Source organism: Lipophrys pholis (assembly GCF_963383615.2).
Source record: "Lipophrys pholis genome assembly, chromosome: 4".
Taxonomy (NCBI): Eukaryota; Metazoa; Chordata; class Actinopteri; order Blenniiformes; family Blenniidae; genus Lipophrys; species Lipophrys pholis.
Window position 1 is genome coordinate 7,431,598 of NC_137637.1, and position 144,179 is coordinate 7,575,776.

At 42.6% G+C, this 144,179-nt stretch overlaps 1 protein-coding gene across 4 annotated transcripts; it reads right to left on the minus strand.

Annotated features, from left to right (window-relative positions):
- Window positions 1–16,204: 16,204 nt before the first annotated feature.
- klhdc8a (kelch domain containing 8A) lies at window positions 16,205–117,805 on the minus strand. Of its 4 annotated transcripts, XM_080460954.1 has the most exons (12): window positions 117,495–117,571; window positions 114,670–114,753; window positions 113,976–114,028; window positions 66,502–66,916; window positions 65,369–65,579; window positions 49,083–49,247; window positions 47,470–47,688; window positions 42,068–42,200; window positions 40,668–40,801; window positions 25,337–25,438; window positions 25,080–25,228; window positions 16,207–17,243 (listed from the first exon to the last, which is right to left on the minus strand). In XM_080460954.1, exons 4-12 carry the CDS (start codon window positions 66,664–66,666, stop codon window positions 17,190–17,192), a joined length of 1,332 nt encoding a protein of 443 aa, XP_080317080.1. In that variant the 5' UTR covers window positions 66,667–66,916; window positions 113,976–114,028; window positions 114,670–114,753; window positions 117,495–117,571; the 3' UTR covers window positions 16,207–17,189. The 4 variants fall into 4 exon arrangements, with proteins under 4 accessions (XP_080317082.1, XP_080317083.1, XP_080317080.1 ...); XM_080460955.1 differs by lacking the exons at window positions 113,976–114,028; window positions 114,670–114,753 and having other exon boundaries at window positions 117,495–117,566; XM_080460956.1 differs by lacking the exons at window positions 40,668–40,801; window positions 42,068–42,200; window positions 114,670–114,753 and having other exon boundaries at window positions 16,205–17,243; window positions 117,495–117,805.
- Between the last annotated feature and the right edge of the window lie 26,374 nt (window positions 117,806–144,179).

The following is a 144,179-nucleotide window of genomic DNA, read 5'->3' on the forward strand; positions in this document are numbered from 1 at the left end:
AAGCAGATAAGAATACAATATAATAGAAAAATATGCACACGGTGCCTATAAGTGTGGACATGTACAGAATATGGGGGTGGATGTATTGCACAAAAAAGCAGGTAAAAATACGATATAATAGAAGAATATGCACACGGTGCCTTTAAGTGTGGACATGTACAGAGTATGGGGGTGGATGTATTGCACAAAAAGCAGAAAAAAATACAATATAATAAAAAAAATAAGCACACGGTTCCTATAAGTGTGGACATGTACAGAATATGGGGGTGGATTTATTTTACATAGTAAATACGTTCTTATAGATTATTATAGTTATAGCACCACTTATTGCCCAGTTGGAGTGGAGTGATATTGTCCGGTTGTGGACAATATCACTCCACTTTAACTGGGCAATCATACATATGTGATACATGATACAGTTTAGCACGTTTTTACATTATGGCTGTAAATCCTGATAAAAGCCAGACCTACCCACCTACTCCACCCTCCGCCTCCAACTCTCGAGTGACTGAGGATGCAACACAAGGTCCACTAAGCCTTTTTACAAGTCCCTGTTCAAATATTTAATTTATACAATTAATAAACATTAATGGACTTTATTGGTCTGCTTTGGTCTCCACCAAAATGTCTCCTTCCCTCTCCGACACTGACATACGCTGGTCATCACAACCATGAGAGCTGTTTTTATGCCCAGCAGTGAGCTCTGGAGCTGCCTCCATGATGTCACTCTCCTCTGGCCTCCACCATCAGATCAGATTCTTCTTCTCCACCTCTGCAGTCACTGATCTCTCTGTGGCTCTCACACTATTTACGGCGGTGATGACGTGCTGCCAATCGCTTGTTGTTTCTTTAATTTGTGATGCCACACCTGTGACTACCAAATAAGTTAATTTCCTGACCTCCACCTCCTCCATGATAATTTCTCTCTCCGTAAAATTCCTTTTCTTCGGCTTTTCCGTCAGGATTTCGTGTCAAATGCCGGCGATCAACAGGCTGATTGAGATGCAAAAATATTGAGGAGGCACTTTGCATTGACCATTTATGGTAGAAAGTGGGCGTGTTGCGGGCGGGTGATGAACTGTGCAACCTTCCAGGTGGACTGGGATATATAAAAGGAAAGTGCGTGCAGGTGTGCGTACACACGGTTTTATCGATCCAAATTTTTGGGGGCGCACACCATTTTCAGCTTTTGGGCGTACGTACATTTTTAGTAGGAATCCTACTCAAGGTTTTATAAATGAGGTCCCAGGTCTTATCTCTGGTTAAATGACTCTTTCCGGGCCCTCAGACATCGCTGCAGACAGGCAGAGCGCCGCTGGAAGAAGTACAGACAGGGTGCACACTACGGGGGTGGGTGGGCAGACCCAACCCCCCTCCCCCCCCAAATGAGACAAGAGCCCCCCCCTTAAAACATGATTTGTGAAATTTTGGGGGTCTCAAACATATTGTTAAAATGCAGTTTTGTCCTATGCATTTCCGTTGTTTTCTTGTTTATTTTCAGTTTTGTTATGATCATGTGTAAAATTTGTCTTTTTAAAAAGATTTTTATTTGTACATGAGGGTGAATCTTCACTCTTTTACTTTAATAACATTGCCGGCCTATATGTAATTCTTGTCCTCACCATTGAAGTGTGGGGGCGCTAGTCTTAAACGTCACTTTAAATCAATTTCAAACGGAAACCTCGTAAATTTTGGATTTCCTAATAAAAATAAGCAGGGGTCTCTGAGGAGGAGCAACAGGAAGCTGGTTTCTGTCTGAAGGTAATGTCCATAAACTGTATTATTAATATTCAGCACTGTGTTGTTATATGATGGTACTGAGGACTGGACCTCTTGTAGTCTGGACCATTTTTTTTTCTTATAATTCTGATGGTCATGCGTGTTCGGTGTCAATTATAGGTTTGTTTATGCGTGTTAACGTATTTCAGATGATATTTTGTGCATGTTAATGTGGATTTGATTTGATATTGTGGCTTTTTGTGCTATTGTGAGACCCCTACTTAAAAAAACACATCTTGATGCCAGAGTTTTATCCAATCTTAGACCTGTTTCTAACTTTATTTATCTAAATTTATTTATAGAGCACCATTTAAACACAGGGCAATTCACAGTGCTTTACAAAGAAATAATAGAAAATTAAAGAAATACAGAGAAACTTTACAAAGACATAAGAAATGTATTAATAAAAGAAATACATTAAAGCTTTAAAAGAAATTAAAGAAATACATTAAAACACAATAATGATGCTTTACCATTATCATAAACTAGCCTGAGGACTATCAGGAGGTGAACCTCCTGTACTATGACCTTTACCCTTTCTGGGACTCCAGTCAAAGTAGAAGACAGACGTCTCTGCTCCCATTCCTTCGTAGGGGTAGAAGGAAAATAAAACCCCGTAATTAATACTTGGAATATAGTTTATTTCGTTAAGTACAAAGAATAAAACAGATTCTTTTGTTCGGTACAAAGTACGCTTAAGTACAAAGAACTTAAAAAGTTTAAGAGACAATGTCACACTACAGCCTTTGCATGATTGTCTAACTATGAAGTAGGACAGGGCCTTCTTACAGGCTGACTTGTTTTGAGAAAGATCCAAGTGCTTCCTGCACTGTAGACTTTGAAGGGGTTCTGAAAGGACTGATTGGGATTTCAATGACAACTTGTTATCGCCAAGATTTGTCATCGATCGATAAAGTATCTCTGATACGATGCACTGTATATGGGGTGTATGTGCACACGCTTGGGGGGATGTGGGTGTATTGGCGCACGGGGAGGGGGGTGGGCAGAGACGTCATTGTTTGTGTCTCATGTTGGCCACGCCCCTTTAGCTGTCAAAACAATTTCACAGTTAGTTTGACGAAAGGGATCGTCATTATATCTCTGCCGTCTCCCGGCAGCTTCACGCCGACACTCTGAAAGCCGGATCGAGCTGCCGTGTCAATGGCGTCGCCTCCTTTCACAGTCCAGACGCACTCATTAGAACGCCCCGCACTTGGCCGGCAGAGAGAAAGCTGCCGGCTTTTTGAACTTGACGTGCTGTGAATGGAGACGAGAGTGGAGAGCACATGTTGCAGAGCACGTGGTGGTTCATGAACTCAGCGCGGCTTCTGCAGCGAGACGAGCGCCGTTTGATCACCTCTGATTCAAGACGTCAGCGGACCAACAGAGAGAGCGCCATTCCTCACATATCACCCTTTAATCCTATTGTCATTATTATAATAGGTTCATGCACTACATTAAGTGTTATATATCATTATAGTTGCTTATATATACACTTATCAGGATTCAAGGCTTTGATATTTTTCAAACTTTCTTCAATTTTAAAGACTAATAACAATGAAGAAAGAGTAAAACAATTCAAGAGTTGTAATAGATACTGTGTGTGTTTTACTGCTAATGCCAATGAGAACTTATAGAACACACACACACACACACACACACACACACACACACACACACACACACACACACACACACACACACACACACACACACACACACTCGGGATGAACTCAAAATAATAAGCTATTTGAATTAATACAGATATGAACATTGATTGTGAGACGGTTGAAATTATTTTTACCTTTGGTTTTTAAATTTATTGACTGGGTTATTGCAAATATTTGTAGCAAAGTTTAATCACATTTGTATTTACTCAATTAAATTAAGTTGCTTTAACTGGAATTGAGCTGAATAAAAGGAGTTGATTCATATTAATAGTGTTTCCCCACAGCGTTTTCTTTCTCTTGACGTGTGTATATATAAGCGTGTGTGTGTGTGTGTGTGTGTGTAATGAACACGCTCACAGCTTGAATTAATAGAAACATATACGCTACAGAACGGCAGAGCCCTTTGCTCTGCCGTTCTGTAGCGTATATGTTTCTACAAAGCCTCGTCACTCTGAACGGAGATGTTTCAAACACATTGACGATGTAGTTTGAGTTTCCCAACACATATTAGATGGACTTAAAATTATTTGAATTAATGAAAATATGACCATCAATTCTGAGACAGCAGAAATGTTTTTTTTATTCTTTTTCATCTTTAATTTCATTGACTATATTATTGCAAATTTTAAGAACGAGTTTGTTCTCATTTGTAGTTTATATAAATTTTCAGATATTTGTTTAAAATAAGTTCCTTTAACTTAAATTGAGTGGATTCAACTTAAAAGTGTATTTTCTTTCAGAACGCTTTCTTTCGGTCTTGATGGATGCGTGTGTGTGTGTGTATTATTCAAACACTTTGTTGCATAAACATTTTTGTACTGAGACGTTTCAAACATCAACAAAGTAGTTTCATAACTAAAACTGAGTGTCTGCTTCTACTTTTAGTTTTGTACAATTTATGAAATATAACAGCACAATTATTCAGTACACACACACACACACACACACACACACATACACACACACACACACACGCACAGTCTCTACAGGTTACAATGAAATCACAAATTAACAGCAGTGTTTACAATAAAATGAATGCATGAACTTTTTTCAAGTCATTATTTGAAGTTCAGTCAGTTCATTTTTTTGAACAGAAAGTGAAATTAAACACACCCAGATTTCACCCAGAAATTATGGTTTGATGAATAAATTATGAATGCAAATTTTATTCTGATTAAAATAGTTTTTTTAAGTCAGTAATTTTACTAATTTAAACACATTTCGGTATGAGTTATTTCATTATTTCTTTCCACATTAGAGTGAAAAAAATAAGCCTTTGTTAATAATAATTGGATCCAGTGCCAACAGTAACCTACTATATATCTTCTACACAGAGCCTGAAATAAGACAATATGCCCTAAAACTCCTTGATTTATCATTTCCAGGGGCTTGCTTGATCATGACAATCAAAGAAGAAGTGCCACACGAAACGAGCATGTATTAAAGCACATTTAACTGATATCTTTCCTCAGGAAGAGGGAGGAGTAGAGCTCTAGAAAGATGACATAACAAGTCTGGAGGTTCTAAAAGTAGAATGGAGGCGGAGCTTTCAGCTCGCAGCCTCGTCTTATCAGGAACCAGATCCCAGTTTCAGTCAGGGAGGCTGAAACAATCTCTACTTTTAAGGCCAGACTCAAGCCTTTTCTATTTATTAAAGCTTACAGTTCGGGCTGCTTCTAGACACTTTCAAACACCCAAACTGAGGTCTGTATCCCTCCCGCATCTATCGCTCTGTCTATTCTACCCTTTCCTCTCCTCTATCCTCGCACCCCGACCGTTCAGCAGAAAGCCGCCACCTCTGAGTCTGGTTTCTGTAAAGGTTTCTTCCTGTTAGAGGGAGTTTTTCCTTTTCACATTTGCAAATAAATCTGCTTGCTCATGTGGATTTGTTTGGTTTTTCTCTTTTCTCTGTTAAAAGCTCCTAGAAATGACTGTGTTGTATTTGGTGCTATATAAATAAAGTTGAGTTGAACTGAATTGAATTGTGTTGTTCTGCACATTAGAATTCGATTTTTCCCTGAAATGCTCTGTGAAGCTGCTTCATTTGGGAATAATAGGACATGAACAATGAGAGCGACGTGCAGCCGGGGAAAGTTATTAACATTCAGGAGAGCAGGAGGTTTGTTCACAGAGAGAACTGTGAAACAGACAAACTTCTGACAGGCAGCAAAACAGGCGAAGCGCAGCTCATCACGCAGACGTGCAAATGTCGGAGGAAAGATGTTTAGGGTCTGTTTACTGGACGACTTCAAGAGAAAACTATGAAGTTTGTTTCATCGACGGCGCTACAAGGCAATGAAATGGGACTTTATAAATAAGATCAATTCTGCAGAGGAACAGTCCAGACTTGTTCTGTACATGGTCCACTAGATCAACAATAACTGATCCCACAGTAATGTTGTCGAATTTGACAGCACTCCTCCAGCAAAATGTACATTTACTACTATTAACTACACCAGTGTTCAGCATGCGGCTCCGCGGCCATGAAGGGCTCAGAAAATCTTTTTTAAATGTACATTCTTTCCATTTTACCTACGTATCACACCGATTTTCAAAAATGGTCCAATATCCAGGATGGAAACAGGTAAAACAGAAATAAGGTAAAACAGCTGAAAGAGCCACTAACGATGGAACTCGTAAGAAAAAAACTAAAACAAAAAAAGACTCAAAAATTGGGAAAAGGATAAAAAGAAAAAAGGAGAGATAAATGTAGTTTCTAGTCTATTCTGTTATAATTACTACTGAATAGTTTTAGTATGTCTGAAAGTGTTTCTGAAAAGAGAAATAAGCTGTGCAGTTGCTGAATCTGTCCAGGATTTAGTTCCACGACAGCAAGTTTAGACCGTTAACCAAACTTTCCAGATGTGTCCACTGCGACTCCCCGCTGCTCACCAGCATAGATTTATTTTAAAGTGAGTTGAGGGAAGCTCTGGGGTGAGTCATCGCACTGCACCGCATCCAGCATCCAACATTCAGCATGCACCTTGGTGCTTTTCACATGGACAATAAATAGGAAGAGAACTGCGAAAATCGACAAATACTGTGGACTCATTCTGCAGATGGTTAATTAATAATGATGACAGTGTCAAAGACAGTAGGTTGGCAAAGTTACTAAAATTATTAGAACATATTGGAAGTTAAATTTATGTTTGACTGTGTGTGTGTGTGTGTGTGTGCGTGTGCGGGTGAGGTTGACTTCACTCACTCTTTGAGCTGACTATAAACTATAATTCATTATTTAAAGTTGATAATCATAAATTAATACCTCACATATTATTCCAACTAAATCAATTAGTTCACTATAGTTTTAAAACTTCAGTTTGTCAAGTCAACATTTTCTAGTTATAAGGAAATTGTTGGTAGATATTTGCTTTAACTCAGTGAACACAAGTTCTTTTTGAGTAGCCAGTAAGTTTATTCGTGAGTCTGTAATTCAGTCAACCGTCTCAGAGTTGATTTTATAACCAGCTTGTTGAAATCCATGATGATACTTTTACTAGGGAACATACGGAGTGACAACTGACTACAGACTTCAAGTCAAAACGAATACTTCAACAACACTTTTCCTTCACTGTGAAAATAAACATGTAGTATTTCCCCATCTTGTTTCCAGCTTTCCAGCAGGCATGTTGAATACATTTTGAGTTCAGGAGCCACATTCAGTCCATTTTCATGCTGAGCGAATCGTTAACATAGTGTCATGATAACGTTAAATTAAAATGTTTTCTTTGTTGTGCTGCAGAGCATACGTGATGAAAAGGTCTATACCAACAATTACCAAACAATTGTGATTTGACGTCGGAGGTGCTCCTAAAATTAACAATTAAAACGTTTGAATTTCAATGAAACAAATTCAATATCAAATAATTTATAGACTCCTAATAATCATCATTCAAAGATAAAGTACATGTGGTAAATAATAGAAATGATAAATGAACATTTCACAACTGCAATGCTTCAAGTGTCAAACACATTTAGCAGCCACAAGAAGCCGGCGTTCATCCTGACTGGGTGGGAATGGTAGAATAAAGCCACAATAACCGTTCAATTTAAACTTTAAAGATTTTCTTTGCTGTGGCACAGAGTCTAAGTGATTAAATGTCTATATTTTTCATAAAACTGAACAATTACTCCTAAAAATGTCAATCTCAACATGAAGATAACTTTAATGAAACGTTCTGGTGCAAAATACAGTGAAATGTCCAGAAAATGTCTGTCGCTGTTGCATTCTGGGTGTTTTTACAAACTCCACCTGACAACTTGAGGCGAGTTGGACAACAACCAGATAGTAAACTTTCATGGCGGCACCACAGATATCTCAGCTCCGGTCTCATGTTGTGTCGTGTTCACTACTCAAAATGTATTATTTTTTTAAATCAATGTTTTCTTTCAAATATCCACCATTATCTTGGTGGTTTGGCCAGATTGGAGCCTCTTGTGGGCCTGTTTTGTCTCATGGCCTCATGTTTGACACCCTGGACTCGATGGATTCACAAGATGAGAAGGCTTGCTGCTTAGTTTGCAACAAGAAAATTCTATGACCTATTGTTGTTGGTTGGTTTTTTGCTTTAATTCACCTATTGTTTAAGTTTTGAATATTAAGTTCTGATAACTGTGTAATTGTTATGTGATATGAACAATCCTGAAAGCTATGATCAAATTTCAAAATCACTCCTCTAAAATCGTCACATTTTGAGTTGTAAGAACTGAAATACATGTGGTGCGTTGATGTGCCTTTACTGAGTTGACTGGACAATTAGCCCGTTTGTTGAACAATTAGTTTGTTGAACAACTAGACAGTTTGTTGACAAAATGTAATTATTCTTATTTGATTAAATGAAAAAAAATTGTTGTCTTGTTGAATATTTCTGAGTTGTGTGTTGTGGTTGTCGTCCTGTACATTGTGATGTTTGATTTGACAGGATCAGACTCCTGACGTTTATTATTATTATTATTATTATTATTATTATTATTATTATTATTATTATTATTATTATTATTATTATTATTATTAAGAATAATAATAATGATAATGATAATAATAAATTTCATGTAAACGCGCCTTTCCCGGCACTCAAGGACACCTCCAAGATCTGTAGGAACCACCACTCTTCATCTGCGTTGCTTTCTTTCCTTTTGCTCTCTTCCATCAGCAGGTTTGCAGTGACAGATGATGAGTTTGCAGACTGAGGATGTCGAGGTGACCGAGGCAGGCAGGCAGGTAGATCAACGCCAGCTTCTCAGTGGAACTCAAACTGCTCCAAACCACTTATCACATTCCTGTACTGCCCTCTGCTGGCCAATCAGGGAAGTGATGAAGACTCGAAGACCTCAGAGCGTTGTGCAATCAGACAGAAGTGAAAAACAGTCTTCTTTGATATATATAAATATATGCTCTACCATATATATAAATATATGATAGAGCATGAGACTCACAATCCCTCGGTAGTGGGTTCATGTCCCACGCCAGGCACCACCTTCTGCAGGAAAGGTTCTTAATTGATGCAATGTGATGTGGGTGACAGTGCTCAGACCACGACCCAGAAACGGATAAGGGAGAGAAAATGGATGGATATATATACATATTACTTTCAAATATCTTGTCTTACAATAGTAAATTAAGTTTCCTCACAGAAACAAATGACAGCTCTCACAAGTCACACATTCAACTTCAGGAGCTCATTCAAAGTTGAATATTATTTAGACAATTCAATTGAATTTGATTGTATTTCTATCATAACAAATATATTTTTACAAAGAAAAACTAACATTTCCACATGAACAAGCGGAGGAGACTGGAAAGAAAAAACTTCCTTTTAACAGGACTGTTCGGACGCTACAGACACATTCCCTGAGGTGAGACTCCCGTCCACAGTAATCACGCACCATACAAACACAAGGTCACCAGAAGGGGGAAGAAGAAAGGTGGTATAAGAGCCAGACTAAAATGGGAGACATGGAAATAATGCCCGTCCCCCGATTAGCATGGCCAACATGTGTTCGCTGGACGAGCCACAGGCTAACGTTAACGTTCTGCATGAAAACAAAACTGCTTCCATTCTTGGCTTCACTGAAACGTGGTTAAATGAGAATGTTAGTGATATGTGTTCTATCGTCTTGTTCTGCAGGTTCTTCTCGTGCTTCTGATCTGCTCACTTTGTCGATAGCTGTCATGGTTTAGCCACCGTCGCCACTCGTTCTGACACAGAGTTTGATTATCAAGTTTGGCAGTGGGTTCATAGTGTTAGGATTGTCTTCTAAGGAGGATGGGAGAGCACAGAGTGGACACACATGTGAAACAAGCGGCTCCCCAGGTTAGCCCAACATGGTGATGCTTGCTCCTCAAACTAAAACCGACCGAGCAAGCAAATATGGAAGGAATCCTAACGGAAATAAAATCTGTGGCCTCCCAGGTGGACGACATGGATAAATCAGTCCTCGGTCGTCTGGACACAATTGACGGCACTTTGGATGAAATCAAGGCGCATGGAGGTGATGGAGGAACGAATCTCCGCTACAGAGGACAGTCAAGGTGCCCACGATACCCGCATAGGTACCATGGAAAAAACAGTACAGCTCCTACAGTCATGTAGGATGATTTGGAAAACCGTGGCCAACATGAAAACTTGCGGAGAAGGCGGCGGCTCTCCCGAACCCCTCGCTGATTTCCTCTGGATAACGATACCGACTTTAGTTGGCCTCCCCGCCGCCTTCCCCCCGCTGGAGATTCAACACATTCACTGAGCCGCGGCTCTCACCGGCACCAGGCAAGCCGCCAAGAAGTGTCTTGGTACTGTTCCTATGGTTTCCTCAAAGAGTCGGTGCTCAGAGCGGCCTTGAAGAAACACGATATCCTCCATGATGGCTTCAAACTCCGGTTCTACCCTGACCTGTCGGCGGAGATCCTACGAAGATGACACGAGTTTGACACCGTGAGGACGGAGGCGGCTTGTCTTAACAAGTTTCTGGGATTTGAAAACGCAGCCCACCTGTGGTGTCTTCACGATGGACAGATCAGTCTTTTTGACACCCATGATTCCTTTGCTGCATTTCTGGAAACCCTTAAATCAGGTATTTTCTGCATCTGATGTTCCTGGTTGTACTGGAGAAAGACACACTTTGTTTGCACACCAAGTCCCACCCTTTGTGATTACCACACAGACTTTCAGGATAAAGATTTCATTTGTCCTTATATTATACATGTGTGTTATTTGTTTTTAAGGTTCATTTTGTACATACTATGTTGTGGTTCAAGTTCATTTTGGGGTATATCTTTGTGGTTTATGTTATCTCCTCTGGATGATGGGCACTGTTTCTTGTGTTGTTACTGTGATCTATCTGCTAAACTAACATTTGATCTATGCTTAGACCGCCCAGTGACTGTTTTTTTTATTTATTTTTTTATTTTTTTATCTATCCTGTTCTTTGGGGACAAGATGGGGGAGGGTAAACACTGCTGTTCATACTTTCTATGCTTTATTTTCGATTTATCAGTAGACAGGAGATCCGGTTTCCTTTTGCATATTACTGTTTGCATCCTGATCAATTTTTCTCCACTAATGATCTGTCATTCAGTCATATTCCAGCTATGCAGCTCTCATGTCTGGTTCACTTAAACTCACTACCTGGGATGTCCAGGGGTTAGCCATGTAATTAAAAGAATGAACATTTTAACATATTCCAAAAAAAAAACTAAAATCTGATGTAGCCTTGCTTCAAGAATCAAGACTACCTGATACAGAACATCTGAAGCTCAGGAGGGACTGGGTAGGTCCAGTTTATTCCACCTATGTGAAGCTGGCCCCCCACCCCTCGCACAAATCAGTGAAAATAGTCCCCATCGTTTGTGCTGTGTTCGTGGTGGTTTGTGCCGAAAAAATTATCGTTTGTGCTGCTTTGGTTTTTAAGATATTAAACAATATTTAAAGGTCAATCTAAGTTCACGCAGCCCCCCACAATGTCCACATTGAACAGAAATGTCTGAATCGTTAGTGCTGGTTTGTGCTGAAACAAATATCGTTTGTGCTGCTTTAGTTTTTAAGATAATACAGTTTCTCTCCCCATGTATCTGGGCCAGACTGTTTCTGTTGTAATGGTTTTTCCATTTCAGGACCGTGTGCTTCCATAATGACACTATAAGGTTTGATTTCTGATTCGCACACACGGTTTAAAAACTGAAACAAGCCAAGAAGAGAGATGACAGATGTTCTTCACTCCTGCGCGTCATTCCAGGTATGGGGATGATTATAACTGCTGGAAAAAGTGACAAAGTGAATTCTGTATGATATGACCCCTTTAAAGTGAAAGAGTGATAATTCTCCCTTATGAGCAAATCATACATTGAAACGAGTCTCATTTTACTCATGATCCTGACAAAAGCTAAAAACAAAACAAAAAGGAAATGCATAAGAAGAGCATTTTTACAATATTTTAGATACTCACACCAATCATGTTTTCAGGGAGGTTCATGTCTCGTGTCCCCCCGCGTAGTTCACACCCTGCATGTAAACATGAAACTTCTCTGAAAGGAAAATGCAAAAACAAAACATTTTCACTTACACATCGTGTAAACGGGCCTGAATCTCATGAATCTGCTTCTTCAGAAACCATCAGACTGTTGGTCTACAAATAACACAGTGATTAAAACTAACTTATTCTTGTTCCTTAGGCAGGAAAGTACAACTTAAATGATGTTTGAAATGGAAGGTTACTCATTGTGTTTTTTAGCTGTTAACTGATTTGAGATTGAGCGATTTTTGTGTCATTTCTGTCAATTCCAGTGGTTCGTGCTCTCGTCTCACAGCAACAATACCGGCTGGGGCCTTCCTGTGTGGAGTTTGCATGTTCTCCTCCAATTTTGCATGGATTTCCTCCATGTACTCCAATTGCCCCAAGGTCCTGGGCGAAGAGGAAATACATGCACGTTGGGGACGACCTGGAACCGCAGCCTCTACAGATCACCGATGATATCGCGATCTAAGGAGTCTGTGAGTTCATCTACCTGAGAAGACTGTTCACGACAACAGGAAACGACAGCACTGAGATACGACGGCGTTGTGGCATGACAACCACAAGGCCACAAGGGCACTCTACAACAGCAACCTGACCGAGCTGATGAAAGAGATTGTGTCGAAGCTTACATCCGGTGCAGCGAGCTGGACAATGGGCAAAGCGGATGAGAAAAGAGTGCAGGCGGTGCACACAAAGTACCTGCACTCGGTCCAAAAGATCAAGTTGGAGGACAAGATACCAAATACACAAGTATACAATACAGCGGGATGTGAACAAGATGACCTAATATCGCCATATTAGGTCAGGGAGCGGAAAGCGAAGTGGGTTGGACATGTTTCGCGGATGGACCCTGACAGGATGCCCAGACAGGCTCTAGAGGAGATGATGACCCAGACTGAAAATGATGGAGTAACATCAGAGACGGTTACGGGCTGGAATACCAACAGATGAAAAATCTGGCGGAGGACAGAACTGGTCTCAAGCGAATGCTACGGGACAAAACAACATGCCGGCAACAACAGCAGCAGCTGACAGAGATATAACTTGCGCAGAGAGAGAGAGGCCACGGGCCTGGCGCCTATGCCAAACTGTCACTGTAACAAGGTGTGAATGTAGTCTGGCCATGGTCAGCTGGGATCGGCCCCACGCTGAACAGGATAAGGTGGAATAGAAGATGAATGGATGGACGGAAAAACTGAATTCTGTATTATTATTGTATCACAAGGCTCTTCGTTCATTTTGATAAATATGCTGCCATCTACTGGTGAATTGATGGAACTACAAGTATAAATCAGTTACAAAAGAAGAAAATGGGTTCTGTGGTGTTTAAAAGCAAACTAATGAGATGTTCTTTTAAAGGCACAGACAGGTGCTTTAGATAGTTTAATAGTCAAAAATAATATAAATGTTAAGAAATCGAGGAGCCAACACAGTTATGACCAAATAAATGTGGAAATGTCCCTCTGAGGTTTAGCAGGTTTCAGGAAGATCAAGGAACTGTGGGCACAGTCCAAAGGAGACCCATGTCTTCATCTGAGGAAGTTACTTCATCTTCAAAATCAAATGTTATTAGTAATTCACCTGAAGTGTCATCCCCCACTGAAGACAACAACTCAGACGAAAATGTTTCTCAGCACGACCAGGTAAAGTGACTTTTGACTGACTTGACTCGAACCATGGAGTGCCAGTCCAAGCCAGCTTCTTTCATTTCACCCTCCGAGCAGTAACTGGAAAAGCGTGTGGAACGGAGGCAAAAATAGAAACTGTGGAAAAAAGCCACTGAGGATGAGAAGAGAGGGCTGAAGGTACTGCTGTTTGATCTGGCACGGTTCAAGCTGATGATGGATTTAGCAGTCTCAAGCAACTTGTTTCTTTTACTAGATTAACTAATTTCTTCACTTTCATCAGTTTAATTCCAAAACATGCTCCAGATGAGATACTGAAGGCGATTTTAGAATTACGATTATATTTCATTAGAAACAGCTTGTATTTTCACTATTCAGGCCTAATTTTGATAGATTTAGCAGTTTCAAGCAGTTTCAACTTGTTTCTTTTACTGGATTAACAGATTTTTGTTTTTAATTACATCAGTTTTGGCCCAAAATGTGCTCCAGACCAATACTGTAACCCTAACCCAGCATACATAGCAGAACTGCCCTCAAAACTCTGATCATAAGAATTTACCACAAGCCTCCATGCACCATTTGTTCCTCAGCAGTCATTTCTACAGGGATTCTGCTGTCTAATTTCTATATCTTTTTGATAAAGCAGAGGATGTCTTGTTGTCAGTGGAAGTTAAATTCTGCTGTGTCCCCAAAACCTTTCAGACTCTCAAATAGTCATGGAACTGTTACATTTTTTTCTAGTGATGCATCGGTTTCCGATTGGTTTCAAAAGCTACAGTGACCATACAAGAGTATCAGTCATTCTCATACTTTCTCATGGTTCTACTAACAACAAGCGCAATCAGAGATTCCTGACATCGGCCAAAATGTTTCCGGGCCAAAATTTAATGGAATCTTCCATGATCTAAAATCCAACTGTGGTGTAAATTTCGACAAAATATTTGAAGTAGTTTTAACGTAATCTTGCTGACAGACATACAGACAAACAAATATAAGCCGATGATTTTATTACGTACTTGGCGGACGTAATAAGAAGCAACAACACAACATTATAGCTTGGCCTTGTTCCCGGTATCACATCATAGATGGATGGATGGATGGATTGATGGATGGATGCAGAAGAATGTTTTTCTTTTGAACTTTTAAAAGAATCCATGACTTTAAAGGATTTTTGTAGTTATGTGAAGGGTCCAACAGCAACAAGGAATATGTTGTCTGGGTTTTTGAGCTTCCCAGACTCTCCTGATTCATAGTTTATCCATTGCAACTGTGAGTCCCTGTGTGTTTGTCCTGTGATGGACAGTAGACCTGTAATGATCCATAGTAATGTGGGATCAGCTCCAGCGACCCTCCAGTCGGACACTGCTCAGAGGTGGACACTATCTGCTATTATGGCTGGGGTGAGGACATAGCGGAGATAAAAGTGTGTGTGTGTGTGTGTGTGTGTGTGTGTGTGTGTGTGTGTGTGTGTGTGTGTGTGTGTGTGTGTGTGTGTGTGTGTGTGTGTGTGTGTGTGTGTGTGTGTTGTTAATTACACAAGAACGCACACTAGCTTCTTTCTCTTCCATATCCACATGGCAGCCATGGTCAACTGAACAGTGCAGTGACAGAATAGTAATGGCATGTCGCTGCCAGTAGGTGGCACACTAACCAACACCACCTCAATAGAATCCACACGTCAACATAATACGTATAGTAAATGATAACCATCAATAATGAAACAAACATTCCCATCTTCACTCCCCACACCCTCTGTCCAAGACTTTCTAACCATGCTTGTGTTATTGGTGTGTACTTAAGGGCCGTGTCTCCCTCTCTCTCTGTCTCGCAGTTTCTAGATGTAAACATTTATTAATATGCATTGTCATATGTCAGTCTTTGTGAAAAAGCATAATACAAAGTATACCAGCATTAATGTTCATATTTGTCTGTGTGAAAATTCGGGGAGTGATGATTATTACAGGTGGACTATGCCATCCTCAGTAGAAATAAATTCATCAATTTGTGAAAATGTAAAACATTGGTTTAGTGTGAGTATCTGTTTGAATACGATTTAGTTCGCACACTGCTTAAAATCAATGTGCATAATTTGATGGAACACCCCGTATGACACAAAGCTGCATGAATGCATGAGCTCCTTCATTCATTCATTTGAATTCATTAGAAGGGACTAAAGTGTGATCATTGTATTTGAATGCAAATTAATAGTCCTTCAATGACAACAAAAGCTCAATGGCATATGAGGAAAATGAGTGAAACCTTAATTGTACCGTTTCAGAAGAGACATGAAAACATGCAGTGGGACAGTAGTTACCAACCTCTGTAGCTGCAAACAAGAGCCACACCAACGCGATCCTTCTAGTCTTTTTAGATTTGAGGTTGGATGTGCTGGTTAATGAGGAAAACAAACAAAAACATAACTCCATCTTCCTCCAAAAAGTAAAGCCACACCCACCTGCTGAGATCCAACTTGGCTGCCTCCCGACTGGTCAAATATTGGAGAAATGTTGGACAGGGGACATCACGATCGGTTGAAATGTTGGAGCGATTAGTGTGAAGACGGAGCCAACGTTTTGGACTTGTGCGTCTAACCACTGTGTTGTGGAAAAAAGTGAAATGCAGGCCAGAAGTTGAATTTATTTTGCAGAAAATGACCACTCGTCAATGAGCAGCACTAGAACGGATCACAATCATGTTCTGAACTTAAAAGACAAAAATCTGCATCATATAATAGACAAAAAGATATAATTTAAAGAATGTCAATCTTGTTTAATGCTAAGATATCAGTTCAAAAACACAAGTTTCAGACTTCACTCCAGTCAGCAGGATATCTATGGAGTTACAAAACCTATTTGTAACATCACAACCTGAGTGAAATATCACTGCACAGCACGTGTTGCACGAAAGGAAACAGGAAGTGTATTGCTGCATTAAGAAAATGAGTCTGAGTCAAACTACTGACAATCCCAGCTACAATACATTTGCTTTCTCAACTACATCCTGTCATATCTACAACTAGACTCACACACATGCTCTGTTACAGCACAGGAGAGTGACACGAAGCATTGTACAACAGAAAACACTAGGATTGTCTTTAGTGCAAATTCAGACAGGAACCAATCACCAAACACATCAAAATCACACTTTCTTCAGTGGTTGGATGATTTGAAATAACTTAAAGACCATGCTCTTAGGTTATTGGGCTCAGTTTAAATCTCATATGGACTTTTTTTTTTTTTTACAAACAATGACTCAGTCATTAATGAGCACAAACACAAAACCAAACATGGACTGCATATATGCGAGAAAACAGGTCTGTTAGTTTTTTTCTGTCTGTGTTACGACACATGGGAGCTACAGGATTGTTCCTCCTCCAGGTATAAACTACAATGCAGAAGTGTTACACACAATGCATCAAAGAGCGACCGAAAGGAAAGAGCCAGCTCCTCCATTGTGCATATGTGTGCTAACTGGCCATTGTCAGGTGTGCCCAGCAGGGGGCGCTGTTACCCGGGCATCCCTCCATCTGTCTCTTGCTGTGTCCTAAAAGTCTCACTACAGTCTGATGAGGAGGAACCAGTGAGGTGCTGTCAGTCACTCCGGGCTACAGACATTCCTCTTCTTTGACGTAGAGGATCTCGTGAGCTGAGCTGGGAACCTGAAAGAGGCAAAAACACAAACGCTTGACATATTTTCAGACCGATGTGGGATTCAATATTAACACGTGAAGAAAGGGAGAAATGACGTCTCTTCAGAAGCGCTGGAGGAGGACAATGGCCAGTGGCTGCACAATAACAGTTAAATAACACAAAAACTACTGTTTGCATTCATGTCCTCACAGCAGGTTCCAAACACGTTTTAGTTTAGGAGCCACATTCAGATAAATATCACCTTGAGTAAAATTGTACCATAACAACCTTTAAATTTAAACTGTAAAGTTTTTCTTGTTGTGCTGCAGAGTATACCTGATGGAAAAGTTAACATTTTCACAAAACCAAACAATTACTACTGAAAATGATACATTTAATTGAAACCTTCTGGCGACAAACACTGAAATGTTCATAAAGGTTCTTTCCTGGCTGTTGCATTCTGGGTGTTTTTACAAACTCCCCCTGACAGCGTGGCTTTGAGGCTAGTTTGATATCTCAGCTCCGGTCTCTGTGTTGTGTCGTGTCTCAACTCTCAAGAAATGTATTTTTCAAATTCAATGTTTTCTTTGAAATGTTTACAATTACCTTGGTGGTGATTGGAGCCTCTTATGAGCTGGTTTTGGTCTACAGGCCTGATATTTGACACCACCGTCTTACAGTATGCCCAACTTTTATCATGTAATCCAGTTTACTTAGTGAGAGGATACTTTTAATCATTGGGTTTGATTGTGAGAAACAGTTTCTCTTCTTTGCAAACAACAAAGCACAAACCAGACCACTGACAGAGGAACTATGATCACTGCAGCCTTCAAAACATGTTTTATTATCACATTGAGGACAGTTATTTGAGGAATTGAGACTGAGTCATAAAATAATATATGTCTAGTAAGCATACAAATGATATTCAGGCTTTGTTTACACAACAACGTTTCAGGTGAAATCGCATGGTTTTTATGTCTCTGTTTGAGAAAAGTTTTCTGTTTATACAGCAACATTTTGAAAACGATGTTTGTTTCCACAGAAATGTAGTTTTCATGTTGGACCATTAGTTGGTGCCATTGAGTTGTTTTTGTAATGAAGTCACACACATGTGCAGCAAAGAACAATGGGCTCTAAACATTAACAATGGGAGCGCACAGACATTCCAGTGGACAGACGACCAAGTTGGATTGTTATTACAGTGACTGTCACAATAAAACTACCCAAAAAGTCCAGGAGAATCTGGACTGGGAGTCATGACACGACCTAGGAAAGATTGCTCATATTGTCCAGCTACTGAGCATGTGCACAACTACCAGTTACTACGGCCGTGGTGAGCAGGACCAGGAGCAGCGTTTCCCCGTAGACACAGAGACGGAGTCGGAGCGTTTTCTAAAAGTTGTGTTTTCAGTGGCTACGAGCACCATTGTCATTGTAAACAGCTAAAATGCAAGGTTGTCTTGTATTTTGACTTGATAACAGGGTTTCAGTGAATCACAACACTGACTTGTGCACAGTGGTGGAAAATGTGAGTGGAGTGATGACAGTTTATGCACCGACACGATTAGTAGAAGTACCAGGCCGACGGCCACTCTCGCTACTTGTAAATGCACCTATTCTGGTGCCCGTTGTATACTTGGGGGTGCTTTAGGGTTTTGTGAATTCCTTTCTATTTTTATGTGTTTTCTCCCATAATTCAGTCTCTTGTTCCCTGGAGCAGAGAAACAGTCCCCGTGCCTCTGGCTGCACCATCGGCCTAAAGCTGCTGTAATCCAGCGACGTGCTTTGGGACTGGAGGGGCTTCCCCCGTTAGCACTAAGCTCATTACCACATCTTCTATTTTAACTTTGTGAGGTTGTCACCAATTGTTTCCAAAATGCCTCAGGCTTTTTATTAATTTGAAAGCTTTTTAGGCAGACTTTTGAAGAAAAGGTGCTATTTTTTTTCGTCTGCAAAGGAGAGACGCGTAGTGCTCCCTCTAGGCTATGGCGTCAATTTAGTGCCAAAAACACAAGCGCATAAAAACTGTAATCGTGCACAGTTAGACCACTTTCTGTGCGTTCGCTGTCTCTGTCTGTGCACTCGCTGTTACTTCTGTGATCTCTCTGCGAGCGGTGATGTTGAGTTTTGGCACTTTGGGGGCGAGAATTGCATAGACGCCTCGTCATCCCCTCTCCTTTCTGATTGGTCACGTTAAACGTAACTGTTTTCTGCTCATATAATTAATGACAGACTATCAATAGAATTAATGAATCGGGTTTTAACATGACTGATTTACGTTTCTGTGAACAACCCAGATGAAGGAAAATTAGGCGTTGACCAGACGTCAGTTTACCTGACTCAGTAAAAAAAAACAAAAAAAACCTTGCTCCATACATTGGTCCCAGTATAAAATCAAATGAAATCTGAGAGATAACTATGGAAAACTAAGGGCTGATTCATACTCCATAAGAACAGGAAGAAAGTTCGGCGCTCCGAGGACCTGCCGAAAAAAATTACATTATTTTACTCAGCCAGCTCCCTCTGGTCTAAGAAATTTGGTTCGGCTGTGCCGACCGTCTGGCCAAACTTGGTGCAGCACTGCCGAAACTTCTGCACTGCCGTGTGCTATGCATGCGTGTTCCAGCTCGCTAATGACTATCAGTCAGATTTTAATTAGTTTAGCATGCAACATCGCTACTGTATGAGTACCGCAGCTTGTTAATATGTCGGTGGGCAGATTTCGTGATGCACCTGAACGCATCACTCAAAGCTGACAGCTCCTGCGGTTAAAACCAGAACAAGATCGCGGCTCAGACAAACTCTCTTTTATTACTGAAACAGTTCAGAGAAATGTGTTTCTGAAAACATTGGAAGCGAGAAATAAGCTGTGCAGTTGAAAAGTTAAAACGCCGCTTCACAGATGTCTGCCTGCTGTGAGGGGGCGTGGCCTGCGAGTTCGACAGCTTCTTCACTGAGTATGGACTCTCCTGGCCCCAAATTGTTTTTCGGCAGCTGGCTGACGTCACAGCCGGACTTTTCGGTTCTTATGGGAGTCTGCAGAGGCCTTTACTTGCTCAGCCTTGATAACCCCGACTATACCTCTGACCCGGAAACTGACGTTTAAAGTGACCAATCACAAAGAAGAGAGGATTACGAGGCCATCTATGCAATGTCCGCCCCCAAAGTGCTAAAACTCAACATCACCGCACGCAGAGAGATCACAGGTGTCACGGAGAGCGCAAAGACAGACAGCGAGCGTGCAGAAAGTGTACGTGATTACAGTTCTTATGTGCTTGTGTTTTTGGAACTAAATTGACGCCATACTCGGCCCATTAAACCTAGATGATGTTACATGCCATTTCTGAATGATCACTAGTCCTTTATTCAGACATGAACTCAAGAAATAACATCAGTGAACAAGCTGTCTTCAGCTGAGCATTGAAGCAGAATATAAGCAGTCACAAGGCCTCATCGAGTGAAAATGGGTGCAAACGTTGTGATATGGCGTTGAAACGGCATCTTTGTATGTTTACATAAAATAACTTCATGAAAAGGTCAGATGATCCAGGTGGGAAAAACCTTTTTGTTTGCCTGCCGGGCTTCAACAAGCAACTCTGCATCGCATCGCCTCGCCTCGCCTCGCCTCGCATCGCATCAAATCAAATCAAATCAAATCAAATCAAATCTTATTTATCTAGCATATTTTACACACTGTGATGACGTACAAAGTACTTTACATGTTAGAAATGTCATTAACAGCAAACCTGGAACAGCACAATGAACTAAAGCACCGGGCAAACCGTACAAGGCTTTTTTCTCCCCCTCAATTTGCATTTCAAAATAAGATTTTCGCCCAAAAATAGGCGATCAAAAAAGGTCCCCAAATGCTAGCTCCTCTGAGAGCTTCAAAACACGATTAAATGACAGAGATGAGGCTTCTGCTCAAAACTTTAATACAACTTTCTGACTAGTCCAGCGGTTTCCTTTTTATTAGCCGTCAAATTTCTGAATGCCGAATCCAGCCGCCTCCCTTCTCAAATGTCTCCTCAAAAACAGCCCTGATAGAACACCTCGGACAAGTGGCGACTGTGACTACACCGTGACTCTGATCGACAAAAGGAGCAGATCAGAAGCGCGACAAGAGCCTGCCGAACAAGACGATGTGACTCATGTGGGGAAGATTCCATAAAACACAACCTTTTTGATGAGAGAGATCAATGCTGTCATTTTCTTTCATCCCGCGATTTCAAGCCATATTTATCATTGAGTCAGATGGAGTAAGATCGCACGTCTGCGTCAACCTGCGCCTCCTAGTGTCTAAAGTTTACGTCTGACTGCTTCAAAACCCACACAGAATGAAAGACAACACATTTTCCTCTCAAGAAATAATAATTTTATGAAAATATTTGCCCTAAAACTGTGGATTCCAAGGAGTTGTTTCCAAAATATGTAGATAAAATCCGTCCTCTCCCACACTGATGACATCACTAACTGCATCTGAGTCCATCAGGGTTGCATCATTCACACAATAAGAATTACGCAATACCATGTCAATCAAACTGTGACCACTTAACTTGCATGTCCTGACTTTACAAATAAAAGCCCCAAACCCCATCAAAATACAAGTCCTTGTCTATTAGAAATTACACCAAAAGCCTTAAAAATGTATATTTAGGGATTAACTAGATTAAAGCTAAATTGGCTTTTAAAATACCCACCGTCACATATTTTTCAAAACAAAAGTTCTTTTTTATTAAAAGCCAAAATTATATTTTAACAATATTTAAATGGGGCAGACCATTGGCCAGGCATTGGACTGACCACTACAGGTCAGAGACCAGAGTGTGAGGTTCTGATCAAGGCTGCTTGCAGCTTTAATTATTATTATTATTATTATTATTATTATTATTATTATTATTATTATTATTATTATTATTATTATTATTATTATTATTATTATTATTATTATTATATACTGTGACCAACTCTTATTGTTTTGCTGTTTACTTTGGGCTGAATATGGCACTTTTATGACAGAAGTGATGGAACTTTTTTTTGTTTTTGGATAAACCAATGAGGAAAAAATACATTGGCAAAATTTTACTAAGTGACTTAAAGGAGACATATCATGCTTTTAAATCCTTCCTTTTTACATATAAATCATACAGTTGTGGTCTATATAAAGGGGAACTGCAATGCTTGGGTCTGAATTCCTCATTATTAGAGCTCCACAGGCCCCTTTTCAACCCCTTTTCTGATGTGCTTCTGAGAGCAACTCGTTTTGGTGCGGTCTCTTCAAATGCAAATGAGACACTTCATACCCCGCCTCCTCTCCAGGTTGCAGAGGTGACACTCGGTTCAACTCCAGCCTGTTCGGCCATCTTTGTCCTAATTTGGCAGTTCCGCTGCGAATACTGTGACGTCATTGTTCAAAAAACGTAATAGAGAATAGAAAAATCGAAACCGATCGCAAAATATGACCAAAACAGAATATAAAGATATCAACGGAGCTGAAGAGACTACTTTGAACTTTTCTGTACTTCTAAACACTCTAAAAATACAACAAAATGCATTTAAGGGCTAAAAAAGTGGATTTAGCATGATATGTCCCCTTTAATGAAAAGATAAATGCACTTTGAGGTACATCCTAAAATTATCTGTTTGTAGAACCTGCCTGGTATTTCATTCTTTAGGTTGAAGGTTTGGAAAATTATTGAAAAAAAACATTTTCACCTTAAGGATGACTGTCCTGTTATAGTTTTAATAATTCCTTATTCAAACTCGGATTGCTACTCGATATCAGCAAGTCGCTAAAGGTTACTAGTCAAACTTGTACTCATCCTTTAAATAAGTAATATTGGTGCGTACCTACTTCACATTAGTAAAATATTGGGCATGTGTCCTTTATCACGGAGAATACTGAGGTGTTTGTGTTCACTGTTGAATGTATAATGTGAATAATGACACCTTAAAAGTTTGCAAGGTTTTCGTCTCTTTTTAATGAAAAAGAGTCAATTAGATCAGCAGTGATGCTGCTGTCATTGTGATGATAGCCTTTCCTTTAGCAGGCTCTGAAAACCATTTATTTGTGGATAGCGCTGCCCTGCACCACGACTACCACATGGGGGCACTGTTGCCTCATTTTTGGTTTTCTGCCCCTCCCTCCTCTGATGTCTCGAAGCTGTTGTGCAGAGCTGTTCAACGAAGGAGGAGAGGGTCGCTGGCTAGGATTAATGATTTAATGGATGCACCTGTGGCGGCGAGTGGAGGTCGTTTGCTGCTGATGACCCCACTATTCAACCTGATGAGCCCCACTATTCAACCTGATGACCCCCCTATTTAATCTGATGACCCCACTATTTAACCTGATGACCCCCCTATTTAACCTGATGACCCAAAGTATTTAACCATGCGTCCGACTCCATTCGACGCTGGACCGTAGCACTCAGAGAGTCAGACTTGTGTACTCTACTACTCTACTCAACTAATTTAGTTCTCTTTAGTTCTCAGCATGATGATCCTTCCTGCTCTGCTCACCCCAACTCTCAGATCTGCTCAGTGACCGGATTCGAACCAGCCCAGCCAGCGATCCCGAGCTTCTTCTGCAACTCAACTTCGATTCTGGAGACTGACTTGAATCTGCAGCCTGTATGTATGTATGTATGTATGTATGTATGTATGTATGTATGTATGTATGTATGTATGTATGTATGTATGTTCCCAACCTTTCACAAAAACTACGTAACAAAATTGCATTAAACTTTCAGGGGTGATTTGGCTTGATCCAACGATGGTTCAAATAAATTTTGCGAGCGGTTGGGTCAAAGGTCTAGGTCTAGGTCATGAAATGGTCAAAACAGTATGTTCGTCATAACACGATCAGTTTTCATCCAATTGATGTCAAACGAACAGCAAAATATTCAGTTGTCCATTCCATAATATGCCACATGATTCAGTGATGTCATAAACCTGGTTAGCGGTTGGAGGTCAAAGGTCATACAGAATTGTAATATGTGTGTACATGGTGTGTCAACATGAAGCAATTCAAACGACCGTGGCAAATATTGGAAGGAGAGGTGTGGTGGATAAAATAACCTTGTAATCCATTGGTTTCCATGGTGACAAATGTGGCGTTGGTAAGGTATGCGTGCTACCAAGCACCCATTCGAGTTTGTTTTTGTAATGAAACCACACACACATGCATCAGAGGACAAGCGACTCTCCACACTAACATTGGGAGAACACAGGCATTCCAGTGGACAGACAACCAAGTTGGATTATTACGGTGACTGTCAAAATAAAAATACCAAGTCCATGAGAACATGGACTGGGAGTCATGACACCACGGGGGAAACATTGTTCTGATTATCTCTACTGAGCATGTGCACAACCACTAGTTACTACAGCAGGAGCAGCATTTTCATGCCTGCACAGTGCAAATGGTAAATGGATTTTACTTACAGTATATTGTGCCTTTCAACTGCATGAGCAGCCCCAAAGCGCTTCACATCGCTCATCATATTCACCCATTCACACACTAATGGAGGCTGCGGCCATGTAAGGCACTATCACTCCATGGGAGCAGTTTGGGATTCAGTAGACACCTTGGCATTTGGAGATGGGAATTGAACCTGCAACCTTCTGATTGGGAGACGACTGCTCTGCAAACCGAGCCATGACACAAAGGAGTCAGACTGTTATTAAAAGGTTGTGTTTTCCACCTTTTCCAGTGGGAGCACTTTTGAAAAGTTGCGTTTTCAGCGGCTCCGAGCACCGTTGTTTTGCGTTTTTACCTTGAAAACATGGTAGAAACTGGGCTTTAGCCATGGAGATTTGTGTTTGTGTTTGTGAAACCTGTTCAGCTAAAGTCGGGTGAAATCTACCTGGTTGACCCCGCCCACCACCAGGAGGCGGTCTCTGATGACAATGGAGGAGGTGGAGCATCTGGGGAAGGTCATGGGAGCCAACTTCTCCCACTTCTTCCTCTGAGGGTGCAGAGCCTCCACCGTGTCCAGAGCCGAAGGCTTATGACCTACGCACACACACACGCACGCACGCACGCACGCACACACACACACACACAGACCATAATGAAGACTTTGATCATACCCTACTATACTTGAGCAGCAGTTTCTCTTACCGAGTCCCCCTGCGACCACCATGCGGCCATGCAGGAAGGCGGCAGCGAAGTCAGCTCTCTTTGTTTTCATGGCCACCGTCTCTTCCGACTTCAGCCAAGCGCCTGGAGAAGAAAGAGGAGGAAGAACAGGATGGCTGACGACAGCTGCAGTGAACAGACCTGTGTGCTTGTGTTTGCACAAGCAGCCGAGGCGAAGTGAGGTAGTGCCGCCGTCCACCTTCAGGCCGACGGGACGAGACAAGACGCTGCTGAGCTTTGAGAGTGTGACCTGAACAAACAAGCTGCCCACAAGGCAGCTGTAGCCATGTACAATACAGACGCACACACACACACACACACACACACACACACACACACACACACACACACACACACACACACACACACACACACACACACACACACACACACACACACACACACACACACACACACACACACACACACACACACACACACACACAGGTTATAAGAAATACAGACTAAAGCCAGACCAGTGGGGGAAGGATACTGAGGTCAAATTATTATTATCAAGAAATATTGTGAGGATCCAGATGTTTAGAGCCTGTTGGTACATGAATTGTGAAATCTTTCGAAATCTTTGAATTATGAATGACAAATGACAGGATCATCTGCAGAATCTTAGAAAGGTTACACTGTTTTCTAAATAGGCTTGTTTGTGTACGACATTGAAGCTTTGCTCTCCTGTAGGGTAACAGTCTGACCAGTTGAGTTGTCAGCTAGAAAAGTGTGTTCTTCGACCGTCACTCAGCACCGACCAGCAAGCTTTGTTTCTCAAGCAAGTTCTGTGTTGATTGTTGTTATCTCTGTGTTTGTCTGCAGCATGAAACAAGAGCAAGCTAGGAAGGAGATCCAATCCTTCCTTTGTAGCACATATTTATTGTCACTCTGCTTTCAATGCCCAGCCTGTTGCACAAAGTTCACACAATGTATCAAGTGAAAACGCATCATTTTTAGTTTTTCACTTCAGAAGGCTTTTTGTTGATAGTGCAACATTTTGTGGCAAAAATATTAACAATGGGAGAACACGATAGTCGTATGGACAGACTAACAAGTTGGGTTGTTATTACAGTGACTGTCAACGATAAAATGACCAAGTCCAGGAGAATCAGGACGGGGAGTCATGACTCTATGGAGGAAGCATTGTTCTGATTGTCTCTACTGAGCATGAGCACAACTACTAGTTACTTTGGCTATCATGTGAATGACCAGGATCAATGTTTAAGACATGTACATGGAGACGGATCATTTTCAAAAAGTTGCATTTCCAGTGGCTGCAAGCTTTATAAACAGACCTATTGTGTTTTCACTCAGGCCTATATTTTGAGAGAAAGTGTTGTTTTGGTTTATATATTAAATAACCCCGCCTCACCCAGAAGTGATGTGATGACTCAAACCTGTCTGGTGCAATTGTTTGTAGCCACGGGTGTTTGGATCTGTCCTGTTGTCCGTTTCCTGTGAAAGGCAGTCTCTGTGAGTACAATGGGCTTCTTTTGTGGACTTCTTGATTTCAGTTTGTTGGTTTTCAGACAGTAAAACAGTGTTTGTTTTGTATTGTTTTTTTAGAGTCACTAAATTAAGTTCCCAAATAGATTTCATGCACCTGAGGAGTCTGAGTCATGGAGTTTCTTGACACAATGTTGAGCTGCTTGGAAAAATAGCCCAAGACAGGACCCAAAATGCAACCAAGTTTTGCATTTCCATCGAAAAAATGTAACAGGGGCCTCTTGGCTCTCGACTTATGAGATCAACCAGTCGTGTATTCGAGGTCCCTGCTCCTGGTGTCAAATTCTAAACTGCTCTGGGTTCTGGGTTTGCTGTGTCCAAAGGAAGTTTGTGATCCAGGTATTCAGATCCAGTGAGCCGAGTAGAAGATGCTCTTCAGCATATTTTCAGACTTCCCTTAAAAAAAAACCCTGGTTTGCTTTCACAGGTGTGTTTAACTGAAGGATGTTGAGCGTGTGAGTTATTGGTCTACAGTCTTGAAGTCTTAGAGGATCCTTTGACAGTTTCTCACCTCTGAAACAGCAGCTGTCACAACTTGAAGCTCCGCGACTGAGGACTTAACAAAGGTGCAACTATGAGTAAGAGATCAATCTTATCAGCCATCAACGCAGCGATTGGCAGCTTTAATCCCTAAACATTGGAAACAACTTTCAAAGGAATCAGTGAAGCCACATATGTGGAGAACTTTACGATTTTCCTTTAATCTTCTTACTTACTCAACACTTCAGACTGACAGCGTTTTCTACAAACCTGTCAAATGAGGTCAAAGTTAAGGTGACAGCTGAAGTTCTCCGGGTGATAAAAAGAGTCGACTTGATAGTGACAGAAATGAAAACACAGCCATCAAATCAATGTTTCTCTTCCCCCTGAAGATTCTGCCAAAGTTTTCTTTTTCCTTTCAGACTTTGTTGCTGCCAAGCGCTGTTTATCTGAAAGAAACCCAGACGGGAGAATCGTGACGGAGGAAGAAAGATAACTTCATTAGGGAGCGAGGGAGAGTGCGACAGAATTAGAAAAGAGGAAAAGAAAATCCTACTCTGAATCTTTTCCTATCTGGTCTTTTATTAAGATCTCTGTCTGCTTTTATCTTTCTCATACTTACTTGCTATATCCTCTGACTTCTCACCGCCTCGTTCTTACTGTCTTCTCATGTCTTTCTCACTCTCTCCTCTTTCTAATTTATTCTCAATCTTTTCTTAAACAAAAAGTGGGAACAAGAAGGTCAAGTGAAACAAAGAGAAGAAGTGGACAGAATGAAAAATAGATAGGAAGGCAGATGGCGAGTGTTCCTGCCTGCTGCAGCAGTGTGGAATGCGTTGAAGGAGACCTGAGTGGTCATCACAGCTGGCCGTGCACTCGCCTTCCCCGTCACACCAACGTTCCTCTGGTCTATTCTAATATAGCCTGGTTCAATTTAGCCTAAAAGTCATTGTGCAGGCCAGCAAGATGCTACAAGACTCACTGTACATCTAAAGCTGAGCACAGAAGGTTCATGTTCTGAATCTTGAATTACGCTCCGTTTACACAACGTTTCACGTGAAAATGCATCGTTTTGAGTTTTTCCGCAGAAAAGTTTACATTTACATTTACAAGGCAACCTTCTCATAACAATGTCAGTTTCCACAGTAGGTGCTGGTGGTTGTTCTTGTAATGAAACCACACACACATGCAGCGCAGAACAATACACTACAGAAACAATACAGAAATATACAGAAACATTTTGAAAACGATGTTTGTTTCCACAGAAATGTAGTTTTCATGTTGGACCATTAGTTGGTACCATTGAGTTGTTTTTGTAATGAAGTCACACACACGTGCAGCAAAGAACAATGGGCTCTAAACATTAACAATGGGAGAACACGGATATTCTGGTGGACAGATGACCAAGTTGGATTGTTATTATGGTGACTGTTAAAACAAAACTACCAAGTCCAGGAGAATACTGACTGGGAGTCAAGACACCTTGGAGGAAACCTTGTTGATTGTCCATCTACTGAGCATGTGCAGAACTAGTTGCTATGGCCATTGTGCACTTGCGCACATTTTTTACCATTTCCATGGAGTCGGAGTGTTCTCTAAAAGTTCTACCTTAAAGGGGACATATCATGCTAAATCCACTTTTTTAGCCCTTAAATGCATGTTGTTGTATATTTAGAGTGTTTAGAAGTACAGAAAAGTTCAAAGTAGTCTCTTCAGGTGCTCCGTTGATATCTTTATATTCTGTTTTGGTCATATTTTGCGATCGGTTTCGATTTTTCTATTCTCTATTACGTTTTTTGAACAATGACGTCACAGTATTCTCAGCGGAACTGCCAAATTAGGACATCGACATTTCGAGCAATCCGCCATTTTTGTTTCTCGCTGCGATTTTGTAGTCCAACCGAAGTTACGAGAGGATAAGTCGAAATGTTCGGTTGTTGGATGTAGTCACCCACAAGTTTCGTTACACCGTCTCCCAGCATCAGAACCTTTTCGAAGTGCCTGGTTGAGTTTTATTTTTCACAGAAATGTACCCACATCTGTGGGTAAGGTCATTTTTGTGTGCGCGAATCACTTTAAGGACGACTGCTTCAACAACCTCCGCCAGTATAAAGAAGGATTTGCCGAAAGACTTGGTCTGATTGAGCGGTCAGTTCCTTCTATCTATGGAGACGACGAACAGAGCACTTCGGTAAGCTGTATATAACGCTACAAAGTGTGATGATAAGACGTCCCTGTCATTGTTTTGTTAGCATTAGCAGTTGCACCGTCTTCATATGTTAGCGCTGTGTGCTCGTTTTAGATTATAATGTAACTTCTGTGTTAAATAGTCGTTGTAATACAGGCAGTATTGTAGTAGTGGGCATGGATGGAGAAGTTAGTGTAAATATAGTAACACACCATTGCGTTACATCCATATGAAGACGTTGTTCTGTAGGTGCATCATGGTCATTTTCATCTCGCTCCGCCGGGTCCGACTCTGGCTCCAACATGTATGGCTGGATGGACAAATCTTCCGTTGTTGACATTTTGTAAATAATGTGTGAATATAAAGTTTCTGCGCCGCTAGATAATTGTATCTGTTCTATCAAACTACAAAGATGGCCGAACAGGGTGACGTTGAACCGAGTGTCACCTCTGCAACCTGGAGAGGAGGCGGGGTATGAAGTGTCTCATTTGCATTTGAAGAGACCGCCCCAAAACGAGTTGCTCTCAGAAGCGCATCAGAAAAGGGGTTGAAAAGGGGCCTGTGGAGCTATAATAATGAGGAATTCAGACCCAAGCATTGCAGTTTCGCGTTGTATAGACCACAACTGTATGATTTATATGTAAAAAGGAAGGATTTAAAAGCATGATATGTCTCCTTTAAGAGCCATTTTCAAAAAGTTGTGTTTTCAGTGGCTCCGACCACCAGTGTCGTGAAAACAACAGTGGTGGTCGGAGATACAAATGTTTCACCTTAAATTCTTCAGAATGTCCTCGAAAGATTGTTTCTACCGGCATGCGCAGTGATTGTGGTTGTTACCACATTCAAAGTTACTGTCCAAATCAAACGTAACATTGACATGTGCCGGAGCTGAGTTTCCCAACAGAACACTGTCCTAAGGATCATTCAGTCTCTCTTACAACACTGATCCACAGAGACAATATTGTAACCGACATGGAGACATGGTGCACAGCCAGAATCAAGATGATGCATTTTGAGTGGCTCTGAACAGGGCCGGAGTGGGACTCGTTTTCTGCCCTGGAGTTTCATACCTCAGATCGGCACACTTTAGATCACCACCTATAAAATCATGTCATTCTAATCTTATATGTGAAGTCTATAGCGTGTTCTGTAAAGCCTTGTAATTCAGTGTTTTTTTTAAAATATTTCCAATTCATTGCAAGTAAGGGTTGCTTCATGATGTAAATTTATTTCAACACAAGGGCACCAACATTATACATCTTTTTTATATATATACACGATATGAAACAAAAACATAAAATATTGGATTCAAAATATTGTATAATTAAAAGATGAACTTTCTTATAACACTATCATCTATTTTTATAAGAAACATGGCCAACCCTAAAATATTTATAGGCGCCTGAGCAGTGCACTTGTCTCTACCACTTTGTTTATGACAATATCATTGTCCAAAGACATGAGGATTCCTTCCTCAGTGCGCATGAGCATGAATGTCTCAAGTTTATTCTGTGTCAGAGTGATTCAGAGTCTGTTTTCAATGAAATGTCTCTATTCCCTCTGGATTCTGCATGTTCCCTTACTGTGGCTGGATGAGGAAACAACAGATCTGAGATTGTTACGAATTAACACAATTATTTATTAAACAAAGATTTTCTCACCACATGGTAGCTGCACAGGACGGCTGTGCTCTTCCCAACACTTACGGTAAAGGAAACAGAGAGAATCAACACAAACATTTATAAACTCTGGGAGCTTCCATTCTTCCTGAGAACCACCTCCAGTGACCTAATTCCTGTGCTCCACTCTGGGCCAATCACAGTGGACGCCTGTCCTCAACTCATCCTTTCAAAGGCAGGCTCCAGCTTCCCAGAATGCAGTGGGTACTTGTTTACATATTAACACCTATTGTTCCCGAGTATCAGTGAAGCCACATTGTAGAAAATGGAGGAAAAGCTCATGAATGAAAGCAAAGCTATTGTCTCTGTAACACTGACGCTAAGATGGCAGACTACACGGAATTTTGAACGGAATTATATATAATAATTATATATATATATATATATATATATATATATATATATATATATATATATATATATATATATATATATATAGGGTGGTCCTTCCAGAGGGGTACATTTTCAAAATAATATTTTTTCAGCTCCAACCCCCTAAATTTGTTGGAATAGCTGGAAAAACTCTCCTGGTGAATTTTTTTTCCAATTCCAACAACATTTACCCTTCCCTCAATGAGACTGAAGTTTAGCCTTATCTCATCAAGTTCCTAGCTCCAGGACCCAAGCACCATGCAAGGTGGATGTCCAAAGCCATTTATGCACTGAAGGTATGGATGTTCCGGAGCCAATTCAAGCTCACAGCAAGAGAGGAGAACGGCCTGCGGCAAATCGCTGTCTTCGTATGTCTCCTGTATGCTAAAGCATGGACACTGGCACCAGATGCCGCCGCCGCCCCAAGACATGACCTTCAGTTGCTGAAGAATTTGATGGCCTACCCCTACACTCAATCCAGCCGGGACTTAGCTAAAGCAGCCCTGAACAAACTCAAAGGGCATCTGTGGTATCTCTCAGAGGAGCTTGTCGCTCTGGCACTTTTTGACCCCCTCGTCACAGTGGAGGAAAAGAGGCAAATCCTCACCACACTTCATGCCACAGTGGGAGATGAATCTCCAGAGAAGCGCCCAACACTCCCAAATCAAGCTATTTCTGAACTCCAGTTGAAAGACTTGGCAACAACCAACACAGGACAATTCTTCCAGAAGCTGAGTTTGGAAGACGGCTTCCTTGACACTGATCCTGCTACTTGGCAGCAGCGTGAAGACTTCCAGACAGCAGCAGCTTTTGTGCAACAGATAGCGGTCATCAACGACCATGCTGAGCGCAGTGTCGCCTTAATCCAAGAATACAATGGAAAGATAATTCAGAATGAGGAGCAACTGCAGTTTCTCCTCCAATCTGTTTCTCGTCATCGCACAGAATTTCCAGACTCCAAAAAGAAGACGGTAGCTGCTGGTATGGTGCTTCAGCAGAAGACCCAGGAAAACTAAGCTGGGAGCCAATAGACGGGCTCAGCAGCCTTAAAGGGAACATAAACAGATATTTGGGACAGAGACTGAAAGTTGGATAAAGGATATGGATTATGAATATTGCTTTTAATTTAAGGATTTTGTTTTCACATTTAGAATAAACAGAAATACAAGCATATTTACTACTTAGTCATATAATGATTTTTTGAACTTTTGAATGTTTATAATTTTCATCACCATTGATATTTGTTCTTTTTCATACATGTAACATTGTAGATTAAATTGCTTGATATCAGTTCTGATGTTAATAAATTTTCATTCTAATTTTAATTGTTATATGTTTTATTTATTCCCAGATTATGAGGGCCCCAAGGAGCTTTGGGGGGATTTAAAGGTCACTGAGGGAGGGGTAAAGGTTGTCCAATTGAGAAAAAAATTGACGAGGAGCGTTTTCTCAGCTAATCCAACAAATTTCATGGGTTGGACCTTAGAATTTCCAACTTCCATATTTAAGGACCACCCTAATATATATATATATATATATATATATATATATATATATATATATATATATATATATATATATATATATATATATATATATGTATATATATATATAGGTGCAGTTACGTGTTGCACCTGAATCACGTAACTCATCACTCAAAGCTGTCCGCTATGAAGCGGCGTTATCACGTTCCAACATCGAGGCAATACAATGTCTTTACACAGTTATATAGATACTTTGAACTCCAATCCTTCAAATCAATAAGTTAGAAAAAGCATGTAACCTTGCTACTGTATGAGCCCCGCAGCTCGTTAACATGTGGGAAGGCGGTTTCCCACATGTTAACGAGCACCTGAACGCATCACTGAAATCCAATCCTTCAAATCAATAATGCTGAAAAAAATTGTCGTGGACAAGTTGTAGCCGGAATTGCATAGATGAGTTATCTGTTCACTCTTGTCAGGGTGCGTCTGCAAAAAAAAAAAAGATGTCAAGTCAGCAGACCCCCAAAACACTATGAAGGTTTTGAATTTTTCACTTAAATTATTGTGTCAATGGGGCCTGAATTAGCTGTACCCAATAAAAAAGACCAGATAACCTCTGTTGTCTCTTTTACTGTCAGTGGTTCAAATGTTTTAGTTGACAAGTAAAGTAGGCTTCAATTCGACTGGAAAAAAAATACATTAAGAATATCTTGTTGATTCTATGCTGTCTGTCCTGCTTCTACCTGTAATGAAGAATAAACCAGGGAAAACTCCTAAACCACTTTCTGTATGCAGATGATCGCGGCCGATCGCTGCCGATCACAGCCGATATTTTCTTCCCAATTCGTGATCCGCGTTTTGGACAGTGGCGCGCTGTGTCTTCCCCGGAAAATATGCATTCTGATTGGAAAGCGTCACAAAATTCCTCTTGATTTCCTCGAATTACATAGTCGGGGAAAGCCCTACATTTTGAATTTTTCACTTCCTTCAATATTCAGATCGTCACCGAAACGTATTAAAAACTCACTAGACTTCAACACATTAAAACAACTTCAACGGACTAAGTGACACTTTTGAAAGGTAAAACGATGTATTTGTAATAATTATTTTGACTTTGTAATCCCGAAGTTTCATAACTTTTTATGGTTCAGAAACAAATTGACTGAGCGGGAAGAGGAAGAGGAGGAGGAGGAACAGGGACAGGATTTGATTTGTTATTCACCAATATAATAAAAATACATAACACAAATTTACCATGTAATTAAAAAAAACATGTATATATGGATGAAAAGTGACTAATACAATAAATATGTTGTGGTAGTAGGTAGTATATAGTATGTAGTAGTATGGTAGTAGAGTGTGGCAGTTCCAATCTTAATAGTATCAAATTAATTTCAGAACAAGGACAAACTTAAAATATATATTATAATTCCTTCAGATTGAAGAGTATAAAGAGATACACCTTCCCTGAAAGTTTCATTGAGATATCTTGATTATTAAATAAACTATAAGTGTTTTTTATGTAAAAAGTTCTGTTTTTGGTCAAAGATTTGTGCACTAATTATCTTTAAGACAATGGCACTAATTAGTAAACTTCTTTTGCCTATAAATTCCTTCTTTGTTAAGATGTCTGAATGGTTTTGGTGTCATTTGCTTTGTTTTTTCCTACTCTTTCCAGTTACATTCGATTTGGTTGATTTTTTTTGGTTGGGATTTTTCTTCACATACCTACATAATGTCACCATAGCTGGGCTACAACAACTGCTTGGAGTCTGGTGAGTAATATGACATTAAGTTTAAAACCAAAAAGAGTGTGGTTCTAACTGTGAGGACAAAGGAGGACAGTAACACTGTGTTTCCCCCTTTCAACCGATCAGGACGTGAGCTTCATGGTGTGGAAAAAGTCAAATACCTCTCGGTCATGTGATCAGGAAGGATCTTTGTGAAGATGATGACATACAAAGACAGTATTGTAAATTATATGTACAAGCTAACATGCTGGCCCGTAAATTTAGCACCTGTACTAAACAAACTGAATGCTTCTACACTGCCCTCTTGTGGTCCAGTTACAGAAGAGTCACATGTAACCAGCTGCAGGTTGCATAAAATGACGCACTGTGTTTGGTATTGAAGGCCCCAAGGTGGACTAGAGCAATTCAGCTGTTTGGGATAAATAACGTGTCCACTCTCGATGCTGCTTTTAGAAAATGTGTATTTAAATGATACTATACGGTTTTAATCAGATCACAAGAAAGCATGTCAGCTACATATCTGCACTTTGGGGACACTGGGGACACTGGAGACAGCATATTTATGGGTTTTAATATTCTATGTTATTGTTGTTTGTAGTGTTTTTTTCTGTTTTTATATGGACCTAAAAGTCTGAAATAAAGATTGATTGATTCTAATGCATTTCAAAAAACAATTATTGTAATACATACACACAGAAAAGAACACACAATGAATTGAAGTTAAAATATTAGTACGGCGAAGTAAATTTAAATAATTAATATTAAATGTTAATATATATACTGTACAAGGCTAAGCAGACAAACACTATTTACAAGAACGAGTTATGGAGTCTTATTGCCACTGGAGAGAAGCATATGCTGTCACTCTGTTGTGCAACTTTGGAGGTAAGTCTGTTACTGGAGGCGCACCTGCTGCTGACCAGGACCTCATGGAGGTCTGAGACACTGTTCAGGATGGACCAGGACCTCATGGAGGTCTGAGACACTGTTCAGGATGGACCAGGACCTCATGGAGGACTGAGACACTGTTCAGGATGGACCAGCACCTCATGGAGGACTGAGACACTGTTCAGGATGGACCTCAGGGTGGACCAGATCCTCCTCTCTGATCTCCACCTCCACCATGTCACTGGCCTTTTTGATGAGTTTGTTGAGCCTGTTTGTGTCTCCACCCTCAGCCTGACGTCCCAGCATGCTACAGCCATGAAGACGGCACTTGCCACCACAGACTCATAGAAAACCTCCTGTATAGTGTGAATAGTGATAGTTATTATTGTAAGTGACAGACCTTCTATGAATTATTTAGTTGCACTGCAACTGTCAGCTAGTTACCATGCAGAGGTCACGTAGCTCGACTTTAGATTTATATATTGTGCTGCCTGACCACAGCATATTGAAAGGGATGTTTATGCATGCAAGTAAATAAAATCGGTTTCAATATGACAGCTAGTTCCATGACAAATCTGAAAGTTAAGCTGTCTGCAGACTGTCTTGAAAGTTGTTCATGTGCTTTCAATAAAACTTTGTCAGAAACTGCAGTTTCCTCTACATTCATTTAGGAGTGACGGGCCGCCCAGGGTGTTGTGTGTGTGTGTGTGTGTGTGTGTGTGTGTGTGTGTGTGTGTGTGTGTGTGTGTGTGTGTGTGTGTGTGTGTGTGTGTGTGTGCGTGCTCTCGGTGGAACAGATCAAACAGGCTACTGAAGCCAGTTTAAGTTGCAGCAGCTCCATTTTAGTCCACTGTTGCAAGCAGAAACCTCAGACCGTCATTTCGATGGTCAATTTTCCAAAAAGACGGCTGACAAAATAACGCTGTGAACTCCTCATTGTCTGTCGTGATGTGCGCTCCTCACTCGCCGCCCGTGCCTTGCAGCGAAGTGCCGTAAACCACGCGCTGCCGTAAAGCTGTATCGGGTGTCGTGGTATCGGTGGCAGTTTTATGATTACAAGTACAAGTACTCATGCCTGGTATCGAACATATACCCGATACTGGCATCTCTAATATTAAGTATATTTGACACAAAAACATAAGCAGTGGCTGATTTTGCTGTGAGCGAAGTGGGCAGCTGCGCAGAGCGCAAACTCAACAGGGGCGCACCATACACCGGCTCAGATACGGTCTTCAGAAATATGGTTTTCAGAAATGTATTTCTGAAAACAAATAGGCTGTGCAGTTGAAAAGTTAAAACGCCACGTTGTAGCTGACAGCTTTAAGTGATGCTTTCAGGTGCATCACGTAATTCCCCCCTCCGTTAACGAGCTGCGGGGCTCATAGAGTAGCGACGTTGCATGATAAACATGATTAGAATATGACTGATAAAGTCATTAGCGAGCTGGAACATGTAGCACATGGCAGTGCCGAAGTTTCGGGTGGGGGGTGCCTCATGAGAAACAAAGCCATTTATACTATATAAAATATATATGGACATATACTATATATAGGACACATATCTAAAATATCAATTAGAAATTATATGTAAAAGTACATTGTACAGGATTTATTTTCTCCCAAAAATTCTGAAATCTCATCCGGAACCTCAACCGTGGTCTGGGGTTGCAGTTTTGTGGACGAGTTGTCCGTGGAGAAGTTGTCCTACAATCGTGTCCTCCAGAGTGACATGACTCCTGTTGTTAATGTTTATGATATCGTGTTCAGCTTTTCTACATTTCTGAGTGAAAAGACAGTGTTTTCAAAACATTACTGTATAAACACAAAACTTTTCTGAAACTAAAACTCAAAAACACTGCATTTTACTTGAGACGCTGTCATATAAATGGTCCCTAAGAGACATCTAAGGAGATGGCAGACAGTAATAGCTGTTTAAAAACTCCATCTCCCAAAAACCAGTGCTTGCACTGTTCCAGGGTGGTTCTTCCTCTTTGAATTACAGTTGTGTCAACAGACCACACTGCAGACTTGTGGTCCAATCCTCTGAGACTGCTGCTGCTACTGAAGGCTGAGTTCTGTTTGCTTTGGAGGGATTACACAAGTCTTCACGCCAACATGTTCTTTGTAGGACGCAGGGAAAACACCAGCACTACTTCACTCTGGTGGGAGACGACCGACAAGAATAAGGAGGTGGAGGGGGGGGGCGCAGAGAGGGAAGAACAGAGACAGAGAGAGAGGGAAAGGGGGGGCAGAGAGAGAGACAGAGAGAGACTGAGAGTGAGCGAGGACAGAACAATGGACTGAAGGAGATGAGGCGATTCTCTGAGGAGCCTTTGTAGTCTGTGTGGTGGTGATTTCGTCTCTGGCTCTCCTCTGTAATTGTCCCGTGTGATTAAAATGAGAAAAGGATGGTGATTGGCTTTTGGTCTTTGATGGATGAGTCTGTCACTCGTGAAATCGTAGATTCAGTTGACCGCAGAGATGATCCCTCTGGACAGAATGTCTCTCGCTATGATCTTGTGATATGTTTAATCATTGCATGCTGGCCTGGGGAAGGCAGAGGACTTCTGCCCTGTTCTGGTTTCTGCTGTGCTTCATTGGCTTTTGTTGTTTCAGCCTCGTTTTCACCATCTCCAGCAGAACATAAATCAAATGTACAACATGGGAATTTGTGTGTTACAAGTTGGCCTCAGGGGAACAGTGTCGTTTGCGGTTATTGTTGGAGTTGCCTGAGCTGTGTGTGCTTCAGCGGGACTGATGAAAGCGTTGCTTTGTTAGAGGCAGCAAAAGCAGCAGAATTCATTACACTGGCTGGAGTTTGTTAGGGAAAAGACTGGTTTAGAAATGGTAAATAGGCATCAACTTCTGCTCATCAGAGCATCACAGCTTTTCACTCATACAATTTACACCCATGCGTTTGTGGTTTTTGAAGTTCTCCTACTTTGGTAGATGATACCAACTCAATTATAAAAGAAATCCAATTACACACAGAGAAGTAGCGACACAAATAATTTTTAACAACGTCCATTGGGGACCACTGCAACATTTCGTAAGTTTTAGCTCTGAACTCAGTGCTTGTGTTGTTATTGCATGTGGATGTGTACAGAGTAAATTTGATAAAAAACAATGAAATCTCCAGTGAGAAGGGTTGACCAATATCTGTTGGCAGAAATGTGATATAGGATGTAAGTTCATGGTTTTTTATGTCTAAAGGTCTCCTAAAACTGAGAAATGTTCTTTTTGTTCCATCTCCTGCACCTAAAGAGGGAGCAGCTGGTCTTTCACACTGGACCAACCAGACACTGGTTCAAGATCTGCAGCCCAACACATACATGGAGCGAGTGTGACTGCAGTGGTGTTAATTAGTTTTACTATCTACTATTACTATGAACAACCCAGTGTCTTTTTATATAGCGATAAGTTAAATCAAAACATAATCAACTCCTTTCTCTTATACCGAGCTCAGGGTTAGCTTCACTCATGAAGCATTAGTACCAGTGATGCCAGCTACAGTTGTTAGGAATGCACCGATACCACGATTAGAAGTACGAGTAACGTTTAGTTACTTCCCAGTACTAAGTACTGAGTAGTTATTAAATGCCTTTAGGTCTAATTTATAATTTATATAAAATACACAAAAGCAAACCTCATTTATACAGCCTCTGTGTCGATGCTACGTCACCTCCAAAAGCCATGAAGGCTTCAGAATATGACTGTGTGTACCGTACGCATAGCGCAGGGCATAGCGTCTATCTCCACACTGCGCTATGTTACTCTAGACTGGAGTCACCAACCTTTTGAAACTGAGAGCGACTTCATAGGTACTGAGTCATATGAAAGGCTACCAGTTTGACATGCTCCTCTGAAATAACAAATTTGCTCAGTTTGCCCTGAGTTATATATTATTATTATTGATACTCCTCTATGTGAAGATCACATTAATGATTTCTCACAATAATTATGAACAATGACTTAATAAGGTGGCAAACAGATACTATAAATAGTCAACACTTTATTTCTATTAATCTCAGCAAAAACAAAACAATGAAAACAACATTCCATAGCAAAAACGTCCCATTTTCACTCGCCCAGGGGTCGGTGAGCTTCAACATTCAGGGCCATTTGGACCCGATTCCCACCTCAGAAACCCTCTGGACATAAAAATTAAGATAACACTACAGATATTGCTTTTAACCTCAATGCAACAGAATAATACTGAGGAATGGCCGATTGAAAATAGAAAAGAATAGCCAAAGCAAATGTATTTATAGCACACCATTCAAACCAAGGCTAATTCACAGTGCTTTACAAAGAAATTAAAGAAATACAGAAAAGCTTTACAAAGAAATTAAAGAAATATATTAATAAAAGAAATACATTAACACTTAAAAAAAAATGGAAGAAATACATTAAAGCAAGTAATGAAGAATCTTAATCTCCAGATCTTTAATTATTTTAATGAGTGTTTCCCACAACCACTGATCGTATGGTCCAACAAAACTAAAACCACATCTTTAAAATGAGCTAAACATATCTAAATGAATTACTACACCGATGAGAACTTGAACCTTCGTGTCCCCGCACGGCAGGTACAGACCATAACCACTATTGGCGGAGGCTCCTTTCCGACCCAGAACCTTCTGATCCCCTCCAGAGCAACAATATTATTTAATCTGCACATATACGTATGTGGGAGTTCAGGGTTTTTAGAACCAAGAGTGTGAGCGGTGTGGCTTCACTTGTTTATTTCCTAACGCTAAGTGAATAATTCCCGCTGTCTGTGGCAGTGAAGTGAGGAAGTGAAGTGACCTTCGTCAGCGTCGTTCCTCCACACAGCGCACCAGGGATCTAAACTTCATGTATAATAAACGTATCTTTAATTATTATATTTTTGAGTTAGTCATTTTTAAATCTATATCAATGCAAGTGTGATTAAAAAACAATAGCAACAGAATAAAATTACATTTTAGAAGCAGCTCACGTGTGAGTTGTGCCATTTTTAGAACAGGCTTGCGGGCAACTCCTGTGGTCCTTGGGGGTGACCTGGTGCCATCGGGCACTACGTTGGTGACTCCTGCTGAAGACTCCTGCTGAAGACTGTGGACCCAGGGACCGAGCTGTTAGTGAGTGTATCAGTAAGACTTTAATCATGTTTAACATGTAAGCTGGTGTGTTACCCCTAAGTCTCTGTAGCATGTAGCATGTAGCGTGTAGCATGTAGCACGGCTCAGAGAAAAATCCTCCTGATCCACTGAGCAGTTAAACTACTGAGACTAACTCTGCTGGTCCAAATGTCTCTGGTGATTAAGTTGCTGGTGTTGTACGAAACAATGCAAACACAAAAACATTGTGTTTTTTCTGGAAGCGCTGTTGTGTAAACAAGGTCTAAGATAAGTGGAGATAATCATGACAGGCAGACTCCTCACTAGATGATTAGAAACAATCGTACGGTAACTGATCAGGACTTCGCCAGGTCAAAGCTGGGTTGAGGGCAGCAGACACAATATTGTCAATAAACGTATTGATTTGAATTCAGTCACTATATGAAAACAGATGGACAAAGCAAGGACTTTCACTTTATTTTAGGAGGATGTTCTGTAGCTCCTAAATCAAATCTATTGTGACCATAAATGTAAATTTTTCCAGATTTGAAGATACTGATCCAGGCTTTGTGCCTGTGCTACAATACAACAGTGAATCTGCTCTGAGCATCTTCAGATTGTAAATAAGAAATCTAAACTATGGGAGAAGAAACCAGAAAAAATGGATCTCATATTGTGTGTGGACTGACCTTGGAAATGATTCTCAAAACGTGTTATTTTGTGGTAATTGTCCTTCTCAGGCTGCTCTTTGTGATTTCGGCTGTACGTGTTGCTTGCCGAGTGAGCAACCTCGGCTAGCAGCCGAATGCTGGTGATATGGGCTGGAACAGTGATAGAATATCAGTGTGTGACTGCAGATTGCATGACTGTGTGTACGTGTGGAGAGATATTGCTGCAGATGGATAATAAAGCAATCTGTTTCTGGATCTTGTAATTTGAAGCGCTCCTCATCATCAGCCCTCCCTCAGCAGCTCATCTTCCGTCTCATCTCCACCATCTCCTGTGTGTGTTTGTGTGCGTGCGTGCGTGTGTGTGTCTGTGTGTCTGTGTCTGTGTGTCAGTGTGGAAGCGTTTTCTTCCCCTATCTCTCACACAGAAGCCAAACTTTGTCTCCATTACCATACATTAACATTATCACTTCCATGTTCTGCTTTATTTAGCCTTTATTTGACTGAAGCCAACATGTGATGCAGCTGTCGAAAATGACTTATTGATTTTTCCTCTCCTTTTTCTCCTTCCGGTCCCTATTCAATTTGCTCACCTGTTACTCTGGGGTGCCTTTGTGGGATGGAAGGATAAGTCATCTGGCGGCGTTGTGGGACGCAGGGTGTGCACAGAATTCAGAGAGGAGCGAGCCGCCTGTCCCCGCGGCGAGGCGGACGTTAATGACTGCTCTGTATGACAGCACAGGCAAAATGAAGATTGATGCCATCAGTGAAAGAGGAAAATACCACAAAGTGAAATAATGATTTTCGGTCTGGGATTGCAGACGGGTCTTTTATAGAATTTATGATGCGAGATCTCAAGGAAGCATGTGTGTTGTTATCAGAATATTCAGGGAATATTATCTTTAAAACCAACATCAACCAAACACATCACATTTCTTTTGTCAGTGTCATTTGATAATCTATTATTTCATATTTAACCACTTTATCATCCAAACTAACATCAGTAAATTGAAGAAAATACAAGAAAACAGTGATTTCTGCAGTATTTTTAGTGTTTCTCATGACAGCATAAACACAATGGAGCTAATTTACTAAGGCCTTAATACAGAAGATTTTTGTTTTCATTAGAAAAGGTTTGTGTAAATGTTTTGTGGTCCATTTACACAACAATGGTGGTCGGAGCCACTGAAAACATAATTTTTTGAAAAAAACTCTGATTCCATCTTTGTGGGAACGGAGGAGAACACAGCTTTTTTGAAATGCTGCTGGTGCGCCTTCGCACCAGACCGTGGTGACCACATTCTAACAATATATTGTTCAGCATTTCCACCATTGCCGAGGATACACATCGTTTTCAAAAGGATACTGTGTAAAGTTGAAACTTTTCTGAAACGAAAAAGCAAAAACGATGCGTTTTTACTTGAAACGTTATCATGTAAATGAGGCCTAAGATACTGTATAAAGCAGGGTGACTCATTTTCCTAAAACGCCACATGAAAAATTTGAATAAAATTTTTTTAAAACCCGAGACTTAAGCTCACTTCAGTTTTGCTCAATAAGAATTATCTCTTCATAAAAAGAGGTTTTCCACAGGTTTTTTTATGATAATTTTATGAGTCTTTGTCCAAAAATCATGATTACATTTGACTAAATTTGGATTTCGCTATACAAGTTAAAAAAAAACTATAAACAAGTTTGCCAGGTAACAATAGTTAGCTCTGCTAGCCAACTTGCTAGACACAACCAATACTGTAATGTGGAAACGTGACCATTTTAGATGTAATAAAACCAATAATATCAGTCATTTTCATCTGACAGGGGATTTCCACAGAGGCACAGTCATGCAGAACTAACGGGTCACATCTGGCCCCCGAGCCTTATGAAGCCCATGTCTGATATAAAACGTACTAAATTGCCCACTCACCAAAATAGCTGCCAATCTGCACCATCCAATGGTGCAGATTGGCAGCCTCGCTTCTGTCAGTCGGCCCCAGGGCAGCTGTTGCTACATACGTAGTTTACCACCATCAAGTATGGAGTGAATGAATAATGCAATGTAAAGCGTCTTTGAGTGTCCTAAAAAGTGCTATATAAAACCAATGCATTATTATTATTAAAATTATTATTATTAGTAGTAGTAGTAATAGCTTGTGCTTTTTGGTTGGTGGATGTTTGCTGGATGTATGAGTGAAACCCGAGTGACACCGCTCACAAACAGGAGTATTGAAATGAAGGTTTGGCGCAATCGTTTACACCTGTTTACACTTGAGCAACATGCTGGAACTTACAGATGCAACGATACCAATGCCGGTATCGGGTATCGGTGCAATACTGCAAGGAGTAATCGTACTTTTGAAAGATCCCCGATACAACCTGGCAAGTATTATGGGATGTCATGTGTCAGCAACGTCAGCAGCAGGTGGACAAGCGTGGATGAGTTATCTCCCCGATTTGGAGATTCTTTAATATTAATGAGAAAAGCAAAAGAGACTGTAAATGATGTTCTGCCATCTACTCCTTTCTGCCTTTCCACTCCTCAAGGCAAGAGGAGTAGAAAGATAGTTTGTACATTACCAGCAACTTAATCACCAGCAACTTAATCGCCAGAGAGTTAGCCCGATGTCCCTCAGTAGCTCAGTGGATCAGGAGGACTTTACTTCGAGCCCTGCTACATGCTTCTTGCTACATGCTACATGCTAAAGAGTTTTAGGCTCACACACCTGTGATGCTACATGCTAAACATGATTAAAGTCTGATAGATACACACTGGAGTGTGTGTGTAAGCAGCACACAGTGAGCTGAGGTTCTCCGTCTACAGTCTACAGTACGCATATCGCAGTGTGTAGATAGACGCTACACACTGCGATACGTGTACTGTAGGCGCTCTCGTAAACTGGAGCCTTCAATGCTGTTGGAAGTGATGTACCATCAATACAGGGGCCGTATGAAGGTTGTTCCTGGCGACACATAATCTTCTTGTATCGTTTGCATATTGAATATCAATTAGGTTTTATGACATTTAATAACTCTGTACTTTTTTGGCAAGTAGCTGAAGGTCAGTACTTGTTAGTACTTGTACTTTAAAAAAGTGGTATCAGTGCATTCCTACTATCAAGTAATGGGATTGTTGGTGTGAGGGCTGAGCCCACAGTCTTATGGAGTAGGATGTGGAGTTGGAGGAAGTTTTCAAAATATGGGAGAACATCAGCAAATAAAGCTGAATTTGGTTGAAAGAAAAACAACAACATATGAGCTGATCTGTCACAATGCCAGAGCTGCAGAAAAATGAATAGCAACAGAGCAGCAGTGGAATTTGCAAAAAGACAGCAAGACGGGCAGGAACCCAGAAGAATATAATAAACCACAAATAAAAGACACAGGGAGCTGAAGAAAAACCTCTCTCCACAGTCACAGCAGCACCTCTACTGAAGGTCAAGTTGATTTGCATCTCTTTTTCAAATGCAATGAAAACAGACGCAAATGTTTTAAGCCATGTTTAATGACAGTGTTCCAATGTGCCACTGTCAAGTTATTGCCATTATCACACAGGTTGAGCAGTTTATTTTGAGAACAAACAAACAATGAAATGAAAGGTTCCCAACAACAAGTGGTAAATCTCTGTCCTGGTCGTTTGTTTGCTGGTCTGTTTCCTGGACGTCTGTTATTACGGTGACTGTCAACGATAAAACTACCAAGGCCCGGGAGAATATGGACTGGGAGTCCTGACACCACGGAGCAGCTGATGGTAACTCTCTTAGGTGGGACTGTTCATTATTCTTCAATTTCAGTCCATGTTAACTTAATTTAAATACAGTACGTTTATAAACCACATTACGACAATCTTGTATTTTTTAGATTGACAGAGGCCTCAGTGATAAAACAATATTGTACTTATAAACAGCTCGTGAAGAGAGAGCCCATATTAACATGACTCTTTTATTAACACCTTATAAACAAATAAAAGCAGAAGCTTCATTAGTCCCTTCTAGAACATTTGTGTGTTTTGGGGCTGGTTTACTTGAAATGACAGCTAGTCTGAGTTTGGTGAAAACTAAAGTCAACCTTCACCAACACGTCAATCCATCTTTCAAAGCATTTTAGGGATTGTGCCTCAAAAAGACTTGCAAAATAAACTGGGTTTTGTTAAGCTCTTAAATATTCAGTCATTAATAAATATGACCATATCTAAACATTTTCAAACTCAACACATTTCTGTTTGTGTGCATTTAAAATTACCATAATGGAGAAAGTTGAATATGACCTGAAGCTTTTCAGCGAAATTTCTCCTTTCAAACGGTAAATTAGAAGAGATGTAACAGAGTTAATATTCAGAGACTCACCGCTTGTCATCTTCATCTCGACATCTCGGAGACCCACACGAGGATAAACCAGAACTGACTTTATCCAATCACTGAGCAGGTTTGGAAATGGGCGATTTAAAAGGCACCAAAGCCTTAAACATCAAAAGATACTGATTGGTTTAATTTTATGTCAGTCACTGACATTGTTGATCAGTAATTGGTGAAACCTTGTTTTCCCAACAACGGAGCCGGAGCATTTTCAAAAGCTTAGTGACGTGGGTGAAAAACCTAATTAGAAATTAACTTGCCTTGCCTCAGCGAATGGTGTGTGAGCACTTTGTATATCGACGGCACCTTTGGCGTAATTGTATGAGCTAAACTGAAGCATGTTGAGACTGCTGAAGTTTGTAAACTGCTCTCCATGAATGCAGTCACTGAAACTGTGTAAGACAAACCTTAGTGTCAGAAAAATGTTGACACATTTACAAGTTGAACAAGTGAGTTAAGCTGTGTGAAACTCTTGACTTCAGTTACTTTGGGTGTTTCCCTTCATACTAACCCGGCTGCTGCGTCCTAAGCTGCTCCACCATACACATTGGATCGTGCAGTCCTTAGCGTGCAATCGGCCATCAAATTAAAGCGCCGGCTCTGAAATCCCTTATAGGTTTATCAATCCTGATTGATTGGAGAGGCGTTCAATTTGGTTCCCAATCACAGGCATGTGTTGGTTCTGCTGCTGAGCTGTATTAAATGACTTTGAGGACAGCTGATTTCAGTTTGGTTAGTTTTCTTGTTATTGCTGCAGAGGTGGTTGTTTAACCACCTGCAGACACACAGACACACACACTGTTAGCTGAACACCTTTAACACAACTCTTACCACTTGTTAATCTTGGTTGAAGAGTTTAAGATCCTGCTTTTTGTCTTTCCCTGGTTTGATTTAGCATCATCTGAGGACTTTTGTCTTCCCCGCAGTTTCCTTAACCATTGATGATAAGAGAAATTGGGCAAATATAAAGTTTATTACAGATCTGTTTTATATATAGTTGAGATGTCTGAGTTGAGTGTCTCAGCTTGAGCTTCACAGACAAAATTAAATAATGACCTTTTGTTTTTATTGGGGTTTTTGGATTTTCTGTGACTTCATTACTTTGAGATAGGGGAGGGATGATAGGAAAAGATAAAGCCCAAGAGAGGTAAGACAAAAGGTCTCCTTCAAAATTGGAATTAAGATTTGCTTTTTATTGAAGGTGGTGAAGTCAGACTCTCAGAAGGGAATTCTGATAAAATCCCAAATGTTGACTTCTTCCTTTAAATCTCCTCTGTGGAAGCCATTCTTTTTCAATCAATTCAAATTATGTGTGTGAGCCTCAAAAGTATCTTGATGATTTATCAGTCCATCTCCTGGATGAGGTTACACCCTGCTTCAGCTTAAATTATGCTAACAAACAAGAAGTGGCATTTTATGAACCGCCGCTACCAACTGCACTGTTCTGCATTCAGTTAATGCCGATATGTCTGGCACTTTTGAAACTTAGACTTTAAAATGAAGGTCAGAGAGTTTTAACAACCTTCTGACACACACAGCGTGTCGGGCTGTGCATGTGGAGAGCTGTATTTATTGTGGCTCAACACTGAGGGATGAATGTCAGTGCTGGTTCTGACAAAGAAAGACTGTGTAGGATGACTCTTTACCTTGGGTGGTGTCAAAAATGTTGACGTTCTTGGTGAACTTGGAGCTGTGGTGTCCGCCGCCCTGCCGCAGTCCTCCCAGCAGGCACAGTCTCCCACTTGGATCCCAAATCACACCGCCATACGAACGTTTACAAGGCATCAAGGGTAGCGTGGTCCAGGACCGAGTCTCTGTGTCGTACACCTCGAAGGCTTTCACCGGTCGCTTGCAATGACGCCCACCTTCAAGTCAAATCAACCCGTTGTTATTGTACTAAACCATTGTCAAGGAAAAGAAATAAGGGAATATCATCATATTCAGCTTTAAACACAGAACCGTTTTCTATTCAATATAAGATAACATCTCTGACCTTAAACGTGAAACTTCAAACTTATAACTCCAATGTGAATTTGTAGCTGCAACATGTTTCAAAAAGAGTGAGAAATCAAAACACAAAGGAATTTGTAAAATGGTAAAATAGAGATTGAACTAACACAACACAGCTAAAGTCTTTCAAAAGACAAGTGGAGGTGGGGTTTACGAAAGGTACGACAAGAAACAGTAATATTGTTAGGTAACATAAAAACTTACAAGTTCTTGTTTATAATAGCATAGCAACTATTGTTGCTATTCTCTAAACAATTTAGAGAAACAAGGCCTGCATTAGCATTCATTGTGAAAAAGACATTCAGGCACCTGACAATATTGCATTATGAGACATTGAAAAACACAAATTCTGTTTAGACATTCCACCACTGCATCTACAATTCTAAGTTCAAAACAAGCTTTAAAAAGTTTGCAAACACTTGTTGAAAGTCATGTGAAGAGTCTAACATGCTGTCAACCTGCATTTTAACTGTTACTAAATGAGTCACACAACATGGTAGTGATGCACTGATACCACTTTTTTGAAGACGAGTACAAGCACGAGTACTAACCTTTAGCTACTTCCTTATACCAAGTACCGATATGAGTACCTATTAAATATTGTCAAGCCTAATTTATACTCCATACACAAACAATAACTGAAGGCTGTGTGTTGCCAAAAACAAACGTCTGCAAAGCCTCTGCTTCGACGCTATGTCACCTCCACCAGCCTTGAAGGCTCCAGTTTACGACTGCATCTATAGTATGCATAGTGCAGTGCATAACTTCTATCTACGCCCTGCACAATGCGTACTGGAGACTGGAGACTGAGGGACTGTGCTCGCTGTTAATGAGTATCAGTCAGCTTTAATCATGAAATCAGCTTTAATCATGTTTAGCATGTAGCATCACTGGTGTGTGAGCCTGAAACTCTTTAGCATGTAGCATGGCTCAGAGTAAAAACTTCCTGATCTACTGAGCGACATTGGGCGAACTCGGCTGGTGTTATTCTCCTCTTAATATTTTGGCAGAACATAATTATCAGTGTGTTACTTTTGTCATTCTCATTAATATTAAACAATCTCCAAAACCGCAGTGTTGTCAAATGGTAACCACCAGGTTGTAGCGGAGATCTTTTACCAGTACAAGTACTCGGTGCAGTATTAGACCTGAGACCTGATACTGGTATCGGTGCATCTTTAATTTTTCAGGAAAAAGGTGCAATTTGAAAAAAAGATTTAAAAGTAAATCAAGCCTGTCCTGTGAATACCTGCCACATAGAGCTTGTTGCCCAGCAAATGAGAGTTGGCATCGTAGCGTGGGGTTGGCATGGGAGGAAGTAGCGCCCACACGTCCTTTCGGAGGTCGTACTGCTGCAGGATGCTGCGAGGGAGCAGGTCGGCCCCCATTCCCCCCACTGCCAGAGCTCGGCCGTCTAAACACATGACAGATGGAGGCGAGAGAATTCAGGCATGCAATATGTGATCAGCAGACAGGTTCTGTGGCTATGGCTAATAGAAACCCCTCAGCACCAGGTGGTAGGAGCACGTAGTGACACCTCATCAGCTCAACAGTTCAAGGTCTGCCCCTTCACTAGTTTGCACCAGAAATATTGCTTGGTTAGTGTTTCATTCATGTACATTCACTGCTTAAACATTATTCACCAAACTACAGCACCGTAGAAAAGAAAACATGTTTCACGATGCCAGGTAGAAAATGAAAACAAAGCAGAAAACAACTGACATGTAATCCCTCCATTGGAGCAATTCACAGGCAATCAACCCAAATAGCTGTATCTTGCACAAAACAATAGCTGTGGGAGGTGGAAATGCTCAGTAGCCAGGCTCAGGACATTGTGGCATCATAAAGGCGCACATGTGTGGAAAAACAGCACCCACTAGTTCAGGGGTGGGCAATTATTTTTTCCATGGGGCCACATGAGAAACAGAAAATATTGTGGAGGGCCGGGTCAAAAGGCTTAACTCAATTCTGCATAATATTAATTGTATTTCTTTATAAAAAGCAGTAAATAGCATTGTTTTGACAAACTGGTAAGTGTATATGTTATGATTGAGCAATGAAAAAGTGAGGTTGCCTTACAAAAAATATAATTTATTCAATCAGATTTTCCCACAACAATGGTAAACAAAATGTGAAAGTTTTTACCATTTGTGACTCATTATATTAGTGATCATTTTCAGTCAAATTCACCCCAAAACACATTTTGAGTTTCATATACAGTACTGTTGGAAAGAGGTTTTTAGCTTTCTAAAGACATCACAACATTGTCTTTGTACTCTAAATATTAAGCAAGAAACATCATATTATAATGATTGTCACTGAACTGTGATTTTGAGAAAAGGGCCTCCAAAGAAAGTGTCCCATTCACTGCTAGTTGGTGCCTTTACATGCCTACATTTGTAGTCTAATCACCTCATTTGGAGTTCTTTTTTTCTTGTTCAGTGTGAGAAATCTAGTCTCTGTTGGGCTTTAACGAGTGCATCAAAGTCAGGTTGAATGTCTGAGGTGGAGATGCGAAGCAAAGCTGACACATGATCATCTGTGAGAGAGGATTTATACCTGGATTTGGTAAACTTCATCACTGAGAATGTTTGTTCACATATGTAGGTAGAGCCAAAGAGAACCAGCATCTTCTGAGCATGTCTCCTCATGTTTGGAAAGTTCTCCTTCTTGAGAGAAGAGTAAAAATCCAGCAGTGATCCTGACTTAAACTGCTCTTCCAGTGCTGCATCAGACTGCAGGTCAATAAGTTCCAGCTGAACATCACTGGGTGCATTATCCACACTGCAGGCAAAGGGAGAGGAAATCATGTGCATTTCATCCTCGATTGTTCTGAGATCTTCAAAGCGCCTTGAAAACTCACCATGCAGTGCTCCTAAAAGAGAAAGAAAGAAACTGCATCTTTTTCATGAAAGCCTTCACCAGGCTGTGCATTTCATGAACAAAAAGGCCCTTGCCTTGCAGTTTGGTGTTCAGTTCATTCATCAGTGCAGTCACATCAACAGCAAATGCAAAATCGGCCATCCAGTCCTCATCTGAGAGCTCTAGGATGTCTTTGCCTTTCTTCTCACACAACTCTTGAATCTCAGCTTTAAGGTCCCAAACTCTTTTTAGCACTTTTCCCAGGCTGAGCCATCTGACAGCTGTGTGGTAGCCGATGTCACTATGCTCTCAGTCTCATGGTCCTCCAAAAGTGCAACAAACTGTCTGTGATTCAATGCACGTGCCCTGATGAAGTTTACTATTTTATTTACAACATCAAAAACATGGTTAATTTTTAGCACTGACTTGCACAACACATGCTGGTGTATAATACAATGCAAAAATACCAATTTCTGATCTGCGTCGATTTCAGTCACTTTATCTTGCATACGTTTCAAAAGTCCGACATTTTTTCGTGTAAGATTCGGACAACCGTCCGTTGTGACACCTGCCAGTCTGTCCCATTTCAGTCCCAGTGTGTCCATGCACATATTTACCTCCGTGAACAGATCACTCCCTGTCGTTGTCCCTTTCATTGACCGCATTGTAGCCAGCTCCTCCGTCATCTTAAAGTCCGTTATCCCATGGACAAATACGAGTAACTGGGCTGTGTCACGGACATCACAGCTCTCGTCCAAAGCCAAGGAGAAAAAGTCAAAACTTGCCACTTCACGTTGCAGCTGAAGCTCCAGATTTCCCGCAATGTCCTCAACCCTCCGCGTCACGGTTCGCCTGGACAGCGGGACTTGCTCAAATGCTTCTTTTTTTTCAGGACAAATCAGTGCTGCAGAGTCCACCAAGCACTCTTTGACAAACTCCCCCTCCGAGAATGGCTTACTGTTTTTAGCGATTTTGTGGGATATCACAAAGCTGGTCTTGATTGCTGCATCCCTGGATGCGTGACGTTGGTAAAACAGCCTTGCTGCTTTTGTAGCTTAGCTAGCAACGCTTCCGATGTCCGCGCCCTCTCAGCATCACTCAAGTTTTTGTATTTCTCAATGTGTTTCGTCTCATAATGCCGACTCAAATTATAATCCTTAAACACGGCGATCTGCTCCAAGCAAACTAAACACATGGCTTTACCTCTGACTTCAGTAACTAAATACTTAGCAGTCCATTTTTTGTTGAAAACCTTGCATTCGGCATCTACCTTTCTTTTTTTAGCATGAGTGGACATTTTTGAGGGCTAAAGTTGTCTTGTCAATCATGCGCACGTCTTGATTTACGTATTGCGTCACTGTACGTGAATAAAATGCAACTTCAAAATATAGCAATGCAGCTTTAGTCCATGCATGAGGTAAAATTAGAAAATATGTTTATTTTGTAATTCCCAATTAACCTTACACGGGCCGGTGAGAGTCAAGCAAAGCCCCCCCCACCCCAGGTCCTTGGGGCGCTCATAATCTGGGAATAAATACAACATATAACAATTAAAATTAGAATGAAAATTAAAGTTTTAACATCAGAACTGATATCAAGCAATTTAATCTACAATGTTACATGTATGAAAAAGAACAAATATCAATGGTGATGAAAATTAAAAAACTTTCAAAAGTTCAAAACATCATTATACGACTAAGTAGTAAATATGCTTGTATTTCTGTTTATTCTAAATGTGAAAACAGAATCCTTAAATAAAAAGCAATATTCATAATCCATATCCATTATCCAACTTTCAGTCTCTGTCCCAAATATCTGTTTATGTTCCCTTTAAGGCTGCTGAGCCCGTCTATTGGCTCCCAGCTTAGTTTTCCTGGGTCTTCTGCTGAAGCACCATACCAGCAGCTACCGTCTTCTTTTTGGAGTCTGGAAATTCTGTGCGAAGACGAGAAACAGATTGGAGGAGAAACTGCAGTTGCTCCTCATTCTGAATTATCTTTCCATTGTATTCTTGGATTAAGGCGACACTGCGCTCAGCATGGTCGTTGATGACCGCTATCTGTTGCACAAAAGCTGCTGCTGTCTGGAAGTCTTCACGCTGCTGCCAAGTAGCAGGATCAGTGTCAAGGAAGCCGTCTTCCAAACTCAGCTTCTGGAAGAATTGTCCTGTGTTGGTTGTTGCCAAGTCTTTCAACTGGAGTTCAGAAATAGCTTGATTTGGGAGTGTTGGGCGCTTCTCTGGAGATTCATCTCCCACTGTGGCATGAAGTGTGGTGAGGATTTGCCTCTTTTCCTCCACTGTGACGAGGGGGTCAAAAAGTGCCAGAGCGACAAGCTCCTCTGAGAGATACCACAGATGCCCTTTGAGTTTGTTCAGGGCTGCTTTAGCTAAGTCCCGGCTGGATTGAGTGTAGGGGTAGGCCATCAAATTCTTCAGCAACTGAAGGTCATGTCTTGGGGCGGCGGCGGCATCTGGTGCCAGTGTCCATGCTTTAGCATACAGGAGACATACGAAGACAGCGATTTGCCGCAGGCCGTTCTCCTCTCTTGCTGTGAGCTTGAATTGGCTCCGGAACATCCATACCTTCAGTGCATAGATGGCTTTGGACATCCACCTTGCATGGTGCTTGGGTCCTGGAGCTAGGAACTTGATGAGATAAGGCTAAACTTCAGTCTCATTGAGAGAGGGGTAAATGTTGTTGGAATTGGAAGAAAAATTCACCAGGAGAGTTTTTCCAGCTATTCCAACAAATTTAGGGGGTTGGAGCTGAAAGAATATTATTTTGAAAATGTACCCCTCTGGAAGGACCACCCTAACGGACACCTTTTCAAAACCGTCTTGTGTAAATTCAAAAGTTTTCTTAAACAAAATTACAAAAATGATTCCTTTGATTGAAATGTTTAGTAAACAGGGCCGTAGTTTAAAATGTCAAGGCTTTAGGAGGTTGTTATTATTATATATTGAACTGAGATTCCAGTTGCTCTCCTCCAGAGTGCAGGATGCTTCAGCAGGTTTTAAAATCTGATGTTAGTTGTTGGGTTAGGGTTGTGATTACAGGCTTCAAATGGCTCCTCATACTCTTAAGATACAGTATGTATTAGGGATGTCCCGATCACACTTTTTTGCCCCCGATACCGATCCGATTTTTAAGAATTGAGAATCGGCCGATAACGATACTTTCCCGATCCGACTAGTATTTTTGGAGCAACTAAGGAGTCTGAAGCTAAAAGCACTATTGGCAGAAGCTAGAAATTATTGTAAAACTCACTTATTGAATCAAAATTTTTCTCAGAATGATTTAAGACCTTATTTAAACTTTATTCAGTCATAACATCATAAAAAAAAAACAATTACACTCTGCAGTCTTGTATCTCTTATTTATGTTAACTTAAACAACTTCACCTAGATTTTGTGGCAAATTAAACATTTTTTAAAATGAAACCCAGTGAATCTGTTTGACTAACATATAAACTATAAAAAACTACAACATAAACCGTATTCAGTAAAACCAATCAGAAGAACCCAATTCCCAATTGCCTTTAGGGGCGCTGTGACTCACCAAACACAACAAAAAAGTAGAAGAAGACAGACCACATAGAAATTTAGAAGTAGACTTCGGCACATAAACACATAAAACACTATATATAGCTCTAGTTTTATAGGTCTATGACCCCGCTCCGCCTGCTTCTAGCTTCTGCAGCTTGACCGGAGCTTGTAGTCCGTGATTGCCGAGATCACTTTCAGGTCCTTCCAGACTCCGGAATGTCAGCGGAGTCTGGAAGGACCTGAAAGCGATTCCGGGTCACAAGGACTCCAACATCGAGCTGGTTCGGGACCAGGAGTGGGTGAATGATCTGAACATTTTCTTCAACAGATTTGAACAGCCATCCGCCCCTCCCCCGACCCATTCCAACCACTGCAATCACGACCACCAGCTGTCCCCACCCCTATCCCACCCCCTGCACACCGCTCTCTGCTCCCCTCAGTGTCAACCACACCCTCACTCTCACAACTACCAAAACAGAGCCCCCCTGCTCCAGCCTGTCCTTCACAACAGCCTAGGTGAACAGAGAGCTGAGGAGGCTAAACGTCAGGAAGGCAACCGGTCCGGATGGCATCAGCTTCAGACTCCTCAGAACCTGTGCAGACCAGCTCAGTGGGATCATGGGGCACATGTTCAATCTGAGCCTTCAACTGGGGAGAGTACCACAGCTCTGGAAGACGACCTGTGTGGTACCGGTGCCGAAGATCTCCCGCCCCAAGGACTTCAACCACTTCAGGCCGGTGGCACTGACATCACACCTGATGAAGACCTTGGAGAGGTTGGTCCTTCTCCATCTGCGCCCCCTGGTGAGCTCATCGATGGACCAGCTGCAGTTCGCCTACCAGCCAGGCATCGGGGTGGAGGACGCCATCCTCTACCTCATGGAGAGATCTCTCTCTCACCTGGAGAGGGCTGGGAGCACTGTGAGGATCATGTTCTATGATTTCTCCAGTGCTTTCAACACCATCCAGCCCACGCTTCTGGGGGACAAGCTGCAGCACACTGGAGTCGACCCGCACCTCACATCCTGGCTCCTGGACTACCTGACCAATCGGCCACAGTTTGTGAGGACACGGGACTGTGTGTCTGACCTGGTCATCTGCAGTACGGGGGCTCCACAGGGGACGGTCCTGGCTCCCTTCCTCTTCACCCTCTACACTGCAGACTTCTCCCACAACACATCCACCTGTCACCTGCAGAAGTTCTCTGATGACTCCGCCATCGTCGGCCTTATCACCAACGACGACGAGGCGGAGTACAGAGAACTCAACCTGGACTTTGTGGACTGGTGCCAGCGGAACCACCTCCAGATCAATGCGGGTAAAACCAAAGAGATGGTGGTGGACTTCCGCAGGCGGAGACCCACCCCCCCCCCCCACCGGTGAACATTCAGGGAAAGGACATTGAGATAGTGGACTCTTATAAGTACCTGGGTGTTCACCTGAACAATAAACTGGACTGGTCTGACAACACACAAGCTCTCTACAAGATGGGCCAGAGCAGACTCCATCTGCTGTGGAGACTCAGGTCCTTTGGAGTGCAGGGAGCGCTCCTGAGGACCTTTTATGACTCAGTGGTGGCATCAGCCATTTTCTATGGAGTGGTCTGCTGGAGCAGCAGCACTACGGCTGCAGACAGGAACAAACTGAACAAACTGGTGAGGAAGGCCAGCTCTGTCCTGGGCTGCCCCCTGGACCCTGTGGAGTTGGTGGGAGACAGGAGGATGTTGAAGAAGCTTTCATCCCTGATGGAGACCGTCTCCCACCCCCTACATGGTACCGTCACATCACTGGGCAGCTCCTTCAGTGACGGGCTTCTCCACCCGCGGTGTCTGAAGGAGCGATACCGCCGGTCCTTCCTCCCTGCTGCAGTCAGACTATTCAACCAAGCCTGCTCCCAGTAGACCACTGCACACCACAACCAGACAATATCACTCCACTCCAACTGGACAAGAAGTGGTGCAATAACTACAATAATCTATAAGAACGTATTTACTATGTAAAATACATCCACCCCCATATTCTGTACATGTTCACACTTATAGGCACTGTGTACATATTCTTTTATTATATTGTATTTTTATCTGCTTTTATCTGCTTTTTGTGCAATACATCCACCCCCATATTCTGTACATGCCCACACTTATAGGCACCGTGTGCATATTTTTCTATTATATTGAATTTTTATCTGCTTTTTTTAGTTCCTGCTATGTGCTGGTCCTTTCTCTGTACTATCCTGCTGTACCACTGCAAATTTCTCCACATGCGAGATAAATAAAGGGATATCTTATCTTATTGTTGTGATTATTAGGTGACTTTGCGGACCGCGGTGGGGGGAGGAGCGGGCGATTGCGTCATCTGTTTTCCATGGATGAACGTCTTTGCTGAGCTTACTCCACCGCATGTTTACTTTTTAGATGTCTTATAAAATTGTGTTAAACGAAGCTCTGGTGCTCCACCTCTCGGGACTGTAGCGAAGCAAATAGTACAACTGGCTGCTGGACTGGTTTCGTTGTCAACCTTAAAATACCTCCAGACTGATGCCATTGAGAAATGGCTTTAGGCTGCTAACGTCAGTTTACGGCAGGTCGCAAACGGGGCTCGCTTTACGGCAGCTGACGTGAAAAAGTTTTTTTTTGTTGTTTTTTTTAGATCGGTGGGGTGATCGGCTGGATTTGCAGATTCCCGATCACTAACAAATCACCAATATCGGCCCCGATCCAATATCTACCGATCTGGTCGGGACATCCCTTGTATGTGTGTATTTATGTATGTATGTATGTATATTTGGCCCGCGGCTGCTTCAGTTGATAGAGCATGAGACTCGCAATCTGAAGGGAGTGGGTTCATGTCCCACGCCGGGCGCAACCTTCCTGTGGGCTCACCACCCACAGGAAAGGTTCTTAATTGGTGCAATATGATCTGGGTGACAGTGCTCAGACTGCCACATCCGCGATCTGGGAACGGATAAGCGGAAGAAAATGGACGGATGGATGGATGGATGGATAATTTTTTAAATATTTACACTGTTTTCTGAGTGGGTTATTTTTTATTTATTTTTTGAGTAGTCAACTAGTAATCAACAGATTCCAACTCAGACTTTCACATTAGCCATCGGTCGACCGCAGTCGAGATGGTGTTCACTGCAGAGCGCCAGATTGCCCTGTCTTTTATCAGGGTGGGGATGTCATCCACTGACTGCCGTATGTCTCGAGCTACAGTATCCATGTAATTGAGAGGCCGGCACGGGAGTCTCCAGAATATTATTTCAAAAACTGGCTGGTCTTATGCCCGAGCACAATGCCCTGCAAAGCACAGCCTTTGCTGTGCAGCGATGGTAGATAATGGGGGGATGTCCTCGTAGATTTGTTCCTTGGTTTAGGGGTCTCGCCAGGAGATGTTTTGAACTCTCATAAGAAGCCTGGTGTAGGAGCCATCAAGACGTTTTAGCAGGTCTCTCTTCATGGTCAAAGTTTCTGCGTACTTTCTACGCTAGCTCTGAAGAAGGCCAGTTTAGTACAGTTGGATATTCCAGACTGCCAAATAAGATGTAGCTTATTACAGGCATTCTAAGCCAGTCTCTTGCATGCCTTGAAGTCCTTCTTACTATCAGAGACAAACGATCCAAGGTAATTGTAATCACCGACCTTTTTGATCACAGTGCCATCGTTGGATTGGATAGACAGATGGAATTCATTCTTGTTGATTGTTGAATCCTCTAGACATGTTAGTAGGCCTTGAGCATCTTGTAGATGATCAGCTGGGAGTGCTATATCATCTGCATAATCCACATCTGTAAGATGTTTGCCTTTCAGTCATCTGGAGTGACGAGGTTTGATGGTAAGGCCTTTGGTGTTCATGCAATCAAATAATTGCCTGAGGATGTAGTCTAAAACTATCACAGAGAGGTGAGGGGCAAGGGTGTTACACACATGCAGCAGAAAACAATCCAGTCTAAACATTAACAATGGGAGTACACGGACATTCTAGTGGACCGACTGTCACGTTTCGCAGGTGTATACTGCTGGGTTTGTTTTTGTTTGTGTGTGTGGGGGCGTGTGTGCGTAGGTGGAGCGGACGGAGGAGGATGCTCACCTGAAACAGATGATTGAGGCCAGTATTTAGGAACCGGGTTTCCAGGCTCTCATCGCCAGATCGTCATGTTTACCCCCGCGGTACTTTGACTCGGCCCCTTGAGCTTATTGTATGACAGTTTGTGTCGCGTATGCTAAGATACTTGGAGTTATCTGTTTTCTACTCTCCTGTGCAGTCCCTGTGTGCTCCGTTCTGTCCTGCTCGGGAGATCGCTGCCCGGTGACGTCAGCCTCCACCTTCACGCCACTCTCTGAGGATTGCCCGTTCCGCTGGAGAGATTCCCCGAATAAACTCTTTTTCTAAACTTAACTTCCTCGTTCTGTCGGCGCCTGAATCCTCCACACACCACACCTGACACAGACGACCAAGTTGGACTGTTATTACGGTGACTGTCTACAACGTCATAGAAATTACTGTTGTATGTGGTGCTATATAAATAGTTGATTTAAACTGTACTAGTAGCAGTATTATACTGTTTACACCGAGCATTTTCAAAAAGTCAGGTTTTCAGTGGCTGAGAGCACCACCGCCGTGAAAACGTACGCCAAAACACAACAAAAGCTCCGCTTTGACTTGAAAACGTCGTTCTTCAATTTCCAATTTGCCAAAATCTTGCAGTGAAACTAAATACAGCATGAATTACCCACGCTCATGAACAAACAAGAGCATGAGCCTTCAAAATGAAGGCAAAAGGCATGTTCCACTTCCAGAGAGTGTCTTATTATGATTTTCTTTGACACCTGTAAATGTTTACAATCCTGCAACAGAAATACGTGGAGCTCACCCGGGATCTGTGGTGCTCCCCCCGTCGTCGGGTACCTGACCTCAAGGCGGGTGCCACTGAGCTCAACCACACGATATGGAAAACTTCCTTACAACTTCCAACATTCTGTTCTGCTACTGGAAACAGCACTGACAGCAGAGCAATCCAGCGAAGCGCTGAAGGTCTGCGAGGCTACATGCAGAGACGGATGAGAAGTTTGCTTGTGACAAGGCAAGAGACTGTGACAGACATGCGGAGGACAGAAAGTACAGCAGCAGAATACAAAAGCACACCATTCCATGTCTGGCTCCCCAGGCCTGACACCCCCAGCATGAGAATAGAAGTGGGAGTGAGTGTGGAAACACCAGAGAATGCCGCATTAATCATCAGAACGAGGAAGGAAAGAGCTGCAGGGGGAAAATCTGCATTTTTATTGTGTCTTTACTTTATTCATTTTTCAAGCGTTTTTTGTATAAAATCACATTTTTCAGCGCATTCACATTACAAACCAATAACAAACAAGGAGAAAAAGTTTCCAAGATGCCTAATATTCATTTTGGAGAGGCAAGCAGCTCATTACCTGGATATTATCTAATATCTGGAAAATAATGATTCCATAAATGTCAATAAAACTGGCTTCTGTAATCAATTCTGTGAGTGACTGTCCATGCAAATGCAGCATATTTGTTTTAATTTGGTGCTATTGATTATTTTGTCAGACTATTTGTGTGTTATTGGGCTGCCAGGAATGAGTTTGTGGCCGAGGATCGAAGCTCGGTCAGGGAGATGGACGGAGCAGCACGGTGGAGCACGTCTACGACCAATAAGTCTGTGTATATACAGCATCTATCTGTGTACCATAGAGACACTGACAGATGCACCGTTAAAACACAAACTTATCCCAGGCTGCTGAAAGAAAATATTTCTCGCACTGACTGCAAAATATGAGAATAAATCAGAGCTGGAGTGTCGCTTGGCTGACAGCAGACAGGAGGACTTACCTGACCTCTCGGGGAAAATTAAAGTGTGCCGAGGTGTTGATGTGACGCTCACAGTGGGGTGCATTTAATCTGATTATCTTCTCCACACTTTACAGATGGGTAATTATTAATAAAATGTGTTTATCCTTTTACCAAATTACTTTGCAGTTGGTTTCCAACATGAAATCAAAGAGGTTTCCATGTCTTCAGGTTCTATTTCCACTTTACAAAACTCCCAGGATTCAGTTTGGTAAATGGTAATCCTCCCACATTCTTGTGAGTTTACAGTGTCTCACAGTTTTGATTTAGCATTTTCAGTGTTTGAAAGATAATTCTTCCACACTCTGAATGGCAAGTAGCAGGTATGGATGACTGGTGACCTGAGAGCCACATGAAGCCTCAAACCTTTTCTCTGTGGCCCTCAAGCACATTTAACCAAAAGTTACCATGCTTGGTTTCACAGGTTATAACAGGAAGAAAGACCTTTTAACTCCAGCAGAGGTGCACTGTCTGGAGTATTCGTGCTCAATAAAGCTCACCATTGCAACCCAATGAGTATGACGTGATGTCAGCAACGTCATCAGCAGGTAGAGCAGTGTTGCCACAGTTACCTTGAAAAAGTACTGTATTTTACGGACTATAAGTCGCTACTTTTTTCCCACGCTTTGAACCCTGTGGCTTATACAACAATGTAGCTAATCTTAGGATTTTTCTTCCCTAACGGCCATCGGGGGGCGCTCTTGCAGGAAGTGCAAAAAACAAGACAGACGCAAGAGGTCAATGCAAAGAAGAAGACGCTAGTTTTTGGCGCACTCAACGCAAAATGCAGCACAACACGACACGCAAAATATTTTTCACACCCTCATCATGGAAAGCACACAATGAAAAGCATATGATGCAGCTTTTTAGTTGAAAGCAATCGATCTGTCTATCCAGGAAGGAAATAGAGCTGCTGCACGTAAGCTTGCCGTTAATAAATCAATGGTGAGACGTTGAAGACGGCAGCGTGAAGAACTGATTCAATGCCAAAAGACAACAAAGGTTTTCAGAGGTCATAAAAGCAGATGGCCTGAACTCGGAAATGTTCTTGAGGACTGGGTGAACACACAGAGAGCAGACGGCCGAGGTGTATCCACAGTGCAGATCCGACTGAAAGCCAAAACAATCGCCAGCGAAATAGATATTGAAGATTTTAAAGGTGGACCGTCATGGTGTTTCAGATTTATGAGACGAAAAGGCCTGTCCATCAGAGCGCGGACGACTCTGTCAGCAGCTCCCTCCCGACTACGAGGAAAAAGTTGTACATTTCCACAAATTCATTGAAACAAAAATAGCCTAGAATTCCATCAGACCAGACGACATCATAAATATGGATGAAGTAGCTTTGACGTTTGACCTGCCTCTAACTGGGACTGTTAACAAGACAGGTGCATCATCCATTATGGTGAAAACAACTGCATTTCATGTGTGTTTTGAGGTGCACCGCATCCGGACAAAAGCTTCCACCAATGGTGATTTTTAAGCAGATGACTATGCCAAAAGAAAAACTCCCGAAAGACATAGTCATAGGATGATAGAAAGCCTAATGAATGAATGGCTGACAGGGTGCTACAGTAAGCGCCCGGGAGGATTTTTTCACTGGAAAAAAGCATTGCTTGTTTTGGGCAGTATGAAGGCCCATCTAACAGATTCTGTGAAAACAGCCATCAAGAGAACACACTCAATTCCCACTGTGATTCCTGGAGGTACAACTAAAGTTTTGCAGCCACTCGACATCAGTGTGAATCGCGCATTTAAAGCGGCACGCCGAGATGAGTGGGAGACTTGGATGACCAGCGGCGAGAAATCATTCACAAAAACTGGTCGCATGCGAAGAGCATCCTAACAGCGTGGAGCAGTGTGAAAAAATCCACAATCACCAAAGGGTTTCGAAAGGCTGGACTGCTGCATGAAGAGAACAGCACAACTTCAGAGGTAACTTTGCTTCTAGATGAAAGTGACATTGAGAGCGACACCGACAGAGAGACTGAAAAGGTGTGTGACGGAGATGTTCTGAGGCTCTTCAACTCCAACTCTGAAGAAGACGACTTCAGTGGTTTCAGTGCACAGGAGGAAGATGAATAAAGACATCAATCGCTTTTCTGTATAGTTTTGATCAGCCGTTTTACTGCCGTGTTACAGACACCATTTGGAAATAATTAAGGTATGTAAATAAACATTTACAAAATCTTTCTGTGTAAATATCTCATTTCACAACGTATATATCTGCGGCTTATAGTCCGGTGCGGCTAATATACTGCATGTAAAAAAATATAATAATAATAATATTTTGTGGGTGCAGCCTATGTGGGTGCGCTCCATAGTCCGGAAAATACAGTACTTTAAAAACATTTAAAAATAAAAATTTATAGCACTGTATTAATCCCAGAGGGAGAATTCCTTCCCGAATTAAACCATCGGGAGCACACACAGAGCAGCGCTCAGGGGGGGCCAAGGGTCTTGCTCACCTGGTGAATGTTTTTTGGGGGAATTTTGGGGGAATGAGGAACATGCATACTCCACACAGAAAGGTCCCGGGCAATATTTGAACCCACCACCTTCTCATTGTGAGGCAAGTTTAATGTTACTTTGAAAAGTGACTCGGTTACTTTACTGATTGCTTGCATTTGAAAGTAACTGAATTAGATTACAAGTAACTTTATTAGTTACTTTCACCAGTTGCCGACAACAATACAATAGTAATACACAGTGACTTGGAAAAGTAACTTTATTCTGATTGCTGGTTTGGAAATAGTAACGTGTTACAAGTAATCAGTTGTTACTAAAAAAATATGATGATTCTTTAATATTATTGAGAATGACAAAAGTAAGACGGACTGTAAATGATGTTCTGACAAAATATCAACAGAACAAAGATGTTGGTACAACACCAGCAACTTAATCACCAGAGACATTTGGACCAGCAGAGTTAGCCTGATGTAGCTCTGTTGTTTAACTGCTCAATTGATCAGGAGGATTTTACTAATTAACGACGAGCGTGGTGCCTCGTCTACAGTCTCCAGTACACATAGCACACCGTGTAGACAAACGCTACACACTGTGCTATGTGTACTGCACACTTGCTCAAATCCTGGAACCTTCAAAGCTGTTTGAAAGGACGTAGCGTTGACACAAAGGCTGTGTGGAAGAGGCTAATGGCAAAGCACAGTCTTGTCATATCGTTTGCATATGGAGTATGAATTAGGCTTTACGGCATTTAATAAGTACTCGTATAGATACTAAAGGTTAGTACTTCTCCTGTAATAAAGTGGTATCAGTGCATACTGAGTTTTAACCACAATTGAACCTGGAAATGGAAATATTCTATAATTATGGTCTCTAATCAGGAATACATCTAAAACTTCATTTTATATATATATATATATATAATCCTGTCCTGGGCCCCTGGGACTCTCTATATACATGCTTCCCCAGGGGGAAATGTTGCCAGCCTTAATGTCAATTTCAATTTTTATGGGGACGACACAATTATATTTCCAGTTAAAGCCTGGCACCACAGACACTGCCCCTATCTTATCCTGCCTGGCGAAAGTAAAAAACTGGATGACAGAAAACTTTACAACTGAATGCCTCAAAAACCAAAATCATTTTTATCGCCGACAATGGACCCAGTTTTAGTTCTAGTGATTATAACAACCTCTGCTCCAGTCTGGGTAGCTTGTCGAGCAATGTTCGTAAAGAGGCCCATAATTTATGTGTGATGTTTGACTTCGATCTGTCCTTTGACTGCCAGGTGACCAAGGCAGTCCAATCCTGCTTTGCTCAGCTGAGACAGCTAGCCAAGATCAGGTCATTTCTCTTCCCAACAGACCTAGAGAAAGTAATACATGCCTTCATTTTATCCAGGCTTGATTACTGTAATGCCCTTTATTAGGGCATCAGTAAAAACATTATTCAAAGGCTGCAACTAGTGCAGAATGGTGCTGTCAGATTTTTAACTGGCACCATGAGGAGTGACCATATTTCACATATCATCTCTGCACTTCACTGGCTGCCTGTCAGTTTTAGAATAGATTTTAAAATATTACTGCTCATTTTTAAAGCCCTGAATGGTCTGGCTCCTCCTTATATCAGACTTGTTAAGTCTGTATAAGCCAGACCGTTGTCTGAGATCCTCTGGCAGGGGCCTACTGATGGTTTCTAAAACAAGGATCATCCACCGGCTCTGGAATTCCCTGCCGGAGGAAATCAGTCAGGCAAACTCACTGTCCTGTTTTAAGTCTAGTCTTAAAACTAATTTTTTATCATCTCAAGCTCTTTTGTTGTTATTGTTTCTTTTCTGATCTCTGTATTTTATTACTGTAAATTTTTATTGTGGTTTTTATTGTAAAGAACTTTGTAACTATGTTTCAGAAAAGTACTATATAAATAAAGTGTGTGTGTGTGTGTGTGTGTGTGTGTGTGTGTGTGTGTGTGTGTGTGTGTGTGTGTGTGTGTGTGTGTGTGTGTGTGTGTGTGTGTGTGTGTGTGTGTCTGTTTCTGCCCCCCTATACTTAGGATTATATTTTTATGACCATAACAATCATTAAAGTTGACGCTCACTGGTATATAGCATCTCCAGAGGAACGTCTTAAGCTTTGCTTTAGATTTATTCGATGTTTCTAATAACTTTGAAGCATGAGCGTGGACATTTGGTTGATTGATAAATCCATTTTATTGTGCTTTACTTTTACAGACTCAACATGTAACAGTTACGTCTGTACAAGTTGCAGCCCATGAAAGTCCTCTGCTAGCTCAGTTGGTAGAGCATGAGACTCGCAATCTGAAGATAGTGGGTTTATGTCCCACGACAGGCGCCACCTTCCTGTGAGCTCACCACTCACAGAATGTTCTTAATCGGTGCAATGTTATCTGGGTGACAGTGCTCAGACTGCCACCCCCGCCACCCGGAAACAGATAAGCGAGAGAAAATGGATGGATGGATGATGAATAATATTCTGTTATCTTTACTAACAGGTGTTTTCATGAGCTCACAGAGATCCAGAGAGAGTCACGGGTGTTTTGAAGTAGCCTGAAGAGCTGGGGATAAATGATTGTTCTTCTGGATGCTGGTTTTAAGACATGAAAGATAAATAATGTTAAAGTGAGAATCGTCCCAACAGCTCATTATGTTTTAATTCTCCACACCTCTTAGGCTTCTCGTATGAGATTAGTTTCACATCAACGAGACCAGTTTGTTCCAGATTGAGTGTGCAGGTGCATTTCAAAGTCTATTTGATTCCATATGTTACCTTTCACTGTGATACAGACACCCATCAAGGCCTCCCGCAGCGTGCTCCTCTTCCTCCACCGGCCCTCCTCCGTGTTGTACATCTCCACTGCCTTCAGAGGGCTCTGGTCCTCTCCCACTCCGCCCACCACCAGGATCTGCTTCCCGAGCACTGCCACGGCCGCACCGGCGCGAGGGGTGGGCATGGGGGGCAGGCTGATCCACCGGTCCCCCTGCAACCAACACGTCACACAGGTCAACCTTACTTTACTGTTAAATTAGGATTTTCAAAACAATGTGTGGTGTCAGACTTGTGTAAAAACAAATAGAAACATCTGGAGATCAGGGGGAGGCCTCTTCCCAGAAAGATTTTTTTGTCGTTTTAGGCCACGTTTACATGACAATGTTTTTAGTAAAAATGTATAATTTTACCGTTTTCGCTTCGTGTTCACATGGCAATGTTTTGAAAATGATCTCCGTTTACATGGAAATGGCAGAAATGCTACAAATTATGTAGTTAACATGCAGCAGAGTACAATGGGCTCTAAACATTAACAATGGGAGAACATTCTAGTGGACAGACGACCAAGTTGGATTGTTATTATAGTGACTGTCAAACTAAAACTACCAAGTCCAGGAGGATGTAGAGTGGAAGTCATGACACCACAGAGGAAACATTGTTCTTAGTGTCCAGCTACTGAGCATGTGCAGAACTGTTTACTATGGCTGTGGAGCACAGGACCAGGAGCAGCGTTTTAGTTGTCTACACACCGACGGAATCAGAGCCTCTTCAAAAAGTTCAACCTTGGGAGCCTTTTTCAAAAGTTTGATTTCAGTAGAGCATCATTGTTGTGGTAACGGACCCCAAAACACTACGTGACTTGAGCGTTTTCACGTGTAAATGGGGCTTAATAGTGTGTGTGACTGACTGTGGCACTGACTCACAGGTGATCAACATGAATCAAATTCAAGCCCCTTGAGGATATAGCTCCATTGATCCTTTATTGTGAACTAAATTGTGGGATTAACAGAGATTACACTGCTGTCTGATGCTGTTGATACTTCAAAGAAAGTTTGATCTGGTTGAATCACTACATTTGCTTTAATTACCTTCAATACCAGTAGGAAACGTATCCAGGTTGCTGCAGGTCTTACCTCAGGGGAGTAGAGCTCCAGTGTCGGGCAAGGCCTCCCCGCTGCATCGCAGCCCCCCAGCATATACATCTGCCCCCCCACTTCAGACAGAGTGTGGTAGACTCGTCCACTGGGCAGCCGTGCCAGGCTCTGCCAGTGAAACTCGTGGGCACCGGGTACCGCCATGGCTTCAGCAGTCCCTGGGGAGGTCCAATCAGGGGAGAGGACCCCCGGCGATGCGAAGCTCCGGGGGTGGGCTGATTAAGGCAGTGCTGAAGAGACAGAAGAGTGGGAGAAGTGGGTCCTCCCAGACGAGGAGGAGGTGGTCGGTGTTGGACGGGGGAGGGGAGGGAAGGAGCCTGAGTGTCAGGTTAGTTCAAAAGTCCAGGATAAAGTCCGCTCTCCTGCTGATGGTTCAGCGCCTCAACGCAGAGCTCTGCAAAACACAGAATGAGGCCAGAAGAGATTTAATATAGCAACGCAGGGCAGAGCATGAAGACATGAATCGATTTCAGGGTGCAGCGTGTGCATTTTCTGAGCTACTGGAGAGAATGTTTACACACAGCTACGACATTCAGTAACAACAAGAGCAAAGCAAATACTAGGAACACTTCAATGGAAACATTTCAGACATTCAATTTCTGAGGTCATATGAGATCTCTGGAGAATTCTTACTTTAAGATACAATCTACAGCATTTCAGAGGTTAATTCTGCACATTGCAGTACTGAATTTATGACAAGCCTCTAAAATATTGCCAACAGCAAAGACCTCTGCAACATTTGAAAGTATTTATAGTTTGAGGCCTCGTTTACGCGACAACATTTCAAGTGAAGACCTGACAGCAGAAATGCTTCGACTGCACATGCACATCATGGCCATAGTAACTAGTAGTCCTGCACATGCTCAGTAGCCAGCTAATCAAAACAATGTTCCTCCGTGGTGTCATGACTCCCAATCCATATTCTCCTGGACTTGGTGGTTTTGTTTTGACAGGCACAGTGATAACAGTCCAACTTGGTGGTCTGACCACTAGAATATCCGTGAACTCCCATTGTTAATGTTTAGAGCTGTAACAAATGCACTGTAGATATTCACAAAGCACCATAACACACAGCACCTTAAGGATAAAGAAACATTTTGCACATAAAGAGATTGCACATGGTTGTCAATATGAAAAGTATTTATTGGAAGCTTTGTTTGCTGTAGGGTCAGTCGGGGTGCGTCACCAGTCAGGGAGCCCATCTGTGGAGGCAACATGACAATTAATAGAGCATGGTGCAATATATGTGATATAAGAGTGGCTTATTTTTGTGGGTGTTGATGCGCATGTGCTAAATGTTTTAAGGTGTCGGTGAGAGTTTTGCAGTGCGTGAGTATAAAGCTTTCTCTTACCTTCTCCTCTTGCGTTCAGACCTGTGTCTCAACAAAAGATTCTTCTTCTTCTTTTCCTTCTCTTTCTACTAGTATTCCAGTAGGCTGTATACCGTACGGCATAATGCTACCCTCCACCGGCCAACAAGTCACATGCTCTCATATTACCCAGAGTATTGGAGGAATTTTAACACTGCCTTCCCAAGAGAATCTGATTTTTCCCCTAACTCTAAAACCGTTTTCAGGGTGAACACCACCAGAGCCAGATCAGACAGATCTACAAACAACTTCTGCCTATAGCAATAGTATAACTTACAAACAAATAACACATGAACCACTGTCTCTGATTCCCCACACTCACACAAACCATTCAATGTTTACCTATCACTTATGAACTACTTGCCGGACAGCAGTGCCCCAATCTCAGCCTGGTTAAAATAACATCATCTCTCTTCCCCAGCGTAAACCTCCACTTTTTACGTTTCACTGAAGGTTGCACAGAATACAAATGCTGATCTTTCCGCTCCTGATCCCATTCCTGTTGCCACATTGTCTCGTGTGTTTCATTGCAGATGCTAATCCATTCCCCTTTACCCAGTAGTACATTGAATTCTATTCTTTCTTTATTCAAGGACTCTTTTACTAATCTATCAGCAATTTAATTTCCCTCAGTTACCAAGTGACCTGGCACCCATAAAATACAACAACATCCTGGCCTTTCAATTCTTGAAAGGCAGTGCAGGATCTCCATTAGCAAATCAGGGCGGGCTCTAGAAATACCCTCTTCTAAAGCCACCATGACACTGTTCTTTGGTTTATTATGCTGTACCCAGTCCAAAGCTCTTTCAATTGCTAAAAGTTCAGCAGAAAAAGTAGACATATTATTTGATATGCGGATGCTGGTTAGCAGATCCTCCTCAGCAACAAAAACTCAAATTTTTGTTTTCCCAGAAACGAGATCCTTTGAATCGTCTGAATCAGTTTAATGGGTTCATGAAAATATTCACAGACACATCTTCACATCTTTGCTGAGGCCATTTCTCCCTTCTTCAAGGACAGATATCTGAACCTCAGGTTCAGGAAGAAACCAACCGACCAATCAGAGACAGCCACTTTATCCACACTCCAACCCAAAATCCCCCACAAAATGCTTTATATGGTGAACTAAATAGGACTTCTTTCTGTTACCCAGGAATGCCCCGGAACCATCTAAAAAGACCTTTGAAACAGAACTACACCTTGTGCCACATAGCTTGGCCCAATATTGAAGCCCCAATTTTTTCCTCATGATCTACGATGGCATTTCCCCCATTTCAATAAGTAAAGCAGGGATAGGAGTTATTTTAAAGGAACCACTACAGATTCTTAAGGTTTTAGTTTGAAATCAGTCTAGTTTATAGAGAGCAGATTTGGCAGCTGAACCAAAAATCACACAACCATTATCTATGATACATCTAATCATAGTATGTCTCTTTCAGCACCCAACGCTTCCAGCCAAACTACAGAGAATATTTATGACTTTTCACAGTTACCGACAACTTTTCCTATGTGCCCTTTCCATGCGAGTCTTTCATCCATCCATAGGCCAAGAAACTTAAATATTTTCACTCTTTTTAATGGGCAATTATACAAATTATTTAATGCAGGAATCTTCCTCTTTTGCCCAAAGATGCCCTTTGAGGAGTTCCATTAATATCAGCAGTTTCTGAGAGATCATCCCCCAATTTTAACTTGAATGGATCTGTAATTTAGAAAATCCTTAATCCAGTAAAACATCCTACCCTTAACACCTGCATCTTGAACTGCACATTGAATCATATGCCTTTTTAATATCCCAAAACACAGCAATCACACCTTCTTTATTGATAATAGCTTTTTTGACATCTTGATCTAATACTGCAATAGAGTCCATAGTATTCCGACCAACTCTGAACCCATTTTGATAGCTTGCAAAGAAACCTGTAGATTCAAGGAAATAGACTAAGTCACCATTCGTTCCATTACTTTGCATAAAACAGCTGTTTAAGCTATCGGCCAATAAGATGAAGGGCAAGAGGGATCTTTTCATGGTTTCAGGATAGGAACTACAAGAGTGAGTTTCCACACCTTAGGTAATGCCCCTGCCTCCCAGACTTTATTAAACAAAGCCAGTGTTCTTTCCAATGCTACATCATCTAAATGTTTAAGCAATTCATAACTAATTCTATCTTGGCCATGAGTGGAGATAGGTCCTGCTTAAACTGCACGCTTGAGTTCCTTCAGAGAGAAGAACGCATTATAACTAGCACTTTCTGAAGAAACAACATTTAACTTCCATCCTTCAGCCTTGAAGATTTCTTCCCTGCTCACAAGACCATATTCTCGGTTCTGCTGCTGGAGAAGCCACACTTCTGAATCCTCCAATGCACTTTGTTACACTTTTTTGTATTTTGCACCTTTGAAAATAAAAACAAAAAGACATAGACCACCCAACAAGCTGACTCGGTCATCTCCTTTCACTACTCACTGACTGCTCTTTGGCCAGTCTGGGATATATCGGGAACCCGAGGCTAACAAGGGCCCATTGTTCTCTGCTGCATGTGTGTGGTTTCATTACAAAAACAACCAACAGTACCCTCTAGTGGTCTGATATCAAAACTACATTGTTCTCAATGTTTCTGTGGTGTCTATGTAAACACACATTGTCTTCACAATTCCACTGTGTCAACACAATACCTTTCTGAAATGCAAACGCAAAAAAGAAGCATTTTCATTTGAAACATTGCCATGGAAACGGGATCTCAGAGTGAAAAATCACACCATGATTAAATGCCTGGAATAAAGTATTAGTTTAAACTGCAGGTTTGAGCTTTATTACAAACATTCCAAAAAGTGTCTGTGAACACGTGTGGACACCTCGGTAAGCATTCATCCATTTGGCTACATTCATTCTGCTGCAGGTCTCATGAAAACAAAGCTTTCATCCGTTCTTATCTTCCCACATAGACTAGTGCAAATTTCTCCGTGTGGATTGTCTTGTTACTTTATGTATAAAAGCTTGTTGCTTTTGCAGCTACATAACCTTTACTATAGGTTAGTGTCACTCCATTGCTCACTCTAGAAGCTCATCACACAGATGGAACTGCTCCGTCATGCAGCTGTGGTGCGGTGAAACACAAGTGCTTCAGCACCTCTTGTGTTTAAGTTTCCTTCCCCTTCATCGCTGTGATGTCTTTTTTTCTCAGCGTGTCATCCCTCAGGAGCTTTCCGTTTCCTGCTTGTAACCCACTTCTCCTGCCTACGTACATTTCCCGGCAGGGGAAACGTGTCTGTCAGGAATGTGGGAGGAAGCATCCGGAATAAACCCACCACTCCTCGCTGGGCTAATTCTGACTACATCACAGACTCCATCACCTTAAATGCACCTCGTATCAAAGCCCTCTGAGCCTCTCAGGTGGGGGGGGGGGGGGGGGGGGGGGGGGGGGGGTGACACCCGTCATGACTGCCAGAGATGAGTGTGTTCTGAGGTCACAGGAAGGAGAATTAAGTAAAAAAAAAAAAACTGCTGTTAAATTATCCAGCTGTGGTTTAACGCAGTCTCTCAGCAGCTTATCCTTTTCAGGCTTCACATCTCTTTCAAAGTGCCCGATGCACTGCCAGCCCTCCCCACCGCCACCCTTTGAACCCCCCCACCCCCGGCTGCCTGTCCATTTCACCGCCATGTTTTATCTACCTGTCACACCTTTGATCATCTGGCAGACGGAGGATAAAGGACAGAGGGCGAAGATAAAGGGAGACTGTCCTTCAACACCCCCCCCCATTTCGTTGTGTGAAGATCGGTTGCTATAGCAACAGTTAAGCTATTCTCAGGAGATGCCGTTCTTCTTTATACCTTCTCGTCCATGATTGCTTATCGCTCTGTTTGCTGTTAATAATGGCTTATAAAAAAGGATGAAAAACAAATAACGGAGGCAGCCTTCCTATTGGCTGACCCCAGCAGGCGTGCGCTTGCTAGCGAGGTGGGGAAGTTCTCGCCGCGGCTCGCGGAGCGCATTAATTGCAAACTGTAACCAATTTGGTTCGCCACATATTTTTTTTTATTTTCTTTTTATTAACTGCTTGAACAGCTTGAGATCAACACTAAGCCCACCAGCGTGATCTGAAGTCATTTACAATCAGCATGCCTCTGACTTGAAACTTTTAATTAGGTTGTGTAGCTAACCTCCCTCCGTTCTCACAGGGGCCTTCTCCAAATGTAAAGCCACTGAACGCCTCGCTTGTTAGACGAAGCATAATGAAGTGCATGTTAATGTCATATCATGTCTCATCGCTGATTAGCGCCATCTCAACCTTCCCTCTGCCTGAGTGACAATAAACATCATTTATGGTCGACTCCAAGAGCGTTGAAGCTCAGTGTGTTGGTTGTTCTGCTCATCGATTGCAGACGCATCAATATGCAAATACTGAGAAAGCTAACCTGAAGCACAGGCTCGGGTCCAGCCAGTAATAACATGTGGCACTGTGAGGTGGAACAATTGAAATTACTAAAGTGGATCCAACTGCAGTCGTGAGCTAATCTCTTATTAATCAAAACTGTGAACAAGAAATACGGCAACAAAAACTACAACAAAACTCATTATCTGATTGTATTTACTCATACTTACATTCTGAAATCAATCCTTTCTGAAAACCTTGTCAGGTATGTTTTAGTTTTTGGCAATGAGATGAAAATTAAGTTTAGCTATAAAAATATATACATTATTTCCCACTGCAAGATGGCTTTTTAATGCCTCCTGATCTCTCACACACACACACACACACACACCCACACACACACACTTTTTTTAAAAGATTTCAAATCCCATTCTAACTATTTTTTTTAATGTATATTTTAAACCTACTATTTTTGCACTTTCTTAATTTATTTAACTAGCAGTGGTATATGAATAGAAGTGTGGCTGATGTTTTAATGTTTTTTTTTGATGAGCTGCTGAACAGTGGAATTTCCCTTTGGGGATTAACAATCTATCTATAAACTTAGAGCATAGAGTATTAACGTTCTGAGCTGTTAAAATAATAAGTTGTATATAAAACCTGTATAAAGAATGCATCACAAATAAATCCTACTGTATATGCCCACCAGTGAGCAATTACAGTATTTATTCTTCATTAACAATCTTTTTTTTTTTTTATGTCGATGATTAAAATGCAACAAAAGCTCACTTCACCGTAAAGTCCAGCTGTTGAGTGACATGAGTCAATGAGAATGAACCCTACTTGCATGATAAAGAATCAGTTTTTTATCTCCCAATTAAAAATTGGGCAGGAGAACATTTTGGCTCCGTTGACAACGTTTCAAGTGAAACTTTTACATGGAAAGTTTTGAAAATAATGTCAATTTATACGGCCATGGCAGAAACACTGAAAATGATGTCGTTAGAATATTGGGCCATGAGTGGGTGCTGTTGGTTGTTTTTGTACAAATGCTTGTTCAGCAAGAGGGTTCATACTTTGAGAAGAAGCTGTCGAACTTGTAGGCCACGCCCTGTCACAGCAGGCACACTTCTGTGAAGCAGCATTTAACTTTTCAACTGCACAGCTTATTTCTCACTTCAATTGTTTTCAGAAATACATTTTGCTGAAATGTTTCACTAATAAAAGTGAAAGTTTGTGTCTGGGCTGTGATGTTGGTCCCGATTTAACCGCAGGTTTTAACTGCAGGACCTGAGAGCTCTGAGGGATGCGTTCACGTAACTCCAACCTCCGACATGTTAACGAGATGTGAGGCTCACATAGTAGTGAGGCTACCTGCTAAACATAAATAAAATATGACTAATACAGTCATTAGCAAGATGGGATGTGCGCGTGCAGCAGCTTTGGCAGTGCAGCACCAAGATAGTTTGACCCGGTCGGTGGGCAAAGCCAAACCAAATTTCTTCAGCTGAACTTTCTTCTTGTTCTTATGGAGTATGAATCGGCCTTAAGGCTACATTCATACTTTGCATTGTTTTAAATTGTGTGTTTGTGATGACGCCTGTGACAGATTTACATTGATTCACACACCAGGTGTCAGCTGCTGCTGTCTCCACCAGTGTGTCACTCACATCATCCCCAAACAACAAAGCTAGCCAGTCAAAGGACCATCAATGTTAGTCTTCGCCATCAGTGACATTGGAGATGGAGGCACACTAGAGTTAGTGGTCAGAGAAAAGATGGCATATTGTGCTGCACAAGCCTTTAACATCAGCTATGGATCTGGCTTACATATGCAGCTGCAGCATATACATTCTTGATGATCGCCATGATGATATTTAGGCCTTTAAAATAGTTACAATTCAGCCTTTCCGAGATGGAAGATGAAAGACACAGAGGAATGACCCCAGTAGCTATGTTTGTGGTCAAGGAATAACATGAAAGTATTTCTAAACTAGGCCAACAAGATTTACAGGATGGTTTGTGTTAGTACAGCACCTCCAAGCTAACCTTAATGATGACATTCAAGGATCTCTAATACGTCACTTCAAGTGATTACCGGATGCACTGTGAGCCCTGCAAATAGCTGTGGCAGGACTTTTTTGAAGAAGGACAATAGTGGCAAGGCAACACTCTGGAACCTGTCAGCCAGAACAAAAGTGGACTGATGTGATAATCCAAGCAGTTGAAACGTTGTTGGAGTGAGCATCACACTTCACAGAGCCACTAATCTGCAATAGGTCAACCCAGCACCTTCATGATTTCAGCTGGATGTACTGAATACAGTACCAACCCCGACAAGAAAGAACAAGACACAATCAGTTCAGGACCTGCTGAAAAGCTTAAACATCTGATTTGGCCGGAACTACCAGGAGCCCACCTGGTATGAGTTGGACTTATGAGGGATACCAACATGTGGGTTTGTTTGATTTCCATAATTTAACCTAGAATTTTTAGGTACAAATGGTTTTACACAACATGACAATGTTTCCAGCGAAAATATCGTTTTTGTGTTTTCATTTCCAAAATGTTTGGCGTTTACCCTGCAACATTTTGAACATGTTTCAGTTTATGCAGAAATGGAAGAAACGCTGAAAACAATGCAGTTTTCATGTTGGACCAATAGTGGGTGTTGTTGGTTGTTTTTATAATGAAACCACACTCACAAGCAGCAGAGAACAATCTGCTCTAAACATTAACAATGGGAGCAGCACCATGACATTCTAATGGACAGACGATGAAGTTGGATTGTTATTTCAGTGACTGTCAAAATAAAACTACCAAGTCCAGGGAGTCCAGGACAATATGGACTGGGACTCATAACACCATGGTGGAAACATTGTTCTGATTGGCCAGCTACTGAGTATGTGCAAAACAGCTCGTTACTACAGCTGTGGTGCGCAAGTGCAGTGGCAGCGTTTCTGCCATCTACACAGAGATGGAGACTGAAGGTACGTCCGAATTGTCCCTCCTATCGACTTTACCTTCACCCCGGAAGTGTTTTGTGTGGCGGCCATGATAAAGACTGTCCGAATTCTCCATAAGCAAAGGAAAAGAGGCTCGTTGTTTCCTTTAGAGCCTCCTTTAGCTTAGGAACCACTGATGCATCCTTTATCAAAGGAGGTGAGCTCATGCTGCCCCACAATTCCTTGCGGCGACAACATTTAAAGGGACCCGCTCATCCGAGCGTTCAGGGAAACTCACAATGTTGCAAAAAGGGAGCAGATTAAGTTACCAAACCAATAATCTGCCTTGAACAACTTTAAATCATCTAAAACCCAAATGTGCTATTTGTAGTACATTTTCAGAAACTTGTAGTTCTTTCCCCACCATGGTGGACGTCACTGATTTGCGCCGCCGTTGCATTATTATGACATCACTAAGTGAAAGTGCTGTCCGACTGCCACACCAACGTGATCGCCTTTCACTAACTGCTTTAGGACGAAATCCACGGGGTTAAGGTAAAGTCGATAGTAAAGGAGTTAGGGACAATTCGGGTGTTTTTAGAAAGTTGCCTTTTCAGTGGCCCCAAGCACTGTTGAGCAAACGGACACCCAAAACGCAATGAAATTTAGCATGTTCACATGAAAACATTGTGGTTTAAAAAGGACCTTAGGTACCAAGTTCCCTTAAAAATATACAGGAATCTCCAATCCATTATGTTCAAGCTTCTTGTTTGAATCATAAAGAAGAAACCTAAATTTCTACCCCAGAATGATCCTTCTGTTTCATGACCAAAAGATATTTAACAAAAGAAAGAAAAAAGTGTAAAATATCAGATATGTTCCAAGGATCCATTTTAAAAAAACACCCAACCTTTCAGACCTCCATTACAAATATGCAGTGAAGGATGAACTGGAGAAAAATGTAATAATAACAATTGGCAGTCTCTTTTGTATTTAGGCTCGCTCAAATCAACCTTTGTCTCTTTAATGGTAATATTGATAAAGGTATATAGTTCAAAGAGGTTGACAACCACCTCAATCAACTACCTCAATCTCAACACCCGGAAGACAAAATAACTTATCATTGACTTCCGTAAGTCAAGGACCACACCACATTCAGGTCTAAGGATCAATGGGGAAGAAGTAGAGCGGGTCAAAAACTTCAAGTTCCTCGGACTGCACATCTCAGAGGACCTGGGTTGGACTGTGAACACCACCCACATCATTAAAAAGGCCCAACAGCGACTCTTTTTCCTGAGAATGCTGAGGAGGAACAAACTCCCTCCACCTCTGCTGAAAAACTTTTATCACTGCTCAATAGAGAGTGTCCTCACATACGGTTGTACGGTGTGGTACGCCAGCTGCACTGCAAACGAAAAGAAACAACTGCAGCGGGTCATCAAGACTGCTCAGTGGATCATTGGATCCCCACTACCACGCCTAGAGGAGATCTACTCTAGCCGGCTCCTCCGACGGGCCACTAAGAGCCAACATTTATTTAAATGTGAATGTGACATGCTGCTGCTGCTAATAGTGATGCAACAAATGGAATTTCGTTGTATTTGCACAATGACAATAAAGCTTCTTAAATCTTAAATCTATTCCCTGTATTATTTCTCAGAATATTCTGGACTGACAACTAAGGTAAATAAACAGTTTCTATGGGGTAGCTCAACCGTTTCAAATGGAAAAATAAACTATATAACACTGCTGCTGTTACATTCTAACCCAGACTGTCTTCATGTTCTACCCCCGCACCTCAACCAGAACAGCAGAAAGTCTCGTCCTCTGAGCCTGGTTCTGCAGGTTTCTTCCTGTCAAAAGTGAGTTTTTACTTTCCGTTGTCTCGTCTGCTTGCTCATGTGGAATAGCTGGTTTTTCTCTGTAGAAATACCTTGAAATGACCATGTGGCACTCTAGAAATAAAACTGAACTGAACTGCATTAATGAACGTTACTGCTGCAGCATGAGTAAATGAGCCAACCCTGGTAGTACATGCTCAGAGATCCTATAGCAGTCAGCATTAGAAGAAATGTAAGTTCTGTATGTTTGTAATGAAATAAAGTTCTGTACAGTGAAGTGAAATTCAGCAACTGTTGGATTGAAATATTATTACAACATCTAGGTGGCTCTGACCTTTCCAGTGAAGTAACTAGGATGTCCTGGCTTTTCCAGGTTCCAAAGTACTGCAGCTGCTGTTGGATGTAGCTGCTATAAAGAGTAATGGAGACACTGACCGTTTTTCTTTCACAAGTATAGGATGGAAAGATGCTGCAGTAATTCTACATGTTGTGACGGTTTCTCATCCTGACATATATAGTTGATACCACCTTGAAGCATGGCTGTAATCATTTTATGAAATATCGTTTTAAAAGGTACAGTCAGTTTGTTTGTTTTTATGCACAAAGACCACAACCGGGTATGTTTCAACTGAAACAGGCATTAGGAGTGAAAGCAACCTCAATCTGGTCAATCATCTGGAAAACTTGACGGACAGCAGAGACAGAAGAACGAGTCCACTTAGGGTGTCAGCCTCCTCCGTCACTTCTTTCTGCTTCGCTGTGACGGGAAACTGAGAAGAGACATTTCCATATAGAGAGCAGCTTGTTGCTTTTGTTCTATTTAAACACACACTTAGGTTGTTGCCATGGCAACTGATGAAACTACATGACGGCCGTATCTGATGGAAGACATAAAAAATGCACTACACACAGTGTGGAAAGGGAGTCCGAAACATCCACCATCAGGAGATGAGACTTGTCTTCTCTCTAAATCCAGATGCAGACTTGTAATTTCCTGAAAGCCAGAGAAGTGCGATCCCCAGTGAAAACTCATCAAGCCTGTAGGCGTCACAAGCAAATTTTTGTTGGGAGAAAGAAGCCTTGAGACCCTGGTTTCATAACAGCAAGCGCCGCCACTCCAGTGCAGAGTTTGAAGGATGTGGGTGTCTCTCAGGCAGCCACGGTCCAATAAAACACACCACTCAGTTAAACTGTGGAAAACTGTAGTGAAACAGGAGACTAAGTCTGGATCTTTCAACCTAGTTCAGTTGTGATGATACATTTTCAATATGTATAGTGCAGGAGTGTCAAACATAAGACCCACTAGCCAAAACCAGCCCAGAAGAATCTTCAATCCAGCCAAACCACCAAACAATTGGTAAATATTTCAAAAATATATATATATATATAGATTTTTTTTTTTTTTTGACACCTCAGTTTCACATTTCCATCTCGCCAAACTCTCGGAGAATCAGTGATCATCATAGGTGTCTTTTTTTTCTCGTGACTATTGCCAGTCCGACCTGAAGGTGAATGTTTGCACTGTATCTTTGCTTACTCTGGACCAGGGAGGGTAGTGACACACCTGTGTGTGTGTGTGTGGGCTACCAAAAGAGTCCTGAAGTCTGGTCTAAGCATTACGGGGCTCCGTAGACTGACATCACCCAAGGCCACAGGATACGACACCCAGACACCCGAAGGACCGCAGAGAACAGCCACAAGCTCGGAGACCCAGAGGCACAGCGGCTGCCACCCCCAACGCCCACCCAGAGGGAGTGAGGCAGGAGGGAAGCCCCTCATCCCGATCACCACCCACCCCCAGCCCACACAACAGTAGCTTTGTAAATGACCTAAATTTCCCTGCAATCATTTTATATTTACAGAATTATACAATAGAGCTGTTCAAATAATTCTGCAGCCCTGAATTTTTACCATGCACTGTCATATTCACAGTATGTAAAGGCTCAGTGTGTCTGAAGCTCAAAAAGAATACATTGGAGAGGCAGTAAAACCTTTGCATAAAGATTTCATGCCAAGGGTGTCAAACATGAGGCCTGCGGGTCAAAACCAGCTCCTACGGGGCACTGATTTGGCCAAACGATTTAAGAGTTTTGGACCTGAGCTGAGATATCAGAGATGCTGCCATGAAAGCTAGCTACCTTGTTGCTACCAAACTAGCCTCAAAGTCATGCTGTCAGGGGGAGTTTGTGAAAACACCCAGAATGCAACAGTTATAGGAGAAGTTTTTTGGACAAATTCACTGTATTTTGCACCAGAAGGTTTCATTAAAATTGGCTTTATGTTGAGACTGTAGTTATTTTTCATAGTAATTGTTAGGCAGTAAGTCAACATTTTTTAAGCTTGAATTTATCAGTTATTGACACTATTTTAGTGGCCCAGCCCACTCAGGATCCAACTGGATTTAATGTGGTTCCTGAACTAAAATGAGTTTAACATCTCTGCTGTAATGAATCTGGAATCACCCAAGTAAAACACTTTCTTTCAAAGAGAAAGGTTTACAAGTAGACTGCCACCAACAAATTCTCAAAAAAGCAACAAAAATACATTCATAGATTCTCCAGCACGGTGCTGCTGCAGTGCCGGATCTGCATCGGCATGTGTGTTTCAGCTTGTGAAGGATAATCTGCAAGGGGGAAAATCCTGCAAATGAACAAAAAGCTGTGTGTTCCAGTACATTCACAGAGGTTTGAAATGAAGGATGAAAAGCACCATAATCTTCAGTACCACATTACAGCTTGAAATGCAGCTGCAATCTCTCACCTAAAAGAACCCCTCATCTATCCAGTCTCTCCTTTAATCCTCCTTTCAAGACTGTCTCACAGGTTTGGATGTGATTTGTGAAGAAAGCGCTTCAATAACCTCCTACACCAGGTTTGTTTTTAGCTCTGCAACATATTTTTCATTATTTAGAGGTCAGATGAAGCGCCTGCTGTGATTTATCGGCTCAACAACTGACCCTCTCGCTCTTTATGTGGGTGAAGGCGGTTCAGCTAGGGATCGTTCATTGACTTATTTTTAATTACTTTGCAGTATTCACAGAGCAAATCTGTGCAGCAGTTTGGAGCTGACCTCTGGACGCTGGCAAAGTTTCCCAAATCACTTGCCTGCAAAAATGTGCACGTATGAGCTTGGAAGTGCAACAAAATTTCGCAAGACTATCACACTAGCAGCTTTTCCCTCTGGGTCAGCTTTAACAATTTTCCTGGGAAAATGGGAAAAAAAACACCTAATTAACACAAAAACAATACAGCTGGTGCCATCACCAAGCTTTGTAATGGGTCCTGTTGACCAAAGTTTAACTCAAACGAGGATATCAAAAGGTTAGAGTGGAGCCGAGTTCAAAAGATCACACTGCACTCAAAACACACACCAAGCTTCTTGGGGCAGACTGAACAGACACCTCCTGCATCAGCCACCCCCAGGAGTCTGCTGGGGCTGGTTAAATGTTTTCAGCTGGTGGGCGGCGTTGAGCCAATCAGCAGTTATCCTCCAATCAGAGTGCTCCACATTAGGATAGGAGGAGGAGGAAGCCGGTGAGGATACTTCCTGTCAATCAGCACACACACACCCACACACACACACACACACACACACACACACACACACACACACACACACACACACACACACACACACACACACACACACACACACACACACACACACACACACACACACACACACACAGGGGCGGAGGCAAGGCCATACAGCCTGGGAGCTGTAACAGACTGAAACAAGCCTTATCTGCTGAAGTCTAGCCCAGGCCACCTACTTCATGCTATTGTTAACTGAGCTGTGTAACTTCTGGTGCGAAAGGAGAAACACCTCAGCATGCAAAGGAAACTGAAGACACAGCAGTTTGCGTTTATCACCACAGGCCACTGTATCCGCACACCGGTGTCATTTAAACGGACCCCCGAAAAGTGACGAAAGTTTCTCACTCTTACACTCGTATTCGTTGTCGTGTAAACGGGGCCTAAATGTGCTTGAGGGCCACAGAGAAAAGGTTTGAGGCTTCATGTGGCTCACAGGCCACCAGTCATCTATACATGCTATTTGCCATTGAGAGTGTGGCAGAATTATCTTTCAAACACTGAAAAATACACAATCCATCTGTGAGACACTGTAAATTCACAAGAATGCGTGGGGATTACCATTAACCGAACTGCATCCTGGGAGTTCTGAAAGATGTACAATACTTTCTGGATACATTCGGGGCCCATTTACTTGTTGACTGCAGAAATGTTGCCACTGCTGTACTCATCACAGTCATAGTCAATAGTTCTTCTGCACATGTGCAAGTACATGGACAATAACAATAATGGCATCAACCAGCCTGTAATGACTCGCCATTGATATACTCTCTGCACGCATGTCTGTGTGGTTACAAAAACAAGAATAAACCATCAGCACCCACTAGTGGCCCAACATGAAAGCTATATAGTTTTTAGCATTTTTGCTGTTGCCGTGTAAACAGACATCGTTTTCAAAATGTTGCCATGTAAATATGAAACTTTTCTAAAATGAAAATGCAAAATCAATTAGTTTTCACTTGAAGTGTGATCTAAACGGGGCTTGAGGTATGGTTGAACGTGTGGGACCTGGTGCTCTCTGACCTAGGGCTTCTTTCCTGGCAAAGTTACTCCCACGGTGATCTTGGTGTGTCTTTATGGGAGCCGGGGGAACAGGGCGTTTGGGTGACTACCAGGGGTAAACGTAGCAGCAAGAAGTCTACCGGACACCCCCGCAACACCCCGCAGGGTCTCCAATATGTTTGCCCCACTCAGCAGCACGCTGGTTGAGAAGGACACGCTGGTTATTGGCTCCTCAATAGTGAGACACGTTAACCTAGGACAACCAGCGGCCACAGTTAGCTGCCTGCCTGGGGCCAGAGCAGGCGACATTGAGTCCCAGCTAAACCTAATGACCAAGAGTAAACGGAGATTTAAACGGATTGTAATCCACTGCGGTGGAAACGACGTTCGCCTGAAGAAGTCTGAGGTCCTCAAAGCTAACGTAGAGTCAGTGTGTACATACGCGTGGACCATTTCAGACGAAGTAGTTTTCTCTGGCCCCCTCCCAAACCTCATCAGTGACGAGATGTTTAGCCGCACGTCATCTTTTAACCGCTGGCTGTCAGGGTGGTGTCCCAGTAACTCGGTAGGCTTCATTAATAATTGGAAGTCCTTCTGGGGCAAGCCTGGTCTCATCAGGAGGGACGGCATCCATCCCACGTTGGATGGAGCGTACCTCTTATCTAGAAACATAGTTAAAAGCTTAGCTCCTCCATCCTGATGCACCAGAATGGGGACCAGGCAACAGAGTCGCAGTCCTACACGCCTCTCTGAGTTTCCCTCTCGGCAGTCACCAACCATAGCTAACTTAGTCAAACATCCCATAGAGACTGTGTCTATCCCTCGGACCACCACAAGTATAAAACTATCTAAACCTAGGAAAACAACTTCTAATGACCACAAAAACTTAATTCGTATCAAGTGTGAAACTAGACAAAATCAAGGCAAAAAAATTAAATACATGACCGTGCGACACCCGTCAAATAAAATAGTAAATTCTGTAGAATTTGTAATCATTTATCGTCCTCCTGGACCTTATTCAACTTTTTTAACTGAATTCTCAGAATTTTTGTCAGATCTAGCCCTGACTAAAGATAAGGTTATCATGGTAGGAGACTTCAATGTTCATGTTGACGTAGAAAATGATAGTTTCAGTGCCAGCTTTAAATCTACACTTGACTCTCTAGGTTTCTCTCAGGTAGTAGACGGGCCTACCCATAAACATCTCCACACCCTAGACCTTATTCTAACTTATGGTTTGAATATAGAGCATCTGACCACCTCTCCTCACAATGATTTCCTGTCAGATCACTTCTTAATAACCTTTGACTTTGTTCTAAATAGTTATAAACCTCCGGCTAATGCCGTGTTAACCAGGTCTCTCTCTGATAACATAGTAACTAAATTCAAGGAAAGAATTCCCTCTGCTATAGAATCAGAAGTGAATCGTCCTGACCCGTATACTGTTGCTAGCTCAGATATTGAATACCTAACAAACAGTCTGACAGATATGCTAAAAACAACGCTAGACGACATAGCTCCTCAAAAAATGAAAATGAAAAAACAGGAAAAGTCATCCCCATGGTTTAACTCATCAACCCGCGAGCTTAAACAACGCTCCCGTAGACTAGAAAGAACTTGGCGTTCAACAAAAACAGACATAGATTATATAGCCTGGAAGAATAGCTTCAAAACTTATAAGAAAGCTCTGAGTAGAAGTAGAACTAATTACTACTCATCCTTAATAGAGGAAAACAAAAAAAACCCTCGGTTTCTTTTCAGTACTGTAGCCAAACTGACCAAGAACCAAAATAGCGTCGAGCCCACTATTCCTATCAATATATGTAGTGAGGACTTCATGAAGTTCTTTCAAAATAAAATTACAACGCTTAGGGATAACATCCATCAAACCCTACCGTCCATTAGCCCCATAACAGAGGAACTGGTTAAACCTAACAGTCATCTGGAATGCTTTCAGCAAATACAACTAGTCGAACTAAATTCCCTTATTTCTTCTGCTAAACCAACTACTAGCCTGTTGGACCCAATTCCTACTAGAATTCTGAAAGAGGCACTGCCACTAATCAATAATTCTATACTCGCAATTATTAACCAGTCTCTAACAATAGGCTATGTGCCACAATCCTTTAAACTAGCAGTTATTAAACCTCTCATTAAGAAGCCAAACTTAGACACAAGCCTTCTCTCAAACTACAGGCCGATCTCCAACCTTCCTTTCCTGTCAAAGGTTCTGGAGCACGTAGTCACTAAACAACTCAAAGATTATCTGCACGAGAATAATCTGTTAGAGGACCTTCAGTCCGGCTTCAGAATGAACCACAGTACAGAGGCTGCACTGCTAAAAGTTACTAATGACCTTCTCATGGCCTCAGATAGAGGTCTTCTATCTGTTTTAGTTCTTCTGGACCTTAGTGCCGCATTTGATACTGTCGATCATAATATACTTTTAAGGAGATTAGAAGATACCGTCGGCATTAAAAACTTAGTCTTAAACTGGTTTAAATCATATTTATCTGACCGGTTTCAATTTGTTCATGTAAATAACAAATCTTCAATGCATGAACGGGTCCTGTGTGGAGTACCACAAGGCTCCGTCCTCGGACCGATATTGTTTAATCTCTATATGTTACCACTCGGAAATATAATTAGGAAACACAACATTAACTTTCATTGTTATGCAGATGATACTCAGCTATATTTATCAATTAAAGCCAATCAGGCCGACCAACTTGTTAAATTAGAGTCCTGCCTCAGGGATGTTAAGTCCTGGATGTCTATCAACTTCTTAATGCTCAACACATCCAAGACTGAGGTTATAATCGTAGGTCCTAAAAAGCTCAGGGATTACTTTTCAGATAGTCTGATTACCTTAGATAATATTACCTTAACCTCTAACAGTGATATTAGTAACCTGGGTGTTCTTTTTGATCAGGATCTGTCCTTTATTTCCCATGTTAAACATGTCTCCAGGACAGCCTTCTTCCATCTAAGGAATATTCCAAAAATTAGAAACTTCTTGTCCTTCAAAGATGCAGAAAAAATTATTCATGCCTTTGTGACTTCAAGATTAGATTATTGTAACTCCCTAATGTCAGGCTGTCCAAACTCCTCTGTTAGGATCTTACAGCTAGTGCAGAACGCTGCTGCACGTTTACTAACCAGAACTGGAAGAAGAGAGCACATCTCCCCAGTCTTAGCATCCTTACACTGGCTTCCAATTAAATCTAGAATAGAATTGAAAATCCTTCTGATCACACATAAAACTCTTCATCAGAAGGCTCTGTCCTATATCGAGAAACTTCTAGAAGTTTATCACCCTCCACGAGCCCTTGGCTCTGAGGATGCAGGACTGTTGGTAATCCCCAAAGTCCATAAAAGTAAAACAGGAGGCAGGAGTTTCAGCCAAATGACTCCTTTACTCTGGAATCAACTACCAGCCTCGGTCCGAAGGGCCGACACCATTAGTTTATTTAAGAGTAGACTAAAAACCTTCCTCTTTGATAAAGCTTATCATTAGGAATAAAATAGGACCACTAAGTTGAGCTGCTATAGGCCTAGACTGCTGAGGGGATTTTCTCTCTCCCGTTAAAGGGAGTAACTCTACATTTGGAGGTTCTGTTTCTCTTCTTTCTTTCTCTCTCTCTGTGTAACAACATTACTGGAGCCACCAGACACTGCCGCCGTCTTTTTTATCCCTGACAGGAGGGGAGCAGGATCCAGGGGATCAGACCCAAGACTCACAGAGTGGAGTTACGACGGTCCTACTACCCGACCCCACCACAGCACCGTGACCCGCAACGGCACGGCCCTTAAACTCCAGACTGAGATTGGTTCATCATCAGACCAACGCTCATCATAGACTTTTTTTAGTATTTGTACTTATCTCGCTTGTCTGCCACTCTCTCTCTCCTTCTTCTATTCCTCTCTCTCCCTGTCCTATCCCATGTACTTCTCCCCCAACCGGTCAAGGCGGATGGCCGCCCTTCCAGAGTCTAGGGTCCGCCCCACGGTTTCTTCCTGAAGAGGGAGTTCTTATGAACTTCTCTCCATGCGAGGGAGTTTTTCCTGGCCACTGTTGCTTGTTACATCTGCTTGCTTTGGAAGGGTTTAGTTGGGTTCTGTTGTACTCTATCATTGTAAGAGCGCTTTGAGATGTTTGTTGATGTGATTTAGCGCTTTACAAATAAAATTGAATTGAATTGAAATATGTACAGTGAGTGGACTAGAGGCATCCAGGTGGTGTCAAAAGGTTTTCGTCCTGTCGCCAACACTTGGGAAAAAAAAGCTGTAAAACTACCAACAAGCAGATAGCAGCATGCATCTCATGGTGGTAAAACAAGTTACTTTAGCCAAGTGCTTGACCTTCAAATCAGGGTTCAGTATCTAGCTGATTGGCACTTTGACATATGCAAATGGCGAGATGGGGGGATCAACCATCAACAGCGCTCTAAATGAATCAGCAAATAAAACAGTTTCATATTATGCTAACGCTAGCAGTTGGCTCAGTGAGCAGGATTGACAGAGACCGGGGCAATTCAACCATTTATCACAATAGCAATGAGTAACAAACACAATAATTTGCAAAACTGTAGAAAGATACTAATTGGGACTTTCGGAGCTACATTACAGTTATGTTGTAACCGTTTGAAGGCGTGATGTCATAAACAACTGAATCGTAATGAAGGCAACATATTTTTCTGAACTTTTAGATCATTTTCTCATTAGGCCTGAGTTCACACAGTAAACTCTTGTGCTAAATAATTTGTCTCAAACAGCAAAAAATATGAAAGATTAGGGATGCACTGATACCACTTTTTTAAAAGATTAAGATAAGTACCATTTGTAGCTAGATGTCAAAGGCATACTGATAAGAATACTTATAAAATGTCATTAAGGAGTGGGTGAATGATCTGAACATTTTCTTCAACAGATTTGAACAGCCATCCGCCCCTCCCCCGACCCATTCCAACCACTGCAATCACGACCACCAGCTGTCCCCACCCCTATCCCACCCCCCTGCACACCGCTCTCTGCTCCCCTCAGTGTCAACCACACCCTCACTCTCACAACTACCAAAACAGAGCCCCCCTGTTCCAGCCTGTCCTTCACAACAGCCTAGGTGAACAGAGAGCTGAGGAGGCTAAAGGTCAGGAAGGCAACCGGTCCGGATGGCATCAGCTCCAGACTCCTCATAACCTGTGCAGACCAGCTCTGTGGGGTCATGGGGCACATGTTCAACCTGAGCCTTCAACTGGGGAGAGTACCACAGCTCTGGAAGACGACCTGTGTGGTACCGGTGCCGAAGACCTCCCGCCCCAAGGACCTCAACCACTTCAGGCCGGTGGTGCTGACATCACACCTGATGAAGACCTTGGAGAGGTTGGTCCTTCTACATCTGCGCCCCCTGGTGAGCTCATCGATGGACCAGCTGCAGTTCGCCTACCTACATTGCGGTGGAGGACGCCGCCCTCTACCTCATGGAGAGATCTATCTCACCTGGAGAGGGCTGGGAGCACTGTGAGGATCATGTTCTATGATTTCTCCAGTGCTTTCAACACCATCCAGCCCACGCTTCTGGGGAACAAGCTGCAGCACACTGGAGTCGACCTGCACCTCACATCCTGGCTCCTGGACTACCTGACCAACCGGCCACAGTTTGTGAGGACATGGGACTGTGTGTCTGACCTGGTCATCTGCAGTACGTGGGCTCCACAGGGGATGGTCCTGGCTCCCTTCCTCTTCACCCTCTACACTGCAGACTTCTCCCACAACACATCCACCTGTCACCTGCAGAAGTTCTCTGACGACTCCGCCATCATCGGCCTCATCACCAACGACGACGAGGCGGAGTACAGAGAACTCAACCTGGACTTTGTGGACTGATGCCAGCGGAACCACCTCCAGATCAATGCGGGTAAAACCAAAGAGCTGGTGGTGGACTTCCACAGGCAGAGACCCACACCCCCTACACCGATGAACATCCAGGGAAAGGACATTGAGATAGTGGACTCTTATAAGTACCTGGGTGTTCACCTGAACAATAATCTGGACTGGTCCAACAATACCCAAGCTCTCTACAAGAAGGGCCAGAGCAGACTCCATCTGCTGCGGAGACTCAGGCATCAGCCATTTTCGATGGAGTGGTCTGCTGGAGCAGCAGCACTACGGCTGCAGACAGGAACAAACTGAACAAACTGGTGAGGAAGGCCAGCTCTGTCCTGGGCTGCCCCCTGGACCCTGTGGAGGTGGTGGGAGACAGGAGGATGTTGAAGAAGCTTTCATCCCGGATGGAGACCGTCTCCCACCCCCTACATGGTACCTTCACATCACTGGGCAGCTCCTTCAGTGACAGGCTTCGCCACCCGCGGTGTCTGAAGGAGAGATACCGCCGGTCCTTCCTCCCTGCTGCAGTCAGACTCTTCAACCAAGCCTGCTCCCAGTAGACCACTGCCACACTACAACCGGACAATATCACCCCACTCCAACTGTGGTGCAATAACAATAATAATCTATAAAAACATATTTACTATGTGCAATACATCCACCCCCATATTCTGTACATGTCCACACTTATAAGCACCGTGTGCATATTTTTATTATATTGTATTTCTATCTGCTTTTTTAGTTTCTGCTATGTGTGCTTCTTTCTCTTTACTATCCTGTTGTACCACTGCAAATTTCTCCACATGTGAGATAAATAAAGGATATCTTATCTTATCTTATCTTATCAATTTCACAACCTACCAAACCACCCATGGTCGAGCAGTAAGTCAAAATTAAACAAAAAAAACCAATACTATCTGTAGCGTGAAAAAGCACAAAGTCAACCAGGAAAACCTTCAGTTGAACTCTGACTGGACTGAACAGTTTAGTTTTATATTACCGGCACGTGCTTGATATGCACGCAGACCAGAGCTGTTAGCAAAGGGGAACATCTAAAGTGGCACTTTAACTTTCTGTATGGCGCCAGCTTTAATCTCAACTACCCTTCAAAATCCAACAGCTGCAAAACAGAAAACATAACGTCATACAAACAGTCCGTGTCTATGATATGTCGGCATTGGCGCAAAAGCAGCACCATCGCCCGTTTCATGGAACCTTGCCAAAGCTAAGAAACCATTTGCTGATGCTGAGGATGGTTAAACAAAATGCCCAATTGATATGGTTGATGGTCTGTGTACCTTCCGGCCATTCGATTTTCGTTTTGATGTCGGAGAACGAAAAACCGGAAACCATCCGATTTTCGTTTTTCGATTTGATAACGAAAAACGGGAGACAGCTTGTCTCCCGTTTTTCGTTTTACAATTGAAAATCGAAAAACGAAAATCAGATGGTTTCCCGTTTCCCAATATGCGTTTCTAAAACAAAAATCGGGAAATAAAATACGCCCGTAATTCTTTATTTCAAGTTTGATTTGCCGGAAAACCCGGAAGTCGACCCTCTTCTTCGTCTGTTGCTGCCGCTGCTTTACCATCCAGACTCGTCTGGCTTTCCCCTCGGTGATATTCTTGTATAAATTTAATGATTAAAAACTTAAAAAAATGTCTTTGGACGGTTGCGCCAACGTAATATTGGACACGGACCCCAACGGCATGACTACGGGTGAAATGAGAGTCTCAGGGAGGAATGTCTGAAGATGGATCTCCACCAGAGCCAGGCTTCTCCACCTACATGATGGAGCATCACCTCCAAGCTGAAGCTGCTTCAGCTGCTGCTGAGGTGAGCAGCGTTGTACGAGATTAATTTATGATATACATTACATCATTAAAATCGCGTCTTTTCATTGATTTGACTGCAGTCTCACAGCGCCCCCTACTGTCAGAAGCAGCACACTTGCAGATTGTCCTCAGAGCTCAGTCATCACATTAAATGAAATATTTCTCAGGAGAGAAAAATCCAAATTAAAAACTAAATAATGATTAAAAATGTGAGATTCAGTAGGGTTAATTTTTAGTTACACTATAATATTTACACATTCTAAAAAACAAATGATACCGTTTTGTATTTTGGTTAAAATATAATAATAAAATATAAAAATGTATTATTAGTGTTGTTTTTCTTGATACTATTACTATTAACTACCTGATGCAGCTCTGCATGCAGTTATGTGTCATTTTCATCATCTTACTGATTTATGTGTCACTTTAATTGATGGTTGAGATGATGACAGGATTGTGTCTTCTAAAGGAAGACATGCCAGTGAAAGGACAGGAGCAGCTTTACAAGAGATTCAACACCACAAAACACATTTTCTGCAGACGGCATCAGAATCGGTAGGTTTTCTTTGTTGCTGTTCTTTTTCTGTGCGGTACTTTGTGAAATTGACGTGCTCTGATAATTAATATTCTGATGATTAAATCCCGATGTTGCTTTGCAGGAATGGTATGTTAAAAAAAATTATGTTTTACTTTATCATGCATTTAAATCTTTTGTTGTTGTTTACATGCACTCAGAGGTTATTTGTGATATGCAAATCCCTTTTCTTTACTTTCAGAACCATCACATTGAAAGGAGTTGGGGGGAGGATTGTATGTTTTTCTTACTGTGAGCCATTAAGTTTGTTGAACTAAAATTGGAATTATATTCAACTGAGCTCCAACAAAATGTAATTGTCATGTTTGCATGTCTTATCTGTTTATTGGAAAGATTGTACTGTGAAATTCTCTTCTTTCAAGAATAATGTAATAAAATGGTCTTAAACTTTGTGTATTCTGTCTCCCTGAGGTTTTTACTAGGAAATTCTCCTGACAACTTTGTAGATGAATATCAACTATAAAATAAAGGGCTGCCTGACTCATTTGCTGGATCAAGAGTTCCTCAGTCTACAAGATGGGATTGCCAGGTTCTTTGTCTCAAGCCTTGCCTGCCAGGTCACCAGCTTTGGCATCAGCCAGTTTGAGTCCTTACTGCCACCAAGTGCCGACCCTACACCCTTTCTGGAGGCTCTGCAGCTCCTCATCCGTCTCAGCAGTGAATGAAAAAGCAAAGGAAAAAAGTGCAACATGTGATTTTAACAAAATATTCTTTTTTAATGAGAGAATTTGCTCTTTCAATAAAGTTAGTTGAAAAAAGGTGGGATTTCCATTTTGTATTTAAATCTTTTTTTATATTAAATATTAAGACAAGGTTTGTTCATGAATTAAATGAAATAAAAAAAAACATTTAACCAACACCTGGGATATGAAATAATGCAAAATTTATTCTATGCTATTTCAAATAACATAACAAAAGTAAGGTTTTATTTAGTCATTTTTTGTTTAATTTCAAACACAAAAGGGAAAAAACATAGATTGTAGTAGAAAAGCTAACGTGCGTGAAAAGGAGTAGGGGTACGCTTAATAAATCCTAGCCCCTCTCCAGTCAATCTATTTGCACCGTGTGTATTTTTTATTTATTTTTTTATTTAAACTGCAGCAGTCAGATAAACATCTAAATCAACTGGTGGGCGAGTTCGAAGCTCACACAGACAGCCTGAAGAGGGCCGCAACGCGATGCGCCGTTGCTTACTCTGATCAAGCGAAGAAGAGGGTCGACTTCCGGGTTTTCCGGCAAATCAAACTAGAAATAAAGAATTACGGTCGTATTTTATTTCCCGATTTTTGTTTGAGAAACGCATATTGGGAAATGGGAAACCATCCGATTTCCGTTTTTCGATTTTCAATTGTAAAACGAAAAACGGGAGACGAGCTGTCTCCCGTTTTTCGTTTCCCGATATCAAATCGAAAAACGAAAATCGGATGGTTTCCGATTTTTCGTTCTCCGACATCAAAATGAAAATCGAATGGCTGGAAGGTACACGGACCGGTTGATGCAGTTTAAGTCATGACAAGAAAATCAAGAAAACGGTTGTGGAGCTGTTAAAGGTGCGTTTACACATAATGTTGACCAGTTTGGCAAGAATTTCAAATCCTGACCACAGATCACGATTTTGACCTGAATTCTATGATTCAAGGGCGTCACGCAGTCACGGACAGTCGCAACCTTTTATCATGAGTTACAAGTAAGTGCACGTCACAGTCACCATTATTGTTCTGCGGCGTTGAAAACTGCACAGCTGTGTGGGAGACTGAAACTCTTTAGCATGTAGTATGTATCACGGCTCAGGCTAAAATTCTCCTAATCCACTGAGCAGTTAAACTACTGAGCAACATTGTTCTAACTTTGCTGGTCCAAATGTCTCTGGTGATTAAGTTGCTGGTGTTGTACTTTCTTTCTCCTCCTCTTGATATTTTTTGCAGAAAATCATTTACAGTCTGTCTTAGTTTTGTCATTCTCATTAATATTAAAGAATCTCCAAACTGTGGACATTGCTCGTCCGCTCTTGTCTCCCTGCTGCTGACGCATGACGCATGACGCATGACGCATGACGCATGACGCATGACGCATGACGCATGACGCATGTAATACTTGTTAGGTTGTATCAGGAACATTTTATGAGTACAAGTACTCCGTGCAGTATCAGACTAGATACTCAATGCTTTTTGTATTGGAGCATCCCTATGACTGAGTAAAGGAGATGGAGGAACTCGAAAAAAAAAGAAAAGGAAAAAATATTGCTGTCTGAGTCATTTATAGAAGATTTGGCTGTGACATCCGACTGACAGATAATGGAGGGCATAATGTCTGACTTGTGGGTCTCTCTGAGAAAATGAACTGATCTACTGGGTACTGGGGGATGATTTATTCGAAATGTTTCATGTCAGAGCTGATCAGGGCATCAGTGTCGGACATCCCTAAAGCCCTGTTTCCACCGCACAAAAAGTGCAGGGATGGAACGGGATGGTCCGGTACAGTTAGAGTTTCCACTGCAAGAACTGTGGATGGTAGCAAAATAACTGCTCCAAAAGTTTACGCTTTTCCGTCGCCATTCCATTCGGGTACTCAGGACAAATGAACGGGTCTGATTTTGAGGAGTTGTCTGCCGATTGGTCAGTGATTCACTACAAGCCCTTAATGTTTAAATATCGACTGTATGAATCCTCTGTTAACGTATTCAGCTTTGCACTGGTTGTTGTTTTGTTTGGTTTTTTGCAGCGCAACATTCACGTTGGTCTCGAAAGAGCAGACGCGAGACAGGAACCAAGACCGGGACTCAGGAGCAGGCGCTACGGCCGTAACCAAACTGGGATCGGAGCTTGGAGGCAGCCACGGATGTCCTTCGGCCAGCTCGGAGCAGCTCCGGTGTGGTACCGAATCCACTCGTCACGTCACGTCGCATCGCTGGCGAGTGCTCCATTGCGTGGGCCGCAGCGTGTCCACACACACTGGCCAGCTCCAGAGCTCCGGTTCCCCGATGCCGCAGTTCTGGAACCTGCCGGTGGGTGCGGACACTGAGTCACGGTGCGCTGTCCAGTGGCTCGAGACGCAATGTGATGCAACGCGGCGATCGGACTTGGACCGCGTCCACACACGGTGCGCTGGAGTGCCGGGACACCGGAGCAGCCCCGAGCCCCGGTGTCTGTCCTCGCATCGTGTCCGCGATCTCTGCCCAAGTTGCAGCTTTCACATCACAGCGTGTGACAGAAGCAGACTGGCTTTGTGCCGACGGAGTGCTCTCCGGTGCACTTAGCCAGGGCGACGTCCCCGGGGCCGGCTGGCGTTCGCTCTCTCGGAACCAACACGGAAGTTGCAGCTGCAGCTCTGTGGCTGCTAAAAAAAAAGTTACCTAACACAACTAGTGAAAAGCTGAGTATGTAAACAACAACAACAGAGGATTCATAAGGTCCAGATCTGCTGCCCCGACCGAGACTAATGCCGCAACGTCACATATTTGTGGAGCTCTCAACCCCGCCTAAATTTTAACCGTACTTTCTGCAGAGGACACGCACAACAAATTTGGCTTGAGGTAGGCCTTGCCGTACTGCTCCATTCCATCCCTGCACTTTTTGTGCACTGGAAACGGGGCTTACGCGGCATTGTTCCATTGTGTCTGAATTGCACGTGAAGTCCTAGGATTTCCTGCTACAACATGTCCAAAAGTTTGAAAGAGTTAGTGTCGACAAACATAAAATGATCCAAAATCACACTTGACATGGATAAATGAACTAATTCAGTTTCACTTAGATGGAATTAAAGGTGCTCTCTGACTGTGGTTCAATATGACAGCAGAGCTGAACTAACAGCACAGCCAATTTAATAGCACAGCAAGAGCTCAGTTTCAGAAGTCAACACGGTGTCTTATATTTCTGCCTCCTTTGAATGAAGAAGACACAGGAGCTGGCTGTGCAGGCCAGCATAGCTGTGCTGGCAAAAGTAAAGAAACCTAAAGAAAGCCTGACTTCGTCTGAAAGGAAATGCAAAGGAAAAGCAGCACAGCCCACGCTGTTGTATTGACAGGTGATGTCTGGGGAGAGCAGTGTGAGGAAACCACAATGAAGAGTTTTGAGTGCTGAGAATGGAGCCTGGGTAAAAGTAGAACCTGTAGATTGCTTTGGATGGATTTTTTTAAGGATGGCTCAGCCACAGAATACTGTACATGACATCTAAACTACACTTAAGCTTTCTAAAGACTTATGCCAATGCTGTCCCATACATATTCCACGCTAAACTATACAACAAGGATATTTTGAAAACTGGGTACAACAGTTTTGCTCTCTGCTTGATGTAAGCCTCCACTGAATCTGTGTTGACCATTGCTCTAAGGCACATTGATAGTCAAGAACAGTGGTGAATTTTGCTATGAGCAAAGTGGGTGTGCAATTGCTGCATTCATGCATGTAACCGTACACATGGATGGAGCCTCAGCGCTCTGGCATGGATGTGTCTGGGAAGAAATGCCAAAAAAAAGTGAAGGAGGTGGTCGTGGGCTTCTGACCAATACTTTGATCGTTCTACATCCATGCACAAAGCCCAACCGATTTGAGCCGCGACTGCAGATTTTACAAATGATTCCCCCACGATCCAATCTTCCATCTCAGATGGCTGAAAATCACGCTGTTTATGGGAGCCTCTGGGAATGGTCTTGCGGTGCCATCCCGTCTGCGCGGGGAAGACAGTCGTCAGCGGGTGCAACGTTGGGGATTGGGGACTGGCATCGCTGCTGGTGATGCCTTGTCTATGAGGCCCTTTTATCTTTATGTTGAGTCGCAGAGCGCTGGAGCAGATCCCAGATCGCTGTGGCTGAAGGCAGATTACTCACAGCACAGGTCCACAGTCCACCACAATGGAAACAGAAATGTCAGATCTCAAAATTAATATCCAGATACAACCACAATGACCGAATAGTCAGATAATCGTGTTCAGCCCTAGCAAATTGCTGTTCTGCACAAGCTCAGTAGATGGACAATCGGAACGTTGTTTCTTCCGTGGTGTCATGATTCCCAGTCCATATTCTCCTGGACATGGTAGTTTTATTTTGACAGTCACTGTAAAAACAATCCAACTTGGTCATCTTGTCCACTAGAAAATCAGTGTATTTCCATTGTTAATGTTTAGAGCTGACTGTTCTCTGCTGCATCTGTGTGTGATTTCATCACAAAAAACAAACACCCACTAGTGGCCCCACATAGTAATCACATCATATTCAGTGTTTCTGCCATTTCTGTGTGAACAGACATCGTTTTCAAAATGTTGCATTTTCAAAACGATAATGTAAAAATTATGCTTTTCACATGAAAAGTTGTAATATAAGCAGGGCCAGACACAAGTATGGCCAGTTTAGGTTCACAAATTAGCCTGGAGTGCATGTATTTAGACAAGAAATAGTCAACACTGTGTGCCTGGTGGCCCCAGAACAGTGTTCATGCATCATTGTTTTGAAATAGGTGATGAAACTCAATCATGCAAATAATTATAAGAGGATGTGCTAAACTTTGACTACAGAAGACTGAAATAATCGTCGATAGCTGCCGATTGTTCTCATTTGCTTCACTAAAGCAGGTCAGGATTCTGTTGAATAGTTTACTGTTTGCGCTGAAGAAGCAGATGGTGATGACAATGAGAAATCAAGGTCCAACATAATAATGTTGACAGCAGAGGAGAAAGTGAGGTCTTCACAAAAATAAAGAATAAACTTAGTGAACAAAAGTAATTCTGAGTATTACAGAAAGATACTGGTGGCAGTTTTAATTCTATATTACTTTGGGTGCCACTGTGTCCCCCCTGCAAAAAGTTCTCCCGATCCACCCCGACTATATCATCATTAAACCCTGCAATGGCAAAAGGGACATCAAACCTTTGAGCAGTGATATTACCTGCTGAGTTACCGGAGCTTCAGCTGCTGATGGCCACCTCACTGAGAATGTTGTCATTTACATATTTTACACAAGATTGAAGTGGAGAAATGCTGAAGCCCAGCTGTTCCACTGTCAGCAATGCTACTGATGAAGTGAATTAGCAGGCTGAATCTGGCAGCGCGGGTCCCTGGTCCTATAATAAGGGAGCTGAGGCCAAATCGGTTGTGGCTGATTGTTGGCCCGGCCTATTCTGCAGTTGGTGTCCGTCCCCCCCCCCCCCCCCCGCCCGCCCCCGGCTGTCCTTATGTGCTTTTGTGTGCTTTTGTGTACTTTCCCTCCGTGTGTCTGCAACCATGCATTTGTGTGCTCAGCAAGCAGATGCTGTAAAAAGTGAGAAACACTGTCGCTGTAGCAACTCAAGTGCGCTGTTATTGTAAAGGGGAAGAGGATTGGCCACCTGTCCTATTCTGCTGCTCTGGTTCTTCTTGTAGGTGTAATTCTACTGCAGCTGAGGAGCACCGACCAATCACCAGACTGTGAAAAGGAGACATTCTCTTGTGATGGAGGGGAAAAGAAACCTAATTCACGATTACATACCAGTTAATATAAGGATTAAAAGTCTAATCCAGACAGGTGATCATGAAACCCTTAGTTGGTGAGCTTTGAGTGCATTAATGAAAGTTCTTCACATATGCTGTCTGAGAGGGTAACACCAAATCTTCAACAAAAAGTACTCTGATAGGAACAAATAAAATACCAGAAATACCAGTAAATTAGGGTATACTCTTGTAATTTATTCTTGACAAGAATTTGATGAATCTGTTGGTCCCCTGTAAGCTTGTAGAAGCCATGATGTCACAGCCCACATCATGAGTCATGTCTTGTTTTTAATTGTATGCAAGAGTCATTTAAATTGCCATCAAATACAGAGGAACCAGTTATTGTGCATACGAGATAAAAAGATCAAAGGCGATCAAGAAATTTCAAGCGTAATCTTCTACGATCCAATTTACTAAGATCCTGTATAAAGAATTTTTAATTGTATGATCATGCAGATAGATTACACATTCAACTTGCATACGCTTTGCATCATGCACAAACAGGAATATTCAGGGGGTTTGCATGTGTTAGACAATGTTTACACAATAATCTGGAGGATACAGTATTGTTTCTTTGTTTCTGTGCTAGCATTCACCATGGAGAGGTGGGATGCACCATCCCGCCAATAAGCCTCCTACAGCACAAAATGAAATGTGATACTATCGGCTCGGACATGTTGGTAGAGGAAGTTATCAAATACAGTGGAGCATTATGTCAAATCATTTCCAATTTGGCAATAAGGAATAATGCAGTATGTCAGATGAAGTCTCACATATTGGGTGAAAAACAAAGAAACAAAACATATTCTCAACAGGTTGCAAGACCTAAAAATGTGTAAAGCACTGAAAATGCTCCATAAGAAAATAAGTTGTGAAGGCCCAACTGACAAAAACCCTCTCATCACATTCAGCAGCATCTCTGCAAAATACTGAGACGATTTGCTTTTCGAACATTTTAAAAACAGATAAATCTTAAACAAACATTTTCAGATACTGTTAATCACATTGCTTGTCTTCGCCTCATGGAATGTGGGTGATAGTCTGTGTCTCTGTCACTTACTGTGTTCAGCCAATGGTAAAAGTGTGCAACTTTTTAGTGAATCAAGACCTTAGATCCTGTTTACATCACAACGTTTTCAGTGAAATTGCATCGTTTTGTGTTTTTGTTTCAGAAAGGTTTAACATTTTAATAGCAGTGTTTTGAGAAAATGTCCGTTTTAGCAGAAACGACAGAAACCCTAAAAACAATGTAGTGAGCATGTCGGGCCACTAGTGGGTGCTGTTGTTTGTTTCTGTAATAAAGCGACACACACATGCAGCAGAGAACAATCGGCTGTAAACTTTAACAATGGGAGAACACAGACATTCTAGTGGACAGACGATTAAGTTGAATTGTTATTACTGTGACTGTCAAAATAAGACTACCAAGTCTAGGAGAGTATGGACTGGGAGTCATGACACCACGGAGGAAACATTGTTCTCATTGTCCAGCTAGTGAGCATGAACACAACTATTAGTTACTATGGCCATCGCAGTATTTCCACTATCTACACAGAGGCATGTTTTCAGTGACACTGACTAGTAAACAAACACCCAAAACACAACTAATTTTCACTTGAAAAGGTTGTTAGGGTGTAAACAGGGAATAGAGGAAAAAACTGAGAGGCAAACTCTCAAATTCTCTGTTGGCCAGTGACGATCGTTTTCTCCACCTGTGGTCATGAACTCTCTTGAGTGGCTGTGGAACAGTTGAACAGATTGTCTTTTGGTTGCAGGTTCAATTCCTCATCTGGCTCTCTTCATATTGTCTCTAAACTAGACTCTCAAAGGAGGTGGAGGTCCTTGAATGGCAGCAGTAAGAATTTTGAGAGTCGACAATATAAACAAACTCCATTTGCCATTTACTTGCTTGGTTGTTGCCTTCACTTTTGATTAAATGCAAAGTCCAACACCCTGACTACTCCACAGGGTTGAAATGTTCCAGTTGAAGCAGTTTGAATGCCTGATTAGCATGTCCCACACCCACCGGAGGTATAACCCAGCTCTCTGAGCCCAGCAAACCATGGCCAACCTAAAGACTGGTGTAGGGTTTATAAGTTCCTGCTGGCTGAGAACAGCCCAGGATTCCCAAATGAAGCCAAAGAGCTTGCCGTTGAAAGGGATGACTGAAGTTCCCTGCTTTCTATATTGGCACCAAGATCCTATTTCAACAAAACAATTGGAAGAATTGGAATTTAGTCTCCAGGAGATGTACAAAGAGGAAAATGAACCATTCATAAAAGAGTGTACAAAGGGTTAACAAAAAGCATGATGACAACATGAGTTGAACCACAAGGTCAGTTTCAATGCCTGATGCCACGATTGGGGAAGTTAGACAACAGTCTTCCCTCATGAATAAGACCCAGGAGGACTTCACTGCTCAAAGAAAGGCCAAGACAGCCAGACAGGTATTTGAATAATGATGAGATAAAACTGGAGCTCCTGGCAAATCACATCACCTCTGTCTTCCCAAAAGAAATCATAAATAAGAAAAGCATACCAACTGTGAAACATGAGGAATATGCTTTGAGGCTGAGTTACTCTTAAATCTGTGCAGAGCCCAATGAAATCACAAGCCTATCAAAGCCTTCTGAAGAGAAAGCTGATTGTACAAGGAACAAAACACTAAACTAATCTGAAGAAGCCTTCTGTGATCTGAGTGCTGCTGATTATCAGTGGAAAGAGCTGAAGCATGCAGTCTGTAGACGGCAGCCCTACAACCTGAGACAGCTGGAGCAGTTTGCTGAGGAGGAGAGGGCCAAAGTACATGTTGACAGGAGCAGAAGCCTCACCCAGAGCTGCACAAATCGCCTGTTGGCAGCAATTGCCTCCAAAGGTTATGCAATGAATTTTGTTAGAGGGGAGAATATTGTAGTGTTTTGTGAAATGCTATTCTGTTGCCCTCATTACTGAAAAGATTCACACAATCACAATTTTAATTTAATATTCACAGAAATTGAAGAATGGACGAGGAGGATGGTGCCTTCAATATTCATCTGGGTGTATTTGAATAAAGACAACTACATTAGAATATGTTATATTCTGTCCATTAACTATCATTTTGAATTTAATTATCCCTCTGTTGAAGTCTGACACTGAAGCAAATTGGCATTTATGTGTCAAATCTGTGAAGGTGGTTGAACACATGAGGGTGATTTCTGACAATCAGAATCAAGCAGGACGATGGTGTCGACACCCCCTACTACCACTGAAGTGTATAAACGGTTGGCATAGCCATCGCTCACAAGATTACCCAAGAATGTCAAAGGGGGCCTCTCTGTTGCTTCTGGGGGCCTCTTTGACTTCCTGGATCTCTTTCTTCTCCTCCTTACAAAGTGAAATTTGTGTGCGGAGGGGAGGGGCATCCGGCCTAGTCATGCGGTCAGGGGCTGGGAGTCCGGTTCCTCGGGGGAGCCGGGTCCCTTCTGAGCAGGTGGGTTCAGGTCCTGCACCACCTCTTTGATGCAGGTTTTAATCCACTGTGGGAAGTCTGCGTCCCAGTGGTTTTTGGTATGACCTCGGCCTCAGTTGTTAGACTCACTACTCCGTTGGGAGTGGTGAGGTCTTGGTTTACCTGATCTCTTACCTCTGTGCTGTTGTACACCTCATGGTCGAGGTTGTGGACATCTGATGGACCACCCCATCAGCAGCAGGTGCGGGGGAGGGGACCTCGTGACCTACAGGTGCCGGGTTCGTGTTTCTAGTGACCTGAGTTCTCAGGATCCCGGCATCACCATCAAGGTTTTCACCTGAATGGTGGCGCAGCTCCCACACCATCTGCGTGTGTTTGGGGAGGTCTTTTATGGTGGGGTTTGTGGTCCTGCAGAACAGGGCGACATCGAACCGCACACTGCAGTGGAGGTTGTTAACGAAGAGGGACTTGAAAGTCTGGTGTTTGTCCACCCCCGGCCTCGGAAGTAGGCGGCCCTTAGGTTCCTGTAATACTTTCTGGGGGGCTCCGCCCCCTTCCGATTGATTGCAAGTGCACCAAAAGTTGCAGAGGCAGGATCAGTGTACAGAGCATACTCTTCCCTATGTGCATGACAGAGGGCGGAGTAATGGTCTCTGATGGCAGATGGGAGGGATTCCATGTAAACATGGACGCTCCTGTGGATGTGGTCTTCCAGAGAAGCTTCAGCTTCTCTCGTGACGAAGGATGAGGCAGGTCGAGGAGGCAGCGTACAACCTCCCGGAGGTCGTCCTCTATGCTGACCTCTGGGTTGTTAGGGTCGAACCGCTCTATGTCCTCTGCAAGACACTCAAGTTGGCGGGTCCGAACACCGCATTCCCTTGGGGGACCGGAATGGTCCGAGTCATCTGAGCTTGACCCCCCCTGGTTCTCTCTGGCGGAGAGAGTGAGGGCCGCGATGACCATGAGGGTCTCCAGTGAGTGGAGGTCCAAAGCTGATAGCACTGTGAGGTGCTGGAAAATAACTCTTTTCTCTCTCCTGAAAAGGAGTGAAAATGCTGTGAGAGTGCATTGTGGTGCGGCTGAGCACCGATGGATGTGTGTCATAGCACACCGGGACCCTGTGGTCCTCAAAGTGAAAAGCTGGAGGGACTGGGTGTTGGTTCAGTGGGATGCAGTCAATTCCCACAACACTGGGCAGGTGTCATGTGCCACGCCCCCCTGGCTCTGTGTCAATCCCCCCCCTTGCAAATGACAAGGGGGTCAAATTACCCCATATCTGGGGTAATTTGTCCATCTGACTGGACGTTTTCCAGACTGCTGAGATGTGCTGCGTCTCTGCTGAGAACTGTACCAGGTTTTACCCCAGAGTGGTTTGGCTCATTGTTCTGAGAGCCATAACCTGACTCGTCTTATGATGAACCATCAGATGATGTGTCTGTTTTAACTTCTCTCTCAGAAGTTTGGGTTTGTGACCCAGTAGGTTCCGTGTACGGAGCCTGATCGACCCTGGCCTGGACCTCCTATCGCAGGCGGGAGTTCTCCAGCTTCAGCTGGGCATTGTTAATCCTCAGCTGCGAACTGTAAAGTTGCAGCTGGGAGAGCTGCTCCTGGGTTTCAAGAGCTTGCAGCTCAGCCTTGCGCTGGTAGAGCAGTGCAATGAGGCCTAACACATCCAGAATGGTGAGCTCTACCTGACCAACTGGGTTCCTCACAGAGCTTAACGGCTGCCTGATCTTTGCTTCACAGGTCTCTGAGCTGGAGCTGAGGTTTCTTCTCTCCTCTGTGGAGAGGCAAAGGAGACCAGTGGCCACAGTCTGCAGGGCTGGGTCATGTAGATCCTGAGGAGTCTCTGCTCTGAGCACGCAGTGTCTCTGACCACTCATGGTAGGAGTCGCGCCAAAGCTGTGTTTGAAAAGTGCCAAAATGTTGTTAATGCACAGGTGATGGTTACACCTGTGGCTTACAACTCTATAGGTTGCTGCTGATGCACAGGTGAGCTGTACCTGTGACTTACACTCCTATAGTCTATGCTTATTGCTCTAGCTGTAACCTCTCAAGTTAACAGGGTGTTTTTAGCACCTTGGATGAGCAATAGCTATGTTAGTACACTTTTATCTCTGAAACAAAACAAGCATGAAAATGCAAGAAAAAGGTGCTAACCACTTCACTAACACAACTGACTTTGCTTAGCAGTGCTGTAACGTGCTCTTGGAAAACTAAGTTCTGGCAGTAACAAAGTTATTGGTTGTACAACGAAAAAGACAATTCTGAATAAATAATGCAAATCTTGTGACAATCCTGGTTTGAAAACAGCCTCACACGGGCAGCTTCCTGTTGTGCAGCCCTCGGGGCATCACAAGCAATGCAGTCCATCCACGAGGCACCATTATGTTGGGATTTATGGTTGGTTATTAGCATTAAATTACTGTAAGTAATAGATTACTGAAAGTAATAAATCACTGGAAGTAATTTATGAAAAATTTAAATTATTAATAGAAGTAAACGGTCGTTTACTCATTAACAACTCCTAAAGTAATTGAGTAATTACTTAAAAGTTAATACATTATCAAAAATAATTTATTAATGAAAAATTATTAATTTGAATAAAGTTATTATTTATTTATTAATAATGAAAAGGGGGCACCACCAGTTAAACCAGAATTAGCTAATTACAAAAATATCAGTCTCGTTTGGAAAAGGGTTTATTTAAGTTAGTTAATATTTCTGTGAGAAAATATAACAATCTTGACTAAAAGGGAAGGTGTGAGATCCGAGCACAGACTGTTACAAACCAGTGAATTGTCAACAATAAATACACATTAATCACCAAGAATCGTTCAATTCAGCTAACAGGCGTTTATTAACAAAGTGTATTAATTCATAAATAATTCAGAAATCATCTCATAAATCAACACATCCAAGTAGCAAACGACATCTAACACAGAGATCGAATCTAATAAACAGCAAACACTATGTACAAAGAGTGTGTGTGTGTGTGTGTGTGTGTGTGTGTGTGTGTGTGTGTGTGTGTGTGTGTGTGTGTGTGTGTGTGTGTGTGTGTGTGTGTGTGTGTGTGTGTGTGTGTGTGTGTGTGTGTGTGTGTGTGTGGTCTGGAGTGATGAGGGTGATGGATGTAGTGACCACGAACGTCCACCAGGTGGAGGCAGACGTTGGCGGGGTCAATGGAGTGGGTGTAATGACGTCGAATGAACACCGGAGGGAGGCAGGCGTCGGTTTCAGTGTGGTGCCCCTGACAACCACTCGGGGTATGCGGCGGCGCACAGAGGGAGAGCGCAATGACTTGATGCGTCCACCAGGTGGACGTCAAGAGGGATGACCCACACAACCACGAGAGGCGTTTGACTCGCTCTTTCTGGGGCTCCGGTTGCTTAGCGACCAGATAAACAAGATGCCTGTCGCGCACACATGCGCAAGGGGGGTCTCGGAGCGGAGCGCTTTTACCTACTCCCGAAATGAACGGGCGGTTTTGTTGGCCTGGTTCTGAGTGCCGGAGTTCTAATCGGGCGTCAGAACATGCAGCCAGAACTCTGGTGATGTGCGGATGGCTTAGCGGCAGCAGATAGCAGTTTGGCTGTTAAATGTGGTTATGTGTGTGAGCTTATCTCGATCAGATAAGACGAGCAGCAGTGGGTTAGTGAAGGAGAGAGAGACATAGGGGGGCAGAGAAGAGAAAGACCGAGAATTCTGGCGAGGTTTGGTTCAGCAACCCGGTTCTCGACACAGATATCCCAGTGGGCCTGGACCTCACTTGGACCTCTGGTTCTGAGGTGGAAAACCCGAGTCTCGGACTTAGGCTGGTGCGTGTGAAGGCACGTACACGAACATATGGTCCGCTGTGGCCTTATCAGCGGCACATTCAAACACATTGCACGCTAGCTTCAAGCTCTCTTACTGTCCGGTGGTGCTGTGCTGGACAGCACCGTCCGTGGTGCTGTGCAGTTCTGTGAGGCCGTGGTTTGACCAACACCTGGTCATCTAACGGTTATACGGAGACCTGGAGAGGCCTACAAGCCACAGTGTCTGGCACCTACTGTGAAATTTGGCGGAGGATCGGTGATGATCTGGATAAGCGGGAGAAGATGGATGGATGGATGGATGCAGCCCTAGTAACCTCTCCATGCTCCACTATTTGTCCGCTCTTACCGGGTCCCTCATCCGAGGTTCTACAGTAAACATAAGTTACACGGCTTTCAGCAAGGTGTGCGCTATTTTTTCAGCCGTCTTTTTCGAAGATTTTCCAAATGACATCTTGGGGCTTGCTTGCTTAAATTGTGCATTGAAATGGAGCTGCTGCTACTTAAACTGGCTTTAGCAGCAAAAATACTGCCTGTGTTTGGTCTGTTACACCGATTCAATGATTCAAGCTTTAAACCAGGTTTAAGCAAAAGTGTAACAGCAACAACGGAAAGCCACAAGGATTGGTAGAACAGGATGTGAAAAATGCCTAAAAACTGGGGGGAAAAAACTTGAATTTGCACAATGATCAAATTTTTTGGGCTAAAATCCATTTTCAATCAATTAAATCTATTTTTTGGCCAGCCCTAGCTGATTGTCTTTTTCCCAAAGTCAGTGTCAACCTGAGCTCCTTCACAGAGCTTCAGTACAGCTTTGTCCATACATTTAAATATGAAGAGAGAGGTAAGCTGTTATTCACAGACACCTGTGTTAAAGTGAATGCTACAAAGAAAGGGTGAGGAGCCTCCCACATAGGGAGCAGCAGCTTGCCAGGAGGAGGACAGAGACAAAGACAGTGGTGCAGTGGCATAGCGATAATGGATGTGCTACTAAACCCAACTGGGACAGCCCAGCTCTTGCCAGATGCACATGGTTTCCACTTCATTTACATTCACCACACAAAACACACAATGCAGCCAGTGCCAACTTCAATCAGCAGCTCTGTCTGCCAGGTTTACAAAATCACATATGAACCCAAGCTAAACAGCAGAGGTGGTAAATGTGACCGTATCAACCCAGTAGCTTTTTAACAGCCAATTAGGAACTTTAAAACCTGGGTATTTGATCATTAATTAAACCACAGATGCTATGTGGAGCTGGGCAGCTTAGTCCTTGACTATAAAATTGGGATTTCATAGAATAAGACACACGAGAATGACTCTCTAATTACTTCATTGTGAGGTAATATTTGAGCATCAATAGTTTGTCGTAAGAGACCATGATACCACAGAGCTCAGTACCTTTGCCTACTGCTTTGGTATACAGAGATGTCAAGCAAGGGTACAATTAGATGGATCTCAAAATTTGTAATTTTTTTGCACAGAAAACAGTGCAACAGCCTTTAGAAGGCTCTAACGCAGGGGTGGGGAACCCTGGTCCTCAAGAGCCGCTGTCCTGCACGTTTTCAATGTGTCCTCGCATCAACACAGCTGACAGCAATTATTGGCTCGTCATCAAGCTTTCTGCAGCGGTTCATCATGATAACTCAGGTGTGTTTGAGCAGGGAGACATGGAAAACATGCAGGGCTGCGGCTCTTGAGGACCAGGGTTCCCCACCCCTGCTCTAACGGAAGCGACAAGCCTCCTTTCCTTTGCTTATTGAGAATTCGGACAGTCCTTATCATGGCCGCCACACAAAACACTTCCGGGGTTAAGGTCAAGTTGATAGATAAGGAGATAGGAGGGACAATTCGGACGTACCTAGAGTGTTTTTGTGCGGCCCCACTGAAAAAAGTTGGGGATGGTACTGAAAAACCCATAAACACTGGGAAGAATTTTTCGTCACCCCTATATTGAGGTAGGTACCTCCCGGTCTCATAAGGAGGACCAACAACACGGCCGTCTGTTGCTTGGTAGTGACGATCGTCACTCTGGACAAGCCGCAATATTTCAATATTTTTATCTGGCAGAAACCCTCCCATTGTTGTTTACATACGCCCTTTGCACTCACTGGTTGTTTTGTTAACTTGGCTAATTGAAATGTCAGCGTGCTCCACGTGCTCCGGCGAGTTACAGACGCTCCACTCAGTACAGGAGGGGAAGAGATTCAGCTCGAGCTGGACGCTGCTGTTCACAATGAAAGTTTTCTGCTATGTCACACAGAAAAGAGGCACACGGCTTTACTCGAACCGCCACCTGAGTTGTGGCTGCTTCTGCATTGTTTGTCCAACTACTGTTACGTAATGACATTACATACCTGCGTCGTTCAAAACCCGCCTACATTTTAACCGTACTCTATGGTGGGCACGTGCATCAGAGTTGGGTCTGGATGCACTTTGCCTTACCATACCTTCCCGGCTTGGCCCGCCCCGCTCCGGCACGTACTATGCGGTGGGACCAAGGCTTAAAACTACCAAGTCCCAGGAGACTATGGATTGGAAGTCATGACACGCTGGGGGAAACATTGTTCTGATTGTCCATCGACTGAGCTTGTGCAGAATAACTAGTTACTACAGCCGTGGTGCACATGTGCAGTAGCACCGTTTCCAACGTCGACACAGACACAGAGGCCAAGCATTTTCAAAAAGTTGCATTTTCAGTGGCACTGACCACCATCACATAGACCATAAGTACATGGTATCCAAAAAGACCTCTCATCACAGTATCTCAAGATCCTGTACGAAGCACTGTACTCTCATATTCCGATATCCAACACTGGTACCGGTGCATCCCGAATTGACAGTGAAAACAAATTAGTCCATCCAAGTTGAAACACACTCCCTGTTCTCCACTTAGCTTATTAAGAGGTGGATTTGGAACTTTAAACTTCATTCTAAATATCACATTTATCACCTTAAAGAGATTGATTTGCACTATTTATATTTTCAAATGAAAATGTTTATCTACATATAATTTCATGAAATCCTCAATGAGCGTCATCTCAGTTCCACATCCTGACCTTGATCCTCAACCTGAACCCCTCAACCACAACTACATTCAGTTGACAATGTAATAACTCATGCAACCACATTTCATCCTCATTGTATTTCCGAGTGAGGCAGCAGAACTCCAGCCGATACGGTTTTCACCTCCTCCAACATCAACCAGCACACACATTTACACACTTCGTTCCTTGATGCTCAGAGTCACAAACATCCTGATGAGTTAACATCTGAGTCTTTGTTTCCTAGGAAGCTGTGGAGAGACGGATCAGAAGACGTGACTACGTTCGGCGTGTCGCTGCGCCGCGAGCCAAGGAGATGAGACGAAAATAGACGCTAGCACTTAGGAAACGGCTAATGCTAGCAGGGCCCGGGAAGACAAGTGCTCAGACAGGACGTGCCATACAGCCGGAGAGCATGCCCGCTTGCATGAGGTCAACGTGCATTATATTCAATTACCACTGCACTGTGTTGCCTTCCACCCCCCCGCATTCAGAGCGTGGTGGTTCTGCCCCGCTTTAGTACGACGGCTGTGTGGGAGTCACATTAGACTGAGCTGATCTGGCATGGCACTGCTGGAAAAATAAGAGGAAGAAGAGAGGGGTAAGGATGGAGCAATGGTAAGGTGGTGGTGGTGGTGGTGGAGCAGGGATGGCAGTGAGGAGGAGGAGGAGGAGAGGTGGTGTAGGTTAATGGATGGAGGATATTACATGGAGGGATAATGAGACGGTGGGCCGGCTTAATTAGGGGGGTGATAGAGACTGGGTAGCAAAGCTAAAGGGTTATATGGAGCACAGGCTCTATTTCAGAGGGGAGCTGGGGACATCATAATCCCCGTGGCCTTATAAGTAATTACTATGTGATAGAGGGAGAGAGACAGAATGGTAAAACCTATCTACTGTCAGCAGAATTGGAATTAACTCCCTAACGGCCTCTTCGCGGCATTATGCTTTCATGTGTGTGAGAGAGCGTGTGCATTCGCTGCTCTTCTCGCCTTTAAAAGATGTGAGTGGTTGACTTTCAGCGAGAGCATTTGTGCATATTGAGGGCATTTTCCTCAGGCTACACCTATTTAGAGGAGGTGTGTTTACAGGAGACTATAGAGCACACATAAGTGTGTGTTTATAACTCTTCTGTGTGTGTGTGTGTGTGTGTGTGTGTGTGTGTGTGTGTGTGTGTGTGTGTGTGTGTGTGTGTGTGTGTGTGTGTGTGTGTCGGTGGGTGAGAGAGAGAGATGACAGAACAGCAGGAGGACTGGACACTGTATCTTTTAACACAGCAAGCAGGCTGGCTTTCATCTTCCTGTCCTACAAGGGAAAGCAGGCCATACACAAGCACGCACGCACGCACGCACGCACGCACGCACGCACGCACGCACGCACGCACGCACGCACGCACGCACGCACGCACGCACACACACACACTTCAGCTGAAGAAGATAAACATCAACATTAAGGGCCCGAGTGGGTCACTACAGTGGCTGCTGCAGACTAATAATTTAACACCAGTGAGCCATTTTACGGCCCCGTGATGCCGAGCGACCTGAAGAAGTTATGTTTCTTGTGATTCACTGCCACTAATGTAACTCTGGCCTATTTGTGGAGCTGCTGAGCAACCAAATTTAATAAGCCATACAATAAGTTTTAGCTGCACATGGCCTAACCACTCCATGATGAAAGTGTCTGCACATACAAGAAAAATGGTCCATTTTCATGTTCCAAGAATAGCTTGTCAAAGTGTATGTTTATTTTCTACGTCAGTGGAAGGAAAGTGCCTCGGTTGATGCCATCTGCACAGGAACCATTAGAATCCTGCACCAGACATCGCTCTCCTCAGTCGGATGCATGTCTGCAGAGATGGTGTCTATATTTTAACAAGTTATGACATTTATAAAGCAGATGAACAGATGTGCTGCAGCTACAAGTCCTAAAAGGCTGAATCCAGTTGGAATTTTAGCACTTTTGTTTGGCTTGATGCAATACAATCTTGTTTTAATTAATCCTTTAAATGCAGTGTTGCATTTGACTCTCATATGACCACTTTTTTCATGAACGAGTAATTAGTAATGAGTAAATCAGTAATCAGATAAAAGTTACTTATCCAAGTCACTGTGCGATACTATTGTAGCGTCCCACAGGACATTGGAAAGGAAGACGAGTTTCTTGTCTGACGATTTATTACTGAACAGAACTGGCCCGCTCCGTCATTCTCCTCCAACTGGAAACACACACACACACACACACACACACACACACACACACACACCACCCTCTTCTCCACTCTCAGCCAATCACAGGCCAACTTGCTCCAACGTTCAAGTGACACAAAAGAATCTCAACCAACACATCATCATTGAACCTTAACATTGGAACAAAAACACAGCTTCAGAGACATTACACTATTTTTGTAATTTTCTTGAAAAGCTATGCAAACAGGAAGCCCCACCCCTTTTTGGGGGGGCAAAACAAGTTGTCATTTTTATGTTGAGATGGCGGGCTGGGTTGGGGGCGTTGTGAGGAGCTGCTGAAAGTAACTGCAAAGTAACTTGCAATCTAAATTAGTAACTTAGTTACTTTTGAAAGGAGTAACTAGTACTCAGTAATCTGATTAACTTTTCAAGGTAACTGTTGCGTAAAAAAATTTGACAAGGTAACAATCACATCAGATTTTGGTGTCAGCAGCAGGTTGACAAGAGAGCACGAGGGATGTTCGCGATTTGGAAATTACTCTTTTTTTGAGCTTGACAAAAGTAAAACGGACTGTAAATGGAGTTCTGCCAAATATCAAGAGGAGGAGAAATATAGTTTTCCGACACCAGCAACTTCAATTCAATTCAATTCAAGCAGCTTAAGTTTGGTACTTGTACTCATCTATAAAAGGTGGTATCATTGCATCCCTATTTAAAACCATCCCATCATCACATATTGAACACGAACAGAGCAAACATACTGCTAGAGACACATTTACTGTTTTCATTCAAGTATTAGTTAGAATGAACACCTTTGTTAGAAAGCAGGGGTTAACAATTAGGTTCGATCTCAGGCCAGTGAGTTTCTGTAGGATTACTACACTGCTCAAAAAAATTAAGGGAACACTAAAATAACACATCCAAGATACCAATTAATGAAATATTGCAGTTGAAAGTCTTTACTCCATATACAGTATAGTAGAGTGAGTTGAGAACAAAATAACATAAAAAATTATCAATGTAAATCAAAATTATTATCCCATGGAGGTCTAGATTTGGAATCATACTCAAAATATAAGTGGAGAATCACATTGCAGGCTGATCCAACGTCAGCGAAAATTCCTCAAGACAAGTCAAAATGAGGCTCAGTAGTATGTATGGCCTCCACGTGCCTGTGTGACCTCCCAACAATGCCTGGGCATGCTTCTGATGATGCAGGCGGATGTTCTCCTCAGGGATCGCTTCCCAGACTTGGATCAAAGCATCAGTCAACTCCTGCACAGTCTGTGGTGCAACATGTGGTTGGTGGATGGAACGAGACGTGATGTCGCAGATGTGCTCAATTGGATTCAGGTCTGGCGAACGTGCAGGCCAGTCCATACCATCAATACTTTCATCATGGAAAAACTGTTGACACACTGTCATGCATCAGAAGGAACCCAGGGCCCACTGCACCAGCATCTGGTCTCACAATGGGTCTGAGGATCTCATCCCAGTACTTAATGGCAGCCAGGGTACCTCTGACTAGCACATGGAGGGCTGTGGGCAAGTGTATCCCGATACCAACATTTTGGTATCGATACCGATACCACCATGTATTTCAATACTTTCGATACTTTTCCAAATAAAAAGAAAACACAGTTGCGGCCTTGTGGATGTAGCAGCAGCCATTGTTTCCCTTCTCTCTCTCTCCCTTTTATTCCTCTCTTTCACCAGACTCTGGCTTTTTGCTGCTCCGTTAGTGATGCACTCAGTTACGCATGCGCACTCTCACATGGACGCAAACGCCATGTAATTTATGCATGCGCATCCGGTATTCTATTCAAAGTTGGGAGAAGATTGTTTTGAAAATACGTTTCGAAGTTGTGTGCAGGAACTTGGTAAATAAGATCTCGGGTCGGAGCACGGGAGTGCTCGCGTATCCCTTCTCGGCCATTTCTTTCATACCTCTCGGAAACCGGAGCGAAAGAAAAAAAGAAAAAAGAAACCGGAGCGCTGTTTTCCGCACTTTCAATTGTCCAAAACATACCGTAACGCCCCCCCCCCCAACACACACACACACACACACACACACACACACACGATCGCGTAAAGAGCTGTCAATATCTCGCGCACACCCTCTGTCAATGATGGCTCTCATTGACGGATACCCCGGTCATTTGCCATGCTGCCACATCTACAAAAATCCTAAGTGAATGAAAGTCAGAAAGCGGAGCAGTGGGCCGACGCTTCCCCCACATAGAGACTAACTACTCTCCTCGGTGCAAATTACAGCACAGTGACACTCGGCAGTGTCAGTACCGCGATACCAATACAGTACCGGTATACCGAACAACCCTACTGCGGCCATCCAAAGAAATGCCTCCCCACACCATTAATGATCCACCGCCAAATCGGTCATGCTGGAGGATGTTGCTGCAGCTTAACGTTCTGCACGGCGTCTCCAGACTCTGTCACCATTGCTCAGTGTGAACTTGCCCTCATCTGTGAAGAGCACAGGGTGCCAATGACGAATCTGCCAATATTGGTGTTTCTCTGGCAAATGCCAATCGCCCTGCACAGTGTTGGGCTGTAAGAACAGGCCCTACTTGTGGACGTGGGCCCTCATACCACCCTCGTGAAGTCTGTTTTTGACAGTTTAAGCAGAAACATGCACATTAGTGGCCTGCTGGAGGTCATGTTGGACAGCTCTTGCAGTTCTCCTCCTGTTCCTTCTTGCACAATGGAGGAGGTAGCGGTCCTGCTGCTGGCTTGTTGCCCTCCTACGCCCCCTCCACGTCTCCTGGTGTACTGGCCTGTCTCCTGGTATCTCCTCCATGCTCTGGACACTGTGCTAAGAGACACAGCAAACCTTCTTGGCACAGCTCACATTGATGTGCCATCTTGGATGAGCTGCACAACCTGAGCAACTTCTGTTGGTTGTAGACACGCCTCATGCTGCCTCTAGGACTGAGAACACTATCAAAATTCAAAAGTGACCAAAACATCAGCCAGAAACGACGAGAACAGCGTAATGGTTTGTGGTCACCACCTGCAGAACCACTCCTTTATAGGAGCTGTCTTGCTAATTGCCTCATTACCATATGTTGTCTGTTTCAACAACAGGTGAAATTGATTCACAATTAGTGTTGCTTCCTAACTGGACAGGTTGATTTCTCACGAATGTGATATACTTGGAGTTAGATTGTGTTGTTTAGGAGTTCCCTTTATTTTTTTGAGCAGTGTACTTTTTATACAACACTTATGAGGTGTTTCTCTTTCTCAGTTTGTAGCAACAATAAGCTGATTTATTCTTTCACACTATTGCATCCAAGGACAGAGTTGCAACACTTTGTCATAATAAACATTTGCAGTATAATGGCTCAGACATGTGAATGCGCGCATTGTGGTGCACAACGAGCTGAGACTTAGAATGCTGAAGTGGCAGCAGCCATGCATAGGAGAAAAACAGCCCTCTTATTCATTCAAAAGGAGCCACTTCAGTCGATCAGCAGGGTGCCAACTCAAAAAAGAAATTTGATTTGGTGAACCTGACAAAACTTTGGAATGTGAGAAAAAGAACCAAACTGGGCCATCACATGCCAGGAAGTGGAGATGCTACCTTCTACCGGTTAATTTTGTTGAATTGAAGTTGAATTGTTGGACCTCTGGTGATGTTCAGGAATTCCTCTCTCACTGATGTATACCCACCCACCTAGGTTTGGGTGACATATTGATACTGTATTAACATGAGACTGGAAACCAGCTAAGCTTCGTGGATATTGAAATATGACTAGGGTGCTGAATTTCTTTCTTGTCTTAAAGGTTACAGTGAAGTAAATATCTTTAGAATATTAAAAAAGGTTTTTATCCATTTTGAAGACTCTTTATAGAGATGAAATTGTTGCAAGCTTGTTAGATTTTGTCATAATGTGATCATAAAGAAGGGTTTAGAAACATAATTCAGTGATTCAAGTCGAGTCCGGAGCAGGAATCTTTGACAGGTAAGGGGTTAATATCAACAGACATTTACAGTGAGTACTGTTGATACCTGTACAGTACTTAAACAGGGTAGATGCAGACAGCAGCACACAGCTCTTACGATTAGAAACAAAGCTCTGTTTACGGCTGCTAATCCTAATCACAGCTGGATACAGGCTAATGCCAATGGTACTTACTAAGACCCCGTTTACACGCCAACGTTTCAAGTGAAAACACATCGTTTTTGCCATTTTGTTTCAGAAAAGGTTTGCATTTACACAGTGACATTGTGAAAACGACATCCATTTACATGGAAACAGCAGAAAAACTGAAAACAATGTAGTTTTACTTGTAGGGCCACTTGTGGGTGCTGTTGTTTGTAATTGGTAGTGAACCCCCCCCCCCCACACACACACACACACACACACACACACACACAGCAGAGAACAATACGTTATAAACACTAACAATGGAAGTACACGAACGTTAGAGCGGACAGATGACCAAGTTGGATTGCAACCAACCATAAATCCCAACAACGGTGACTGTCAAAATATAACTACCAAGTCCAGGAGAGTGCTCTGGAAACTTCTTTTTTCACAAGATATTATTTTAGTTCAGCTGTGAAAGAATAATAAACCATCTGCTTTTATGGAGAGGCCATGAAAACGGCACACTTTACTGAACAAATGTGTTTTTTTCTACTTCATGATGATCCACAGAAAGTGACACCAGTTCAGCAACCAAGCAACCAAACAACGAATCTATCACACGGCTGTCTCTTTGAAATTCAAACATCCCACACGTTGTCAGGGAGACGTGACCTATAATCTAAGTAAGACTGACTTGGGATGTATCGGCTCTGAACACGCTCCTACCTTCAATTAACAAACAATCTAACCTTGAAATCTGCTAGCAGAAAATAAGCAGGCTAATGTTGGCCAGTATTGATTTCACGTAGCCTAAAACTTTGTGCATCTGTTGACTGAAATGGCAGTGATGAGCATCTCCGGGTGGAAGTAATAAACAAGAACGGACGGAGGCAGGGGGGTTTACAGGAGAGGAGGGTTACGTAGAGAAGTCAATGACATGGACGAACCTTCAGTGTAGAGTACCACAGATAAGTCCCTGGGAAATACTTCAACCTTCAACCTGTGGAGTCAAACAATCAGCAGAATGAGACCCAGTTTACACAACGTTTCAAGTGAAAATTACATTGCCTTTGGCTTTCGTTTAAGAACAGTTTCCTGTAATGTGTTTAGAACGATGTCTGTTTTCACAGACAAGGCAAAAACACTGAAAATAATGTTGTTTTCATATTGCGCCACTAGTGGGTGCTGTTGTTTGTTTTTGTTTTGTTTTTAATGAAACCAAACACACATGCAGGAGAGAACAATCGGCTCTAAACATTAACATTGGGAGAACACGGACATTCTAGATGCACATATGTATGAACATATGCCCATTACAATGCGAACAAATGAAATCACATATTTGACCCCGTTTTCAGCAAAACGAACCACCTTTAAAACCGCTGAAGACACAAATGTGATGTTGTTGATTGAGCCATGAATGTGAATCGTGACATAGTTATTGGACCTTGTGTCTGGGTTATTCAGCCTTCTATTGCACATATGTTACATAACAATTAAACTATGGTTAGGTTTAACATTCCCTGCATCATACTCAAATAGTTTCCTAAATGTCATGGATATAATGGCTGTTCAGCTTCAAAAACTAGTCCACGATGAGCAAAGTTTGGATTCCATGCCTCTCCAATGAGTTTTTCATACTTATATTTTGATGTAATGGTAAGTTGACTTGAGATTTTCCAACTTCGGAGCGAAGAGTGAAAGCAGAGTTGAGTGACAAGCTCCCTGAGGGAGAAGGAAAGAGAGAGGAAATGTCATTCTTCCTCCTTTACATCTACACTGGGCCTGCACCCTCCACTGGAGACAGACAGGCATGGTGAATATTGAGTAAGTGACCTTTTAGATAAGAGCTGGAAGGTCTTTATATTCACTGTCATCACTGTCTGGAGGACTGTAACAATAGATCCATCATCATCAATCATAGTTTCATGAGCTGGTGGAAGGAGTTTCATGGTAAAAGAAGAACCACGTTAACTATGACAAATGATGCAAACATTTCAAAAATATTCAAAGTGGGACTGTAACTTTTTCAGGGCCGAGAAGCGGCTGAAGGGAATCCCACCTTCGGAGCAGGTGTATGCTTCACTCATGTAAAAGATAGTGAAATGCAATAAGGATGTTTTTTTCTCAATTTATATGTTTTTATACTTTTTGTTGGAAATTGTCAATGATGATTTGTTTAAGTTGATTATTTTCAGAAAAGAAATTACCTTATTTAAACGTAAGACCTCATTAAAAGGACTGAAAATACATCGGTTTGGAATGTTTTTCGTTTACACAGCAACATTTTAAAACGATGTCCATTTTCACGGAACGGTGAAAATTATGTAGTTAGGCTGTTGGGCCTCCAGCAGGTGCTGTTGTTTGTTTTTGTAATGAAACCACACACATGCAGCACAGAACAATACACTAATAAACATCAGCAATTGGAGTCCACTGAAATTCTAGTGGACAGACGATCAAGTTGGATAGTTAATACGGTGACTGTCAAAATAAAACTACCCAGGAGAATATGGACTGGGAGACAAGACACCACGGAGGAAACATTGATCAGCCATCTACTGAGCATGTGCAGAACTACTATTTACTACAGCCCTGGTGTGCATGCGTAGCAGAAGCATTTCAGAAAAGTTGCTTTTTTCCCCGTTTCCAGAGAGACTGAGTTGGTGTATTTTCAAAAAGTTCCACCTTGGGAGTTGTTTTCAAAAATCTGTGTTTTCAGTGACTCTGGACACTGTTGTCGTGTAAACGTATAGCCAAAATACAACAAAAGTGTTGTGTTTTCAAAGCTCTAACTTCTCAAGCAAGTATTGTTTAAAGCTGAAAGTTGGAAAAGAGGTGACACTTGTGGGACTTATGTTGATGTTGAGCAGAGCAGGTTTTTGTGTCACAGCCACAGGAAGGGCAGATTGCTCTGAAGAGCAACGCTGGACTAGGAAAGAAAAATGGGATTCAAAATGTGATACTAGCTGAGGGTCATCACGTCTCACAAATGAGTTCCATTTTTTCGGCTAAAGCTCAAAAATATTTCTTTCATCTCGGAGAACAAACATACTGTTCTCACTAGAAAGTATCAAACACTTTATGTACGCAGATGTAATTCAGGAAACATGATGAATGGTTCCTGAGCAAAGATGAACAAAGAAAATGTAGCTTGTATAGAGCTGGATTGGTTGTCTGTATGAGATTATTATGTATTCTCTTTTCTTGTTTTTAAATGCATGTCTTTTAAGGTATTTTATTATGTTATCTGTTTTTGTGTATAGCACTTTGTCCCCCTGTGGTTGTTTTAAGTGCTTCACAAATAAAGATATATTCATTTGGATTACGTACCCTGGCAGATAGTAGCTCAGAGGTGTAAAACATAAAGCCTGCAGGCCAAAGCTGGCCTCCAAGAAGCTCCAATCCCCCAACCCAAACTTCCAAGCAAATCAAGTGTTTTTATGCTAAGCTAATGAAGTCCAGCTGTCCAATTTGCCAGTTGATAGTAAATGCATAATCACCTGTCAATAAGTAATCAGGGATAATATAGATGAGAGGTTCCTGAAGAACCCATTTGAGTAAGGATGCATGCTGAGGCCCAAACTAACGCAGCACTCCACAGCCATAAGTGTGTCTTCCATTTTATCATTAGTTCAGACAACGCTTGATTACAACAAAGCTGGTACATTTCCCACTTCCTTATTACTCCAAAAAAGTATCATTATCCATTAATATTTTGACCACGGATATGACAGGTTCCTGAAGAACCAGAGAGCAGAGGTGCATGGTGAGGTCTGACCTCACCCTCCTCATACCGCTCAATATGTCACTTTTTGGACACCCCTAAACTGGAACTTTCTCATTTCCCAGTTGGTCATAAATGCACCACTATCCGTCAATATGGTGATCAGAGATAGTACAGGTTCTTGAACAATATTAGGGTGCGAGTCGGTGTGGTGCCGAGATCTGACTTCACACTGCCTCCAAGCCAACAAAAAAGCCAGTTTGTCAGACACCCCTTCCATTATCATACAACTGGAACTTTCCCATATCCCAGTTCCTCATAAATCACCTGTCAATCAAGTAATTTGACATTTGACAGATTCCTGAGGAACCCATTGGTCAAAAAAGAATGCATGTTGAGATGTCCCAGTTCCTCATGAATGAATAATAATCTGTCCATAAGGTGACCAATAGATAACACAGTTGACATTTTTCTGCAGGAGAGGAGGGGGGGGGGGGGGGGGGGGGGGGGGGGGCTGCATTGACAGGGGGTCTGACCAACATTAACTCAGAAAAAGCAAAAAGTAAATCCCCAACATGTTTCTCTAACAGAACCTCCAGTATTTCAACAATATATTTCCACTCAGTCTCAGGAATAACTCAAGTAATTTTCTCGATGTTCCACCCTCAATGTAACGAGTAAAATAAGTACCAAGCTCAGAGTCGACCCTCCATCCACCTCACACTCTCCAGCTACTTACTTCTCCCAGCTCCCGTCGCCTCTTTCTCGGCGTGAGTCGCTGCTGCTGCTCCCTCCTCTCCTCCTCCTGCTGGAAGCGACACGGAGAGAGAGACAGAGAGAGAGAGAGAGAGAGAGAGAGAGAGAGAGAGAGAGGGGAGGAAGGAAGAAGGGGGAAGGAGGAAGGAGGGAGACGTCGAGTGGAGGAGAGGAGAGGAGAGGAGAGGAGAGTCGCGCCGCCGGACAGAAGAACGGCTCCGCGACGCACCGAGAAGGAAGAGGAGGAAGAGGAGGAGGAGGAGGAGGAGGAGGAGCGGGGCACCGAGATGCTCCGCTCAGCGAGCCTCATTCATCGCCATTATGTGGGTCACGGAAGAAGAATTCATCGTCAGGATTCGATCCGGTGGACCAATCTGGAAAGAGAGGAAGCTGGATGTGGCACCGGAGGAGTGGGGGGTGGGGTGGGGGGGTGGGGTAAAGGAGAAACACTATTTAATTGAGTCACATTGTGTTAAACACAAACCCCAGGTCAGTCCACCTGTAAGGGCTCCATGAAGCCATGAAGCCAGACCAAGTATTTTGGAAATACTTTGCCAGGAAAACCTGTCCGTTGTCCGCATCAGGCAGGTTGTCCCCACAGTGTGTCGGTGCACAGCGACGTGTCTACTCAGTACAGGGTCTCCGCTCTTCCCGGGTCCCCTCCTCAGAGGTTCTACTGTATCTGCTTATATTTGGCCATGTGTGCAGTTATACATGTGCAGTTAATATGTCTACATACTGTATATTAGTCTTTGAATTTGCTAATAAATATTGACATGTCTACATCTGTCTTTGTGTCTATGTATACATTTCTGTCTCTACTCATATGTATCTGGTTGTTAAGGTGGCCTGAAGTGCAAACCACAAAAACAAATCACTGAACACAACAAATTGAAAAACACATTAACAAATTGAAAAACACAAGTCACTAAACAGAACAACAAATTGAAAAGCACAACGACATTAACTTGCCAGATGAGGGAGGTACCTGTGGGAGGCAAGAGATATCGTTGATTGGACATTGGGTTAGTGGGCTTTTGAACAGGAAGTTATTTCGCTTGTGGCGCTTTCATAGGTTCATGATGGTTTATCCTCTTTAACAACAAATGCAGTCTTCATAGGTTAAACCCAAGGCTAAAACTTTGGTGAGTTATGCAGAGCATTTTAATGTTTGAACAGTCTATTGAAGAGGAATAATCTGGGCAACCAGAAACAGCTGTCAGTCACATGTTCCAATGTAGATGCCAATTTTTGACAAAGTGGTATCCTCTGGGTGGGCAAAGGCTACAATATATTTTCTGAAAGCGAACAGTCTCAGGTGTCTGAAAATGCATGATAACCTTTTCAACTTGGTTGCTTTAAGAAATTACAGCTCGGCAAAGAACGGACATATTACACATATTACAGCATATTACACATTTCCTGAAAGCCCATAGCCTTGCCTTTGAGATTACATTACTTTTGGAGCTATACAATTTATGTGGCGGTACCTAAAGTATGTTAAACAAAGTCATATCCTTAATTTTGAGCGTTTTTTGACATTTACCTTGACCTTAGAGCATGACCTTGACCTGTAAATAAATAAATTAATTTCCCATATGAAATAACTTATAAGTAGGCATTTATTGCAAATGTATATCACTTTTGTATGCTGAGCTATTGCAATTTTACATTTTCACAGTTTGCTATATTGTTTCACAATTTCTGATCTTTGCCTAGCTGTAATTTCTAAAAACTACCAAGTTGAAAAGGTTATCATGCATTTTCAGACACCTGAGACTGTTAGCTTTCAGAAAATATGTGGTAGCCTTTGCTCACCCAGATGGTACCATATTGGCCTCTGGCCCATGGACAAATAGTTTTGCTCACTTGGAAAATGGGTGTGTGAGTCAACTCAGGACTCAGACAAGTCCTGAGTTGTTAAACACATTGAGATATAATACAAGGAAATAAAAGCTGAAATTCTGAACTCTTGCTTTAAGCACTGAATATTCTCCTCCGCGCATGCGCAGTGTGAGTATGTATACCAACAATGTCACCTGTAACCCCTGGATGACCCGGACGAAGGTTATATCTTAAGGTGTCACTCCCGGGCCCTTTTCTGTTTTTTCTTCTCGCGAGCAGTTTGCTGGAATATTGTGCATACAAGCTACTGCTACGCGAGTAGCTCCGCTTATTTGGAGATGACAGTGCACATTAATGGTCACTCAGTACAGTTACTTTGTGTAAATGCACCAGATTTAGCCATGGGCTACTTTCCATCATACACCGTCATCCTTGTACATTTAAAACCACAATCACTTAAAAACAAACAAACATGGACATAGCGTATATACAGTATTTACAACCACCACTGCAATATCAACAAATTCCCTAGTCTATAACATTTAATCAGGTCTTACAAGTGATCACAAGATTAATTAGCCTTTAACCATAGTTTGAGCTTTTTATTAAGAAGAAGAAGAAGAAGAAGAAGAAGAAGGATAATAATGATAATAACGATGATGATAATATGAGCAATAATAATAATAATGATGATGATGATAATATGAGCAATAATAATAATAATAATAATAATAATAATGATGCATGGGTTTTATATAGCGCTTTTTTAAGGAGACTCAAAGCGCTTTTACATTGCATTATTCATGCTCTCTATACTTGATGGTGGTAAGCTACATACAGTATGTAGCCACAGTTGCCCTGGGGCAGCCTGACTTTTAAACTGTAGCGTGCGGTGGTGTTTCAGTCAGCCCCCCCCCCCCCCCCCCCCCCCCCCAAACAAGTATTGCTGCCTATGCTGATACAGCCAATGCAGCAGCCAGACATTATGCCCTCCAGTAAATACACAACCCAATCAAATGTAAGGCCACTATAATGCATCAGTACTTAATCCACACCAACATGACAGCTGATCAACAACCACAACATATCAAGACACCACTGTGCAGCATCGCCATCAGATCATCTTCCAGTGTTTCCCAGAGGTTTGCAAGGAGACGGGGGCCCGACGGGGGCTTCGAACCGTGCAAGTCTCGCTCACCACTGTCATGCATGCGCGCTCGTCTGTCTGAATGACAATAACGGAGAAAGAGCACTATGTGGAGATGAATGAATGGAGCGATAACGGGCGCATTGAAAAAGGCATCTGAAGCAGGTCCGCTATCATATCATCCGATCTTGCTATTAAATTAGCCGCCATCACCTTTCCACAATAGCTGATAATAATAGTGAGTCATCACCACCTGCCCATGGGCCAATCAGTCAAGCTCATTTCAATGAGGACACCCAGGCCAGCACTAGAAACTCTGCTTGCCCTAGAACGTTCCGTCAATAACACATCAAAATGTGATTGGCTGATGATACTGTCACTCATCAGTTTAGCCCAATAGCAGCGTCCAGCTTCGATCAGAGGTTAGTAATGCAGTTCCTGCTGGTCCCAGCAGAGGAAAGGAGCTGTGATGCGTTTAGAGGACATAGGAGATTTGAGTTCCACAAAATATATGTTGTTTTCTGGAAAAAGTTGCATACTGAACAAGCAGCCTAATTGATTCCAGACACAGATTTCAGAATCACTTTTTGATTATAAAAAAAAAAGAAAAAATATTTTTTGACAGGGCTAGCAGTGCTAGCCTTGCTGCCCCTGACTGCACACCACTGCTTTTAAATGCTATAAAAGTAGAAGATTTTCTAATAGTAATTAAAAGACTAATCCAGCTTGTACACCCTTTCACTGAAATGGTGTTTTGTCCAGTGGTGGTTCACAATGTGTTCTGTTTGATAGATGTGTCTTGGCGGTTGATGGTGTCAAACGCCTTCCTAAGGTCCAGGAAGACTGCTCCTACATATGAGTTCTTACCCAAAAGACACTTCACTTTTTCAGCAAACAAACAGTTTGCGGTCTCAGTTGAATGGTGCGCACAGAATCCAAACTGCATTGGATGCAGTGGAGTGAAGCCTTTATCAAAGTGTCAAATCAACTGATTTCCAACCCACTTTTCAGCTACCTTTGATATGATTGGGAGGATGCTGATCAGCTTGTACTGTAGTTGGTTTCAAGAGTTCTAGAACCAGATTTAAAAATAGTACTGACAATCGCAACGTTCCAGGCTAATGGAACAGTTTTTTGTTAAATTGACAAATTGACCATGTGAGTGATGGGTTCTACTAAAGCATTAGAGTGGGTTTTGACCAAATTTGAATCAATAACATAAGCATTTTCGGCTTTGGAAGATTCAATTCGTCTTCGTCTTCTGTTATTCTTTCCAACTGAAAAACAAGTTTTTCATGGTTAATCAACCACCTCAGTTGGTAGAGCATGAGACTCACAATCTCAAGGTAGTTGGTTCATGTCCCTCGCCGGGCGCCACCTTCCTGTGGGCTCACCACCTGCAGGAAGGTTCTTAATCGGTGCAATGTGATCTGGGTGACAGTGTCAAGCACACTGTTTAAAAAGTAATTATTAATTACATTAATGGATCTTTTACCAATAAAAGATTTAGTTGAATGTGTTCCGTATTGGAAACATTTGAAGAGTTAAACTGACCTGCTCTCGTTTCTAACGAGATAACCATCTGTTAATGGAGTTACCAGATTAACAAGAACATGCTATCAGTTATAATCTGTTATAATCTCTACATTTCCTTGTGTCCACCACATAATAAACAGGTTTTAGTGGAAAGCTTTCTTTCAGGGGTTGCAGTGGAAAGTAAATGTATTTCTCTGGTGTTATATAACTCACGACTAGTGCTGCTGCAGAATATTTAGGGCAGAACTTTTCCGCTATGACTTCGAAAGGGAAAATGTAAATGAAGTGAGGTGAATTTGCATCTGGAGGTCATTTGCACGCAGCTCCAGGAACTAGCTGATTTTGAACACAGTGATCTTTCACCCTCTGAACAGGCCTGATGAGTTAAGAGCTGTAGCGGGCAGCCTGCAGCCTGCTGTGGATCTGTACAAAGTGGTCCGTTTACACGACAACGGTTCAAGTGAAAACACATCGTTTTTGTGTTTTCATTCCAGAAAATTCAAGTTTACAGGCAAAGTTTTGGAACCGATGTATGTTTACACAGAAACGGCAGAAAAGCTGAAAAAGATGTAGTTAACATGTCGGGCCACTAGTGGGTGATGTTGGTTATTTATGTAACAGCCACACACACATGCAGCAGAGAACAATACACTATAAACATTAACAATGGGAGAACTTGGACACTCGAGTGGACAGAGACCAAGTTGGATTGTTATTATGGTGACTGTCAATCCTAAAATGGTAAACACATTTCACCTATATAGCACTTTCCCCCTGCTTGAGCAGTCCCTAAAGTGCCACACACCAATATATGTAATGCAAGGTGCTCAATCCATCCGTTTGCCAGTTTCCTGCTTAAAGAAAAATGACCAAATCCCAGGAGAATATGGACTCAGAGTCATGACACTCTGGAGAGAACATTGATCTTGTCGTCCATCTACTGAGCATTTGCAGAGGAACTAGTTACTTCGGCGGTGGCGCGCACATGCAGCAGCAGTGTTTATGCCGTCAACAAGGAGACAGAGCCCTAAATGTTTCCAGAAAAAGTTATGTTTTACTTGATTTTTGTCTAACCAACTCCACACCGTTGTAAAGCACTCTCATCTTTAGTTTTATTTACCATAATATTTAAATAGTTTGAATTGTAGAAAATTCTTCAGATTGTTCAAATGCATAGAATTATTTGCAGATACAAGCTGTTTATTTAGATTTTTTTTTTATTTTGTTATTTTCTACCAAACGAGCCAGTGCATACCTTCCACTGCCATGCTGAAGATCGGTCAATATAGTGTTTCCAGTACACTGGGAAACCATATTTCATGTAGTGGACTGCAGTCAATATTGTACTTATATCCACATATACTCATCTGGGCTCTTTGTTTCTCTGAGAGTTTACATATATATGTGTGTTTATAGATTTAACATATTTTTGCCAATTAGCTCACGTAGTGTCATTTTATATATTTTTTCTCAATTGTTTAAACACAATTTTGAAAACCGGGTTCTTTTTTTCCCCAAATATAATCACAATTATCTAAACACCACACTCAATTTGCATAATTCCTAGATTGTTTGCAAAATGACACACCTCAGTCAAAACATATACACATTTTTGTGAAAATGCTATTAGTTTTTATTTAACCAACACAGTCCTCAATGATCAGACACTACTGCAGCCAGTTTCACACTGCTGTGATAAATAACAAAACACATTTGTAAAAAAACTAATTTTAGGAAGTAGCAGACATGGCCAGATATGGTTATGTAAGGGATAACTTGGATGTCAAATAAATTAGTGACAAACCCACAACAATCTTCATGAGTAGTTTGAGATATAGGGAGAATGTACACAAATAGGCCTACTATAAACTTACCAAGCACTGCACTGATGCTGCAGACTGAATATTTCAAATATTTATTTCAATACTTACAATATTTATTACCATAATCAGTTACAGTAATCAACCAACAATGAAATCAATGAAACAAATAAAATCTGTAGACAAATAAAAATTACTGCATGAAGTACATACACTTTGACTCTGAAGAAGAAATAGTGTAAAAGCAACAAGAATACTGTAACTATTGATCATCTCTCCATCTGGCTGGATCAGGCCCTAAGATTTCATCCACATCACAGGCTACGTCTTCATTGGCAAGGCGCCGTTGGAAGAATCGCCTCGTGGGACGAATCCACCCCTGCACAGAAGCTGCTTCGGTATGATCACAGGCCTGCTCCATGGCCTGAATGAGGGGCAAATGGTCATAGGGCCGCAGGTCGTATACCTTTCACCGCCATGCTGAAAAAAAACCTCTTTTGGATTCAGGAAGGGGGAGTATGGGGGAAGGTTTAAGACTTCAAATTCAGGGTGCTCATGGAACCATTTCTGGACCAGAGAAGCCCAAATGACAATGTACCGCATCTGGTCCACTTGGTTTAATGCTGTGACAATCTCGTGCAATCTGTCAAGTAATGCAAGTATTAGATTTGCATTATAGGGTCCCAGATTTGCATGGTGGTGGAGGACCCCCTTTTGTGTAATAGCAGTGCAAAGGGTGATGTTACCTCGCTGCCCTGGCACATTGGTGATTGCCATGTGTCCAATTACATTTCTCCCTCTTCTTCTTATTTTTGCAAGGTTAAATCCAGCCTCATCCACATAAAGTCAAGTAGAATTTCTATGGCATCCATTTGCAAGACTCTCTAAAACACAGTAAAAGACAAAAGGATGCTATTCAATAGCTATTGCACAGTATTTTTTGTACCAGAACATCATGAGCAGAGCACAATACCACACCATAGTAAGATGAACAATACATATCTCCACATACTCATTGGGCAGATGTTTCACTCTCTGAATTCCTGTCAAATGGTACCCGATAGTTGCTTCATGTATATTTCATTTTTCTTGAGGATTCGACCTAATGTTTACAGAGAAACTTGTTGGATTTTATTGAAAATATGGTCATCATTGATGATATTCACTTGGATTTCTCACAGCCTGATACAATTATTGGTCAAAACCATTTTCGCAATGGCGACCTCTTGTACAAGAGTGAACATAGGGCCCCTTCCACCTTGGTGTCCTTGAACCTCAATCCTATGTAAAAAAAATTTTTTTAACAAAATACACATGCAGCCTACTGTCAAATGTCACATTAAACAATATTGATGAGGTATTATTGATAAGGTAATCATGATAAGTACATCAAGCCTCTGTTTCAATGTACTGTGTGGTTAGCTTACCTCTTTTCTCGATGAAATGTCCGAATTACTGACGCAACAGTATTTCTGCTGAGATTTGGTAGAACTCTTTGTCCAGCTTCCATCAGTGTCAGTCCATGGTTGATCACATGGTCAATAAGTGTTGCACAGATTTCTTGAGTCAAATTTGGTCCTTGTCTTCTTTGTTCAGATTCTATCAACTCTTCAAGTCCTTCTTCTCCTCTTCCTCTACCTGGGCCTCCTCCTCTACCTCCTTCTTCTCCTCTTCCTCTACCTGAGCCGCCTCCTCTACCTCTTTCTCCTCTTCACCTCCTCTTTGAGCTCCCCCTCTCATTCTCACTGTTCTTCTTCGTCTCGCTCCTTCCATTTTTGTTGAACACAGGTGAACTCACCTGCTGCCTTTTATAGCACACCTGAGTGCTGCATTTTCAAATTAACACATGTGTGCTTCCACACCTGATGGATGTGATTATCCAATTTGTTCATTTGTGTGGTCATTGGTATTCTGGGACTTTGTAATGACAAGGAAGTGACCTCACAATCCTTATCTGTGTCCAAGGTGTGAAAATGTGTGAAGAGTTTTACAAACCACTGTGTGTAATGTTTTGTAAAAAGGGTGAAGCAGACATTGTGTGTAATGTTATGCAAATCTGTGGAGGTGTTTTGCTCCTTAGAGTAGAATTTCGCAAATTGTGTGGAAATTTTTTATTTTAGTGTGTAAACAATCGTAAAAAACTGTAAATGTCAGTGTTTTCAAATGGCAAGCATGTGACTTTATGTCAGATTGTTGTGTCTTATGCAAAGAACCGTGTTCAGTGCATTTAAAAAGTTCCATTTTGAATTGCAAAATGTGTGTAAAGCAGAAAATGTGTTTAGAGTTTTGGAGAGTTGAGAAGAGTCATTTTAAATGCAGCTTTTTCCAATTGCTAACACACTAAAATGACATTGATTGCATAATTATTTTAATTGACACAAAGAGCAAAACCTTCTCTCAAGTGAGAGAGAGACGAGTGGATGTCACTACACACCACAATTACTGCTGTTTCAGGTACTTCTAATGGTGTCTCACTTGAAGACAACTCTGCCCCCCCCCCCCCCCCCCCCCCCCCCCGTTCAGTTTCTATTCGTGTATTCCCGTCATTCCATTTCTGTCATTCCTATTTTACTTGCCCTCCCGTCACCCTGCTTGTGACACGATTAGAATCGTTGAGAAGAGCATCTCAATTTTTAAAAAGACATATGCAAACACATACGAGTCTAATATATTTCAGCATGCAAGTTAATGTAGTTTAATGTGATTAAATGTGGTTTGGCTTACTGTTTATTAGACACACAACATGTGTTTTTCAGCCAACGAAGCACAATTCAGGAGCCTCTACCTTCTGCAAGCTCACACCAGTTCATCCTATGGTTATTTCTGTCCCTCCAAGAACTTGCTGTCTCATAGTAATATCTGTAGTCACAAAAAAGCCTCATGCTTTATTTTAATTTCCCCTACAATGGCAGACAATTTGATTGGAATTTTTAGGAAATATCCATATACATATATACAAATGTATTTTTTCATTCTCCGTATCAGCTGCATTTGTCTATAAGCACAGGTCTCCACATTGTAACGGTATACTTTTCACTGTGGGACTGCGTTTTTTTTGTTTTGTTTGTTTTAACACAGTTTCCGTGGTCAGGAGGGAAACAGAGTGGGAGAGGGAGAGAGGGCAAGTGAATTACTACAAAAATACACAAACTCTGAGGGTTTTATCTCTGTTCATAAAGTATTTGCTGATTGTGATTCTGCGGAGAGGAGATTTTCCACTGAGGAGGACGATTGGTCAGTCAGGGAGTGCAGCCACGGAGCACAGCAGGGCAGAGTTACGTGATGCACATGAACACATCACTATTGTATTAGAGCTCGTTTACCCGTAAAAATCCATAAAATAGCCTCATTGTTTAAACAGCTGGGTTCAAAGTGTGCAAAAAGTAGTGGCTTATAGTCTGGAAATTATGGAAAGTTCTAGTATGCACCATACGCTAGAACAAAAGTCCTGGTACGCTGAGGGGTAGAATTTAAAAGTGCCGGACCACATAAAGCACTGGTCTTTCCTTAGAAATTATCCAACTTTTCTGTGGTCTGCTGAGAGCCCAACACGTGTAAACAGACAAACAAATCCCAAAGATAGTTTTGCGTTTTCACGTGAAATCGTTGCTGTGAAACGGTGCCTAACTACCTGCTACTTGACTGAAAATACCTCGGGGGACGTAGTTGTGAGTTGTTGATATGATCCATGTGTGGGATGAAGACATAAACAATAATCCAGGAGATTCATTCCCATTCTCTTAGCGTCAGCTGTGTGGTCCAGTGTGAGCACCAGTTTTTAAAAGTATTTGAAATGATTGAGTAACACAAGCATGTCAGAATGAGCTCAGTTTGCCTTCCAGCTGTTAATAATTGAAGATCATCTTATGAATAAAACATCTGCATTTACATCATTTATCATCTTTTCCTGTATGTTCTGGAGGACGCAGCAGGACATGTATGCAAACCGTTTGAAATGTCCCAGTTTTCGGCCAGAATTGGCCGTGCTATCTGATTTTGATTAAAGTCACAAATAAAGACAAACAATCCTGATATTTTGTGTCTTTACTGAACCCAAACATTACAGATTCTCAATGCTGCAGGAACAAGTGAATGTTTTGTCGAGCACATTGTACGATGACTGTCGGTTGCACATTTGCTCATGTATTAGGACCAACTGAAGTTGAAAACATGTTCACATACTCTATATATACACTTTTCACATTGTCCTCATGCTACTATATGTTGGTGATTAAAGGAATTTCCCACCTGGATGTCTGAATTATTTAAGTTTGTTGTTGTTTGCTCTTAATCAGTGTATCAGTCTGATTTTAATCATGTGCAGCATGTAGCACGTGCTGTGCCTGATTTAGCAAACACATCACTCTGGGCTGCCTGCTCCTGGAGTTCAAACCAGACCAAGATGGTAGCTTGGACACAAACTGTCTCTTTTATAACTAAAACAGCAGAATGTGTACTGATGTTCACTAATGTATGGTCGACATGTTGCTTCACTAACATGTAGTTTATGTTGTTAATTTCAACCATACAACAGTGAACCTTGGCACACATTCTGCTAAAAATGTATTTTAAACCAGGCCTGTTAACGAAGCAGCGGCAGAAAGCAACAGATTTGGAGGTTCAGGTGAACTCAAAGCAGCCATGGCTGGAAACTTGCAATGACATCAATCAAAAAGGTTCTGGACTGACAGTGACGCCTCTTGATAGCCAATAAGCACAGACATGAAGAAAAACATTCAATGACAAACAATTTTTTTTAAAGACTTTATTTTTTTCTTCAATGACGTTCTTTTTTTAAATGACGACCTACACTGTCCCTCTTTTGCCTCCATGCTCACATCCTTGTCACCTTCACAAAGCCTAGTGGAGCTGACTGCCCTGGCAGAAGCTCAAAGGTCTTCCAAAGGTCTTCAGTGTGTCCAGAAATAGAGACACATTGGCCCCAACCTAAAGATCCTGGTCATAATCCACTGAGAGAACTCAGGCGTGTGTGGTTGGTGTTTCATGTGGTGTCAAGTAGAGTAAGGATCACTGAGGAGCAGTGTTACCACAGTAACCTTGAAAAAGTAATCTGATTACTGATTGCTAGTTACACCTAGTTAGTTAGCTAGTTACTTTACGTGTTTTTGAAAGTAACTAAGTTACCAAATTATGTGGACTGTACGTCGCATCCGTCAACAAATGCGTCATGAAGAGCAAAAAAAGTCACAGTGGACTATAAGTCGTATTTATTTTGAATTTTATTTCACAAAATCCAAGATCAAGAACACACATTAAATCTGGAAAGACTATATATCGTTTTACTAGGGAAAATTCCAAAAAATTGTGTAACATCTCTACATTTATGTTATTGTTGCAATGTAAAGGAAGAAACCAGTGTTATGAGTGATCAACACATTAGTTTGCATAGCAGTATAATCCGTTTGTATCTCTTCTGCTCAGAACTGTAATATATATGTAAGAACCATCCGGTGTGTGAGGCAGAACAATTGAACTATTGAGTCTTAGGAATAAGCAGACAACTGACCTTGGTTCACAGGCAGATAACGCCATGCTGGAGAGGGGAGTTAGGGAATCTTAGAGAAAAACCAGCTGGAAAAGGTAGTAAATCAAGAAGTCGCTAGTTTAAAGCCGGGAAGATGTAAGGCCTTGTACCATTATAAGATCACAAATCTTCCCGGGACAGAACAATAGAGATGTGTTCAGCTTCGGTAAAAACAACTTGTGGCATCCACACTATATGTGAAGGGAGGGGTGAAAGAAAATGCTTATAAACCAATGTTTTTGGGGACTCGGCGCTCTTCCACTCTGATGCCTGGTCCTCCCGGACAGTCTGATGGTTGAGCCCGAGATCTCGCTGTGTCCCATGTATTCTGCCTGAAGGTAATTATCAATAAACGTATTGTGAACAATATCTTTCTGTTCCTTCATCAATTTAAAGAACACATTAATGACTGCATTTCCTTCAATTGGTTCAATGATGTTGCGTTGTAACTGTTAATTTATTTGATTAATCCACCAGACCTCTCAGGGGCACAATTCCTTCAGTTATACCTTGTCACTAAACCAATGAGCAGAAGTTGTAGACTCAACCAATGGCTGCAAGTTCTCCCCACCTTCACTAACTTGAATGCGAATCACCTTTCTACGTCTTCTGGTCTGTTTCTAGCCCTTTGAGTGGTAAAATAAGTGAGTAAATGTGTTGACAATATTGTTAGAATGTATATTTCTCCAATCTCTGTCCTGTCTCTGACTCCTCTGACCTGTCCTCTTTGCCTAGGGTCTACTGGGACCTCAAGATTCATTGCCTGATCTCATCCCAAGGTCTCTTTCTCCTCATTCTCCCTATGCTTTTGGTCTCACTAACGCTCCTGCTGTGTTCCAAGCCTTTGTTGGTTATGTGTTGTGCGATATGCTTTAAGTTTGTTTTTTTGTGTCCCTTGATGACATTCTGATCTTTTAGTCGGATCTCACAACGCATACCCAGTTCGTCCGCAGAGCTCTCGGCCGGCTCTTAGAGGACTTGCTCTTTGTCAAGGCCAAGAAATGCGAGCTTCACATGACTCAGGTCTCCTTCCTGGGTTACGTGGTGGGTGAGGGCCGGTTGGAGATGGATCCCGTAAGGTCAGCCCAGTCAGGGAGTGGCCCATTACCTTCTGTAGAAAGAACTTGGAATGTTTTCTGGGGTTCGCAAATTCTTATAGACGGTTCATTTTGGGATTCAGTATAGTGGCCTCTCCCCTCCATGCCCTGACTTCATCTCAAGTCCAGCTCTCCCAGTGGCCCACGGCTGACGCTGCCTTTCGACAGCTGAAGCAGCTTTTCACCTCTGCTCCTGTCCTGGTTGTTCCTGAACGTCATAGACAGTCCATTGTGGAGGTGGGTGCTTCTCACCTCAGGGTGTGCACAGTGGTGTCTCAGCACAGAGCTGAGGATATCCAAGTTCACCCCTGCACCTTCCTGTCAGAGAAACTGTCTCCTGCAAAAACAATTATGACGTAGGTTTCCGGGAGTTGCTGGCTGTCAAGTGGGGCCCTACAAGATTGGCATCTCTGATAAGAAGGCACTGAGACCCCTTTTGTAGTGTGGACAGACCACAAGAACCTGGAGTACCTGCAGCTTGGAGGCTCAATTCCTGGCAGTCAGGGTTTAAATTTTCTCACTCGTGCCTCCCTGTTTCTAAAAATGTCAAGCCTGACACATCTGCTTGAACTATCTCCCAGTCCTGAGACCTTGGACACCATTTTGTCCGCCATCTGTTTTGTGGAGGCAGTATCTTGGGACATCGAAGAGGGGGTAGAGCAGGCACTGGAGGGTCAGCAGGTTGCCAATCAGTGCTCACCGGGGATGGGGCTGATCTGATCTAGTATTGGGTAGATACGGGTTCCGATACCAACGCAATTCACGGAGCGGAAATTTCCGATCCAACCTGCAGAGAGTTCCAATTCATGAAGCCTCCTCTGTGCTTTACTGTTGCTGAAATGACTCCACAAGTGTTTCCCTGCCAGCTGCTCTGTTCGCTGGCTGCAAAATGTGGAATAGATTTTCCTTAACGGAGGCGGGTCTCAATGAGACGCAGAGTAATCAGTCAGAAAATCCATTCCACAGTTTGCATGCTAGTATACTAGCGTAGAAGCACTACAGCTATCATGTCCGCTGTTTGGACGTATTACGCTCATAATATCACAAAGCAACACAGCAATGTTGTTGTTTGCAAAGCCGTTGTAATGCGAGGCGGTCGCTCTGCAGCCAGGCGTCATCGTTTTAAAACGCCAGCTCGCCAAGGAGAACAGCACTGACCGCGGCATCAAAACAATGAATAGCAGCTCCTCCACGCCGTAGGAGGCGATTCAGACCTCCGTGAAGCTGCTTCCTACTCCACGCAAAAATCTGTGAAAATAGTCCCAATCATTTGTGCTGCATTAGTGCTGGAAAAAGTGGTGTTTGTGCTGCGTTGCTAAAGAATTTCCCCAGGGATTAATAAAATGATTCTGAGGTTTTAAAGATAGAACAAGTTTATTATGAGATGATGACATCACGCAGACCCCCACATTGTCCAAATTGAACAACAATAGTTTGTACTGCTTTCTTTTCTGGCCTTATACTAACCTCAAGTTGCAATTAGAGAGAATACATGCAATCATTCGTACATTACATACTTGTCTGTAGAGAGGAGTTTATTACAGCCTCATATAAGATCAACAATAATGATAATAATAATATTAAAGCAAACAGAGCTCTGGTGTCGGAATAGTATCGGTATCGGCAGATATCCAAATTCAGATATCGGGATCGGATTGGAAGTGCAAAAATGTCGATTGGTGCATCCCTAGTGCCCACCCCACCATCTGTTTGTCGCTGAGCTCCTCAGTTCCTCCATTGTCCACTGGGCCCATTCATCTCTGATTTCCTGTCACCCAGAGGCCAGGTATTGGTTTTGCGCCCACCACAAGGCTTCCTATCTGCCCATGCCTCAGCGTCCCTGGTCCGACATCGCTCTCAAGTTCGTCACTGGTTTACCCGTGTCTGAAGGTAACACTGTCTTCCTCAATGTTGTGGACCAGTTCTCCAAGTTGGTTGACTTTCTTTCCCCGCCGAAATTCGCTGAAGTTCTGCTTCACCAGGTTTTCCGGTTACAAGTGTTCCCAGTGGCTGTGGTGTAGGATCGGGAACCCCAGTTTGTCTTGGCGGCATGGGTGTGTCTCTCCTCTGGATACTATTCACAGTCCAACTGCCAGGCGGAGAGACTCAACCAAGAGCTGGAGATGAGGCTCCAGATTCCGGCCTCCCAAAACCCATCCTCTTGAGCCAAGTACCTCACTTGGGTGGAGTTTGCCCACAACTCACTCCGATTCTCTTCCACCGGGCTCTCCACAATTCAGTGTGTTCTGGGGTACCAACCCCCCCCCCCCCCCCAGTTCCCTGCCCTGGAATCCGCGGTGGGCTTCCCCTCTGCGGTGGCCCTTGTTCAGGGCAGTAGTTGTCTCGGAGAACCTACTCATCAGATGCTGCTGTGCACGGGGACAGCCTACAAGTGGGCAGCTTACAGATGCAGCTTCTTATCGGGTGGGGCAGCAGGTCTGGTTCTCCACTCAGGATCTCCCCCTAAAAACCACATCTCATAGGTTAACACCCTGATTCATTGGTCCCTTTACTGTCCAACGTGTTATTAATGTCCCTCTCCATGAGCATCCACCCAAACCTTCACATCAGCCACCTGAAACCCGTGTGCTCCAGCCTCCTGGTCCTTCCTTCACCGAATTCGCCTCCTCTGTCTCCTCCGCACATACTGGATGGCCAGCCAGCCAACACCGTCAGGAAGCTCATAGCCGTTCACAGGAGCGGGCTAGACTTTCAGTACTTGGTAGAGTAGGAGGGGTACAGGCCTGACGAGTGGCCCCCCTCGGAACATTCTGGACCCCTAACTCATTGCCAACTTCCATCGACAATCCCTGACCTTCCTGGGCTGTCGGGAGCTGGCCTTTGGGGTGAAGGGGTTGACTCTTCCTGTTTTATTTTGAAGTCACCTTTCGTCTGCGTCTCTGTATACCCTCCCTCTGTGTATCTGATTAGTGTTGATTTGTGTCATCTGTGTCTTACCTTCCCTTGTGTATTTAACCCCTTTTCCTCTTGTTTCGTTGCTTGATTGTTAATTGTTGCGTGCCTCATGACTCCAGCCTTTTCCTCGTGTGTTTCCTGGAATTTCTTGTGTTTGGACTTCTGTCTGTTAGATGACAACTTGCCTCTGGATTGCCCCACTGGTTTTGTATGCTTTGATCTTTGAAGAACCCTGTGAACTGCCTGATCGGAGTCTGTGTTTGGGCTCTCCGCGATGCGTGACAGCTGCTGAGTTTGGATTGACTCGGTAGTGGATCGAAAACAGGACCTTCATTCAAAGTAATCGCATAGTCTATGTGCAAATGTTTCTGCATATTGGTAGTGTTTCCTCCCCTTGATGAAACATCTACTTTGCAAGTATTGCAACTTGTCCTGTTGTCATCCATTCTCGTGAAAGGTAATCACACTTTCAAGCATTTTTGCCACTTGGGCACCATGTTTCCTTTTGGCTGCACTGGTGAATGACGTCACCACCCACGATGCACAGACTGCGTAAGCTAAGCAACTTGCGTGGTGATGTCATTCGCGCCCACTGGAATCGATTGGGGAATTGTTTGCAAATTTAGCAAACCATTCCAAGGAATTGAAATACTGGGAACCGGTTCTCAACACGAACTGGTTTTCAATTCCCATCCCGAGATACTGCTACTGCGTGTCTGCACCACAGCCATGGTAACTAGTTGTGTACATGCGCAGTAGATGTACAACAACAACAACGTTTCCTCCGTCGTGTCATGAGTCCCAGTCCAGATTCTCCTGGACTTGGTAGTTTTATTTTGTAATAACAATCCAACTTGGTCATCTGTCCACTAGAATGTCCGTGTCCTCCCATTGTTACTGTTTTGTTTTACTTCTTGTCAGTGCATGGATCTATGCATGGTTTAATCTCTTTATGCATTATTGGATTAAATAATCCAGATTTATCATTTAGAATACATTTCAATTAATCTGTTCAACTCTGGATTTCTTCATCTTTTGTATGACTGGAGTAAAGTCAAGCCGTCTTTTCCACTGCTACTTTTTTTTTTTTTTTTAATCAGTTCTGTCGATAAGTCGACATCCTCTTAACCAGCCCACCCCAAAGCTCTTTTTTTTTGCCAGACAGATGGACCATGGCCCAGAAATGGAGCGCTGAAGATGGCTACCAATTCATTGTCAGCACTGCTGTCCGCCCCTCCAGGGACCTAACCTGATTACAGCGCCATCGTTTTCTTTCTCTGAGCCACACACACACACACACACACACACACACACACACACACACACACACACACACACACACACACACACACACACACACACACACACACACACACACACACACACACAGCAGTGCACTCTCGAAGCACATCTGCACTTTGCACCTCATTGAATATGCCTTTTCAAATGCATTATTATTTTTGCAACCGCATGAGACTCAGGCAGTCTGAGGCGTTGTATTTTCTGGCTCTGCGAAGCCCTCAGAGCGTAAGACACATACGACTGTGGAGAGAATGCTGCCGATGACAGCTGGCCGGACACATAATTGGCTTGTCGACATGTCAGTCGCTATCACTGATGTTTTCACTGGAGCAGAACAGTGGTCTGGGGAAGAATCCACCGCTACATCTATAATTCAACTGAGACCTAAACTCTCCACAGCCAGCAGTTTTCATTTGGCAAAACTTGGAGTGCATAGTACTTGGCACTCCTGTGAGATTTCCCAGGAACTGTAACTGCCGGGTTTGTTTTTTACCAAGTCAACAGGAACGTTTTTTTCTAAGGGCTGAGTTTTTGTAATTTTTGTCTGCTTACTGCCAGAAAGAAGTGGTCTAGAAGTAAGTTTTTAAATAACTTTATATTCAGATTACTTTTGGATTTCCAGTTCATGAGGATCGCCTTTTTTGCAACCAGGAGCATGCAGGACTCATTTTTTTCTCTTTTAATTTCTGTGAGATCACCTAACAAGCAAAGTGAAGGTGAGACCCTATGCCATAGGGTGGCCCAGGCATAACGATAAATCTTCACAAATCTTTTGCCAGAATGTTTGGACTGGCGTACAAAGCCAAAGTGCATTTAAATAGGTATCGGGGAGCTCACCTGTGCAGTTTGAACATATGTTAGTGGGAGTGAGACCCATCTTGAACATCCTTTGTCCTGTGTAATGAACTCTGTGAAGGACCTTGTATTGTATGAGCTGTATATTGGTGTTTTTGCTCATTTTGAATGTATTTGTATGGATTTGTGACCAAAACATTGGATTTTACCATCAAGACAAGTCGTTAACATGGAAACCAGACGATCAAAACCAAATCCGAAAAATGTTCAGTTGATTTAGTTTACCCAGTTTGGTATGAGAAAAGAGCTGCACGGAGAAAGTCCATGAAATCCAGTCTGATCTTGGTCTTTCTTTGTGGAGTTCATGTTTGTTCCCAAGTACTGTTTCCTCCTGAGCAAGTGCAAAACAACATTTTATGATGTGCGTGACCTGAAGCAGCGTTTTTGAAAAGTAGCATTTTTAGTGGCTCCAAGCATTGTTGGAATCGGAACAGTCCACATTCACTCAGGCAGTTTACACAATATTTTCACTAAAAAACCCAAAACTTTAGCTACATTTGGGGTTTTTGTTTACATGACAACTGTGCTAAAAACCCACTCAAAATTTAACTTTTGAAAATGCTACTGCTCATGCACGTCATGGCCATACTAACTAGTGGTTGTGCACATGCTCAGTAGCTGGACAATCAGAACATCAGAACAATATTTCCTCCGTGGTGTCATGACTCCCAGTCCATATTCTCTTGGGACTTGGTAGTTTTAATTTGACAGTCACCGTAATAACAATCCAGCTTGGTCGTCTGTCCACTAGAATGACTCTGTTCTCTCAATGATAATGTTTAGAGCTGATTGTTCTCTGCTGCATGTGTGTGTGGTTTCACTTCCATGTAGACAGACATAATATTTTAAATGTTGTTGTGTAAACAAGGCCTGAAAAGCTTGAACATGAGTAAGAGTTGAGTATTGTAGCAGTGGTAACCAAGTGCGGAGTGAGCTGTGACCAGCGTGAGTTCCAGACACAACATGCTCTGCAGAGTGAGGCTGAGGAGTCTCCATGCCCATGGCAGAGCATCCTCGCTAACCGCTGCCTTCATCCACTTTGATCACTGACACGAACTGCGAAATTCAGGAGAGCTCGACTTCAATCATCCAGCACAGATGAAGAGGTGAAGAGACTCAACACAGCGGACGCTCACAGACTGTTGTATGGAAATTGGTTATGGAGATGGTGGTGGGGTGTGGTGAGGTTGGAAGTGCAGGTGTGTGTGTGTGTGTGTGTGTGTGTGTGTGTGTGTGTGTGTGTGTGTGTGTGTGTGTGTGTGTGTGTGTGTGTGTGTGTGTGTGTGTGTGTGTGTGTGTGTGTGTGTGTGTGTGTGTGTGTGTGTGTGTGTGGGTTCAAAGAAACTCTTTGAAGGCTGTGAGAAGTACATGGATGCATTTCCAGATTACAATATACAGAAGTAATTGTTCTTGGTCAGGCAGAGATGAAACAATGAGTCAGTTCTTCAGTAATGACCTTCAAGTGTTTAAGTCAAACTGATTTTTTTTTTAAGTAAAAAGTGATTTGACAGTTGAGAGTATTAAAGTTTCTTTTGATATGCTCTAATTCAAGACCTGCCTTCAGATATGGACATATTTAAAGTCCTTTCACAAGGATATGGGAGTCCTGTTCCAAGTTACAAGCAGTGGTGTGCAGTCAGGGGCAGCAAGGCTAGCACTGCTAGCCTGTCAAAAAAGATTTTTATTTTTTTTTTATAATCAAAAAGTGATTCTGAAATCTGTGTCTGGAATCAATTAGGCTGCTTGTTCAGTATGCAACTTTTTCCAGAAAACAACATATATTTTGTGGAGCTCAAATCTCCTATGTCCTCTAAACGCATCACAGCTTCTTTCCTCTGCTGGGACCAGCAGGAACTGCATTGCTAACCTCTGATCGAAGCTGGACGCTGCTATTGGGTTAAACTGTTGAGTGGCAGTATCATCAGCCAATCACATTTTGATGTGTTATTGACAGAACGTTCTAGGGCAAGCAGAGTTTCTAGTGCTGGCCTGGGTGTCCTCATTGAAATGAGCTTGACTGATTGGCCCATGGGCAGGTGGTGATGACTCACTGTTATTATCTGCTATTGTGGAAAGGTGATGGCAGCTAATTTAATAGCAAGATCGGATGATATGATAGCGGACCTGCTTCAGGGGCCTTTTTCAATGCGCCCGTTTGCAGAAGAAATGGAAATTGTAGAGGAAGACCGACAGCAAAAATGGAAGGGCTAACTCAGACCAACAAAGGCTTTGTGTGGTATTTTATAGCAGGATGGATTTCATCTACCAGTGATGGGTGAGTGCTAGTTTTTTTATTTTTACTTTCTCTGGATTAGATTGCTGCTGCTGTTGGCATTTGGTGCTGTTGTTGAATGTAAAGTGATGTTTCCCATACAATCGTGGCGCCCTGCCACCATTAAATTACATCAACTTTTGGTTTGACCAAGGCGATATCGCGCTGTTCATTCATCTCCGCATAGTGCTCTTTCTCCATTATTGTCATTCACACAGACAGACGAGCGCGCATGCATGACCTTAGTGCGAACCCCTCGTCAGATGCTTCACATTCATTTCTGCAGGCGTCTGCAGTGTAAGACAAGTGCTGCTTCAACCAATCACATTTTGATGTTGGTGACTCAGGGCCTTCTAGCAGGCCTAGGGTGACGTCAGCATATTCAAGCCCTCTGATTGGATTGTCAGAGAGTTCACTTTCTAGCACAAGCTGACTGCATCTGTAGCGAGCTGCACGAACCAAAATATAGTTGTGTTGATTTAATAGCGGCTTTGTCAACCTACAATGGCTAAAGGAGGAGATAAAGAGATTTGGTTGCAGATTTATTGTCAAAACCATTTTCAAGAGGGACTTCTCCAAGAGGTCTTTGAACATACCACAAGCACTCCAAGCGCAATTTACGTGTGCTCACTACAACTTCGTTGGCAGGATTCAGGATTATGTTATTTGCCATTATATTATTTTGAAGACCACGAAAAGCTGACGTTTTTTCATCTGTAAAGGTATTTATTCTGGCTACACGAGTATCTATCTGTGATGCAAAGGCTTTTTATACTGCATTTCTACATGATAACATGGTTTTTGTAGCCATAAAAAAGTTATTGAGGGGTGGATTGGCTCAGACCAACACCAGTGAAGGCCCAGGTCTGAGATGCACGGTGGGCCACTGGTTTGTAAGAGAGCTTCCTCAGGTCTGACGACACGACCGCAGCCAGTCACCGGCAAACACGGACCAACCGAAACCCCAAGAAAGATTGAAAACAAACAAAAGTGCTCTGTGATTATCAAACTACAGTGCTTGTGAACATTTACAAAGAAAAGAAAAATTCACAGAAACGTGACAAACACCACCCGTTCACACACGCTCCCAGTCCTTCCTCACTCCCAGCATGCACCGAGAGAGAGAGACACAGCGCAAGAGAGGTTGAGGGGGGGGGGGGAGTTCAGAAAGGTATATTTAACCCTCCTGTTACGTTAATTTGTCAGGAACAGCAATGATGTTCTCGGGTCAATTTGACCCGGTGCATGTTTAATCATCCAAAAGATGTCCAAAACCCAAAAAATCCTAATAAGCATTGTTAATATTTAATTATTAACTCTATTACTAACTATCCTCTCACAGGTAATGGTTCAATTAGGATAAGTCACTCGCGTTTCATAAAAAAAGTACATGTTCAAACAATTTTTTTAATGTTTCACCACATTATTACTTTTGAAAGGCCAACCTATTAAACACAATACATTTACATAAGATACTATAATATTTAAATTTACCTTTACATACAGTACTTGCACTGTTTGTGAACCAGAAATGAACAAAATAACAAGCAATAGCGATATGAACAAAGTGTGTGTATGTGTTTGTGTGTCTGTCTGTACATCTACACAGCACATGAGTGACATCACACTGTGCTTTGTGCAGATAAATTTTGCACATTTTGCACAAGTCATGCTTGTCTTGACATCTTCAGATGGCCTGCAGACCTGCACCTCTTCCTCTTCCTTTCCCCCCAGCAGAAACCGAGAAACAAGAGGATCATGATTACTTTACTGTGATGACAGCTACTACTTTTTGCTGATCCCAAGACACACACAACATGCTTTCAAACACTTATACACACAAATGCACACACATATTTACTTACCTCACACAGTGGTGTACTAGGTGCACTCCCCTCCTGGATCTCCCTCACTGTGGCTGCAGCAGCTGGGGACCTTGGCAGGTGCTGCATTTGTTGGATGTGCGGTAACACAAGCACCTTCCGCAGCTCCTCAAAAAAAGTTGCGCCTCTTGTACACACTGAGTGGAAAGCTTTGACACATTCCACTCAGGAAAGATCTCAGTCCAGGTGACAAATGCATTGTAGGATGATACATCGATCATAGTTATAAAAGATGACCAATGGCCAGCCATTCGCTTGGTGCTGTAGGACCCAGTTGTAGGACCTGTAGGACCCCCCCCCCCCCCCCCTTTGGTGACATTGTCACCCAGGATCATGGTTTCTGGTCCTCTCTTGTGCTGATTTCAACATGTTTGTGCAGAGTGCTCATGAGCCCAACATTTTTTCCCCTTTGGGGGCAGTAACACATGAGGGCTGTGGAGTCTGTGAAGGCAAACATGGAAGATTGAGGGGCAAACATGGAGGACTGTTCTTCATCAGCAGCAGCTCAGCAGGGAGTTCAGCCCTGGTCCTTTGGTCTTTGGTTATTGTGAGCTTTCTCTATAGGAGCTCCTGACCCAAGTTGCAGTTTGTGAAAAAATTGTCACAGGTTATGTTGTGACCCCTGAGACCCTGTGCCATGTCAAGTATGACCCTTGTGCCCTGATTCCTCTCCGGGGCTCCTCCAGCCAGCTTCCCAGTGTAAACCTGCATGTTGAATGCATTGCTGGTCTTTGCATCACATGCTGCCCAGATTTTTATTCCATATTTAGCTGGTTTCTCACACTATCAGTGAGAGAATATGGAGACAGAGGGGATGGGGGAATGTGTGTGTGTGTGTGTGTGTGTGTGTGTGTGTGTGTGTGTGTGTGTGTGTGTGTGTGTGTGTGTGTGTGTGTGTGTGTGTGTGTGTGTGTGTGTGTGTGTGTGTGTGTGTGTGTGTGTGTGTGTGTGTTTAATGAAATATGTCTCACAGTTGCAAATAAAGAAATAGTCTGATATTTTTGAGACCCTTTTATCTCCAGTTTGATGGTATCTATCCATCCATCCATCCATCCATCCATCCATCCATCCATCCATCCATCCATCCATCCATCCATTTCCTCCTGCTTATCCGTTTCTGGGTGGCGGGGGTGTCAGTCTGAGCACTGTCACCCAGATCACATTGCACTGATTAAGAACCGTTCCTGCGGGTGGTGAGCCCACGGGACGCGAACGGTATCTTTGTGATATAAACATGCAGGGGGTGGTTGCAAATATGTGAGATGAACCATTTTTATTTTATTTGTTGATTACACTAATTAAGGCAAGCAGAAGAAGTTTCATACCGAAAAAATACTTTTAACTATGTTTCCTAGATCTTCAAACTTTAAAACAGGTCAATTTGAAACGGAATGTAACAGGAGGGTTAAAGAGCTGGTGAATTCATCTGACGAGTGATCCGAATTGAAGTCCTAAATGAGGCTAAGAGTCCTGTCATGTCTTTAGGTTAAAGACATTATATGGTCCTGAAGTTTCTAAGGTTGTTAAAAAGTGTGCTATAGTTAAATAGTTAATGTAGTGACACATCTTCATCTTCTCCGTAGAGGATAGTTTTCTGTTGTAGCAGAGTGAGTGTTCCTCTCGCTCTACGATCTTTGCTGTTTTTTCTCTCGGTAGAGGTAAGCTAGCAGTACGGCAGAAACGTGGCTGAAACTTCACAGGAACACGCTGTGTCGCTCTTAGCACTTGAACCTAGGGAAACTTTCGTCTTTGTAAGTATCTGTGGGTCATGTTTAGTTCAAAATGCATCTGTTGTTGTAGCTACTGTTGTGTTACATGTGTATATCGAATTCAGTGTGTTTTCCATGCATGTATAGACAGTAATTGTTCTTTTTTCTGTATGTTTACAGTTACCACTTTCACACTCGCACAAACACTAGAAATCACTAAAACAAGAAAAGCAAGCCTTGTGCACAGTGTTTTCTTTGATGGTTCGCTAGCTGTCTAGCAACACACTGTCACGTGTTGTGAGGACAGCATAGTAAAAAGACGAGTAAAGACGTCCCTAGTAAGAAGACGTCTTCACGGCGGGTTCAAGTCATACAGAGCAACATTGAGCAGACATGAGCCTACGTTCAGGAAAAAGTTTTTTGAAACAATATGAGCTGCCGCCGGACGCCGCAGAGCAGCCGCTGGAAACCGCAGAGCAGCCGCCGGACGCCGCAGAGCAGCCGCTGGACGCCGCAGACCAGCCGCCGGACGCCGCAGAGCAGCCGCTGGAAACCGCAGAGCAGACGCCGCAGAGCAGCCGCCGGACACTGCAGAGCAGCCGCCGGACACCGCAGAGCAGCCGCCGGACGCCGCAGATCAACGGTCGGACACGTCGTCATCACACGACACCAGGTCCAAGGTCACCAGCAGGCGGTCACACGCATCATCTACAGGGTCTTTAGCTATCAAGGCTTACGCCAAGGCACAAGCAGCCAAAGCTCAACTCGCCTATGCTGAAAAAGAGGCTAACATGATGAAACAAAAGGCAGAACTAGATGCTAGCCTCCACGTGCTAAAATGCCAAAAAGCAGTAGCTGCAGCTGAAGCAGAAGCTGCTGCCTATGAAGAAGTAGATAATCAGAGCGGGGAGAGAAGCCGAGAGCCGCTTTCTGATGCTGAGCCTCTTGATACAGTACAGCGCACCAGGGAATATGTAGTCCATCAATGTGAGTCAGTCCTTTCGGAGGCTGCCAACAGGTCACGAAGACCTTTTGAAATGAGCGGCAATGCAGAGATGCAGGACCGTAATTACTCAGTTGGCCAGCTAACTAATGCTACTCATTATATGCCTCCTCCAGTCAATATAGGCATAAAACAAGAACAAAAGGTAACCAAGGATCCGGCAAACACCCACCTACTAAATCCGCTAGCTCACGCCTTTCAACCTCCAAACAACAACTCATCTGAGTCCAACGGAGCACAAGATTTCGCAAAATATCTAATTCGCAAAGAGTTAGTGAGTGCAGGTTTGCTAAACTTCGATGACAAGCCTGAAAACTATTGGGCATGGAAAGCCTCATTTGCTAGTGTAACAAAAGATCTAAACTTGTCAGTTAGAGAAGAACTCGACCTGCTTGCAAAATGGTTAGGACCAAAATCCTCAGAACAGGCCAAAAGGATTCGAGCAGCACATATCCTCAATCCTTCAGCAGGTGTGAATATGATCTGGCAGCGTCTTGAGGAGTGCTACGGCTCTTCAGAGGCCATCGAGGATGCACTGCTGAAAAAAGTAGAGGATTTTCCAAGACTAACAAATAAGGACAATGCTCGGCTAAGAGAACTTGGTGACCTCCTATTGGAGTTACAGTGTGCAAAAGCAGATGGTGCACTGCCAGGACTTGCCTACCTGGACACAGCTCGAGGGGTAAAACCAATAGTTGAAAAACTTCCCTTCAACCTGCAAGAAAGGTGGACAACCGTGGGGACACAATTCAAAGAGACTCATGGTATGTCATTTCCTCCATTCGCAGTTTTTCTACAGTTTGTTCAACAACAAGCTAAAATGAGAAACGATCCAAGCTTTACTCCATCAAGCTATAACAGTCAAGCTCCCTCACGCTCAGAAAGGCCCACTCTGTACAATCGCAAGGCCACTGTGTCAGTACACAAAACTGAGGTTGCGGAGAAGAGCAGTTCTGAGACAAGGAAAATAGAGGAACCAGATCGCCAGTGCCCGATCCATAAAAAACCACATCCTCTTAAAAAGTGTAAAATGTTCAGAGACAAACCACTAGAAGAACGTCAAGCCTTTCTCAAGGAGCACCGCATTTGCTACAGATGTTGTGGTTCAGTCCAGCATATGGCAAAAGACTGCAAAGCGGCAGTCAAGTGTAGTGAGTGCAATAGTCCAAAACACATTTCAGCACTTCATCCAGGTCCTCCTCCCGTTCCCAAGAGAGCCACGTTGGAGAGTAACCAACAAAACAAAGATGAAGAACAAACTGAGAGCTCTCCTTCAGTCATCTCCAAGTGCACAGAGGTGTGTGGTCGGAGTAATAACATGCACTCCTGCGCTAAGATTTGTTTGGTGAAAGCTTATCCAGAAGGTCAAAAAGACAGAGCAATCAACATGTATGCGGTGATCGACGAACAGAGTAATAGGTCCCTGGCCAGGACAGAGTTTTTCCACCTGTTTGAAATCAAAGCCACACCTGCACCGTACACGTTGAAAACTTGCTCCGGGAAAGCTCAAACTACCGGCAGGAGAGCTGTGAACTTCTTTATCCAATCCATGGATGGGAAAACAGATATCCGGCTGCCTCCCTTGATAGAATGTGATTCGGTGCCTGAAGACAGAACTGAAATACCCTCACCTGAGATTGCTCAACATCATCCCCACCTGCTCCCAATCGCAAACAAAATCCAACCAGTCGACCACCATGCTCCGATCCTCTTACTCCTGGGAAGAGACATTCTCAGG

What these genes read in the sequence shown, in the direction of transcription:
- klhdc8a (XM_080460954.1), bottom strand. Translation starts at nt 66,666, where the DNA reads ATGGCGGTACCCGGTGCCCACGAGTTTCACTGGCAGAGCCTGGCACGG. An exon ending in AAGGCACCCCAGAGTAACAG is followed by an intron (nt 40,802 to 42,067) that starts GTGAGCAAATTG and finishes CTGGGTCCACAG; the next exon opens with TCTTCAGCAGGAGTCTTCAG. An exon ending in TGGTGGGCGGGGTCAACCAG is followed by an intron (nt 17,244 to 25,079) that starts GTAGATTTCACC and finishes TGCCTCTTTCAG; the next exon opens with GTTCCCAGCTCAGCTCACGA.